We start from the raw sequence: 116755 nt of genomic DNA, 5'->3' as shown, positions 1-116755 counted from the left end.
CATACCTGCCCATAAACACACATATACACATACACTGCCTTTACACACGACAGCTTGTCTGTTGGATTTAACCACATGGGCCACGTGCATCAATGAGCCTAGGCTGCCCATAACCTTGTCGCCGGTTCACCACTTTTCATTCCTTCGACCATGTTTGATAGGTACTGACCACTGCAGACTGGGAACACCCCATAAGAGCTGCAGTTTTGGAGATGCTCTGAACCAGTCTTTTAGCCATCACAATTTGACCCCTGTCAAAGTCGCTTAGTTCCGTACGCTTGCCCATTTTTCCTGCTTCTAACACATCAACTTTGAGGATGAGATGTTCACTTGCTACCTAATATATCCCACCCACTGACAGGCGCCATGATAACAACACTATCAGTATTATTCACTTCCCCTGATAGTGGTCATAATGTTATGGTGGTAAATGTGCAGGGTCACGTAACATTGCTAAAAAAAACCCTTTAGCAGATCTGTCATGTTATTCTTTCCTCTGAAGGTTAAATCACAAAATACTTTAAAGCTGCCTTTTTAGTTTCTATGGCAACAATCTTTTTTGTGTCATATGACAATTAATCATTATTCTTGGGGAAAATAATGAATAAGGCAAACATTTACTTGATAAAATAATTGTTTCCGAGAAAGATTTGGGTATTTGGCAGTACTAGGAACAATGTTTTTAATGCTGCATTCAATGGCCCAAAATGAGGGGAGAGTGATGTATGTATAAAGACCACTGCTTTACTGCTCCCTTAGACTATGATGTCATATTCTGGTGCTCAGCACTGTAGTGCCCCAACACCATGAGGGAGCACTGAAACCGAGGTCTGTTAGAATAGACCTGGTGCTCCTACCACGTGACCGCTATGTTAAGAAGAAAGAAAAGGATACGGAGAAAGGGGAGATAATGAGAAAGGAGGGGAGAGATAATAAGAAAGGGGAGATATGGGACAAAATAACAAGAAAGGGGAGAAATAAGAGAGATAGGGAGAGATAAAGAAGAGGAGAGATAAGGAGAAAGAAGAGGAATAAGGGGAGAAATAACAAGAAAGGGAAGAGAGTGTGTTTTGAAATTGTATGTTAGGTGCATGCAAGTGTGTCTAAGGGCAAGCACGTTTGTGGCTGCAAGGGCAAGTGTAAGCCATGATGTTTGTGCGTATATAGGGGTATATATGTTTGTATGTATGTGAGCATGAATATCTATGTATAAGTGCATGTGGGCATGAGTGTCTATGTATAAGTGTGTGTGGGCATTGATGCCTTATGTATATGTGTATTTGATTATGGCTGTCTATGTATAAGTGTATGTGAGCATGAATGTCTGTGAAAGCATTTGCTTGTACGAGCATGAATGTGTAAGTGTTTGACTGTTAGCATAGATGTGTGTGAGAGCATGTATGTATAAGTGGTGTGAGATAAAGTGTGTTAGCATGCAGGTGTGTGTGTTAACGTGGATGTGCATGTATTGCGTTTGTGTATGAGCATGAATTTGTATATATATAACTGGTGTGTGTACATGTGTATTAGTGAGTATGTGTATTATGTGTTCAAGAGGCAAAGAAGGCACAGAGAAGCTGTTTGGGGCAATAATGGCACATACAAGCTGTTTTGGGGTAATGGTGGCACAGAGAAGCTGTTTCAGGGCAATGATGGCACATGCAGAGTGTTTGGAGTGTTAGGATGACACTGATAAGCTACTTGGGGGCAAAAGTATCAGATGTTGCTTGGTGGGGTTGATGGACCCCGGGGTAATTTTCACACAGGGGACCTGTGATTTCTACTTACAGCCCTGGTTAGTCTATGGTGTTAGAGTGAGTATGTGGGGTATCAGTATACAGTGTTTGAGTGTGTGTTAGTATACAGTTTGGTGTGCCAGTGTACAGTGTTAGAGTAGCGGTGCTGTCAGCATACACTGTTAGAATGTGAGGAGTCTCCATATACAGTGTGAGAGTGTGTGTTAGTGTAACTTATTTGAGAGTCAGTGTAAAAATGAAGCAGCCACTGATGTTGGAGATGAATGGAATTTACGTCACTCCAACAGAATAAAGCAGAGGTGAGTTGACCCATCATCCAATATCAAACTGAAACTGACAACACCCCAAGACAAGCAGACTATGGAAAAAAATCAAAGCAGAATAAAGGACAGAGAAAACATCTGCACACAACTTACCTCATGAGGGGTTAAAAATACAGCTCTTGCAAATAAACCTGTTCTTTACTTCTGTTCCCCTTTCTCAGCTTCCCTTCCCCCACTGATCCTGTCTCTTTCCACAATTCCTACTTCCCAGCATGTTCCATCTTATTCTCTCTTCCTCTTTGTGTCTACTTATCATCTGCAGAGCTTTTTATTGTCTCGCTTTTAACACTCTGTTAAAAACTATAGATATACGTATGTGAGTGTATGCATCTACTGTACAACCATCTCAGTATAGAATGCGATATCGGGGACATTCTATGTATCTGTATACACCGTACAAGGAATGACACTGGCTGAAACTGAGTGACCAGTTTATTTGCATTTACTAGATGTCCTTGCAGTGTCCTACATTTATAAAGTCATCACAAGTTTCCCAGGAGCAATTCAGTTGCTACATATTGGATGCCACTTAATTCTTTATGTTTCATATGAAGATGCCAAAATTAGTGTTTCTATAGACATCATAACTTGATCTCTTGTTTTTACCAATACAGGAGTGGAAGGAGATACTCCAGAACCACATGTATGACAAGGTACTGCAACCCGTGGGTTCTCAAATGTGGTTTCCCTTAATTTGTTGTATTTAGTCATTCTGTTCCCAGTTGTGACCCATATGCTACAGTAAGTATTTTGCTCAGCATTGTGGGCAACCTCAAGAGCATCTTGCCGACTACATGCCATGTCTTCATATACTCAGCATAATACTGGTGTCTAGGTCAGCAAACAGGAATACCACCAAGGATGCTCTTCTTGAACATTCTCATATTAACTTGTACATAAAAATATCCCTTGGGATATTATCTGCTATCATAATAAAGTCACCTGACAACGCATACAAAAAATGGTTAATTTCATAAAAAGGGAAGTGTTCTTCATTAAGTGATCACTATGAAAATTGATAGTTGTGTGCTTTGTTCAGCAATTATGACAGTACTAGCTTTGCATAGATTCTTTTAATGGGCATGTAACTTTGTAGACACAAACTCTGTGTATAAAGAACACATACGTTTTAATCTAAAATCAAGATGCTGAACCAAGATGACATATACCATATATATGGCATGATCAGTCCTGTGTCATGCTGGCTAAATATATATTTTTTTTTAATTTAATGCAGCAGGAATTATTGTGTTTCATTATTTTTGAAATAGGTTCCTTTTCCTGCCCACTTTACTTACTCCTCACATATCCAAAAAGTAGACAGAGGGTAGAACAGAATACCTCCAGTTTGTATGACAGAACACCAGTCACTGTGTATTTCTTTCACAGAAGCTATTATACTGGCTTTGATAGCATCAAAAGGGCATCAGTTCCCAAAACAAAAGATAGTCCCAAATATTAAGTAAGCACACTCAGTACTGAAAACTGTAAGGGCAAAAACATTAATTTCTGCCTCCTTGTAGTGAACAATTACACCAGATTCAGTTGTTCATCTGGTTCTGTTTTGAGTAGTTAAAGGGCTATAGCGTACCATGGTTGTCAAGATTTTAAATGGCCAAAAAGGGGATACTTTTCTATTCCTGGGTATGGCTTTTCAAATACTTTTTACATGACTTTGTGACATATTGATAATTATCTAACTGCATACATTTTGTTTAACATTACATATAACATTTGTAATCAGATTTTCTGATGCTTATATACTTATTACTGTGAATGTTAGAGCTGTAAAGCCCAAGAGGTATGGAGCACCGTCCAGAATGCTAAAAGCTAATTATATTCAACAGATATGACAAAGTAGGGCCGGACTGGAGATGACAGGATGGCCCTGGCACTTTAATGATCCTGGTGATGTAAATGCGGCCAACTGTAGGATATGGCAGTTTGGGTGGGTGTGGGGCGTTGTCAGCCAATGGCCCACTGGGAATTTGCCCGGTGTGCACATGGCCAGTGGCATGTAGATATTTCATATTTATGTCGTAAGATGTGATATGGCACCTGCTCTTAATTTGTTCTCTTTTGTTATGTTTTGAGTCACACTGGGGGAAAGGCTCTAAATAAAAACTAGGTGTTATGTTAGGTAATTAAAGTAATTAAAGTTCTAGACCCGAAAATGATGCTTCTGGAGAATATATGTTTAGGAGTAGTATTTTGCCCATGAAACACCATGCCATAAATCATCTCCTGTTACTTAAAATAGTATCCCTATGGGAAAAGTGCAAAAAAAAGCCCACATTTTCTTGCCTGTATTGGTCTGAACATTTCTTCCAATATTAAATGTCACAATTCTCTGAGTTCACAGTATTGTTCCATACACTTCCCGTTGGTTGCTCTTTTCCTGTGCTGAAATGTTCTTCTTTCTGGCCAACTCTATTCTCTGGGAAGCTGTCCAAAGAGGGTGGATTCTAAATAACCCTCCTTGTACCCACTAAAGTCTCCTTACATCAAAACTTATTTCATGCAAGCATTCTGCAAAGTCTGATATCACATCTGCAATCAGCAAGACTGCACATGTCAATAATTACAGTGTGGTAGCTGGCTGCTGCTCCTGCTGTGGTTTTATTACCAGGAAATGGACACTTTTATGCGGTGTTTGTTTTCATTACTTGATTTACTTTGCATTAGTTTAAACTTTTCAGGAACTGTTCTTCTGGGGACTCTTCAAAACCCAGTGACCCTTTTGCTGGTTAGTTTGTGCATTGACCCATTTTGCATGAACGTGTACTGTATAAATGTGAAGACCATAAACTACCAAACTAATGTATTATTTTTGGTTCTAAATCTATCATAGGTATACTAGTCTAGAGAAACCACAACTATGTATATTTCTGTGAGTCATATATTTGTCAGTGGCTATAGGTCACCATAGCACAATCCCCGGGTCAGGATCTTAGTAGGGTGACATGCTTTTTGTCACACAGAACCTCATACTTTCTCAAGTAGCCTACCCAACAATAATTAATAATTCTGATTTCAATATGTAATATCAGACTCTAGAGAAGCAGGGCATGAATCACTTACATCTCAGTGAATCCTTGGACGGTGCTTAGTGCCTTGATATAACAACCCAGCTTACACTCCATGTCATGTATTATCTCTGAAAAAGTATAAATTGCTTACTTCTCTTTGAATATTTGCTTATTGCCTTGATATGACATCATACATTTATAGTTACTGGCATCCCATGCATACAAGTATGAAAGAGTAATGAGAGGTCTGTGTAGGTAGTAGCACAAGCATCATCATTTTTTCTCCATTAGACAACCAGGCACAAGAGTGCCTCAGGATATAAAGGTAGGAATCTAATTTTACCAAACTTATATGTATATAAAATATTCAATGCTCATCATCATGTCGACCTAAAATATTGGTGTCTAACAATTATTCATTCATAAATCCATAGTTCAGACCAGAGCCGGCCTTAAGTGTTCTGGCGCCCTGTGCGGACTACTCCTCTGGTGCCTCCCCTTCTCACTGCCTTTCACCCCTGCCCCTTCTCACTGCCTTCCACCCCTGCCCCTTCTCACTGCCTCCCCCCTGCCTGCCCCTTCTCACTGCCTCCCCCCGCCCCTTCTCACTGCCTCCCCCCACCCCTTCTCACTGCCTCCCCCCCACCCCTTCTCACTGCCTCCCCCCCACCCCTTCTCACTGCCTCCCCCCAACCCCTTCTCACTGCCTCCCCCCCTGCCCCTTCTCACTGCTCCCCTGCCCCTTCTCACTGCCCCCCCTGCCCCTTCTCACTGCCCCCCCTGCCCCTTCTCGCCGCCTCTCCCCCCTGCCCCTTCTCACTGCCTCCCCCCTCTCCCTATCCTTACTTACCTTGCTGCCGGAGTCCTGCGGTGGGAGAGGGAGGCTATGCTGGCACCGCGACGGAGTCACGGAGAGTGAGGGGCACCGAGCGGTCGCTGAAAACTTCACGAGCGACCACTTGGCGCCCCTGCCCGGGACTTAAATAAAAAAATCAGGGTTTTTTTGTTTGTTTTAACTTTATTTAACATCCTCCATGTTAAATAAAGGAAAAAAAAACTTTATTTAACATGTAGGATGTTAAATAAAGTAAAAAAAAAACAAAACAAAAAAACGATGTTTTAATTTAAGTCCCGGGCAGGTGCCCCTGTTGCCTTGGCGCCCTGTGCGGCCGCACAGGTCGCACACCCCTAAGGCCGGCCCTGGTTCAGACCAGTAATGCTACATATATATATAGAGCAGAATTCAATAAAACTGTGTGGACTGAAACATCGATCTGCATATAAATAAATTGTGAATTGTTTTACTTTTACCTGAGAGTGGCCCACTTACCAGGAAAGGTTCAAGAATCTTAACATGTATAGCTTGGAAGAAAAAGGAGACATGATAGAAACATTTAAATAAATAAAGGGAATCCACACAATAAAGCAGAAGAGTTTAGTTAAAATAGGAAAAACTACCGCAACAAGAGGTCTCAACAGTCTTAAATTAGAGGGACAAAGGTTTAAAGGTATTATCAGGAAATATTACTTCACGGAGCTGGATAGTCTGACCGACTACCTCCGCTGACTTGTGCTCCCTTAGCCTGGGACTCACACTCTTTCCCCGGTTTCCCAGTCACTAGCCGAGACTCAGTGTAGGGTATGACCAAAATGAAGACTGGTTTATTTTTCTCACACATGGCCAGCAAAGTACACATAAACATAACTCAAGATATTGGGATACAATAGGTATACAACCGCCCCCTTAATCTGCCTTCCAGAGACAACAGGGTCAGCAAAGTGATTAACAATACAATGGGGTCCCAACCTCCACTATATATTACTGCCGAAATCAGTTCCAGGGATGGCTTCGCCACATACATATTTGCAAACATTGTCTTTGCCATCTGACACCCTGCCTGTAGTTCTCTGTAAAAGGGATTGGCTGAAGCTGGTCAGGGAGCCAGCAACAGCCATTCCTCTGGCACTTGGTGAACACTGACAGAGGCTATTAAGCCATTTTTAAGGTTATGGCCTTACATACCAAATATGAAAAAATTCAGCTAGCAAAATTCACAAGGTACCTTCTAAGGAAAACAGGGAAAACTCAAGACTTGTTTTGAGTTGAAAAGAAAGTCAGTTTGGAACAAAATATGTAATTAGCTGTGAGGAGCAAGCTATTCAAACAAGTTTTGCGACTTCTAATGCATAGCGCCACCTGGTGGAGCAATAATAATATGCAGAACAAACGGAATCTGTTTTGGAATAGCATAAAATATCAATGTGGGTGCTGTTTAGAAGTGCCTATTTATGGTCACTAGTTATTTGTTTTAACAAACTATCATTTTAATACTGTAAGATTATAGGTCTAAGCATATTATATTTTACAGCAATCTTTAATTGTTTAATAACAGATGATGACCTCCTGCCTATTTAAAACTTATCTACAGTAGTTTTTAAAAAAAAATAAAAATCAGTGCTAATATTTTTCTTTAGAGTTAATCGACTTCCTAATTCCTAATCTATTTTTAAGGTATGCACTTATTTAGTAATATGACCTATGAATGATATTTACATATTCTCCTATAATGCAGCCTTTTATGTGAAAAAATAGAATAGTTGCTTTAATAGCTTCTGCCAGACAATGTGCTAAGTATGTATTCCACAAAAAACAAGTCACCAAGAACTATGTTTCCTATAGTCCACATAAAGAACAATGCTTCTGATCCTATTTGAAACGGTCACATCCAAATTAAACTATAATTTTCCTTGGCCTGTTGTGATTTTCACATCCCCCCGGTGCGGCGCCACACAATGGTAGGTTACAAGGGAGATTATTATTATTATTTAATAAGCGACAGGACATAACATGTAGTATATAACATTTTGACTTACAGTAACAACATGTGAGACAAGCCCTGCTTAAATGAGCTTTTTGAAGGAGTTAGGGTGTGTTACACAATAGGAAATCTTTGATCTCCCCAACCAGCCTATTTACCATGGATGCTATGACATCATATGCCAGCACTCTTTTTCTTAAAGACGAGCATCGCCTTTTATTGTATCGGAGATGCTGACCGTAGAGGTGGTAGAGGTGTCCCCAAAGGTAAATACAGCACTGGATGAAGGTGAGAAAATGCCTGATCCTTTCATTGATCTGGAAAAATATCACTAGGTGTCACTATAAACTAAATAATTAAACTCACATATTCATTAGCACATGACCACTTCTGAAGTGTAGATTTAGCAAAGGAAAAAATAGGTAGGTACATATTATGCAATATACACTAACCCATCAACGATAAAATTATCATAAAAAATTGTTTACAAATCAAAATTTCTTATGCCATATTAAGAGGAAGATCCACTCCCTCTGCACGTACAGTAAGACATGATTTTGCAACAGGTTATGCAGCTATCAAAATGTCCCTGGAAAAATACTGTATTACATGATCATTTATCATCATTCCTATTTCACCTTTTTTGAAGTACCTTATTGATCTCCTGCAAAACTAACCTCATACTCTCTGGTCTGCACTCGTTGTTAGACCTGAATTTACTGATCTGTTTTAATAAGGGTATTTCATTCAACCTTGTACAATAAGGGCTTGGGCCTTCGGTTATGACCATACCTGGGAGCTCCCTGGGTTTTGCCTGGAGACTCCGGGTGAAGCACCCCTTCTCCTGCCCTCAGGGTCGTTCATTTGATCCGATTCTTTTTAGTGATCCGGATGAACCGGTTCAGTAGACTGAACGATTCATTTGTAGCAGTGCCAGTTCAGTCTGTGAATCATGCAGCTGTAACCTCATCCTAGAGTGAGTCATCTGCAGAGCACTCAGACACAGACTCTGGGGTCAGGTTACAGCTCATTAATTCACAGAGGAACGATGACTCATAGAGTCAGAGAGTCGTTCAAAGATTCGAATGATCCAAAGATTCGAATGATTCAAAGATTCAAATGATTCAATGATTCAAATGATTCAAATGATTCGAATCTTACAGGGATCCGTATGTTACAGGGATCCGAATCTTACAGAGATTCGAATCATTCAGAGAATATTACTGATACCATACTTTTATAAATAAATTCATTAATAATGTTCACTGCCCCCAGGATTTAGATTCCCCTGAGTTTGCCCCCCTTTACCTATAACTGCACCTTCAGTTAACTTTATTAAATTAACCCTCAGTCATCAGCATAAAATTAACCCTTATACCCCATCAACCATAACTGCCCCTAAATTAACCCTAAAGCCCCTATCAACCATAACTGCCCAAAAATTAACCCTAAACACCCCTTAAACCATAACTGCCCCTGAAATTAACCGTAAAGACCCCATCAACCATAACGGCCCCTGAAATTAACCCTAAAGACCCCATTAACCATAACGGCCCCTGAAATTAACCCTAAATACTCCATTAACCATAACTGCCCCTAAATTAATTGCATGTACTCCAGATAAATTACCTATTAAATTGGTATGGTTGATGGGGTCTTTAGTGTTAATTTAGGGGCAGTTATGGTTAATGGGGTGTTTAGGGTTAATTTAGGGGCAGTTGTGGTTAATGGGGTGTTTAGGGTTAATTTAGAGGCAGTTATGGTTGATGGGGTGTTTAGGGTTAATTTTAGGGGCAGTTATACTTAATGGGGTGTTAAGGGTTAATTTTAGGGGCAGCCATGGTTGATGGGGTGTGAAGGGTTAATTTTAGGGGCAGTCATGGTTGATGGGGTGTTAAGGGTTAATTTTAGGGGCAGTCATGGTTGATGGGGTGTTAAGGGTTAATTTAATGGTGAGGGTTAATTTAATTAATTTAATAAAGTTAGCTTAAGGTGCAGTTGCAGGTAAAGGGGAATGTAAATCCTGGGGGCAGTGATTATTAATGTATTTATTTATAAAAGTATGGTGATATTATCTGAATGATTCGAATCCCAATGAAGGCAGAGAGTCGTTCAAAGATCCGGATCACTGTAAGATTTGGATCCCCGTAAGATCCGAATCTTTGAACGACTCTCTGCCTTCATTGACATCACTCGAGTAGGCAGGCAGGAGGGTTCATTGACTAATGAAAGGGGCGGGGCCAATCGTTAGTGTGCCTGCACGGAGTTACTGGAAAACAGTAACTCCTGTGAGTCACACTGAGTGATCTGAAGATTCGGATCATGAATCGGATCATTTCAGTGAACGAGTCGAAATGATCCGATTCACTTTAATGATCCGAACTTCCCATCACTAGTCACAGCCTGAAATCTCTGCCTTTTAGACACACCGCACTCCCCGCCCATGAGCATTCCTCCCTCCCATCTCCATACAAATATAAAGCGGTTAAACCCTGCCCACAATATCACCAGCCCCGCCCAGTGATGATGTTGTTCCCGCCTACCAACATCATTTGGCTACTCGAAGAGGTAGGTTTCACAAGACATTAACTGCAGGTATGTCAATCAAATAAACCATTGCAGATATTTCATTCTATTCTTCCCTTTGAAGGTTTAATCACATAAATATAACGTCACAACAGTTTTGTTTTCCTTTGATCGCCAGGTCACTTTCCTCTTTGTCTGAGCCCACTTCCCTTCCTGCTCGCCGCCTAGCCCTGCTCCTATGTATGCCTAGCCTACCCTGGGAAGTCCACAAGTACTTGTAAATGGATTTTGGCTATTCACATTTTTTGGGCATTTGGCATATCCTACTCTTGGTCACTACAATAAGGGAACATTACAGATAATGTCCATTTTAGTTCAAAGAAGTGTTAATTTGTTTGAATAAAACAGGTTCTCTTGTCAGTATTATGTCAAAAGCTATAACGGTTACCAGAATTCTCCTGTTTCATTAACCACAGAGCAAAATGACTAATATAAGCAAGTCATTTCCTCATTTCAAAATAGAACAAAACCTTTGCAGCGTTTTTCACATCATATTGTGTAAAGCACTACAAATTACTACAGTCAAATTTGTGCGATTGGTGGTGGTAGATTTGTTGAGTTTAGTCATAATGGCGCATCCATTTATTGTTGCACAGATGCTAAAATTGAAAAAAAGCCACAATGAATCCAAATATGAGGTTGCTGGAAGGCGACAGGACACTTTAAAGGCTCTGACAAAGCATTAATTGCTCTCTCCCTATTATGCAGAGCAAATAAACATTAACAGATTCATCATTTTATTGTTTCATTTAAAGGGTTGATCACAGAAACAGTAAATTCTCTCTGGGAAGGGTTTGAGCATTATTGGTTAAAAAGTAATGCATCCAATGTAGTAGCAATGGTACGTTTAAATTCATTAAGATTTATACTATTACGCAGGACACTTGTTGGTTACACCAGAATAGGTACTGTTGAGGTTAAGAGGTGACGTGAGAATCATGAGACAGAAATGCAATCTGTGGTGGTTTTTTGCAAGCTAGAACGTTCTCCTTTTTAATAAACAGAACTTGTTGGAATGGTTTAAATACAATCCTGCACCCCTCACCTCCAATTCATATAAAGCCGTGGTCCTTATTATTTCACATAAGAATTAGTTTCACGGATAAGAGCACAAGACAATGACACCAGGCCTGACCCAAGGTAGCTCGCCTAGTACCTACATTCACCATCGTCTCTATGAAGCATCAGGATATGCACGGCACCAGGTACAACAAGCCATGGAGGCCATTCTGACTAGCCCCAGTTAGTGGAAATGGGCTGGTTCTGTACCTAGCTCATTGAGCAGTGGTGCACTGGCAAGCTTATTTTGTGGCAAAGGGGCACTCCGCCCTTAACACGCTGGCCTAGGCAGGGCTGTATTAATGGCAGAGCACGTGGAGCTCCAGCGTTCTTAGGGACCCTGCACCAATTGCTCTATGGCAAAAGGTGGGAAAACCTCCACATACGAGAAGAAAATACTCCTGATGAAGCCTCACACGGCGAAACGCGTAGAGTGACTATTTGGACTTTTTTAGCTACTTTTATCTGTACTAGTTCTTTTTATTTGTTTTAATGCTTTTATAGCTGTATCTGGGATTTACCCAGCTCATTGTTATTTTTGGAATAAATATCCTTTTCAATAAACCCTTCATGTGGATAGTGGATGTTTGAAACACCACACACCCACGAGCATTCCTCCAGTGGATTGCCAAGTCTGAGGAATATACGGACGTGACCAGACCGGCACCAGGAATTACGGGCATTTTTTACACTTCTTTGGTGTAAGTATATCTCCATTTGTTGCGTCTTTAGCGCATATACAATAACACACTATTGGAGTTTTTTCTGGTTTTCCCCTCGGTATACATCTTTTACATGGACCTAGAGGCCACCTCTGTGATGCATTGACTCAAAAAGAAACACTGTGAGTGCGCAATTTACGACACGCAGGGCAAATTACACTTGTTGTGTACACCTACACTATATTATCTTCTTTTCTGTTTTGATTGCATTACTATCTACACTGAATGGAATACATGAGCGCCCCCTAGTGGACTTTTGGCCAATTGCTCTATGGCCCCGGCATTTTGATAGGTCCATACCTCTCACCTGTCCCACGAAGCAGCGATCCTAGCGGGCAGACCAGCAGCACCAAAAAGCCCCCACAAGCCCTTTGATCAAAATATGCAGCTGTTTTCTATAAATTAGCTCTGTCTTTAGTGTATACATTAGCGAGTAGAGGAATGAAGGGGAGCACTCTGTCAGATGTACCTGGAGGTGCAATCATGGAATATGTTACATTACTCAAGAGTTCTTTCTCAATTGATGGATCCGTGTATGCAAAAGGATAGATCTATTACAACAAGAATTGAACAAAGAATTCCAGTCAACTCTGAAAACTGACAGTAAGTAGCACTTGTGGGAAATGACAACTACGTCACAAAGTATACATAGTGAAAAAGCTCATGGCGGTTTTTTCATTCATCAATGATTCCATAGGCGTTATCACAGGGCAGACACAATCCTATCTCTAACTACAACTTTCTATAACTGTTTCACCAAATACTTCTGGTACTTATTTTTTCGGACCCGCTGTCATAAAGAGAGATTTGTGTGCATTGCAGCTGATATGCACTTGTTGAAAATAGACAAGGACAGCCAGACAGCTACAGCTCATACACTAGCAAGTATCAGAAGGGTTTTTTTATGATATAACCAGCATTGACTTATCAATTTTAGTTATTGACTTGAACACTAGACACGTGTGTCTTCCAACAAGCTATGTAGCAAATGTGTGCATTTCACCTGATATAGTTTCACTGCTATGTGTCACTAAGTTCCATGTGATATGGATGTTGTTTTGGATTCAACTTAGATTCAACTTAGGTTGAAAACTTTAAAGTCATCCTCATCCCTATAAGAACCAATATAATATTTCCGATTTTAATACAGGTAATTGTAATTTTTGCAAAATAGGCAACCCACAGAAGTTCCATGAATAAATGACAGACACCATAACAAGCAGGTTCTCTTAAAACATCTACTGTATCTGTCACATATAAGTCATTTTGTACAAGCACTACAATGGTATGCACACAAACAAAGACTCACTCTGGGGACTCAGTTATAGCTTTTTGTTAATAGCATGGCCTTAAATAACCACTAGCTGAGTCAAAGCTAATTAAGCCCTTATACCCTGCACTGATCAAGAACGAACAACACCCCAAAACACATTCTGTGCTGGAAAACTGCACTTTCCACTGGAACTGGGGTGACCACATTGTGTAAATGTGATTTAGGGATAGGGAAGTGGCTTTGGTGGGGATTTTATCAGTGCAAAATAAACCCTGCATTAAATGCCAGTCTCTGCTAGAGGGAACAGTGACACCTATCATATCACAGTGCAGGCTACCTGGAGCTCTCCCTCTTCTGGGCGCAGGGCTAGCTGTGTGTGGGGGAGTTTAGCCATGCAACATATGGGCGTGGCCAAATACCTCTTCTCTGCCCAGGGAAATGGGAATCTAACCCTGAGACCCAGGATAGTAGTGATGTATCCAGTGACTCCTGGTCTAACCCTGAAAGTTCTCAAGTAAGTTGCTAATACAATGCCTTTCAGACAAAAAAAAAAACAAAACAAGAAAGGTGATACACTGATCCCATCATGTTTTTTTAAGAATGTCACTCTAGCGCTTCTTAATAAACAATTCAGTAAAGGTCTGCTTAATACTTTCACAGTGCCCACTAATACATCTCTGGATATAGTCCACATAAAGTTTAAATGGCTATTCATGTTTCTAAATGTATTTGCCTTAGAAAATGCATGCAGTTTTCCCCCCAAAAAACTAGGAACCCACCATGTTTTCATATTCTTAAGTTATTGCCCCATGGTTGCAAAGAGTATACTATATACAAACTCTTCTTAACTTTCTGAGGAGAGAGGTTGGTAAAACTGGCAGATATAAAAATGGAGATAGCTGCAAAAACAGATAGTGTAAACTTTGGCCAGGGAAGGTGGGAGACATTCAGAGAGCACGAGAAACAGTGAATGTGTTATTGGACAACAAATTACATTCCCAAATTTTAAATCACCCCTGATTTTTGTCTGAAGCAAACGGGCAGGAAATGGAATTCTTTTTAGCCCATTTGAGGATAACTCTCCTCATGATTCTCTTTAGAATTTATGTTAATAAGGTCATTTACCTGTCTCTCTGGTAAGAAGGGGCACATGGATATTTTCTTAAATGTTAATATGTTAAGATACAAATGTCACCTGTAACAAGCTATAAAAACATCAAGTGATTTATAATATATATAATTTTCATTGGCAGAACATTCTTGAAATGCCAGCATACTCTTCCTAGCTTGCATCTGGGTCTCAAATAGGGCCTATTCCTAACAAAAACATTGCTAAAGCTATAACTTTACTGAAGACTATTGCTTTTTCTACCTATACACTGTCCTCATCAAGGAGCATCAAAACGGATTGTAATGGCACCAAACTGGATTGTAATGGCAGCTACATTAGAATAAGTTTTCGCTAGTTTAGTCGGATAACGTCCACGTTTTCATTGATTCGTACAGACACACAAAATAGGCAATTTCCGTTAAAAATAAAGTTTGTACGAAAACAAATAAACAAGTCTACCCTACATTGCTTAGCTATCCACTATGTCAAAGTACCCCAATCTTTGCAAGTAAGAATGTATCTGTTTGTCTTAGTCTGTCAATTCTAGTCTTGTCATACCCCTTGAATATATGTGTTGTAAGAAGCGCTTAAATAAAAAACAAAAATAATAATAATAGTAAAGATGAAAGGAAATGACTCCATGCTCAATAGTTCTGTTGACTTTTGGAATAGAAACTCGGTATTCTTTATGTTTTGAGCTTCTGTTTTTGGTTTGTTTTTTGTATTCTGCCATTTTGTTATGAGTAACCTTGACCATTGCCTTATTTATGACCTCATATTTGACCTTCTGTACATCTACCTTCAGATACTGGGATTTATCTGTCCTGTGAACCGCCAGCATAGAGGGCCCACATCTCCACCAAATTAGTGAATCACTGTTTCCTTTTTTCCCTTTTTTGAGCATTTAATTGTCTCTGAATTGACTCAGTGTCAATAGATTATCTAAACAACTTTAAAGCCCACTTGACAAACAAGATTGATTGTGAGCTGTTGTCTGATTTCTTGAAGTGTAAAAAAGGTTTCCTTGTGGCTTTGTGAAACTAATTGTATGGCTGCATTTAGATAGATAATTAAGAACAACTTCGGCATGGAAGTAAAGGTAAAACTATACTTTATACAGGAACAAAACCACTTTAATTACTTTACACACTTTATGGACCCTATGAAGGAAGAAACATAATATAGTTTATTTGATGGGGAAACCCTTTGTTACTTTCTATGAGCAACAACATATCTGGCCTAAGCTGACTAGTAACTAGAAACCGCAGGGCCCTTGTGTAAAAATAAATTGCCCAGGGGCTCCAACTTTGCAAAGCAACATGTCTCACAGTGCCACCTTTGCCCTAAGCAGCTTGTGAGAGCCACCTTTGCCCCAGGCAGCTTATCAGTCCCCCCAAACAGCCTGCCGGTGCCATCTATGCTCAAGCTTGTCAGTGGCCCCAAACAGCCTGCCTGTGCCACCTTTGCCACCAGTTTGTCTGTACCATCATCGCCCCTTTCCTCCCTCCAACATATACTATGGCACACATATGTAAACACACAAATGTACACATGCTAACACACTCATACTCACTAACACACACCTACACACCCATTGTAATACACATACTCCCTCCCACACCACTCATGCTAACACACACTCCATCTAACACCACTTACACATACATGCTCACACACACATCTATGCTCATACACACTTACACATACATACTCAGACACACTTATACATTCAACACCATGGTCACATACACTTATACATAGATATGCATGATCACATACAATTATACATAAACTACCATATTCACATACACTTATACATAGGCATGCATGAATATGCACACATATACATACACATTCATGATTGTATACATTTATACATACATATTCATGATCACTGTGACAGAATGACCTATCATACAGGGCCCCAAGGTACTCCAACCTGGCTGCCAAACAAAGATAGCACAGGTAGGAACTAATCCAATCAATAGGATTGCTGCCAGGGAAATTAAAGGTTGGGTTGTATACATCTATCTGTTTATCTATGTTAATGCGATTTTGTGGATATATGAGGCTATGTTTTACAATAATAAAATGTTCATTCTTGCTGTACTCAATTCAAGGTAGGTGTGTCTACTTATTGGGTACACATAGCAGGGTTCCAATGTGTGCATGCTGACTGGTGCTGGAAGTGATTTTGGGGACAACAGGAGGATACATCTGGGTGATCTCTGGGAGTTAATTCAGCTCTCTTGGTGAACCCGTTACGATCATCATACACTTATACATTTTCATACCCACATACACTTATACATAGATATCCATGCTCACATATCTTTATATATATAGACATCCTTGCCCACATACAAAATCTCACAAAAGAGCTCTGGGGTTGCACAATTGAACACATTCCATTTATTTAAGGTGTTAAAGGTTCTTTAAGGAATGCAGATAAATATTTAAATTCCAAATAGGTAACTACATGCCATTTGGCTTTCACTTCTAGGAATTCTATCTTCATCTGGTGGAATTTGACAACATTATCTGGCCAACGGTTGAATTCCCAACCAGCGGCTGAATTATACCAGCGGCTGACACCATTCAGCCCAGGGGTCAAGGCAGCCAAAAGCCCTAATGATATGTCAGCTAAAAACATATTTCCACAATAAAATCAAATGACTGTACAGATAAAATACAAAATGTGTTTCTCATCTGCTCTTGACATCATTTTCTGTACCTGACACCAGTTGGTGTTAGGCTGTAGACACAAGGGCATGATGTCACCAGGAGTCTCAGCTGTGACTAGATTTCAAAGTGATACTTTCTCATTGCTCCTGCACAGAAACCTGGTTCTTAACTGTCTAGTTAGTATCTCCTCTTTCGATCCTGGTAAAAAATTGAGTTACCAGCTGCGGCAGCAGTGTGTGACTGTCAGCAACTAGATCATTGTCTGTTAGTAAACAGTGTTGGCTACTCTGAACAAACAGCTTATTACTCCTAAAGTACAAGATTTTGCTGGCATTGGAAACATTTTTTTTTTAATATAAAAGGTACTCTAGCTTTGTGAGTATCACTCAGCATTATTTCTCTGCTTTTTACCAAATTATTGCTCCATTTTTTTGGCCATTATATAGGATGGGGGTGAAACAAGGGAGTTTTAGAAAGCGTGATTATAACTGAAAAAGTAAATGTATCCTTATTATCCACTAGTCCAAACTAATAAAGCAATCAGAAGTACAGACAATTGCTGTCCAACCAGTCCTACCAGGTCTTTGGCTATGGACCCCTTTGGGATTGTGACCAATTAAGGATTAGTGGTTTAAACATTAATTGATTCTAGACTGACATGCATTGTATGACTGGTTAGACAACCTGTTAGTAAATTCTATTCCAATAATATACAGATGAATATGTATATACAGTATATATATATATATATATATATATATATATATATTGTATATTGGCACCCCATTCCCTCAAGATTGTAAGCTTGCGAGCAGGGCTCTCTCCACCTAATGTATCGGTTTGTCTTAGTCTGTCAATTCTCATCTTGTCATGCCCCTTGAATATATGTATTCTATTAAGCGCTGCGCAAATTGTTGGCACTAAATAAATAAAAGATAATAATAATAATATATATCTATCTATATATATTTATATATATATATATATACATACAGTATCTCACAAAACTGAGTACACCCCTCACATTTTGGTAAATATTTTATTATATCTTTTCATGTGACAACACTGAAGAAATTACAATCTGCTACAATGTAGTGGAGACAAAATGGCACAACAATCAAGTGGAGACAATATGGCATAACAGAGACATTACCAAGAACTGGACGTCCCTCCAAAATTGATGAAAAGACGAGAAGAAAACTGGTCAGGGAGGCTTACAAGAGGCCTACAAGAGGCTGTGTGCTACATGTGACAACAATCTCCCGTATTCTTCATATGAATGGGCTATGGGGTAGGGTGGCAAGACAGAAGCCTTTTCTTACAAAGAAAAACATCCAAGCCTGGCTGAAGTTTGCAAAAACAAACATCAAGTCATCCAAAAGCACATGGGAAAATGTGTTATGGTCTGATGAAACCAAGGTTGAACTTTTTGGCCATAATTCCAAAAGGTATGTTTGGCACACAAAATAAAACAGCCAGAGCCCAGACCTGAATCCAATTGAACATCTGTGGGGTGATCTGAAGAGGGCTGTGCACAGGAGATGTCCTCGCAATCTGACAGATTTGGAGCGCTTTTGCAAAGAAGAGTGGACAAATATTGCCACGTCAAGATGTGCCATGCTAATAGACTCCTACCCAAACTGATTGCTGTAATAAAATCAAAAGGTCCTTCAACAAAGTATAAGTTTAAGGGTGTGCACACTTATGCAACCCGGTTATTGAGTTTATACAAGATTTCAGCTTGTTTTGCAATTGAATTGTTCACGTTATAGGTCACATTAATGGTGGAAAAAGTTCTGACCTGATTTATCTTTGTCTCATTCTTTCACATCACAAGAACCTGACATTTTAACAGGGGTGTATAGATATATCCACTTTTTATATCCACTGTAAGTAGCTTTTTTGTTTTTTTTATCAAGAATGCATATTACTCCTAAAGTGCTTTAAACTCATTCTTTCTTGGTGATGCTGTCAATCATTATATTGCGTATTAGCACTTTTTCTAGGCATATACAATAAACATATTATATACTATATTCAAGCTCCAATGTTCTATTGTATCTTAATGGGATACCCCAGCCATCATATGCATTTAAACCTTACGTGACCCCTTTTTGTGTTGTGTTGGTGCTCCCAGTTTTCCTAGCATCCTTTTCGTAAATACAACGCATTTGTCTTTTCCCTGGCCCCCAGCTATTTTGCCTGCAGATGTGTTTGGCCCAGAAATGTTAGACCACAGAGAAGGAGGGCAGCTGCATCAAATGAGCTGCAGCTTCTAGACCAGGTAGGTCTTTTAGTTATTTATTTTCATTTTGAAGAATGCATATTAAAGTACTATGTGAGTACTCCATTCTTCTTTAATCGGGGTGTCAGGGACATTAAACTGTGCCTTTTAAAAGGATTTAAAATATACGCACCCAGTTGACTCAATATAGTAAAACTATTTTGTGTCTACACTACCACCAACATCCCCAGATGCATCAGTTGGTGCTCAGGGGATTAAAGTTGGTTCTAAAGATTGTGATGCAGATTCTCAAGCTCTACTCTAGGTTAACCATCTGCAAAATAATACACATTACTGCAACGGTGTTTAGGAAGGTGTCCTGTATCTGTTGTCCTCACTTTCCTTCTTGTTCTGCATGGAATACATGTGGGTCAGGGGTAATGGAGCAACTATTTGGAATGAAACAAGGTCTTAAATTTCAGAAAAATATTTCAAATGTCAAGGGGCAGCAAGGAGGTTAAGTGACTTAAGCTCTTTATCTCAAAGGGGGTAGAAAGAAATGAATGTGTTCTTCAGGCTGTTGCTAAATATAAAAATATGTGGATATCAATTCGCTAAATGGAAATAACACCTGTGTGTGAATAATGTGCCTCAAAACCTTAAATCTAGATTATTCCATTTTCCACAGTATTGGCCCATGCACCACCACTACAGCAAAATGGGTAGATTTAGGTCTTTAATGGTCCTAAGCACTAATGCAATGGAATTATTTAAACACAACTAAAAATGTCACTGCACATGTTTACATATTCCTTATTGGTAATATAATTTTGTAACATTAGGATATACCTGTCTCACAGATACATATGTATTTCCTACATCTTCTGTTAGGATACCAGACCTACCTCTTGAGGAGGGACAGTCACTCTTTCTGACCCAAATTCCTGTGTCCCCTTTTCCTCCCTTGGTGCCCCTCTTTTCTTTGCTGGGTATCACAAGATTGTACAGTCTAAAAATCAGGATAATCTATACAGAAACTGTAAAGCATTCTAAATTGCATAAATAAAATATATTCTTCTAAATGACTTACATGAATAGGTCAACAGGTCACATAAAACATCTTGGTAAAGCCCCATGCCCTAGCTACACCATTATCCATACCCCTTAAAACAAACGTGTCTCTCTGGAGTGTTAGGCAATATGCAAAAAAACAATAAGGGTCCTATAATACTGTGAAACATAAAGCTACAAAGTGTGTAATGTCTGTGGCTGTTGAAAATAGCTGCAGTTCATAGGATTATAATACAAATGGATGATCTAGTAATTGAACTTGAATAACATGATATAACTTTATAATGGTGGTTTGTCTTACTTAGGGCAATGTGACTTTTTTATATGGTATATATAATGTATAGTTCACATATAACAGATCAGCCAATTTTGGGCCTTCACTGAATACTTAGGTTCCCTGCAGTGACAAGTTGGCCCAGGGGAGCTATTACTCGATCGCAGTGGGGGGAACAGTTGGGTCACATAATGTGGTGCTATATAACCCCATTGTATGTCAATATACGATATAAAGAAAAGCTCCCGTCAAGGTAGGGCTGTGATGAGTTAGAGAGAGTGAGTGTTCTAGGGTGTATGTTGGGCCAGAAGGTGCCAGTCCTCCCTCTGGGTCCCTGCTTCATGGGTGAAGTAACTTGGCTCTTAAGGTGCGCTACATGCGGTGAAGCATAGACAATTCTCTAAATTGCATTACAAAAACTCACCTTCCATCTCTTCCAGGTTGTGATTTGAAAGATAGCAGTGCCTTCCTGCTAAAATTCTGAAAGTAGAGCATTTGCATATTTTTGTAGAGCTTACATTTGTCTTTGCTACTTAACTAAAAGCAACTGGTGTTTATTTTAGGATATTTGCTTTTGAATCAGGGCTAGCATGAGTATGGGAAGTTGCATAGTATACTGACAGACAAGGTCAGCTGGGAAGTTTTACAGATGCTGACATGTAAGGAGCAGCTGTGAAATTGTTAAATGTGTCTGGCAACACAGACGTGCTGGATTAGGACCACAGAAGCATCTAAAAAACCTCCAGGTTCTCTTCTTTCTACAGCACAAACCTCCAAATTCTCCCAGACAGCTCAATAAAGATATGACATCATCATAAAACATTCCTGAGACTTCCTGGTGTTCCTAGGATTATGAGGAGTCCAGAAGAACACATTATTTGCACTCATATTCCACCTTCTCAATGGACTGCCAGGTATAAGAGTACACCTGGGCCCCTTGAGACATGAGGTATTTGCATCTCTTCTCACCCATATTGTTATTCCACCGATGGTTAGTTATGGTGGTGGCCTGTTTTGCTCTATATAATGACTTCCACTGGTTCCTCCTATCATACTATGAGTCTGAACCAATAACTGGATTTTGATCCTGTCCATTGTCAATCAAACTAGTAGTATTCTAAATTACTGGAAAACCAAAGCTGGACTTACTCATGAAACAAGTATGGCGGCCAAGTCAACTATCCCTAATTGGGCACAAGTCTCCACATCCAGTTGGACAAGCACAACAACTTGTTTGGATTGGACAGATATACCTATCATATTTCCTCCTTGATGTTATGTAACAGTTTGTCTATGATCTCTCTAGTGTCATATGCATGCTGAGGTCAAGCTTGCTGTTCTTGAAAAGACAATAATGTCCTTCAGCTGTTACCAGGGACCAGGGCGAACTTTTGCAGTTCCCTGGTCTGGCATTTGCATTATTATAAGGTGACTAGAATGACAGTTGTCATTTTTTAGGGGACTAAAATCCTAACAAATGCATCACTATCACAGCGGAAACGCACTGAAAGCTTACGTTAGTGTTGGTGTGGGTTATAATCATGTAGTGGTTGTGTAAGTAGATGGGCACATGCGAGGACCTTCTTGAGTGCACAGCCTGGTGCAATTGACCCTGGTTCTCAATATAAAGGGCCATCCCTTTGACTACCACCTAAAAGTATCTGGAACGTCAGCCAAGTTCGGCCACACTTCAAATAACACCAAATAGCCTGGGTTTTTAGCAGAACACTGCCTGCAAACAATGCATTCCATAGCATGCCTAGGCATTCCATACATTCCCCAAGTTACCCAGGCACAAGCCTAATGCCACCCAGACAAAGCATAAAAATGTGTAATAAGATTATTATTTTTGAATGCTGAAATGAAACCAACCCTCATTTTGCATGTGCCTTTAGGTATGAAATAGTATTTAAATTTGTAAACACGGCAAAGACTTTGTACAGAATGTCTGATTTTTACACCAAATAGCTTGTGTATAAAATGCGAAAAATATTGACCAATTCTACTATTGATTTATTACCAATCGATACAGAAACAGCTGACCGATGTAGATTGGTTTTAACCTAAAAGGCAAATTACATGATCTAGGACAAAGCAGTGACCTTTGCACGCTTTGCAAAAACGGCCCGTAATGAAATATATAAAGAACTAAACTAGACTTCCAACATTCCCTGTGCAGTAGAAACAATCACACTGCCGCCTCCAACGAGCCGCCCGCATGGACTAAGCGGATCTCCCCTCATTATTCAATAGCAAGCATATGTGTAGGCGGGGCATCAGGGCAGGCACACTCCGGCGATAGGCGGGGCATTAGGGCAGGCAAACTCCGGCGATAGGCGGGGCATCAGGACGGGCATTCTCCGGAGGTAGGCGGGGCCGTGTGAAATGGTAATGGTCAGGATTAAGTAAGCAGTACGCAATCTACCGGCAGACCGGCTTCTATTCTATTATACGTAAGGCACATTCTGCGAGCGCTATATTAGCCATAGACACCGCACTCATGTACCAGGATCTGGGCGCTTACAGGCATTAAGCAGGAAGGTCTGCACACGGGATTGCCGGCGGGGTAACTAAGGTAAGCGACTCTGTATCAAAACACTGGGAGGGGGAGCATGGGTTTGCCTGTGTGCGGCTCTTGCTCTTCCTGTATGTTTAATGGCGCTAATGGTCTTGGTGCACCGGTAGTCCACTGATTTAAAGTTAAATATGGACCCTGTATGTGCTTTCCTATTGTTACTCTAAAAGCGGGAATGCACACTGGTTTGGGCTGTTTGTGATCACAGTTGTTGTATTTGTAACGTCTTTGTTAAAGTCAAATGTTTGGAGCCCACCAGAAAGCCGCAAGCTCCCCCTGGTCCAATATCTTGTGATCGGCTCTATATGGGGGGGGGGGGGGGTTCAGAGAAAAATGCGATGGATGTAGGGAGTCCAAAACTTTACTTCGTGCCAGTATACCCTCCCCAGCCTTAGAACCTTAAGGAAAAAAAAAATCTCCCTATATAAATCAGGGTGAGTCTGATGATGCAATTGGCTGCACTTGTGGCATTGCCGGCCGCCAGCCTTAAAGTGTCAGAGCCGCCTTATCGTCCCCAGTCTGGCACTGGGTGTCATTCGCCAAAATCTGCAACCCACTAATTACTCAAAAGTCCATACTTTCAGAGCGTATAATGGAATTTGCCTCATTGTTTGTTTATCATCAAAGCCGTAGACCCCTAGCAAACGGTTCCCCTTCGCCTGTCAATCAGAAAATGCTGGATATTTCTGCTATTGCCAAGTTGAGCACTTGTGGGATTTCAGGAAAACAGGCAGATCACGTGTGCCGCTGGAAACACATGCTGCCTTCCTACCGGCGGTTTGTATTCATTGAAAGCCTTGCCTTCCTGGAATGGAGCCATTGTCTCGGATAAGCCCCTCTGGGTGTATGGAGGGCCAGAATGTGTGAGGGTGGGGGATTTAGATCGTGGAATGCAAAATTCTGTGCTGTTTGGGTTATTTACAAATGCTAATTTATAGCTTGTTGCCAAAGTAACATAGGATGTCATACTTTTATCCAAGAGAGCAAAAGGCTTTGTAAACCTCACTAAAATTAATTAAAATCTTGAAATTAAATATTAATAAAAAAAATAAAAAATAAAAAGACGTTTAATCCGGTTGGAGTTGAGGAAGTGATCATTGTAATGGAAATGCAATAATTCTCTTCCCTTAAAAAATGAAATGGAAGCTTCGCTTCCTGCTGTTATTGATTTTGTGCTGTAGAAGTGGCCCATTGATTAAAGCTTCAGTTAACTCATAAAGGAGCATTCATCATTGGGGTCCTCCCGAAAGAGCGCTGTGTTTGCGGACCCCCCCAGTCACAAGGCTTCACAGCTCAACATAATGAAATTAGCACTCGCAATTGGAAGTAACAAAGTAATGAATTCCTTTTTTTTGGTTCCTTGAAAATATTTGTGGATTTTTGTCCATCAACACTGTGAACACTGTGGATGTTGTGTATAAAGGTGTCTCAGACACGTGGTGATTTTTTTTTTTTTTTTTTTTTTTTTTACATACAAAGCATGTAGGTTTTGCTTAAATAATAAATTGTGTACCTAATTAATAAATCGAGAAAAGTGGTATGTTGCCTCAAACTGTTTCAGCATTACTGGTGTTTTCTTACAGTGCATCCTGGCAAGCAACCTTGACCATGGTGTAAAAAAAAATAAAAGAAAAAAGTTAAAGGGCCGAATTAAATTTTATTTTTGAAAGAATATGGAATATGCTTGGGTTTGGCGAAAAATATATTAGCTCCCCTTTTTGACTGTCTGGAATAACTTCTGTATTTTCATAAACGGATAGCACATTTAGACCAGCAATAAGCTACCTCCCTTTTTATGCATAGCTTCCTAATCTAAAAATACTAGCCATTGTAAAGCACTTTCATGATGTTCTATCGCTGGTATGTGCAGAAAATCCTGTTCCACCTCGAAAAGAATTATATAAATAGGTGGGGGTGCCACATTGTATATAAAATGTATGATAGTAATATTTGTTATGGTATATACATTGTATTCCCAGTCTGTTTGTAACGTTATTACGTCTTACTGTTGCTTGGCTCATATCTTCCGGTATGAGTGCAGAGGTTGGGACACTTGTTACAGAACTCGCCACCAGAGGTTAACTCATGCCTTGTAGACGTGCTCAGGATTACTGATTGCTTTAGACAGCTGAGGATATGACGTGTGTGCTTTCTAGTGCAACATCTGTACGTCATTATAGATGTGACTTGTGCCATTATTGGATAGTACAACTAGTGTTGCTCCGTAGGGGATCTTTGAACACCCAGTGCTGATTCCTTTTACAATGTGGTTTTGAACAGCATCAGACTTCTAATCAACCCGGTGGAATGGTGGAACCAATTAGATGGCCCATGTATACAATTGCCATTTGGGGTTGTTGGATTCGACAAAGTTTATCAACTGAGATAGCACAAGAATCTGTTACATAGTCTGGTATAATAGAGGAGCAAAGCATTAAGACCCTGTCCAGTTCTGTGGCCAGGTTTTAAACAAAGTTATGGCACTCATACAGTAATTGGGAGTGCTTAGGTCCCAAAAATGCCTATATCAGAAAGCAGTTTTGGCCAGTTAGTGCTTGGGGTCATCTTGCATCTACTTGGGCTACTTGGTACATCCTTTGATCATGGCTTCTGGCTAACCCAACGCCTGAGCCACTTGATGGTGTTTTTTTTTAATTTGTTCCAGGATCTTGAAAATGGCCAAATATTTTCTTTGATATATAAATTCAATAAGCTGGTCATCGGTCTGTTAATGTTCTTGTAGTCCCTCTTTGTTAATGCAAATTTAGACAGTTATTGTTGAGATATTATTGTTTCTCTCGGGTACTCATCGTGAAGCTACACAGGGAATCACAGCCTGGTGTATTCTGTGGTTGCGCGAAATTGCTTGTTATATACCGGTATTCTTTGTGTAAGGTTCATAAAAGTGTTTTATTGCACTTGCTTGCATAATAATCAAATAAACTTTAGCCCATATGATGTTTTATATTCCTTTCTCTGAAGGTTAAAAGGCATATCTTTAGTGGGCGGCTCGCGCCCCTAAGCAGTGGGTCCACATCGAGGAATCCTCCTTCGGGGTGGATATTTCGGCTGTGCCCTGGCTGGCGGACATCCATCGCCGCCCTGTGATTCCTGGTCATCCGACTCTACTTCCCACGTTGCGGGTACTTCGCACACACCTCGCGCGGCTGGGTTGGCTGGGATCCCCCAGTCACTTGTACCCGATATCCTCCAACCCGGCTTTCCCCCCTGGTTTGGGTGCTGGTGTCATTCGTCACTTGCTACCTGATGGTGTGCGGGTTCTTCGGCTTCACCATCTTTTCTTAGATGGTACGCTCCGACCGCTATCCTCCCTGTCCCAGGCTACTCCGTTGCCTTTTAGCTTAATTTTTTTCTATCATCAACTAAAACATTTTCTGTCGGCGCTTTCCCCTGTCTACGATTCGGCGCGTCAACATACCCCTTTTGAAATTATTTGTTCGGACAGGGACCGTCATGCCCACCTTTTATCCACCATGTATAGTTTATATGTTTCGCACCGGTCTCAGGCTAAGCCATATTTCCTCGGACTGTGGGAGAGGGACCTAGGTCTCTCTCTAGCTGATGAGGATTGGTCCAAAGTAATTCTTCTCACCCATAAGGGGGCGACCTCTTCCAAATTGCAGGAAACGTCCTATAAGCTACTTACTAGGTGGTACAAGGTCCCGGCAGAGCTTCACCACTTTCTTCCTCAGGTTTCCCCGCAATGTTGGAGGTGCGACGCGGGCGTTGGCTCCTATCTCCACATCTGGTGGGCTTGCCCTCTGATACGGCCTTTCTGGGATGTTGTAGAAGCGGTACTCAGGGAGGTTGCAGACCCCGCTTTCTGTCTTACTGCTGGGGGGGCCCTCCTCAACGTCACGCGGTCGAGCCTGGGATCTTATAAACGCTCCCTGGTCATTCAGCTACTTAATGCCGCCAGAGCCACTGTCCCTAGGTTCTGGAAACAATCCCTCACTCCTCCGATCTCTTCTTGGCTGTCCTACGTTAACTTCCTCTGTCAAATGGAGGATCTGGTGATGTCCTCTAGGGGCTTTGGCTGTGCCAATCATTTGAAGTGGTTGCCCTGGCAGGCCTTCCTCGGATCCCCTGCCTTTCAGAGGATTTTTCCGGGCCTTCCCGGGGCTCCTCAGGCTTCGGCTCCTGTATAGCTAGTTCTTATGGAACTCTGCTGTGGTTACATAGACTTGTTTTTTCGCAGTGCATATGTTCGCTCTCCAGCTCTACTTACATTTGGCGTGTTTCCTCGTCATGTTCACGTCACGTCCATTTCTTTGTTACCTTGTTCTGTGTTCCTTTGCCTGTCTCGGTTTAGTCCGAGTTGCTGGGTCATCAGCTCTCCTGATTATGCTTTCCTCTGTCACACCAGCCGACTGTCATTTGAGAGGTTTTTTACTTGTATGGGTTTTTGCTATGTGTCTGTCTCGCCCTCTCATCGCGGCGTTCCTACAACTGTGCCTGATGATTGTGTGATTACTTGTCACATGGCTCTCACCACTGTATGGTCTATTGTGCTTTACATATTTTTATGGCTGGTGTATGTACTGTACTGTTTTTTTTTATTATCTTTTTCAATAAACTGAGACTTGCAAAAAAAAAAAAAAAGGCATATCTTTGTGTGTCATGTTAAATACAGTGGAGTACTTGGCAATCACTGTTATATAGGTTTTCTCTGGATGATTTAACCTTAGTAAATCTTTTGGTTGCCACAGCTGTGTGTAGCCTTTACTAGCCTTTTATTTTTTTGTTCTAATGGTAGCTTGCATAAGGATATGTGGCTACCAGGTCGTGAGAAGTAGCTTCTCAAATAGAATAGGTAGTTGGGTAAAACGTATTAAATAAATACATTCTAAAATAGCTGTTTATGAGACTTTTTGCGACACATTCCTTACATAGAATAACAAAATGATACAAAAGTAGGGCGGGAGTCCTCTTCTAATCAGGCACATTTTAGGACTTTTCTTTCCAGTTTCTATGGCAATAACCAATCAATATGAGCTATTGTGTCACATGACAAGTGAGAAAATATCAATGAGATCAGATTTAATTTGATTCAATGTTTATTTTGAGGAAGGCCTTGGCCATTCAACAACACTAGAAATGATGTTTCTAATGCTGCATCTTAAAGGGACTCTCCAGCCACCATGAACACTTCAATGCATATGATAGCTCAGTGGTCCTTTTAAAATTTACATGTTTTTCCCTTTTTGCAGAATCCCCACATGCTTTTAATACTGAACAGTTAACAACACCACATTCTGCCTTTATTGCCATATTCCAGGAAAGTTATCTTCATCTAGTGGAATGTTATGGTCTTATCTGACCAACCATGGAGTTCACTCAGATAATGCAGGGGGGCGTCATTAATCTGTGACTTAGTTATACCAGGGGATGGCTGGCAACATTCACCCCAGGGGGCGAAGTCCAACCAAAAGGTCTAGTGATAAGACTATCAAAAATTACATTTGCCACACAGACCTTTTGGAAAACCAGATTGGTCTATCCTACGCAATAAATAGCTCTGTTGATGGAGTTCAGAGCTCATCCTATCAGGATGTAACCATGAACAAGTCCATTTTACAATGACCACAATGCATTTTACTGAACTTCCTTAACCTCTCTCCAGCTGCCTTTACTGAAAGAATTAGTATAATCAGTAGCGCTTGTTTTGGTATTACTGATAACAATAAGCTAGCAAACCTCAGTGTTCAGATAGCGTACCTGCGTTTGGTGGATGTCGGTGAAAAGGTTTAGAGAGTATGAGCACATGTGCGTGTAGATGGCAGCAACGATGGCAGATAAAAGCCAGTCAACCTATCTAGTCTTCCCATTTTTTCCAGACTTAACGATTCAAACCTTAATTAGCCCTTAGTCTTGTATTAGATTCAGGAGACCCAATGCCTATCCATTGCGTGTTTAAATACCCTCACTGTATTATCTACCACTTCTGTTCCACTTATCTACCTACCCCTCCATAAAGTAAAACGCCCTTACATAACAGCTTTATCCTCTTACCTTGTGGTTTTAGATCATGACATTTTCTAACACTTCTCATCCTATAAAAAAACTTCCCTCCTCTACTTTAAGTCTCTTTTACGTAGCTATTCATATTGTGTATGTGTATTACTGCCTAAAGTGAAATAAAACTTGTCAGTTGCTTTCCATTAATGGTCACATTCCCTGGAAGAGTACAAGGAAGCGCTTTCCAGGAATCCCACACACTTTTTTTATTTTTTTAATTTTAAGTGGATTAAAATTTTTCTCTGGTTTAACTGGAACTTTTTAATTAATAAACCAGCAGAGAAGAGGCAATGACTTTTGTATACTAGCCATTGGGCAGTAGAGGAGAGGACAGAAGTGATGGCCAATGGACCATGAGCTGTGACCGCGGAAGGAGAAAGAAGTTAAACCACAATGCATTATATTGGAATCGGAATCCCTGCGTCTGCTTGTGATTGTTTCAGACAAGAAGACTGTAACTAGTTATAATACCATTGCTAATGCAATCAAAACCACACAAGTGTCTGCGCACCCAAATAATAAGTGAGTAAATTATATGTGCAACACAAAAATAACATGTACAAAGATACCCTTCCAGCGAGAGTTCTCACACACAGTATCCAAAAGGTTCATATAAAAAAGGAAGAGAAAAGAAAAAAAATTATGGTGTAGTATATCAAAGTACGTTTTTAAAAAAACGCTATTAAGCAGATCGGACCCTTACAATTTAAAGGGCATAAATATGCCCATACATAGAGTGTGATGATCTCCTTAGGAGCTTCTTTATCCCACACTGGTACTTGTAGATAAAGAAGGTAGGCAGCGGAGGGGAGTAGGTAAAAACGATAATTTTAATGTATAAAAGAAAGGCAAACTTGTTGTCCTCCGTTTCGGATGTCACAGAGTCCAGGCTTCAAACTTCGTAGCAGCGCTACCACAAAGAAACGCCGTCTTAGTCCTCTGATCCACTTCCGTAATGCTACTCCTCCTCCCGATGTCGTCAACACGCACTACGCGTTTCGCTTATCGCTTCATCTGGTGCATGCATTTATATTTAATTAGAATATTGCGCTTCACTTTTTTGTATTTTGAGTACCATTGCTAATGCATTATATGGAGTAAGAAAATAATGAACTCCTAATTTAAATTGTGTAACAAATTCACGGTTGGGTTGCCAAGCGAGGAGACTAACCCAATAGGTTTATTCAAATCTGTCGCTTCCTCTTTTTTTTTTTTTTTTTTTCTCTCGGGGGGCTAGTTTTACTGAACATGGCTTCATGTAAATTCCCCAATTATATTCTGGTCACGGACTTCCCTTTTTATAGAACACTTTGCATCTGTGTGTTCTTTTTTTATGCTTCGGTTACCAGTTCTCTTTCTTTGACACATTGGGTGGTTCTGTTTTATATACTTTGTAGAGTGCTGCTATATAAAACAATAAATAATACCCAAAAGCACAAACATTTCAGTGGCGTATAACATCTTGTCGGCAGAGGGGTCTGAAGAGGATAGAAAATGTTTTTAGTAACGCATACAAATTACAATTTCAACTACCTTCTGTCTAGCACACTGTGTTCTGTGCTATTTGGACACATACCTGTAGTCATGTGATTTCTTTTCCTGTATACTAGGGATAAATATTTTGTTACTGAGGCCTGTAATCTAGTATTTATGTCTCTTCCAGCTTTGGTATTTATCGTTGTGTTACTTGATAGACTATTAAATGTCTGCTGAAGCTCCAGATGGGTGGCAGCCACATGGTCAACAAGCTGCTATCCTAAGTGAGATGAGGCTTGGGTGTCAGATAGACAAGTACGATGAGACAAGCGCAGCACCGCCCTGTTAATAGCAGAAGTTACCCCAACCATAGGTTTTATGTGGCTTTAATAGTTACAGGTACTAAATGTTTTCAGAAATTCTTTTAAAAAGCTCTTTACAATTTTTTAAGACTTGGGTAGCCAAAGTTGTCACGGGAAAGATATTGTGCTTTTATTATTAATAATCATTTTATTATTATTCCTTTTTTTTATATAATAACAAAGATATTGGGAATGCCCTGCTTTAAAGTACTTTACGTAGGAGCACCTCTTGTTTACTCTCTCCGTAGGCACTTGTCCTGGCACAGACATGATGTGTTCACGTGTGCCCAGTACATTCACCCCTGGAGGCAATGTTCAGGACTGGAGCATGCCTTGTGCTGTCTATATGCTAAACTGCTAAATGGTCTTGTGTGGCAGATCATGTTTGGGTGTGTGACGAAGCGCCACTTCCCCGAGGCTCACTTGCTTAGTTTTGTACAGAAAAGTAGCAGCTATAACTAACTATATTTATTGCAGTCCCTTATACACCACTAGAAAATTCTGATTACAATAAGGGGGACATTGAAATGAACAGTAATATTGACAATATACATCTTGGCAGTAAGGTTAACACACATAAAGACGCGCTAGAACAAAAGAGGGTTTGCTCCTGCAAGCTTAAAGTCTATTAGATGTCAACAACATTCGACGTGGCGTTTTCTTTAACGCTAGATACATAATCCCGGTCAAATCTATTTTAAAGCTACAGTTTGTATTTGACTGGCTGTAAATGTTATAGACTTGTTATGGTACAGACCTTTTAACATAAACCCATAACCACACACCCAATCACTGTATGATGCACCATTTATTGTGTTTGCTAATATATCATTTCTTTATAATATATGCAGTTTTAGCTCCTGCTTATGCCATTCAATTTGAAAATATTCAGCAGAATGCTTTCAGGATCAATGTGTGTAATAAACATATATATGCATCTAAATATAGAAACACTGTGCCTAAAATAGCTTTTTTATAACACTTTTTTTGGCGCCATATAAATTAAACATAACTGGTATCATTAATGGTCATGAACTTACTTTGGCTCTGTCACGTGAGGTCATTGAGTTCTGTGCCTGTGGGATAACAAAGAAGAACTTATCAGTCGCTGACAACAGCTACTGTTTTTTGTTTAGCAGAACTATAAAAAAAAAAAAAAAAAAAAAGCCGAGAGAACTGACCTTTAAACACTTCTTTTATTCTACTTCTACCCACCACAAAGCATGCATAACTACTTTTAATGTAATTTATTTATTTATTTTTTTCATCTATAGTCTTCTTCCACTATCCAGTTTAGGCGATTTTTATTTGTTTTCATTTTTTTTTTTTTTTTTTTTTTTTGTTTCCAGAAAAAACGTTGTAAAGATTACCAGTCATGTCTTTACATGCCATATCTCCGACAACTTTTAATAGTGAGAAAACTCAAAGCTTTCTAAAACTGTAAAGGTAATGGGTGTACCAGATGTAATTTACAGTATTTATACTGTCTTCTTGCACACCTTATTTAGTTTTGAATGCTCACTTGCCTCTTTTTTTTTCTTTCTAAATACATTTTTGATATAATTTTGTTTATGCTGGCTTGCTAAATATTTTCTAAAACATTTATTGATGAATAGAATAGGCACTTTTAAGTGTAATATGAAAAAATATGCATTCATAATATAAAAGCCTTGTTTCTAACAGATGCATAACTGTTGTTGAGGGGGTTCAGCAGGCGAGGGTGATGGTTGGGAGGTATGCATCCAGGATATATCTGGGAAAGTTATATTTTTTTTGTCTTCTTTGGCTGCGGTTTCATGCAATTTGTGTGATATGAATTCCAGATCTATACAATGTTCAATGCGTGTTACAAATTATGGCCGCGGCGCAAACACGCGTTTTACGGTTTGTAATCTGTAGACTACTCGCAGAAAGGCAAAAAATATCATCAGTGGCTTCTGCTTTTTCTTTAGAGGCCAAACCCTTTCTTCGCTCCTTTTGTCTGAATGTTTCTCACTATACGTAACTGAAGATGGGAAATGCATACGCTAGTTACTACACTTGTAACTCCCTGTACAGCTCAACAAATCTTTGTAATGATTAATAGGGCAAGGTTAATGTATTTAGATGAGTCAGTCCCTTAAGCCCTTTTTTTGTGTAGAGGGATGTCATTTTGCTTGTTTTGAAGATTACCTTTTGTGTGTTCATTATCACTAAATGACTTAACATGACAAAATAAAAGCCTACTTATCAGAAAGGTGTCGTTTTGTGTAAACATTTTGTGCCGTGGGAACACCTGTAAGGTGTACCGAACTAGTGATTTTTTTTCTGTTTCAATGTGTTATTTCCCTAACACTGACAATAAAGATACACACTCCCCAAGTTGTATTGAATAGCAGACTCTCCTGATGGCAGTAATATCATACTCTCCACCTGATGTATAGAGAAGTATTTTAATGGAGGCATCCTTAATGACAAAGCCTGTACATGTAGGGTTAATATCTTTTAAATACAGCTTTAACTGGTTTTTGATGGTTCTTCTAAAAACAGTTTAACCCGAGGAGCTGGAGCTTAGACCGCGTCACAACTGACTGAAGCCTTTTCTTGTCAATGAAATATAAATGCTAAAAAAAATGAAGTGGGAGTATTTCCAGTTGGGTGACAGTTTCTGTCTTCTAATGCTCCCTTTTTTTTTTTTTTTTTAACCATGAACATTCTCGAGCACCTTGTTGTGCTGACATACATGGTCTAGTTGCGTAAATCGAAATCGAAGTGCTTGGACTCACGGCATGCAATGTCTTCTCACTCGTATTGTAATAAATATTTACTTTTCATCTGATACTTTATTTTGTCATCTTAATATATAATCAATCTCTATACTGCTTAATGACTACCAGTGGTTGGTTTGTTTAGTCTTGGTTTTTGTGATATAGCATGGTAAAATTAAGGTGTTTCTATGTGGGTTGTTTTAATGCATTCAAATATTCTTTTTGAGAACAAACTCACTTGGGACAAAAGAGAGTATTTGCATTTGAGGAATGGGAGTTTATTTCGTGTTCATCTTTTTTTCAGATGACAAGTAGTTATATACCAGTAAAGACCATGGCTGTCTCAAATCCTATAAGCATGCTGCCGAGAATGCCAACCATTCTGTTTCCTGCAGGTAAGCGCCTCTTCCTGAATCCACGTAACCACTCTGTAGGTGCATGTAATGGCCATGCAAACATAACATGTATGACTCGGCCAAAGTCCTTTTTAATAAATGTTGGTGCATCTTCCAAATCATGCCATATTTTATCAATTACATCTTTCTTCGATCTGTCTTTGGCCATAATAAAAAATAACTTTTTTTCTTCTTCTTCCTTGCACGCAGATGAACTACCTAGACCAGCTGTGATTGGTTTAGCTGGCAGCCGCGGGTCATACACTGACAGTACTACGGCTATCAAAGAAATTCTTGCTTCCGTATTAAACATACCAAGCAGTTTTAAATCCAAATTATCCACAAGTATGGATCTAGAGGACAGTGACCCCGAGTACTGGGAGAGTAGCAATAATGGTGACTCTGACACAGACAGTGACTCGTATTGTGTCCCTTTGATCTCCTGTGCCCAGAATGATGTTCGGTTTAATAGGCACGCTGCATGTTGGGATAACTCACAGACAGACTCTCCTGGTTCTTCCACCTCGGATCCACCTAGTCTTTCACCTAAAATCCCCATCGTAAATCCATCAAGCGATGTGGCGGAATTTGAGCTTTCGCCATTTGCGAAACATGGGCAGTGCGCAAGCATCGACTTCAGTTTGTCTGATTTCCCACAGAAATTGAATTTGCCTATTCAGAAGGACGCAAGGAGATTTTCTTCACCTAATCTTGAAAGCCACCATCTAAACTTTGGTCAACATTTATCTAATCTTGGTTCAGATGTCCTTCCTTTGACTTGTGTTACTAATGCAGCGGGCCCTGAGCATTGCTGTGTGGAAGATGACAAATCCTTCCATCGGTCACAGTCATATTCCAGTATCCAAAAAGGTAATATTAAAGCTTCAAAGCCATTCTCTCTATCCTTATTTTATTGTTAACCCACAAGTAATAGACAGTATAAAATCAGAGGTTATTATTAATCTATAAATGTTTGGTAGTATTACACTTAATACCCAGCAACTGAAATGATTCAGATAATACTTTGAGTAATGACCACATGGAATCTCACTGTACTTATTCATGTATTAAAAATCTGATCTGGTTCTGTATAGCACGATTGCTTTGACATGAAGTATCACACCCCAGCCACACCTGTGCTGATATCTGGCAGCATTGTTTTCTTTCTGTTCATGCTTTAAATGATTGCGTTGTTTGTATAACGTGGCCTTTTAAGACTCTGATACCCACAATATTATTTTTGCATATCCACAATGTATTACATTTATGTAGTGGCGTATTTACCTTGAGTGCTGTGCCAGGCTTGACGCAGGGCAGTGTCCCTATCCATCATCCCCGCAGAGAACGGGCCTCGATCAACCGAGTGCGCTGGGTGTTTTTGTGCGATTATTTACAGTTTTAATCCATGCACGTACCAGGTCTTTAAAGTTAGGAGCTGTCTAATGCCACTTGCAACCCCACCAATAAAGATCATACTAAAGTACTTTTTAGTTCACCTCCCTGCACTGTGAGCATTTAGAGCCGGTTGTGGCTGTAAATAGAGAAGATGAGGCCCCTTAAATTGACCTTTTTTATTATTTGCATGCATGAGATTCCCCACTATGTTTAAAGTTTAAATGCATATGGCTGGAGGGTTTTTAATTTTATATATATATATATATATATTTTTTTTTTTTCCCCCCCCACTGTGTGATATAACAAATGTATCTTTTATGCAGCTTCAGATAAGGTGTTGGATTCAAGTACAGATCCTTTGCCTCACTCAACAGAAAAACTCTTTGAACCTGCTGTGAATTTGGAGAATGTAAGAACGGCTTTGTGTAATACTTGTGTAATACTGTTATTTGACACCAAAATGGAAAATCTTCAGGGAAGCCTTCTCGAGTTTTAATGTGTTTTTTTTTTTTTTTTTTTTAGTAAGTGTAAAAAATATATTGGTTTGACAGACTAGATATTGCTTTTATAAGCTGGCTATGAATGATCAATTTTGTTGCAAATTTTTGTTGACTGTTCGCTTTATTATTTCTCAAGGAAAATGAGCACTTCTTGGTAGCGGACATGTTTATATCTGTATTTGAAAAAATGAAAAGCAATCTGCAAGGTTTACAGTATGAGAACTGGAAATCGAGAAGAGGTCTGTATCGGCTTCCAAGAGATTTACGAGAGGATTGCTTCTTTAGAAAAAAATACAATTCTGAGTCTGCAGCCTCAGTCGACAGTGGCTATGATGGTAAGTATTTGTTTTCTGTGTAGCTACTGCATTACTTATGAAATAAAGTACTAAAACAAGTGACATAAATAGTGATTGATTGATTTGTCTCTTTTTATCTGTTTTATTATTAAGGTTTTGCTGCAACGCAACAGAATTCTCCATCAGATCCCATCTTAGAAGAAGTTGACACCAAACTTTCCTCAAAGTGTGACGCGTGTGAAGATGAAGACGGTGGCTATTATAACGATGAATTTGTCATTATAGGTAATATTATAGGTAGCCTTTTTTTCTATTGGTTAGTTTTATGCAGTGGCGTCTCCAGCTTTCATATTTAGGGGGGGCACATGGGGGGCCAGGGAACAAAATAGGGGGGCCAATTATAAAGCGGTACATATAATATATATATATATATGCGTTAGACGTGCATTTTTAACTACATCATATGTACTTATCTCTTTGAAGTGATTAAAATATGATTTTAAAATAACAGCTGAACTGGCAGTTATTTTTCATTCTTTAATATTAGCCCCTGCTGCCAATATATATATATATATATATATATATATATATATATATATATATATATATATATATATATATATATATATATATTAGACCCTGCTGCCGATATATAGAAATATTACACCCTGCTTCCGATATATATTAATATTAGCCCCTGCTGCGGATATATATTATTATTAACCCCTGCGGCGGATATATACTTATATTATACCCTGCTGCCGATATATATTAATATTAGACCCTGCTGCCAATATATATATAAATATTAAACCATGCTGCCTATATATATAAATATTAAACCCTGCTGCCAAAACATATATACATATTTGCCCCTGCTGCCAATAAAAATATAAATATTTGCCCGTGCTGCCAATATATATATATATATATATATATATATAAATATTAGACCCTGTTGCCAATATATTTTATAGTGAAAAAATTGGACCCTACCCAAGCATTTCCTTGGGCCCCGCTCAATGCTCCCTTGCATGCAATCACTCCCTCCGCTACCACACCAAAAAAATATATGTGCCACACTGACTGCAGATCAGGGGAAGACAGTGAGAGTCAGTCCTTCTGACTGCACCATGACATTGAGAGGTCCTCTCCCCTGTAATCATCCCTTTGTCCCCTCATTCACTAAACCATACCGCTCTTTTACTTACACCCTGTAGTTCAGGTATAGATCAAATGAACAACACAACAGAATAAGAAATACAAACCCTGTATTTGCAGGTATACATAAATAATGTATGGAAGCATAGCATTGCAGATATGGATCTACAGAATAACACAAAAACCCAGCTTTGCAGGTAAAGATCAATTGGAATTCACATAAAAACACGGCATTGAAGGTATATTTAAAACCCCCTAAATTACAGGGGTAGATCACAGGTTGCACACCCCAAAGCCAGCCCTGGCGTCCACACTGCCCACATAGAACCTGGCCAGCACCCAGATTACACACATAAGATTTGCAATCTGTGTCCCCAAATAGCCCAGCACAAGTCAACTTTGTCCCCAAACAGTCCAGCCAGTGCCATCTTTGTCCCATATACACCCTGCCTGTGCCATCTTGGTCCCCAAGGCTCAAACCTCCTGCTAGTGCCATCTTTGCCCTTCCACAATTATACATCTATGATACACAAACACTTTTACAGTCACTCACTGTAACGGGTTCACCAAGAGAGCTGTAGTAACTCCCAGAGATCACCCACATGTATCCTCCTGTTGTCCCCAGAATCACTTCCAGCAGCAGTCAGCATGCGTACCTTGGAACCCTGCTATGTGTACCCAATAAGTAGACACAACTACCTTGAACTGAGTACAGCAGGAATGAACAGTTTATTGTAGTAAAACATAGACTCATATAGCCACAGAACTTCATTAACATAAATTAACAGAATCATGTATTCAACCCAACCTTTAATCCCCGATCAGCAATCCTATTGATGGGATTAATTAAACAATGGAGTTCCTGCCTGTTTGGCAGCCAGGCTGGAGCCATCTCTGACTACCTTGGGGCCTTGTATGACAGCTCATTCTGTCACATATCTCCCCTTTTAAAAAGAAGACTGAACTGGGGCCAGACCCCAATCGGGTCTGCATCCAGTTCAGTCGGACAGCACAGCTCCGTCGCTCCTAGAGTTGTGGATGCAGGGGGCTGGCAAAGGGCACCTGTCCCACTAACCAGTCCTGGGGTACACTTAGAGACTGGGGAGTTCGGGTCCCAGACGAGGACAACAGTCCCACTCGCCAGGGCAGGGAGACAGGGTCCATAATCTGCGGGTAGCAGGCTTGCTTTCAGTCCTCTCCAGGGGCCCCAATGATGGACAGTTCCGTCACACACTCCATCACATATCTCCTTTTTCTGGGGGAGACTGACGTCTGATAAGACCCCACACGACTTGACTCCAAAGTCAGTCTGTATATCCGGACCACCACTGCCAGCCACAAATTGGTACTCCCCAAAACAATTTAACAAAGGACCAGTACTCACCAAGCCGCACTCTGCTTCTCCCAAATAGTGTACCTGCCGCTGGGGAGAAGGGCCAAATGTGCCTTCTCCCTGGAGTCCTCTCAGCCGCTGGGGAGAAAACAGAGCGGCTGGGGTCCCTTCCATATGGGGTTCTGGGCTGACTGCTCGGCACCTCTGGGGACTGCAGGTGGCGACCGTAGTCCAATCCACCTGCATGGTACAAATGTTTGTATGATCCTCGGTGAGCGGAGGAAAGCCACATGCATCCCCTCCTGTATACTCCATCTGCTGAGGAGAGATGTCGATCTGCCTCTCTCCCATTGCCAACACTTCTGCTGGGGCTACAGGAGCCATAGAAATCGCTGCCTCTGGGCAACATAGTGGGGGTAAAGCCAATGGAACTGGGGTCACAGAGGGGAGCGGGCAGAGGCCAGCGGCACTCTGCCCCGAGGGCAGCTCTTCAGCTGCATTTGTAAAATCCAGTGGCACCACCAACTCTGTGGCTGCCTGACCGGACCCTCCTTGGTTACTGCGGTCAGGCTTGGGAACAAGTGGAAGGGGTGGGCAGAGGCCAGCAGCGCTCTGCCTCGAAGCCAGCAGTTCAGCTGGGGGATCTGGCTGGGACATGCAGGGGGGGTCTTGGTCAGTTTCTGGGCCATATTGCAGGGAATAGGGCAAAGTGTCTGGGGTGAGGGAAGGGAGTGGGCAGAGGCCAGTTACGCTCTGCTCGGATGTTTGTGCTTCTGGTGGGGGCACAATACTCACAGGATCCACTGGGGCACACTGCTGAGCACGGTCAAAGAGTTCTCGGTAGGCCTGCTCCAGGAACCATTCTTGGTAAACCAAATAATCGAAATCAGCCCACAAGTCGGGCAGGTAACAGGGCACATCTGTGAGAATCCCTTCCCTGAACTCCCGGATCTCCTCGCACCGATATTTCGATGGGCTCCCAAATTCTCTGTCCTCTTGTAGGCTTTCCATTATCAATCCCGGGCCGCCAAAGTCATCGCCCTCTGGCATGTAGTCATCCTTCAGCTCTGGACACCACTGCACGGCCTGCCAATACAGGGCCCGGTATCCACAATCCACAGTCATTTCAAGTGGAAGCAACTTCTCCAACTCAGCCACCAAATTCTCTTGAGGCTGCTCTCCCAGGTACTGCATTCGCCAGTCTAGTTGTAGCACGTACCATTCCTTGGAGGATGGGAGGACTATTCCTCGGACACCCTGGTCCACTCTGAGAGCCTCCATCCAGGCATTTATGTAACTTGCGACTCTGCTGTGCACCAACACGTCCTGTAGTGCTGGAACCATCTTTGGCTTGCTGCTGGTACTCCGCTGGGACGTTTGCAAGGAGGATCCCGCCGCTGCCACCAATGTAACGGGTTCACCAAGAGAGCTGTAGTAACTCCCAGAGATCACCCACATGTATCCTCCTGTTGTCCCCAGAATCACTTCCAGCAGCAGTCAGCATGCGTACCTTGGAACCCTGCTATGTGTACCCAATAAGTAGACACAACTACCTTGAACTGAGTACAGCAGGAATGAACAGTTTATTGTAGTAAAACATAGACTCATATAGCCACAGAACTTCATTAACATAAATTAACAGAATCATGTATTCAACCCAACCTTTAATCCCCGATCAGCAATCCTATTGATGGGATTAATTAAACAATGGAGTTCCTGCCTGTTTGGCAGCCAGGCTGGAGCCATCTCTGACTACCTTGGGGCCTTGTATGACAGCTCATTCTGTCACACTCACTAATTCACACTTTAATTCAGATAACTCATCCACACATTAACTCATGCACTCCCTCATTCACTCAATGCATCCACACATTAACTCATGCTCTCCCTCATTCAGACAATTCATCCACACATTAACTCATGCTCTCCCTCATTCACTCAATGCATCCACACATTAACTCATGCTCTCCCTCATTCACTCAATGCATCCACACATTAACTCATGCTCTCCCTCATTCACTCAATGCATCCACACATTAACTCATGCTCTCCCTCATTCAGACAATTCATCCACACATTAACTCATGCTCTCTCTCATTCACTCAATGCATCCACACATTAATGCACACTCTTTACTTATATCTACCCCCTCCCTCATCACTTTTTAACTCCCTCCCTCATCACTTTTTAACCCCCTCCCTCATTCATCACTTTTTAACCCCCTCCCTCATTCATCGCTTTTTAACCCCCTCCCTCATTCATCACTTTTTAACCCCCTCCGTCATTCATCACTTTTTAACCCCCTCCGTCATTCATCACTTTTTAACTCCCTCCCTCATCACTTTCTAACCCCCCTCTCTCACCTTGAAGTCCAGCGACGGGAGCACGATACTGCTGTCTTCCTGCACCGCTCGCTGGTGCCCGCTGCTTCACTGCTGAGCGCCGTAATATGACGTCATATTTCGGCGCCCACCAGTGAAGCAGCGGACACCAGCGAGCGGCTTTAAAGCGCTGTCTTCTTTTTTTTGATGCGGGGGAGAACGAGGGGCGCCGAGTGGTTGCTAGGCGCCCCTCTCTCTCCTCCGCATCAGTGTTTAAAAGCCGCTCGCTGGTGCCGGCATTTCATGCAGAGCGCCGCAATATGCCGGCATATTGCGGCGCTCTGCATGAAATGCCGGCACCGGGATGGGAGTAGAGGGCTCGTGGAGGAGAATGAGGGGCGCCGAGCAGTTGCTAGGCGCCCCTCTCTCTCCTCCGCATTAAAAAAAAAAAATGCCGGTGAGCGGCATTTAAAAGCCGCCCACCGGCGCCCCCCTAGAGATGGCGCCCATGGCACGTGCCATGGCTGCCATACCCTATATACGCCTCTGCGCGCGGCCGTTTAATGTACTGCCTCCGCGAAAAAAAAAAAAAAGATGGCGTTTCAATTGGGGGGGCACACTGGGGGGCACAGCATGCTGTAGGGGGGGCCATGGCCCCCTCTGGCCCCCCCCTGCCGACGCCACTGGTTTTATGGAATATGAGGTATTACATCTCTTGGTTATAATGCAAGATGATTGCTGTAGAGAGATGCACCATTGATTAATTGAATAGGAAAGCTGAAATAAAATATTCCACTAAAACGTAGCATAAAGCCCCTTTTGACTGTACTTTTCTGTCTCTTCTTCATTTCCTTGCAGAACTAGAAGACTATGAGAAATTGTGTGCACCTGCATCTAAACAAAGTGAAACGACACCAGAGTGGTAACACCGGAATTCTCTATAGACTTTTAATAAGATGACAGCTTGAGTTATACAAGTCGTCAACTCTAAATTATCCATCTTCCTTTTAAGGCCCAGTCCTGCGCCAGGCTCAAACTCGGCTGAAGAAACCGCAAAGAAGCTGTACAGGGCTTTCAGACAGCAATGGCTGCAGATTAGTGGGGAATGCCAAGAAACTGGCTCCGCGGACCATTGTGCAGACAGGGTACGTTTTACCAGACAAAGCTGCAGGAGGGCATGGTCATCAAAGTGGAAAGTGGGGATGCCGACAACGTATTTTATAGGCCGTGGCACCTTCAGCACGACACTTCTGTAAAAGATTAAAGCATTAAGTTTACAAGCAAACATGTTTTCTTCCAGTAAAGAGAATGCCTCTCCGGATCATGGTCTGGGCAACAGTTTCTCTAATAGTCTTGTATGATAACCTGTGGTGTTTTGTCTTAAACTATCTATCTATGATTAGCTTAGTTTGTCCTGAAAAATAAAATAAGCTTAATTATGGAGAGTGTACAATGTTTAATAAGCTTGTCCTCCAAAAAACTTTAACTAAACTACAGAAATTGGCTTGCCCCCCGCCCCCCCCCCCCCACTGAGAAATGTGTCCAAACCCCAGTGCTCGTTTTTTTTTTTCCTTTTCTTTGTTCACATGATGGTTACCATGTTCCGAGTTTGCGTCTTAAGGATATGAGCGTGACAGATTTAATTATAACCTGTAACAGGGTAATAATTTCCTTTTTAAAAATAACTACAACTTATATTCTGGTGTTTTTGTCTTTTTCTGTAGCTGATGAGTGCACATGCCATTCCAGAAGAGTTCGAGTCAAGTTTAAATTTGGAGGAGGAGATAAAAAAGTTCAGATTGAGAGAAGCAAAAGAGTGGAGCTCTCCTCGTTTCCAGATCATAACCAATATTCACCCGTACGTCAAGTAAGTGTTTGCGCTCTCCTGTGCCCTGTTGCCTGGTTTAATGCTTAAATAATACTTTTGTTTCTTCATTTATGCTGATTTTGTACATAAAAAGCATGCTATGCAGTTAAACATATAGCACACTTTTTAAGGTGAATTTTACAATATTAAGCAAGTTTCAGAAAACAAATTCACTTTCTTGTCTTTGCTAGAACTCGCATAAACCCTAAACCAATGCTAAGCAAGCAGCTGATTAAACAGAATTGTACTTTGTCCTTACAAACAGGCACCATCTGTTTTAAACTAATTGTGGAAGTGATTAGTCACTAGAAAAAACACTGATAATGAAAGGGGATATAGTCTTTCTGCAAAGTGCATGAACCTGGTGATCTTGTGACGTGTCCAAGGTCAGTCAGAGCCGGCTGTAAGTCAAGTAGTTTTGCCAGTATCAAAGTTTTTCTTTTTTTTTTCTTTTTTTTTTTTTGTCCTTTTTTCCAGTATTTCTAGGTTTGTTGAGAAAAGGATTCCATTGCAAAAGAAACAAACAAAAAAAAACTGTAAAGATTTCTGACAAATACTCAGTATAGTCACAGATTGGCAATCTATGGTATCGCTTATGACATGATCATGTTTGTATTGTATATTCAAAATATGCTTGAAGTGAATCCAGGGCACATTTTTTGCAATTTGTGTTGCACAAGTCATGCAAGGAAATTTACTATATCAAGATGTTAAACCCTTATGAGTGAGCATAAATGAAATTCCATTCATTCATCAATCGGCTTTTTCTCCCCCAATGATCTTCCTTTTTAAAATGGTTCTGGGACCGATTTTAGTGCCCGGGTTGGCTGGCTAGTCTCATAATCGGCAGTCACCACAGAGAATGCCCCCGGTGTGTAGATGTCTGTCTGTAACCTGACAGAAGCCTCCGCAATGCGTGGTGGAAGATCTACAATAGCGTTCTACATGTTAAAAAATGTGGCATGCGCCGGTGTGGGGCTTCCTGCTTGGGGCACTATTTTGTTGAGAACGGGCCTAACCTTGGGCACAAATAGATACAACGTTCCTCCTAAATATCAGAAAAACCTGTTACGTTCAGCTACATGCTATCTAGCTTGGGAAGCTCATCATCAGGGAACTCCCTGGAGCTGCAACTTCTTCCTAGATGTATCTGAACGCTGTAAATCTACTTTAACATCCAGGTTACTGTGTTTACCTCTACTGCTAGGGAGGAAAGATTTATTGGTTCACTGGGGCAACCAGGAAACGGGAAATGTATATATGATATTTAAATTAAAAATGCATTTGGTATTTTGCAGGAGGGATGTTGTCGTAGCGTCACAGAATTATTTGTGTGTTGGCTGTGGCACTAAAGTGGAGCCAAGTAAGTAAAAATAAATACAATTTTCTGATCGTTGTTTGCTATATTGACGAGACCATCTTTAAAACGTTGAACTTTTTCTAAATAACCCCAATAAGTCCATAGAAACATCTAGGCCTGATGTTGAAACTCAGACATTTAGTCTTTATGTCCTTCCTATCTATTCTTGTTTTCAGGATACACCAGTAGACTGCGGTACTGTGAATACCTGGGAAAGTATTTTTGTGATTGCTGTCACAGCTACGCGGAGAGTCCTATTCCCGCCAGGATTCTTTCAAAGTGGAACTTTAGTAAATACTACGTCAGCAATTTCTCCAAAAATCTCCTCGATGGTATATGGGAGAGCCATAAATTCAATATTCAGTGTGAAAACCCAGCCTTGTACATGAAAGTGAGAGACCTCAACCGAGTCAAGGTAAGAGATATTTTGACGCTAGCAAAAAAAAAAAAGATTCTGCCATACTATCCTTTACAATGAATCCGGCTAGGGAGGAATGCTTATTTGTAGTGTCGCTGTATTGTAATTTCTGATTATTTTTTTTATTTATTAACAACTCAAAAATCATTTTTTATGTGTAAACTAATGTTTTTAAGGAATCTTTAGACTTCCGTGAGCACGTATTGAATTGTTCCATTAAGTGATTAACTGTTCCTCTCCTCAACTACTGGTTCCATTCATAGTAACATATTTTTATTTTATTTTCAGGAATTACAACAACAGCTTATTCATTTAAAGAGATTGCTGACTACATGTAGATTAGCAGACAGGTAATTTGCCATTTAAAATGTCATATGAAATGCAGGCTTTGTTTGAGTTCTGCTTGTGTGTTTTTATCACTCATTTTTGGTTTTCTTAAACCTTAATCTCCCTTCTCTCCAACCCAGCGTTTTAAAGGCCTTTGAGGACGTGCCCTCCTACCTGACAGAGGAGCTGCATGTCTTTACATTAAATGATCTATTAAAGGTGAAGCAGCGGACGCTGGTAACTTCCCTGCGCGAACTACTCCACACTGGTACAGCTCATGTGGAGAACTGTGAGGTATGGGATGTCTATGGCCTGTTGGTTTCTTTTCACTTGCATTGCACATATAATGTTCTAGCTTGCATTTGCTTAATATTTGAATTCCATTTCTCTTTCAGTTGTGTCAAGCCAAAGGTTTTATTTGTGAATTCTGTCAGGCCAAAGATGTTCTCTTTGCCTTCCAGACCGAGACGTGTGCAAGATGTGAAGGTATGTCGCCATCTATTGATGTGGATTTGGGTTTCCCAATAGTTAGACATACATTTTCCATATGTAGTATTTTAATTAAGGAAAATTGCTGTCAAACCATGTGTGCATTTAATGGCAGAAGCTAACTCCTATCATCCGTTTATAAAGTATGCAGGTTTGTGTGACTGAAGACCCTGGCACCAGTAGCTTGTTTTACTTTTGTGAGAACCCAATCAATTATAGGTTAAACAGCCATTTAATGTGTGTTATGGGGTGCACATTTTGAGCATGTTGCCAGTCATACCCACAACTGCATTTCTGATACAGCTTTAATGATTCATTCCCTTAAAACCTCCTCCGTTTTTATATATATTTTTTCCACCCATACTGTACGTTCAATAAAAGGCCAAGAAAATCATTAGTAGGCATTATATGGCTGTCCTGGTTGGACTTGGTGCTGGTTCCTAAAAACAAATCTGGAATAGTGGAGGGTGGACTGAAACGACTCTTGTTATTCACACTAAACATTAAATAATTACAGTATTTAACACTGGTGCTTTGCATTCCATAATAGGGAAGTCTACCTTTAGTTATAAGTTATTAAGAGTTACCCTAAATACACATCTGCAAAAGGAGCTTATTATGGTGTTTCCAGGATTTTCATTATTCACATTCTATAAAGTTACTCCCCCTTTGACGACAGGTCCTGGCAACCTTTAGAAGTGTGGGGAGAGAGGATTTAAGAGGATAGCTGTTTCACTGTCATAAATGTCAAATTATGCACTTATCTCCTTCTCTGATGTCCTTTTGTAAACTAAAAACTCATTGGCAAGAAGCACAAGCTGTAGGTGGTTTTAATAAATTAGCTATGCTGAAAGTTGGGACAAATCCCCTAAAAGACAACAGTGGACAATATCTTTGTTAAAGGGAGCGTGGTAATGTCTTAAAATTACAGAGGGTAGCCATTTTTTAATTAGAGATGTGTTTGGTTACATGCTCTAATGCTGCGTATGTTTTGGTACATATACAGTAGCTGTGGCTGTTGAATCAATGTCAAAACGCAGTAGGAGGAAAATTGAGGTTTTTATTTTCTTCAAGCAATTCATTGGAAAATGTATTTTTATATATCTTGTCTGGTTACCCCATGTAATATAAGAAAACACAGGGCATTAGATATACTCTTTGTATATACTCTTGTGTAATCCATTTTTACCTATGTTTTATTGTGATTTTTGACAACATTGTTTCCTTATTGACCTAGGTTGCAAAGCATGCTTCCACAAGAAATGTTTCAAAAACAACGATTGTCCAAAATGTCGCAGGATACAAGCCCGAGAAGCTTGCAAAAGGAGTACATCGCCCATTCTACAGGACGCTGAATCGGACTTTATACCAGTGCAATAATGTGTCAAGATTTTATACCTGAATCTTTTACATTTTTAAAATTGCCAAACTTTTTATTTAAAAAAAAATGTAGGGCATTTAATGGTGAAAAGTGTATCCCTGAATGAATGTACTTCGTAAAATGTTTATAAGCTGCTTTTATCAGGTAACGGGATCCAACTGAAAAGATACGTTTTTAGCGTTTTAAGGTTATTAATTTGTTTGCTTATGCCCTTCGGTGCCGAAACCGGCAACAAACTGCGTGGTCAATCCGCTAGGTCTACACAGAGGTGGCACATATTGTCAGATAAATGTTTAATTTATTTTTTTTAAGAAAACATTTTGCTTTTTAATGTATTTTGTAAATACTTTGTCTACTGACAAGATATTTGAAGGTATATGAATGAAGATATTTGCCAAAATAAGCATTGCACAAAGAAATGGTTTGAGCTCTAAGTGTATCCGAGTCTTGAGTCACTGGGGTTTAATCACTAATGGGGGGGGGGGTTAATAGGAGAGTTGTGATTTCAAGTTTCACTTCAGCATGAATTATGAATGGCCTACGCTGGAAAGTTTCTCCAGCTAGAAGGGCTGAGCTGGCCTGCCCTTTATGATGTATAGTTCAATGGGTGAGGGGACGTTGAAGAAATCTCAATAATTTAGGTATGCTAAGGTACCAGCAAGGCTATTCCTGCAGCAGAGGCTTATTGGAGATGGATCTTCATAATGTAACATGAAGTCCAAGAGTTGAAAACACAACTCTCTTTATCGTGAACCTGGGAAGAGGGGGTTCAGTTTTGTTTTAGGTTCCAACAGCACTGAGAACTGTGTGGTGTGATTTGTCTAGCCATATTCCTAGAGAATTGACCAGCATTTATTGAATGAAGTGAAAGCTTGATCTTTTGAATACAATTGTATTTCTTTAGTCAATTTCATTATTAAAAAAAAACAAAACAAAAAAACAACAACCGGATATTGTGTTTTTTATTGCATAAGAATAAAAATGTATACAGATAATCTAGATAAAAAAAATGGGATCTTGTATTAAATATCAGGAATTTCCATGACAGACTTTACAAAATAGTTTTGTGAATGAACCCCAAAGCTATCAGTTTGTAGGTGTGATGAAACGGTTTAGCTCACAGACAACCGGCACCTTGTGTAGCATCCCATTGTGCAAGCATTTTTATTCATTATACGCACATGCACAAGTAATAACTGAAAATGTCTGTAATTGGACAACATATCTGCCACAGACGACTTTATAACAAACATGACTAAATGAAATTTCTTGTAAAGGTTTCAGTGATCTCTTCTGTGATTTGTTAATAAGGTACTTTTTATTTATTGTTTATTATGATGACCATGATCCACAAAATGACATGTCGCACATTCGCCAATGAGCAACCGGCAGCCTTTTACATGAACAGCGAAATAGTTGGATTACACACTGACATTAACATCTGAAACCATCACAGTCAGTAAGCTAGTAGTCATGTAACAACTTTGAAATAAACAACATAAACTGTGCAATCATGGAAAAGAAAAGAACCCACACTGTGTCACATATTTACTGCAAATCAAGGTCACAGAAGCTGATGTGTTTTTTAATATCTCACACTCTTAACTCCTTCTGCTCAGCAATGGCATTAAGAAACATCTAAATTGTATTGTTCTTCTACCGTTGTGGTAAAAATAAGACAGTAATAAGTGGTATATAACAACCTTCAGATTTATATAGGAAATGAGCATTAATATTTTGAAAAGTGAAAGTTAATAATTATGAATAATATCAGAAATTGCTAAAGTATGATCTGCTCAGTTTTCAACTTCATTACCCTTTCTCCTATTTTATTTTGGGGAATTTTTTTGCATCCCTGGATGGTCTTTTTTAGTCATATGGAGGTACATTGTATACATTATAGTATAAAATGTGTATATTTTGAATAAGCATCACAATGATAATTATTTTCCAAAGTTTTACTTTGGTGTGATGGAGCTGAATTTTATTGTTTAACTGGTTTCAGTAAGTTTTAATGGATCAGTTAACGTCTTCTGGTGAATCACAAGTTTACATTCGGATTTCAAATCTGTTGTTAGCTAGCGCCCTCTTGTGTCTCTTTCTGCGCCTGTTTTTTGAGCACAGTGCTTACTACTTTTCAAATTTTCTGTGTGGGTTGTTACAAAAAAAATAAACATTTAATCCATTCACCGCCAGGGTTTTTTGCTACCGCAAATACTAAGGCGTTTTTTGACATATGTTGGTTCAACCATTATTCCTCTTTTTTATATTTTTTTTTCTCAAGGAGAGATAGTGCCTTCTTTTGATACCTGTTGTTTGTGTAAGTCAAATTGTTATATACTACTTGTTATAGCCTGTCTACCCATTGTACAGCGCTACGGAATTTGTCATGGTGCTGTATAATTAAGCAATGAGAGTCTTCAGGTCTAATCATTCACCAGGTAATTTAAAAAACAAAGGGTCATTTATAGATGGCTCCTCTACTGGTCTGGACAGTTATCATATGAGGTTAGATGTCAGGAACTGACATCAGAATGGCTGGCCCTAGGGTTTCTGGTGCCCTAGTCAAACTGTTTCTAGTATACATTACTGAGTGTACCTGCTTGCCAGCATAGGAGAGAACCTTCTACTAACCTGGTACCCCAGGCAGCCGCTTAGATATTAGGAGCTGAATCCTGACTGTTGGGATTATGCTGTAGTTACAACAGAATAATGCAGCAATAAATACCTTCCTCTCCATTCTTCTATATAATTCATGCACAGCATTTTTTTGAATTACCGAAGACAATCTTTATTATGGTATTTGTTAAAGCATTAACACAAGATACAAAGATCAACTTTCATACAAATGCTGAGCAACAGAATCTGTCTGGCTCATGAAGTTTTCATAACAGGATGGTGAGCAGGAGTGAAACATGAAAGGAAGCTTGCGGATCCCGAAGATCTTCTCACAGGGTCGGATAAATCGTAGACCTTGACCATACAGCGGTCCTCTGCAGCAGTCACAGTCTTTAAAACTTAAAGGAAATAAGCAGTCTAATTACTGACCCCAGTGAGCTTCTCCCGCGGGAAGGGATGAGTTAGCCCTTCGCAATACATAGATACCAGGGAGATGAAAAGTTCAACTTTCCTGCAAACTCCAATTTAGTGAATACACTAAATCCACTCAAATGCATTTGCCCCTTTCCTCACCCCCAGCCAAATGCCCTAAAGGAGATGCATTAGACCAAATGTATCGCCCTGCGTATGATGTACTCGCCTCCAGTCAGCTCCAGTGTTGGTTCTGCTGATCTCTGCATGCAGGGGTCTAAACATGCATGTGTAAAGCCCCATTGATTTCAATGGGGTAACATTCTGTGTCAGGTAAGTGTTTTATTTTCGTCTTGGAAAAATGCATATTAAAGTACTTATAACATGCTTTAATATGCATTCTATAGTATGACTGGTCTTTTGACTCTAGATCTAAAAAAAAAAAACATTTGTAAAGAGTGCTATTTAAAGTACTTACTTCTGTAATGTGTATTTGACTTCCTCTGGAATAGCAGTGAAATATTTCTCCATATTATTTTTTGCAAATGAGAGGGCTGCTAAATCCGCTAGCCGCTGTGGCTTAATATGAGTGTTTTCTCTCCAGAAGAGAGGGTGCATAGCGTTATTCCCAACACGCAGGTTTTTCAGATGCAGCTTTAGTGCTCCACGGGGCAAAGCTGGCAGCATGTTGCCTTCTACATTCAGAAACTCCAACACCCTAGAAAGGTAACGCATGAACTCAAACACAACAAAATGTTATATTCAATTGGTAATTAAAGGGACAATATCATGGAAAAATATTTTCTTTGCAGGTGATATACTATGTAGCAAAGAGTAAGATAAGGCAGCATCAAAGGAAACATTATTTGGTATTAAAGGTGCACCCCACCTCCAACATTATTTTGTTAGTGGCGTTCTTCTGCTACAGGTATAATATGGTATGATTCTTGCAGGATGCACAACCCCATTTACATGCAGTACAATTATTATTATTTCTTGCTTTATATAGCGCCATCAAATTCCGTAGTGCTGTACAATGGGTAGACAGGACATAACAAGTAGCATGTAACATAACAAATTGACTAACAGAGACAGCAGGTGAGGATCTGCACTTTCCAACATGCATCCAAAATAAAAATTACACTATTGGGACTAGAACGTTCCCTTGACTGCTACATTAAACTGAGTGGCAGCAATGCAAGTAATTGTAGCCATCCTTAATAAACAAAGATAAACAAATTACCATTGATCAAACCTGAATCTAACCCATTGGACAATTAACATCCCAGGTTACTGGTGCATGAGTAAAGGGAGCCTGACTGACAATGCTGTGCTGTATTTTGTTCTCCCACTTCTTGTAAACTATCTTTATTAGAACTTTTAAAGTAAAACTGTATTTACTTTATTTAAACATGCATAGGATTGGCATAAAGCCATCCCGAATCTAAGACAAGACCAGATTGGTTCTTATTTGGCGAGTGACTGCTTTTTAACACATTTCATTACCTGAGGTTACAAATATCATTTGGAATTGAGGAAATGCTATTATAAGAAATATCCAACTTCTGAAGATATGGCAGAACAAATAGCCTAAAGAAAAAAAATAGTGTTACATTAAAAACCAAAAACGATAAGAATGATGCATATTATAACACCCATTCTTTCATTAATCACTGAACTTAATTAGGTTACTATGAATGTAACTACAGAGTCATGCATTTGCATGTTAAATGTATTAACTTTACCAATTATTACAGGATATTTAAACCTGCTACAAATCAATGCCACCCAGGTACAATAAAAACACAAAACATACCATTTCACTGTAAAATATACAATCAAAATTGGTAAGACTGAATTGGCTTAAATTGCATGCATTCATGCATGATTTCTTGGATCTTTTCTTCAGGCATATTATACAACTTAAAAAAGGAATTACTCTTATATTTATAGTTATATGCAGACATCTGTCATTCCAGTCTAGTTACACAAGTTTACAAGATGCTGATATAATAATATTGCATGTTTTCTCATTTTTGTTCAGCTACATTTTACAAAAAAATACCCCCTGCCATCAGACATTGAAATAAGGACTACGTGGAGACACTGCAGCACTAGGTGGTAATAATTACCCGGCAGGGAGCGAAGAAAGCAAACAGAATGACATGACACAGGTCCTAAGATTCTTTAGGTTGTGAATGCCAAATGGGATCTCCTTTATAGGGTTGTTTCTCAGTTTGAGCACTTCCAAATTTTCGAGATTGTAAACCTATAAATGCAGATTAGTAATAAATCATAACAAATTGTGAGAACCTGCATATCTAGCAAGACATATTTAAATGCTATGCTATATTTTTGAAAATGTCAGGCTATAGCTTGAATTTGGACATTTGGATTAGGTAGCACAATTGATATCATGTAACAGTATCAGATTTATATGAAATATGCTCAGTAGAAAAAGGAAATCACAAAAACAAAACCCCTCTTTAAGTGACTTTTTAGTATTTCCTTACACCGATCGCTGTCCTTCGTGATGAGTTCTCATAGCATCGGATAAAAAATATTTTCTTATCAAATTGCAAGGTGCCTGTGCATCTTTAACTACTCATTGAGCACATGGCCCCACAAATTTGTATTTATTGTTGTAAATCATCATAAACCCTTGTATGTGTTCACAGTGCTCAGATGTACTTCAGGGAGTGTGTGATATTTTACCATAATTGCTCACTTATAAAATGACCCTGATCACAAGGCGACCCCCCCAAAAAATTTGAATATTAAGTTAGGAAAAAAGAAAAAGCCTGAATATCAGACTACCCTTTAGAACAACGTTTTACTAGTAAATAGTAATTCACATTATCAGAACTATTTTTTCTTATTTAATAAAAAATATGATTGAGAAAAATGCATTTCTTGTTTCTTGGCATTTTATTTGCCAACCTGCCCCTCAGTTATGCACATTTACCCCCAGGCTTGCCACTCTGCCTCCCAGATATGCCTTATATCCCCCTATATGCCACCCTGCCCCCCAAGATATGCCTTATACCCCCTATATGCCCCTCTGCCCCCACTCTGCAGGAGGACATCTGTGATATGTGCATTGACAATGTCTGCTGCTGCCCGGGCACTTCTACCAGGGCTTCTATGATGGAGCGCTGGAAGGTCATGTCAAACCGGCACGCCGTCATAGAAGCCCCGGCGAAAGCAGCCCCTGAGGTTGTCTGCGGGCATCGCACAGACATCAACTGGCTGCAAGAGAGGAGGATCCGTGTCTCCTGCAGCGCTGCGGGGGATCTGGATCTTAGTCTTATAGTCAGACCTCTATTGGAGGTCGGATTATAAAACGATCTCGAATATGAGACAAGGGGTATTTTTCAGAGCATTTGCTGAAAAAAACTTGTCTTATATTCAAGCAAATACGATAATTCCTCTGCAATAAGGCAGCACCCAGCGACAAGAATTCCCTTGATTTCAAAAAGTAACTCCACTAGAGAGTTGCAAGGTGAGACACAGAAGAAAACTGGTGGGTTTAGCTCTCGAACAACATAGAAAACATCCACTTTTCCTATAAAGTAATGAAAACATTATTTTTCTATATGTAAAATGTTGTGCCTTTTGGGTTATTCACAGAGATGTCAGGTGCTGATGAGTTATGGTGACATTTCCTTGACTGAACCGTGCATTATATCGGGACAACCTTGGCACATTCTCTGTGGTTGCCAGACTGCTCCTGCATAACACACAGTTATGCATTATGCAAAGCCGACCTTGCCCTTATAGCAGGAGAAACTTGCCGAGTTTGTCCTTTTATAATGCTTAGTAAAGCCAACAAACAGCAATGAGAACTTTCAAAACAAAGTCGGATGCCTTTCTAATGAATATAAGCATTTATAGTTAGAGCATTTTAACCTTAGAACAGGTAATGTTGATCCTGGTTAAAATGTGGCTTCCACTGAATTTGAGAAGGATTTTTTTTAACTCTTAGGTTAAAATTGTCAAGGGAGGTCTTATAATTTTCTGCTGGGTCATCAAACATGTGTAACTGCGAGGGATGAACTTGATGTATTCAATTATTTTTTTCCCCCCAAACTGCTTAACTATGCAACAAATAAAATGTTTCACCCTGTGTTATTTACCGACGTGAAAACACAAGCTGGATACTGACCTCTGTTGGAAAGTATTGGAGTTCATTGAAAGATAAATTCAGGTAAATTAAAGTGGTGTACACAGGAGTTAGGTCTGGAACTTTGGATATAAAGAAGGCCTAAAATCAAACAAATGCAATTCATTAGACCAGGTAGAAGAATGGAAAACTGATGTACGGAATCGATACATTTGGCAATGGCTTAGAATTGTGAGAGGTCAATAATGGTGGGTTTCCTGCAGTATGAATAAAGGTTGCTTTTAATTTGCAAAACAAGGGTTATTACATAGAATATAAAGAAGATTCAGCTTTAAAAAAAGAGTATATATTATTTGTTACCTTAAGGCTCAAAGAGCTTCCTCCATGTACCAGGCACTCCAGTAAGGCAAGGTCACAATAAGTCACAAGCACATCATCCTCCTGATCTGAATGTATATTTTGCGTATCTTCCATATATTGAGATTTTAGCATTTCTTGCAATGCTTCTTGGTTTCCTACAAAAGTCGTGTTGGACACAAATCACTAAGCTGTGCAACCACACTAATAGCTTACGATATAATGAAAGAATATATATTTCTGTACGTTATGTAGCTTGGAATAGCCACTTAAATCGGTAGTATAAAATTTTAAAAATGAGTACTGCAACATAGAATAACTTTTTATTGGATTAACATACCATTTTAAGGACAAGCTTTCGAGAGTGTCTCACTTAGATGTTTTGTAATCAGTATTGCTTTTGACTTGATAAAGGGAGGTTCATACTCTCGAAAGCTTGTCCTTAAAATGAATTAGCTGTAAAAAGGAACACAACAGCAAACAAAAATGAAATTAAATAATCTGGTGAATGTGCAAACAGATTGAATACATGAGACTCAAATCATAGAAAACACGACGAGGATGGGATTCGAACCCACGCGTGCAGAGCACAATGGATTAGCAGTCCATCGCCTTAACCACTCGGCCACCTCGTCTTTCGATGAAAGTGTTGGTAGATAAATGGAACAGACTCCCATAAGAAGTGGTAGAAGATAACAACAGTATGCAAATTTAACCGTGCACGGGATAGTCATAAAGCTACCCTGAATCTAAAAGGAGACCAAGGACTGATTACTGTCAGAGTCTGTACATCAGGAAAAATGGGCGGAATCGTTCTTATCCAGGGTGAAATGTTTCTATGTTTGTTTTTCAGATGAAACCAATTTGCTTTGATTTCAATGCAATATTCAGGTGAAAGTTTAGTAATATGGGTCATATTGATACCACAGACCAATGAACTCTGCTGTTCATTTATCGTGTAAGTACAATGTGTTGTGGTTTTTTACATACCAGTGCACTCCATGTGTTTTATTCTTCCTTTTCTAAACATTTCTTGAAGCTGTTCTGTTAAAATAGAAATAATCACACTATATACATGTTTTCCTAAATGAATGTTTCTATCAAGGAAACAAAGGCAGAACCTTAAGCTGAAATTAATGATTACATAATAATCAATAATATTGTAAAGGGTGTAATATACAATAAAATGAATAATCCTTCAAAAACATATGCGTTTGCCACTACCCAGCAATGCATTCCAGTTTTACGCAGATGGTGCCAATATAATTGTATACATGATGATGTATCACTGCTCTCTTTGGAGCATCCTGACACTGTGCACAACTATATAGTCTTTTGCCATCAAGAACATACATATGCCTCTTTACTGCTTATTCCCCATTTCAATAAATCTTCCTATATGATACACATGAAATACTCTTTTTAAATGTAAACGGTACATAATCCTTACCAAGAAGCAGTTGTTGCTGTGGTATTCTCTTTGGCTTCATAGGTATGTTATTAGGCGATAACACTACTTTGTGAAGCTTGGTTTGTTTCCCATTCTGCAGGTTAGAAATAAATAATTCTATGTTACTGTAGTGCTGATGAGAGATAGTTGGCTTGCTTAATGTCTCTGACATCATTTTATGTTGACAGGATCTTGCTATAAGGTCATTTAGAGTAAATTTGGGTGGTGGCGGCTGGAAGCGCAAGTCTTCATTCACAGGGTTATCATTAATAGCTGGCAAAAAATTGACTGGAGGCCTCCAGTGTTGTGTCCTAGAAGGAAAGTGTGCAGAGCCACTATTCTTGGTCTCCTCATTTTGTGCCTGGTCACGGCAGATGAGTTCTTTATTGAGTCTGCTCTGTAGAAGTCCTCCTTTCCCTTGCAAAGGCAGGTGGGCACCGTTTATTTCACCATTATCTGGTATCGGGGACGGCTGACCAAGAATCCAATCTGCCACTTTAAAAACAAACATTTGTAAATAAACAATCTAAATGTTTTCCACATAATACCATATGCAAATATGCTGCTGGGAATGGGGGGTCCAAAATAAAACGGCTAACACCAGGGCAAACAAAAAAAGAAATGGGATTAAATGGTGGAAAGGGAAGACAGGCAGGGGTAAGATGAAAAATGAGGACGGTTCAGAGAAGAGTTTGGTCAGGGAAAATGTCAAGAAAGGAAGATAAGATAAAGTGTTATTTGGGATACTGTGCAATATAGTTTGTTAGGAAAGGTATTTTAACTATTAACTTTTTTTACTGGAATTTATGCATCCAAGCGCGTATAAACTGAATTCATCCATTATTAAATACATTCTAGCCTAGTAAGCTAGTAGCCAAGGCGTCAATTACTGCCCCTTGTCCGAATTACACTGTTTGAATGACTTTTGCATAATTTATGGAGGTATCACTTCCAGGTTTATTGTCTTGTATGGTCCCTAATCTCTACATAAATCTCTACATAAATCTCGAAAAATCCTTCACACATGGATCTGTTTAGTCTGTGCCATCTGATAATGTTCTGATAACATTCTTAGCTGTGGATCAGTTTTAACCACATACTGGTTGGTAGAAAATAACTTAAACAGATTACATTTTAGGTACCTCCCTATTTTTTAAAAACTGAATTTGTTGATAAATGTCTTAATCAAGCCCAGGTAGATAGAATCTGAAAAGGTGTATCTGAAATCCCTTACCATAGAAAGTTCAACTGGAAATACATACCTCAGATCATCTGCAATCATGCAGTACAATAATAACAACAATAATAATAGTAATAACAAAAATAAACCTGGCACTTACAACCTAGATTATCCAGGTATCCCTGTTTAAGTAAAGTCCAGGTAATTTTCAATGCCATTTTGGTACTGAAGATATCAAAGCTAACAAAGTGAACAGATGCTGCAGCAACTCTAATAGACAAAACTGAGGAGCATTGAGTGTAGGTGCGTTAGCATACCTAGCCATGAAAATGTCTCTGTTTTTTTCTTTATCTTCTTTTGCACTAAAATCTATTAGTGGATACTGGAAATGAGACTGTTGACTACGTTGGACTATTATATTTATTATAAGGAGTGTCAATACATTTCTATCTAATCCTGCATCTCACCACCACTGCAATATCTGGGGTGTATCGAGGACTCAGCTAGGCCAGTGATCTTCAAATGTTCTTTCCAGTCCTCAGAGCAATAATATCACATGCACCCTTGTTTATGTGCTTACATTGGTCAGGTGGCAAATGTTGATCCATAGGAAACCCCACCAGGTTGTCCAAAAAGGTAATGGCACCTGAAACATCTTTTGGCAGATAGCACGCTCAATGCTTACTGCTCAATACTATCCCTTATCCTTTTATCCTAACCATTTTTTTATACGTAGGGCTTTTAAAAATTTGCATATATACTGGCTTCTGTATCAAATATCCAGGCAGCTATACTGGAAAAGAAAAGCATCGGTGCATCCCATTTAGTCATCTTTTCAGAATATTATAGTTACCTTAACTATCTACTAATTGAAAAGTAATAATAAAATATATAATTGGGTGCTTACCTTTCCGGTTGCTAGTTTTTGGCCTCTGTACATCAAGTGCAGGCAGAACTTTTGGGGGAAGTGGTTTACGCAAGAGTTTTGGTGGATCCGGGGGACTCTTCAGAGATATAAATGGAGCCTCCATTTCTAGCGGACACAAAAATGTTAAAGTATATAATAAAGTAACAAATGTATAACTTTTGTGATTTCCTAACCAACCCAATAAGTCTACCGAACCATAAGCCTATTAGCATTGCACACGGCCCACATTATGCGGTACACACACGCAAGTCTTAGTAATCTCTATCTGAACACTCATACACAAATATGTTGGTGGATCTCTCAATTTGAATGCATATGGGGTGTATTTACCAAACACTTTAAAGAACTAGAATAGGGTTATAGTAAATTATTAATCTGATGTGTTGTTTTATTTTATACTGTCTCCTTTAGCTCATTTCTGATTTACAGTTTACCAAATTCCCTATTGACAGATCTCAAGGTTGCCACAGACTCGGACCACAATAAAAGTTCTCTAGTAAAATCATCGGTCCAGGTGGATTAACACAATTTACCAAATCCTTCATTAATCCATGAAAAAACCTTAAAACCTGCAAGGTGTTTTAAGGGGTTAAACTGCATATGTGATAGTAAAAGCATGTATCGCCTCAGGCATTAACACAAATAACATGTATGTTCGACTGACAGGCTATGATCTCTTATTATCACCAGAGCGTGGACAGCTAGGATATCTAAAGAATATATTACAAAAGAGGGAAAAAGGTGATATAAAGTCACACAACAGCATCAGAAAACAAACAGTCTTCAAATAATAGTATATATTATACATATATGAATCATATGGGGAAAATGGTGAAGTGCTCTATAAATTGCTAGAGCTACATAAATAAAAGACAATAATATTAATAATGATAACAATAATAAAAATACATCTAAATACCCAGAGGTAATTCATTATCTACTATGTGGGTTGCAACTTTATTAGTGGTTTTAATATATTTAATAACCTGCGCTAAAATAAAATATTACCTAAAAGTATATTAATGTGCAAAATGTATTATTATTATTTGTTTTAATTATTAATATAGTGCAACACTTATATAAAGTTTTGGTTGTTCCTATTTAGCAATAGAACACATATTACCCTTTCTTACTATTTATATAAATACATTATGTAAGTAATCCGTTTAAATTAAGACCGTATTTACTAAAGAAGTCCTATTTATGTTGGTGGTCTTAAGTCAGTTAACCCCTTCAGTGCCATTGAGCAATGTAATAGATTCCAAAATGACCAGACTGATGCATGACGCAAACTCTAATACGGAAAGTACAGACAAGAGTGTGATATATACCGACGCGCTATCCTGACACAAAGCGGAGGTTCTGTCATGAGAATACAAAATCCCACCCGTCCCTCGTTCTCGGTCCCCTGTCTCTTGGACCCACACTGCACCTGTAGCGGCCTTGGCTCCGTCCCCCGGCCGCAGACACGGAGACTCCATAGCAACGGGACGCGGAGCACGGCGGCTTGTCCAGGGCAAAGTAGCACTGCGCATGTGCAGTGCATTCAGGCAGCTTGAGGAGAGCCTGTGAGAGACGTGTGGAGGGCACTTTTTGGCGGTTTAAAAAACACAAAAATATGAATAAAATGAAGGATTCGGTTTGGGTTTATGCGTTATTATAAAATACTGACAGTTGCCAATGAGCTTTTGAACTTTTATTTCAAAGTGTTGAAAATGTTTAAAGCATATTACCGTATTACCATTACTCCACACATAATGGATTACCGGTACACTTTAAGGACGATTTAGGCTACTGTATAGGGCGTTTGGAAAAGCGGTGTCGTCACCAAGGGCCACAGCAGGCCCTATAGGGACACGTATGCGTGTTGCATGAGGATACTAACGATATAACTTGTTCCCCTAATGAGGGAACTTCCGCAAAGTGACTCGTGGGTGTCTCTGTGCATAGCCCCCAAGTGCTGGTGACTGTGGGAAGTGTAAACCACGCGTGACAAATATCTCGGGGTATTTTGGTGAAACCGACAGGTTGTAAGAGTCACAGACACTGGGGTTGATTCCTTCATGTTCTACAGTTAGAGCTTAGTGATGCCCTGTTAATCTCTACAGCATTGTGGTATATAGTTATTAATAATAATAATAATATATTTTGAGTTTTACACTTTAAAAGCTTTTGTTTAACCAAATAACTTGTATTGATGGTGTTTTGTTCTTTTGGAGTGAGTTCTGTGGTTTTCACCTATTGGCTTCCACAAAATAACGTTTTCTAATTGATTTTTTTAGGATAAAAGTGCTATATTGCCTTTAATGTGAGCTGTTTCATGTGACAAGCTTAATAATTAAATCTAATGCAAGAGCGCCTAACATATTTAATTTCGGTGCAAGTTCTCGTGCTGAAATTCAGCAGGTATTTGCAACAATTAAATTGTACACTAAAAAAACATGCAGAGAAAGTTAGGATATATGGTCCTCAATTTTATAGAGTCCATAAGAAATAAATATTTCTCCTTCAATAAAACTCCAAATATATGTATATACAAATACCAAATGACATGTAACTTTCTATGACAAAACATTGTTTTTACTGAAATAGATATATTTATCTCTGTATATGCATTCTCTAAAGTTTATGATGGCAAATAAACGTATGTTTGTATAATAGACTTGTCTTACTTTAGTATGTTGTAAGATGCAGGTAAAAATGTAACATTCTTTTATGCTTATCATTACAGAGGCAAACATCATGGGTGCCTTGTGTCATATGTGAAAACATATTCCCCAATGGTATAGTGAAGAAGACAATCTGTGAATGTGGCAAACACTTCATAGACGGTAATTTGATGTCATGCTCCAGTGTTTGGTAGCCAGCTTGATGGGTCAGTGGGGGAAGAGACTATGAGCACCTTCCTTTTTCATACCACCTAAATGTCTACGATTTTGCAGGACAGTCTGGATTTTCAGGCGCTGTCCCGCGTAGCCGCACAAATGTCCCACTTTTGTGGGAATCATGGACCGGTTGGAGGGATCCTCTTATCTCCTATGGCCAACCGTGGGAGCTGTAAAGCCAATGGAGGGCCGTGGTGTTGCCCATAATCTGATATATCCAAAGTTGAATCCCGCTGTTCTAGGGTTTAGTAACATCATAAAATAAGTTATTTTGTTTGAATAAATCCATCAAGTTCAACCTCACTGCTAATCCAGGCATAAACTCCATATTTTCAGAAAGGAGCAAATTCTCAATGATTTAAAGGAATCAGTTTAATTTGACAGCACAAAATCTGTGGGAAGTGAATTCCATATGCTTATTGTTCTTCCTGTGAATAACGCTTTGATGCTCTAGGTAGAAATTCATTTTTTTTTGTCCAAATCTGAATGGATGACCTCTTGTTCTTTGTGCACGCAGGTAGTAGTTTTCTCTCTAAGAATATTTTGGTGTAAACAAATGAAACTTTTCTAGCCCTTCTTCTTATATCAGGTATAACATTCCCTAAGCTCTATAATGTCCCTTTTAAGAACAGGTACCCAGACCTACAGTACTACAGTGACAAAGTTATATTTTTCTCACATGAGTGGATCCCTCTTTATATGTTCAATAGTATCTTGCTGGCCCTTGCAGTAACTGCCTGACATTGAACACTGATAAATGTATTGACTACAGTTTATCCCCTAAGTCCTTCTCATTTAATGATTTCCCAAACACAACCCCATTTAAGGTATAGTTTGAACATTAATTTATTTTCCCCAAGTGCACAACTTTACATTTCTTATTATATCTCAATTACCAATTGGCTGCCCATTTCTCCAATCTGACCAAATCAGGGAAAGGAAGTAATCTAGTTAAGACTGTGTTTCCTTACTCTTTGGCAAAACCTCTGTTCTTCTTCATACAAGTGACAATTGCTATATTCTTATAGTATTGCTGTTGTAGGAGCATTATAGAATTTGTTTTATGTAATCTTCAACATTACGTAGAGAAATAACTAAATATTTAAAGAAATGCATTGCAGCAAAGAGTCTGTCCAAAGGAAACATCATTTCTATTGTGTTTGAATGTCTAAACCTATACGGAAATAATACTTTTATCACGAAAAATTGCTGCACGCATGTGACACGAAAGCAGACACTGATAGATCGTTGCCACAGAAACTTAAAAAGTTTCTTAACATTTATATTTTGTTTTAATGTCATTAAACCTTCAGAGGAAAGGATAAAATAACAGATCTGCTTTGGTTTATTTGCTCAACAAGCCAGAGAATGCAAATGGACACCTTTGACGAGTAGATTTGCTAAAGGTGATAGATTTATCGGCTCGATAAATTATTGCTTTTATGTTCTCTTAGGTCTTCTCTTCAAGCATGTTTTATTACGACTACTGCAATGGCCAACAATAGCGTTTGTTCATTTTTTTTAAGACCTAGACTGGTTGCAAAAGAGCTGTGCAGAGAAGCTGTGGAGGAAGTGGTAACTGTGTTAACATCTCTTTGACTAATCAGGTGGCGTTGGAAATAGGGGAAGGTTTAAAACACCATAGACACCAACACAAATTTCCATATAAAGACATCTTTTTTCAGATCACATCACATTTGTCACTCAAGTAACTTCCTTCTTGATACCACAAGCTTGACAAGTTTTCTGATCGCACAGGCGTGCTTTCAAGACAACCTATTGTTTGCTGCCTCGTACAGCCTACAAGTAATACAAGGTAAGGAGACGGAGCAATGGTAACTTTTGTCCAATAAATAATATATGATGGTGGTAGGCTCTTAAACCCATGAAAAGGATAAATGTGTTATCTTACTGATGTTTAGATTGGCATTTTGTGACTCAACAGAGCAGGAAGCCATTGGGTTCTGCAGTTATGCAGGAAGCCTGTGGTAAGCCAGTGCCATGGCAGTGAGTGAGTAATAATCAGATGGCACTTAATAGGGTTTTTAAAAGTTTGTAATGTTCTTACAACTACACCCATTAACCATTGAAATGAAAGAATGCTTTCAAGATAACAAACACTGGGGCACTGAAGGGTTCTAGACAGCTCTCAGTCCATTGTGAAATATATTTGTAATTTCATTATCTTATACTTTTAAGTCAATGATGTGTTTATTTAAATCCATATATTCGTTTAACTACCACACATTCCCCTCTTGTTGTAGGTTTCTCTCTGTCCTCTCCCAGTTGTACAATGAGGTGTGATAGATTTGAGAGGCTTCCCTATTTTTAGAGAATAGTCTTAGTTACTATATTATTGAATAGAAGTATAAGATTTACTAATATCTGATAAGTTTAAAGCCTGAGTCAGCTCTTTCATGGCATTTTCAAGCTGCAGAACACTTTGCAATATATTACATTATGAAGGTGGTTAATAAGTGGGGCAGCTTCCCAGTGGTGGAGGCTAATGCAGTTAGGGAATTCATGTGGTATATACAAAGCTATTCTGAATCTAAGACAAGACCAAGGACTGATTAAGGTCTGATTCTTTACATCAGGAAAAATGAGTAGACTAGATGGGCCAAATGGATCTTATCTCCCATAAAATTCTATGTTTCTGTGTAAGACATACTGGAATAGATGCAGAAGAGGGCCCTGTTTGTGCACATTTACAGTCTTTTAGGAGGTTGAGGGATCATAACACAGAAGAGAATCACACTGCTTGTGAGATGATTTCATAGTAGCAAGGTTGATATGGAAAATGTAGCATTGACATCTTGAAGATGGAAGGAAGGATGGTTTCATCAGGATGCAAGTTGAGGGCATTCGGAGGGTAGGTTACATTCTTCTCTGAATAGTTTTTAGTTTTAGCAAGTAGAGTTTGTACTACACTGGTAAAATCCTAAGCGAGTGGGAAGAGTGATAACGGTGGAAGAGAGACGCAGTAACACAGTTACACAGGCTTGGTAAAACATAGAAAACATCTGCTTAGAGCCAAGTGTCCATGTAATAAACCTTTTTCCCCAGTGTTTTCTCTACATAGCTCCTATTATATAAATGTAATATCATCAGAAATTATTCATGGCTCTGTCACTCCATAAATGCTGTTAAATGGAATATGGTGTGTCTGTGTTCACTCTACTGATTGATAAGACAAAATTAAGGTGTGTCATAACTGGATGCATGTGCTCAAAGGTTAAGAACTTACAGAAGTTATCAGTGATTGGCATACCTGGGAACTTGTTGGCTCGGGCTACCCGGGGCCTTCCTTTGTGGGACACAGCCAGGACTGCCCACTGACATCAGTGGGTAGTCCTGCGGTTGTTGAGGGTGGTCCCGCTGGTGTCAGTGGGTGGTCCATCCCATGTTAGTGGGTGTTCCCGCTGCCACTGGGGAAACACCCCTATTCAAAGGGGAAATGAACAGAGAGTTGGTAGTGTCAAGACCATGCTCCGGTGACCTGGAGGATTCAAGTGTTTCAACCCGGAGACTTCCCAGGTATGGTAATTGGACACATAAATTATTATTAGTATTTTTTTCTATAAATTTGCATCTCTGAACTGCAGGGATTTTAATGAGTAGACATTTAAGTTATTTTCAGTGATTTCATTTTTTGCTGAATTTACCAGTATTACTTAACTATGCAGTTCTGCAAACAAAAATAGCCTTTTGCTAGGAGGACGTTGAAACCATCCATGTGGTAAAGGAAACAGGAAATGGTTAGCACTTTAACGGTTATTTTTTTTCTTCTGGTTTACGAGAGCCGCTGACTTTGGGTGCAATCCATTTTGATTAAAGAAAAATGCAACATATGTAATGGAGATGATTCACAGGTTTCTGCTGCAGAGTTTGAGAAGAAATTGCAGTAGCAGCACCAGCCATTTTGTGCTGTCACTATTCCTAATTTCATATACTGAAAAAGCACTAACATTATCTTTCATTAATGTGTGATGCTGCATGCTGGTTTAACCTGTTCGTGGCTGTATGGGAAAATAATTTGTTAAACTCCAAAAAGGTAGGTCTTTTTTAAAAAAAATGCATACTGTTTGAGGTTAATACCCCCCCAGTTTTGCGGCATAGGGACTGCCGCCCCCTTGGACTTGCCGCTCTGTGCTTAGTCGGCCTAGGACAGAATATGTCACTTGACGTACTGTACTCACTGCAACATTTACATGAGGAACCAATTATCACAAGGCCACATGCAGCTTTTGGTGTTTCTTCCCCTTGAATGCATACTTGTCATGATGGCTACATGGGAGAAATAGCAACATTGAGCTGGTGGGCTTTATCAGCGTGATAAGCCCAGTAATTAAGCAGCCAAAGACACATTTTGAAAACACATTAAAAGAAAGAAAATGTGTAAAAATACATAAAGGGAATAGAACGAGGGTTTTGTCAATGAGTAAGTTCTTCATATAGCACCCTGGTGGCTGTAAGTGGAATTGTAAGTAACAACAATGATTTGCTGCGGTCCAAAATATTAAAATGAGAGAAGCCCAAAAGGGATATTTTCACACCTGCTCCTGGATCGGCCTAGTGGAAGGAATCTGTAAAATTGCACTTTTACATCCTCTGCTAGCATGGCAGTGCCTAAGGGTACTGGGATTTAAGTTCATGTCTTATCATCCATTCCTTTGAGTAGTTGCAGTTTAGTGCCCCTGACACTTGTTATTCTCACATTGGTTAAATGTGTCACAAAATGGTCACCACTGGATGATGCTGTTGGACAGAGGTACAATTGTGTTGGAGTATCCTTTTTGGCATTTTCTTCGTGCTAAATTATCTAAAGAAAAGTTACAAATTAAAGTTGCCCCATCTTTTTTCAAACATGAAGCCACAACAGCTCCAATGGCACATTGATGATATTTCATATTGCCTAAAAACAATATTATCATTGATGACTTACTTGAAGGTCCACCAAACCTCACTACTAGTTGGTAGCTGTCATTTTGAAAGTATGACAAAGGGCATCTATGCCAGCCACCACATATACTGGGGGCTATAACTATAATTTGACCATGTTTAGAAATAGCAGACTGTTCCCACAGAATTTGGTACACAATACCTCCCAATAGTCCCAGTTTTTGTTGGACAGTCCCAATTTTTGGGCACTGTCCTGCTGTCCCGAGTATGCTTTGATCGTCACTGATTAAACTACGAAGCTATAATATTTATGCAGGTCTGATTTGCAGCACAGGCCTCTACTGGTTCTCCCATGGGGTCACCTTGCAATGCTCAGCTGAAGGTGTTTGCCAGGAGGCTCCTTGGGTAAGGTGGGTAGGTGTCAAGTTTCTAGGCCAGCTGCACTTCTTTCTGGGGCTAGCCCTGCCAATCCCTACCTCTTATTACACTCCCAACACAGGGATCACAATGTGATATGGGTGAAGTAAAATTTCTGCATGATTTCTGTCTGCTTTGGAGATAACATTTTTCAGGAAGCATAACCTAATGACATAGTTTAATCTAAATCTGATTTAATGTTATAATTAATAATAATCAACTCCTCCTCATCCAAGTAGTCCTCTCTTGCTGTCTCACTTCCCTCTTCAACACTCAAATAGATTGTAAGCTTACAAGAGGAGTTCCCTCTTCTCCTTTTGTACCAGTATGTGTTAAAATGTACAATGTCATTTTAAATTGCCATTTATTTTCACTGCCTTATATTGTAAGAAAATCTGCTGGTGATATAGAAATAAATGTAATGGAATAGTTGCAAACATGTACTTCATCCTGGGTGTCTCAGCCAATGTTGTGGCAGGCCAGCGTTATTGTTCATTGTATGTTTGATGCTATAGAAATAAACTATATAAAGGGATTTCCCAGGTGTCAGTGTAAAATTGAGATTTCTTGAATCTTAACAGCTTTATATGTCCTTTGATCTACCCTTTATGTTATGTATACATCAAAAATACTCTGTGTAATCAATTCTGTATAATCAATCATAATACTGTATGATAAAAAAACTAATAGTTTATTGTGTATAATGTTCAGTTGAGCTCTGAATAAGAGAAGAAGATGGCATCAAAAACACAGATTACAGATGAAGAGATGGAGGAGCTAAGAGAGGCTTTTAGCAAAATCGGTAAGTCCCTTGGCGTCTGCACCTTGTGCTGATGCATACGTTTGCCCTTTTAAGAGCTGATCAACAGGTTTAAAAAACAATGAATCCAAAATACAGTTGGTATACTGTAACAGACACTATGAAGTGTTTATGGTTCCTCTTTAGTATCAGACAATGATACATATCTCTCATGGAATTCTGATGAAGAGCTTTTCTCTTGAAAACATACATACATGATCACATACACTTATACCTAGACATCCATGCCCACATAGACATTCATGGTTACATCCATACATACAAACATACCCCCTCCCTCTTGCCCGCACCTCCTTACCTATCCTGCAGCTTTCGATCCACTTTCAGATGCGGTGAAGCCTCGGTTTCGCAGCGGGGTCACGTCACCCCGCTGCATGTCTGTCTCTTCCTCCGTGCTGGTTCATAATTGTTGAAAGGGCACAGAGAGACAGGAATGAGGAGATTGGAACAACTGGTAGAGAGGTGGGTCCCCATCGCAGTTGCAACCGCTGCAACCCCTGTAGTTATGCCACTGGCCGCATAATAGCCATTTGTACATGTTCTAACTCTGTTAATTCAGCTCAATGTACTAGACAAACACCCTGACTCCATATCATACTGTCTTGTGGTAAACAATACACTGGTTCATTGTTACCCAGGTGGACACTCTGACTAATGAAAGTTTATATAAGAAGGGACTTCATAAAATCACCATACTGAATAAACAGTTTTTTGTCAATCCTAACTACATTACTGTAAACCACTGTATTTTATATTTAAAAGTTAAAAAATATATTTTTTCCATGAGACTTTTAAATTGCCATTATAACAAGGAAGGCTTCCTTCAAAATTTGATTTCCATGCTACAAAAGGTAGACAAACACATATAAGATAAATAACTTGTAATAATCAGAGTTATTATAAATCTTCTGAACAGTGTTTGTAACACAGTTTGAATTTGTATGATCCCTAATAATATAATTTTAAAATGTATCAAAATAATAAATCTAAAGATATCTGAAAGTCCCCACAAATACATATTGTACATAAAGAATAATGTAATGTAATAACTGTGTAGTTTTTTTTTGTGGCAGAGATTATTAAATCCTTTCTCGCCTAGACTTAAATTAGTCAAATTTCCTTCCCAGAAGATTAAGGGCTAGGTCTTCCATTATTTACCACAATGTAGTAAGATTAGGACTTGTTCATTTTAAATATGAAAAATATAATATATATAAATCCATGAATAAATGTCAAAAACACATGACTATATTGTATGTATTTAAACATATATATATATATATGTCAGCCAATTAAAATATAATTTATAATATAATAATATAAAATTATATTGACAGAATACAACTTCCACATTGCTTACAATATTGTCAACTAATAAATATATATATATATTAATAACAAACTTTTTTACATTTAGATACTGATGCCAATGGATTTATAAGCCCTAATGAACTGAACGATTTATTCAAAGCTGCTAATTTGCCACTCCCTGGATATAAATTGCGAGAAATCATTAAAAACGTCATGGAATCCGGAGATCAAAACAGAGATGGACAGATTAGTTTTGATGAGTTTATCACAGTAAGTTAAAATTGTCCCATGGATTCCAGTGTTATAACTTTATAAGCAATAAGGTAACGGTGGCCAACCCTCACCCATATTAAAATATTTTACGATAAACCACTTGCCTTGCTTTTTTCTGTCTGTGATACAAATATCAGCTTAATTGATGTCAAAGATTTTATCAAATGTATCTGTCATTATACATGGGATGTTAAAGTCATGTCAACTGGATGGATATGGGATGCAAGGGCAGCCTGTAAGGATTGACTTTTGCTTTCTTTAACTATGAGGGAGCATCAAGACAAATTTGATGTCAATTTAAAGATAATTTTTTTTCTAGTACTAGTAGATGTTATCTGTGTTCCTGTCTTTTGATTCCTATACAGCATAGTTTCACAATGCCGCGAAGTGCTGAAATAATTGTTTGGATGTATGCCAGATCTGTTTCGGCACTTCTAAATGGCCCACTTGTGGCATTTAGTAAAGCTGACAGTAAAGCCAGAATAGCTACATCCTTATTAAATAATAGATACAAACTCTTCCCATAGGGCATTCTTGGCTGAGTAACATTTATTTAGCACATTTCAATCACTGACTTAAATTTGGCATTTACTGTACTTGTGGTTTGTCTTTTGATGTTCTTAGGTTATTCATGATCTTAAAAGCTCTGATGTTGCTAAAACATTTAGAAAAGCCATAAACAAGAAAGAAGGTCTTTGTGCAATTGGTGGAACGTCTGAACAGTCCAGTGCTGGCACCCAGCATTCATACTCAGGTAAGAACAATACTAACGACAGGGGAAGAATATTCTTTGTATCATCTGAAAAAACAAATCTTGTAGTGGCTTTTAGATTGAGCAAAAATACTTAATAATGGGCAAAAATAGCAACAGTGTCTGATACCTGATGCTACATGTACTATTTTAGTTAGAATAAGCAAAGCAATTTTTTTGTTATAAAACATAGTATTGTGTTTTTTTACGATTTAATAGAATATCATTATACTTGTAATGGAAATAAACACCCACCTTACAATGCAACTAGTGTTGCCTAGAAATAGTTATGAAGCTGATAAAGATTCATCAAATATTTCATATCTTTCCAGAGGAGGAAAAGTACGCATTTGTAAACTGGATCAACAAAGCACTGGAGAAAGACCCAGACTGCAAGCATGTCATACCCATGAACCCAGACACAGATGACTTGTTCAATGCAGTTGGTGATGGAATTGTTCTTTGGTAAATATACAGTTACATTCACTGTCAGTTTTAGTGAAATGTACAGTACACATCATTATTATCAACAGTATTTCCTGTGAGTCAGGGATTTGGCATTTAATCCAGGTGCAACTCCATGTGTTCAGTAGAGACTTAACACCAGCATGGGGTGGAAAAGCCGAACTCTAAGCAACTGAGCATTGAGTAAGCTTGCAGTGTGCTCCCTGCCAAGTTTAACTTGAGTTTCACCCACATTTCCCTTACTGGACTAGGTACTTGAAATTGGTTACCAAGTGAATAGATATCTTAAGGGGTCGTTATGTATACAATACTGATTTGCTCTCTAGAACATTGGCCAGGAGAATGCTAGCCTACATGTAAGTGGACAGAAAAGGTTTTGGGTAAAGAAAACATATTTGGAAGTATAGTGTAACCTATTTTAATAAACATTTCTGATTGCATTAATCGTATATGTTTTTAAGGAATCTTTTCTTTTAATCTTCAGCAAAATGATTAACCTGTCTGTGCCAGACACCATTGACGAAAGGGCTATCAACAAAAAGAAGCTAACTCCTTTCACCATCCAGGTAGATCATTTAGAAAGGGAGAAAGCTATATTAATATTAAAATTACAGTTGAAAATATATTTTGGTCACTTCTTTATAAAAGCTTTACTTTGAAGAATTCAGGGAGGAAGGTTCTTTCTTTTAACTAAAAGTTCCACAAAGATACCTGTGTATAATGTATTCATTTTTCAGTAGCTGGATACCTGGATCATCACCCTAACAAGGATTGTTGAAACAAGTTACTCTTATGGCTTAGAGACTTTACACACACTTTTTCTTTACAGATGGATGCTGTTTCAGGGTATCCATTGCTTGATTTAGCATTAAATGTATTCTGATGCCTAGATGTAAAGACTAAAGCAAGCCCAACGTGTCCAGCTCATTTCTGTTCCACAATAAAAAATTTAATTTTTTTCTAAAAAACATAATATTTTTTAGTTAAGCTAGCATTAAAAAAGTGTTTGATTACATCTATAGTTAAAGTACACTTTAATCATCCATAATTGCAATGTTTATAAAAGTAAAGCAAACATCAGAACCAGAAATTCCCTATATATTTTTCATTGATTTTGACGCATATTATATTATTTAAGAATATTTTTTGTTTCTCTTTGCATATACAGGAAAATCTGAATTTAGCACTTAATTCAGCTTCTGCCATTGGATGCCATGTGGTAAATATTGGTGCCGAGGATCTGAAGGAAGGAAAGCCTTACTTGGTTCTAGGACTCTTGTGGCAAGTTATTAAAATAGGACTGTTTGCAGACATAGAGCTCAGCCGTAATGAAGGTATGATACAATTAGCATTTCAGTAACAAAATGATTGGTTAATATTGTACATTTGACTGTATTACAGATTTGTTCTGTTGGAAGAAAAGAAGAAATAGATTATAAAAACAAAACCACGATCATAACTTTGTCTCTGTCTTTTGCACTTTCACACTTTTAGCAATATTTAGTGGATATAACTGAATTAATAAACAATGGCATTTCTGGTCCACCAGCTCTACAATTGCATTAAGTGCCATTATAGGAAAGACCAAAGTGAAATACAATATATGTAATAGATCACAGAACTGAAATCCATAATCCACCTTAGAAACATCATTTATTTTTGAAGCATTGATACTATGATCGCTGTTTCTGCACTGTATGTAGCTCTGATTGCACTTTTGAGAGAAGGAGAGAGTCTAGAAGATCTGATGAAACTATCCCCAGAAGAACTGCTACTGAGGTGGGCCAACTACCATCTGGAAAATGCTGGCTGCAACAAAATCAATAACTTCAGCTCAGACATAAAGGTTGGTGGAGAGATCAACAACTGAACATACTGACTATAGTGTCATATGTACAGTCCGCTAAACCATGCACATGGATTTATGGCTTCACAAAGAACCCCTGTGCCAAAGTTTAGCCTGTCTGCACTTGCACAGTAAAAGTAGCATCAGAGCATCCCTTCTGTTTTGTTTATGGAGCGCATATGATTACGGCTTCTCAGTGTAGAGGTCATAGTGCACATGTGGCTGAGATGGGCAAGTCTATGTGACATTTTGTGGACAGACTTTAGCACAATGTTTTGCAGTAGGACTAATTTTTTTTTTTAGTTCTGTTTGATTGTCTTTGTTTTTATTTTGGAAAAAGGGAGGCCAGTAATGAAAAGTAACAACCAACCATTGTAGAACCATGCTGATTGTGTTGCTGCAGAGGCAGTCTGAAGTTGCTACAACATTCCATTCAGCATTGTCATTTATTATTTGCTAAGTAGAATAAAAGATACTCATAAACATTTTTATTGATTTAGAAATACCTAGCTCAGCTAGATATTATAACCATAATGAGATTTATCATTAATCTGTTTTTTTTTAAATATAAAATAAATAATACACAAAGGAAATGAATGGTAAACAGGAAATTAAAAACACGAAATGTCACATCTACAATATTGAGGAAAAAACATAATAAGTACAATAATGAAATCTGAGTTGTAACATGACTTGATGCAAGTCTTCAGTTCAGTGCATTCTCACATATATGTCAGGTGTAGTTGTTTAATTAAATCTGGAGGTTTATGGCAGAGTTTGGGTTTTGGAAGTAGGACGCATGCATGATATGATTTTATTTGCTACCAAATATTTTCTTTGCTTACTAAGTCTTATATATTTTTATAAGTTCAATTGTATAAGACCCTGTACCTGAACAGCACTAGCCAATTACAGATACAGTATTGTTCAGTTCACAGTTGGATAAATTATAGACACATTGTTTTCTCTTATATTACAGGACTCCAAGGCTTACTATAACTTACTCAGTCAAATTGCTCCGAAGGGAGATGAAGAGGGCATTCCTGCTGTGGACATTGATATGACGGGACTTCGGGTAAGAGCACTTGTCCAGAATGTCAAGGCTGTACCACCCTAAATAAATTTAGTCTCATAAGCATTAGGTACTGGTGAGTTCCAGGGGCATCGTTAATTAACACTGTTTTACTCTCCACCTATACTTTCATATTGCGGTTGAAAATAGTGAACATGTTTCAATGAGAATATTTAACAATATCTATCATCCTTCCTATTTATCCACCTGAGAGTGAACCCCTGCACCCCTGATTTCTCAAAACAGATCCATTCTCCATATTTACCCAAAGTTTGGTAGGGTTATGCAAATGGACACACCACTCAACACTGCAGATAGACAAATCAGGGCAACTTTATTTTAGGGACTGGTCCCTAAAATAAGATATTGCTAGATGGCAAGGATTTACCAGCACCTTTTATACGACTGTCTGGCCTATTAATAGTAATTTTTGTAAGAAGATGAATAATGTATTGTATTTACACAGTTCCATTACTTTGAGTTGTAGTCCTACAGAACTCTTTCATAGTGTTATATACACCAACGTTCTGAGTTTCTGCATAAGAGTCACATCAGGGGAGGAAGGGGGTTGCAGAGGGGTTTAGAAGGACTACCCCCCTAAAACAGAAACACTTGGGATATATGACATTGCCTGACGTTTTGAGGAAGAACTTAAAAATAGAAATTGCAATAGTAATGTTAGTGATAACATTTTGTATAACCTTGCATTGCTATATTTGTTTTTATTGAACTTATGCTCTCTGATCCCAGGAAAAAGACGATCTGAAGAGAGCAGAGTGTATGTTGGTGCAGACGGACAGGCTGGGCTGCCGCCAGTTTGTCACAGCCACAGACGTTGTGCGTGGAAATCCAAAGCTTAACTTGGCTTTCATTGCCAACCTTTTCAACAAATATCCAGCTCTGCATAAACCAGAGAACCAAGATATCGACTGGAGCTCTATTGAAGGCAAATGGTTTATTTTTACTTTACAAGGAACAGAGTTACAAGTATTATATAATTTCATATATCAGTATGTGAAGAGAGATAGGGAGAGTTAAAGAGTGACAGAGAGAAGGAGAAAGAAGTAAGATAACAAAAAAAGGGAGAGATATAGAAAAAAGGTGGAGAGACAGTGCATGTTTTAAAAGTGTTTGTATGTTAGGGCAACTGTGTCTAAGGGCAAGTAAGCATGTGGCTGCAAGGGCAATTGTATGTCTGTAAGTATGCTTGTGGGTAAGGGCAAGCATGAATGTGCGTATGTATGTATGTATGTGTGGGCAGGCATGTAAGGGTATTGTATATCTGTGTACTTTAGAATTATTCACTCTTAACATGTTTACCCAGGGAGACTATTTAGTATTGTTTTTCACAGTACAGTAACTTATGAAAATATCCTCCATGAGCCATGTTCATGCCTATCCCTGGTTAAAATTAGTGTGTGTCAGTGTAGAGGATTAAAATAAGTGTGTGTGTCAGTATATAGGGTTAGAATAAGTGTTGGGGGTGACAGTGTAAGAGTTAAATTGTGTATGTGTCGGTGTGTGTGTGGTTGTGTGATGTTTATATGTGGGGGATGAGTGTCAGTGTACAATGTAAGAACAAATGTTAGTGTACAGAGCTACAATGAATGTATGTACCTAAGTGTATAGTATAGTATAGTATAGACTATGAAATGAATGTGTGGGGGGTTGTTGGTTATAATGTTAAGCTTTGTTTATATGATTTTTGTCAGTGTACAGTGTTAGACTGTGTTGGATGTTAGTGTATCGTGTTAGAGTGAGTGTGTAGGCTGTCAGTATACAGTGTTAGATTGGGTAAAGTGTATGGTGTATGGAACGTGTGTTAGTACATGGTGTTAGACTGAGCGTGTGTGTTTGCATATAGTGTTAGAGTGTGAGCCTGGAAGGTGGTGCGCAGAGTGAGATGCAGGGAGCAGACAGGGAGCACTTAGCTGTACAGAGTAAGGGGCAGAGCAATTATTTCATGTACCTGGCTCAGCTGTGCCTGCATAAGAATTGCCCCACATCATACTCTGTAAAGCTTCTTCACTGCTCGATCCTGCCAGGCTTTAAAATATTGCACTATGTGTAAAAGAATGGGGGGGGCAAGAGGATACGCTTGCCTGGAGTGCCGCCTGGTCTAGGACTGTCCCTGCTCTTCCTCTTCTGAAGAGGTAGTTGAACTATTTACAGGATTTCATTTCTGCAATGAAAGAGGCTTTCTTCTCTGCTTGAATAAATAATTGGTGATGTGTTTTTTTCTATTTTTTTTACCATACTGGTAAAAAAATATTTGCCAAAACAAATGTAGTTAAACATGTTAAATATGTTATTCTACTCTACATAAATAACAAGGCGCATATATGATTTCATGTTATTATAGTCTATGATTAAAACCCATAACAGAACGATTGGCAGCTAAGGGTGCAGCAGTGGTTAGTGGTCTAAAACACTGCCTGGGTGGGGTGCTTGGTCTGCACAGGCTTCCCTTGACCATTAGTTCTGCTATGTAGATAATGGAAGCTTTATCTCCAACTTTCTGTGTACATGTACAACTATATCTCTTCGATGCAGCGCAACAATGTGATGTCCCCAGTGGTTTTATGAACATTTGCAATTGTAAAAGTCCTGTTCTCCTACTTTATAATATAATATAATCATAATTTTCATATATGTAAGGCAAGGAAGCTATCACATTAAGTGTTATTTTGTTCTTTGCACAAAGATCGAGTGATAGGTAGCCAGACCGAACAGTCCTATAAACTGGTTTCTTTGTTCTAGGTGAAACAAGGGAGGAGAGGACATTTAGGAACTGGATTAATTCACTGGGTGTTAATCCACGTGTAAACCACTTGTATAGGTAAGTGTTTAATCACATTTGAGTCATCCTTTAACAAGACAAAAGAATAGTGGCAGTATCAGAGCAGGTATTGATGGGCAAAGAAATCCACAAACCTACTAGTCACGGGGGGATCTTTGTACAAATGCTTTATTTATTTATCTTTGTACAAATGCTTATTCTTAACCAACCGAAAGACTGTAAACACCAGCCATTTCTACTGAAAGCAACACTAAAAAATTTAATTACATTTATATTGACCTACAGATGGGCTGCACTTAAATTGAAATAGAATAATAATAAAAAAACACTAATAATTTAAGAAAGAGTTGTTTATGAAATGCGCATTGCAGCCAATTTATTATTTTTAATTGATCCCTCAGTTGCTTTAATATAATACCAGCATATCTGGGAAGTGTCCATATTTTGCCTGGAGTCTCCAAAAATCAGAACTGATTACAATATTATAATATATTTAACTTCTGGACTGAAGAGCATCAACTGGCCCTGCAACTCCCCATCTAACCCCCCTCCCCACCCCCCCTAGTCCTGCTCCATTCCCCCCCAGCAAATTTTACACACACCCCCCCAGCAAACTAAACACTGTTTAACCTTAATCTGCAAGATATATATATATATATATATATATATATATTTACTTTGCAAGAAATCAATCTCTAAGATCAAACACTGTACATATTGTAAAATATGTAGAATATCTGATATACACACAGATATAGTATGCATATTTATTTTAGAATTGTTTTTACATTTGTGATGTTCTACAGAGATCATGTTATCTTGTAGATAATAGACATGCAAACATGTCACTATAATAATAATAGAAGTGATACAAAATTGTTATACAATTTCTCTATTCATTTAATATTCATCGAATTGGCTTAATATAATTTATAATGTTGTTTCAGTGACCTGTCTGATGCACTTATCATATTCCAATTGTATGAAAAAATTAAAGTTCCAGTGGATTGGAGCAAAGTAAACAAGCCACCATATCCCAAACTGGGAGAAAAAATGAAAAAGGTACCACCTCATCTCTATACATTTCCAGATAAACAGTATCCACTATTGCATACCATTATTTTAATAACGCCCCTCTTCTGTCCACCAAATTACTCAATTAAGGTCCCAATGCTTACATTAAATGTCCTATTTGTTTGCCATTAGCAATTCTACCACTAGTAGTAGAAGACTGGCTCATTACTGGTTCTTAAGTGGTTAAAGTAGAAAAGAGACGTTAGCGATGTAGTTTCCCTCATGAAATGAGGTGGTCCTTTTAAGGGTAAACAGTAAGATGTAGAAACGTAAATCAAGATTTATGTCCCAGTTCTCCTTTCGTGAAAAGTTAAAGATCGTTTAAACTTAATAATTTTAGCTTTAGTGGTTTTTATTATTGCTGTGGGCATTTTTAGAAATCAGACTGTATATACTCTGAATCATCTTGTTTTCTATAGCTTTCCAATGCACACGCTTAGCCAGGGTAGTACACAATAAGCAAACTAAAGTTTTCTTAGATTGATGCTCCTCACAATAAGCACACTTATATTTGTCAGCTTGAAAATTGCAACTATGCTGTTGACCTGGGCAAGAACAAGGCCAAATTCTCCCTGGTTGGCATTGCCGGGCAAGATCTTCATGAAGGAAATCGGACACTGACATTGGCATTACTCTGGCAGCTGATGAGAAGGTACTGGACTGAAATGGGTTACTCTGGGATGCTGCTACAAAAGACTTCTAATTATGTATTTTTTGTATTATAAAACAAACAAAAAAAAACCCAGTTTTTATACCGAAATGTTGATATCTTAATTTAATCTTCAGAAACAGGAAAAAATTCTGAGGTTAAGTAAATTAGGATGGTAGAGGCTGGAAATAGCCAAGAACTTTATCAAAAGTTAAAAAGAGGGAAACGTTAAAAAAATGGAGAGGGAAAGGGGTGAGCTGGTCATATAAAACGTGTTTATGTGCATCTAAAAGACAGTTCTAAGCTTAATGAAATAGAAAACTGAAAGGAGAGGAAGAGGATGTGAATTATCGCAATTCAGGGTGGTATTCTGCTACGTGACCACATGTAAATTCCTCAATAGAAATATTACATATGGTGTATCTATTGGCAAACAAAAGCATGCTCACATAAAAAAAATTATCATTTTAGGGTATATGTACACCCATGGAATTTCGAGTTTTCTTTACATTAGGAAGTCACTTTTTCCATTATTTGTAAATATTTTAGGTTACTGGTATCTGACAGAGCTTCACCCAACTCCTTGTTCTAGGTAGCAAGCAGTGGTACAAACAGCAATCTCCTTGGGCATACCTCTGTGTCTGGGGCATCCACTAAATGCATCATATTAGATGTACTTCTGAGTCTTTATCTTCTAATGCTTGCATATGAGCCTGTGATGATGCGTATGTTTACACATGTTGACAGTGTGTCAATAGTATTACACGGGTGACTGAAAATATTTTTTTTGGCACACCTATCCAAAACTATAAAATATGCAGTTCAGTGTTTACCTATGCAGTGTCTTTTATTTGTTTACCTATGATCATGTATTTCCAATAGATTTCATATTCAAGTGATTTTTTCAAATACAAAACATTGTTAAATGTAGTTACATGAATTTGCATTCTGAGATTTCCGTTATAGTAGTTTTATTATTGTTAAAGGTACACACTGAATATCCTTGAGGGCATTGGTGGTGGGCAGAAGGTTAATGACGACACCATTGTGAACTGGGCAAACGAGACACTGAGAGAAGCCGGGAAGCAATCATCTATAAGTGGATTCAAGGTGAAAGTAACACAAATAAATTGTTTACATTTGATGTACAAATGCTACTCAGAGGAAGATTTCCCATACGGATAATACAAAAGGTAGACCAGATATGGGTGAATATTTGCTGCCCAACTAATTACACCTTAGTTTTTTGCCTGAGGTTTTTTGCCTTTTCCTGAGTCCTGCAGACACATTGAGCTCACGAAACACTAAATCATGCGTGCTGGTGAAAATCAAGAACTAGCCACTCAAACAACACCTACGGTTGATATCGTAGATTGGGAAAAATACAGTTCTCTATCATTTATGGGCATACCTTAGAACTTCATATGGTCCCCGGGTCATTTTCTTTTTTCTCCAGACAGAGGAGCGGCATATGGTCATGCCCACTCCAAGTTCCACCTGATCCTCACCACTTTCAATCCCACAAAAAGCACTCTAGGACATCATGCGTGATTAGTCCTCCCCCACATGAATCCACTCCACTCTGGGAAGTTCCCAGCAATGTTCCTATCACAGTTATTGAAAGTAATACCTTTTCCCCATATTTGTTTTTTTATATATTAAATTCAGTGAAGTTGATTATGTACCTCCTTCATAATTAAAAAATTGACACCCATAGATATACAACTACACTGTCCACTGTCTCAGCACTTTATTAGGTTAATACTTTTGTACTTTTTGCTTATATATCTCCTAATCTAAAATATTTTTCTTTGTTAAGGATGGGAAGATTAGCACAAGTATGCCAGTTTTGGACCTAATCGATGCAATTCAACCAGGCTCCATCAAATACGATCTCTTGAAAACAGAAGATCTAAATGATGAGGAGAAACTGAACAATGCTAAGTATGTATAACATCCATTAACTTTGAGCATCACAGATGAGAATATCACATAAAAATATTTATTAAGGCAAATAAGAAGTCTGAAAGGAGCTAGAAATAAGTAATAATGTGCCATGGAAGTCCTTTGGCACAAATAATAAGTATGATTGAATTGCTTATCTGATTAAATAGAACATGTTGGGGATTTAGCTTTTAAACTGAAGTCTGTAAAACTGGGAACTAGTTTTCTGCTTCTCAAATACTGTCCAAGGAAACATATTTATTACAAGTGCACTATTGTAAATATGTTATGACCAGCCCACAATATTAATATAAAGCGATACCCTATATTTTATCTCTGATCCTAAGTTCTTGTAGATTACAATAAAATTCAAAACAAGATATTATACCACAACAATAACTACTCAAAATATAATTACTGTGAAAGCAACTATTTAGATCTATGTGATCTGTGTGAAGTACAACATATAAAAATCTTCAAAACATTAACATTAACATCAGTTACTGGCTTATGGATTTAATATCCCATATTCATCCCACATTATATAAACAGCATGTTTCTTAAATTCATATAGTTTGTGTAACTACAACGATATCAACTCCAAATAACAGAACTCACTATATATAACAGAACAGTGGGTGCTGTGATTTAAATGAAATGTAAATCAAATATTAATTCACAGTAATCTGCATAGCAAATGGAAAACACAAATTACGCATATAATAGCTGCTGGCTACAACACTTATCTGAGAAAACCAATGTACATCAACAAATAGCAAAATTATTTTTCATAGGTAACCAAAATACATGTTAACTGTTTAAAATACCTTTTATACCATTTCTGGTGATAGTATGCAATATTTCCACCGCTGGCACCAAACCAGTTAACTTTTTCCAATACACTCAGAAACAACAAAACAATCTTATCTTGAAATTACAAAGTGACAAAAGGCAGAAAGCATTAATTAGCACAGAAACAAAAATTACTATATGTCACTGTACTAGTCTGTTGCAGTGTTACTATTAACAACAATTTTAAAAGAAACCAACAAGTACTCAAAGAATTACCTAATAAATTAATAAACCTTGGCATATTTAATAGATGTAAATAATGTCTAAACTCCAACAAGGGAATATACAACTACTGGATTATATCTTATGCATTATTGCCATATTTTGGGGGTACTAAACTGCAGTTTTCATAAGCCATTTTATACAATATATACAATAAAAGGTTATACTTTTATTCTAAATGTGGAAGAAGACAAAATGGATCTCTATTTAAGAACATTTTTCTTAAATAGATACTGTTATAATTGCGTAAAATATACGTAAGTGTAGCCTAATATTGTATGTAAGGCAGTGACAATGGTACACATGCTACACCAGGTACAATAAAATACGGTATATATAAAAAAATATCTAAGTATACTATACCATATTAGTCTAATTCAAAATTAATATAACAGTAGGAGCAAAGATTATAACTTGCCTTAAAAGATCATATCTATTTAAGTATCAATTAATTTCAGATATTTAGTGGATGTCAGTCTCTAAAATTAACATTCTACATTCCATGACCTTCGCTAAGATAAACAGTTTGTATTCATCAAATGACTCCTGACTGGGCCGTAACTTTAATTAGGACATACGCGATAAGAGATCTAGGTTCACCAAGAACTCCTTTGTTCTCGGTATAAGAAAATTATAACCCCTATTGGATTTTAGAGAAGACAAGATGTTTTGTTTTTGTGTGAAAAATAATATGCTTGAAAATATTTTCCAGCCTAATCTTTCTGACAATATACAATATACTATATTGCAGTGTTAGCACGTAAGGGGAATGGGACTGGAGTCGAGTCTGGTCAGAACAATTATCTATTAACTCGTTTGATCACTCGACTTCTTAGTGAATAGACTCTAGGGCCACAGTTAGATAAAAGCCCCAATAAACACCTGTCCACTAGCCATGCTCCTAATCACACACCCTGAAAATATGTGTTATTCTTTATCTAAATGTTGGAGGAACACAATAGAGTTATATAGCCCAACAGGAAAAACACTGTTACTGATAATAGCAAGCAAAAAAAAAAGATAAACTATCAGTTTCTTCTCCCAGTAATAAAACAGTCATAAATCCCTGAACACCATCTGTTACAAAATGCCTATGTGCGCTTATTTTTTATTTCCTCTGCTTCGATACAGATATGCCATCTCAATGGCAAGAAAAATTGGTGCGAGAGTCTACGCTCTCCCAGAAGATCTGGTGGAAGTGAAGCCAAAAATGGTTATGACTGTCTTTGCGTGTCTCATGGGAAGAGGATTAAAGGTTTAGAAGAATGTAGGGCCCTGCTCATTGCTGGCCCTGTAAATTTCTCTGGATAGGAATTGGTTTCCTTGTATACACCAAATGTAATATCATCAGGAAGATGAGGTTGCTTTTTTAAGACCCTGTAGCTTTTTAACACCTTAGGGTAGTGGTGAGACTTAATGATTCATTTACAGTTATGCAGACATTTTGATAATAGCTTTATAAAGAATAATATGCTAGATTTAAATATAAAAGCTAAATATATTTCTGAAAATGTACTGGTTCTCTCATAGGATGCAGTGCATTTCATACAAAAAAAGTACTCTTGTAGTTTAGCTCTAACTATCCCAACACACACAATAAATATGGAAGGATTCAACATGCAATCTGTCTTGCATTATAAGCCCATCAATTCATAGCTTTTTCACTGTTTGGAGAGACGTTTTTCAAATGCTTCTCCAAAATATCAGCAGGATTTAATGATAATAACAGGCTTTTTAAAATTGTATTTCAGCCTCTTTGAATCATTTCCATTAAAATGTATTACTTTTACCCTGGAATATATTGTCATTTGTCATTTGAGTGTTGTATAGCAGTGTGGGAATACTTTACATCTTTAAGGGGTCAGTGTCCAATTGGTGTCTGTAATGACAGATAATTACCGTATTTGCTCGATTATAAGACGAGGTTCAAATAGAGGTCTGATTACAAGACTAAGATCCAGACCCCCCACAGCGCTGCAGGGGACCCAGATTCTCCTCCCTGGCAGCCTCTGCTGCTGCCAGCACTTCTTCTGGAGCTTTCTATGACGGAGCACCGGCATCACATGACCTTCCGGTGCTCCACCATAGAAGCCCCAGCGGAAGCGCCGGCAGCAGCGGCGATTGTCTGTACGCATCCCGCAGCCAGTGAATGTTTGAGTGATGCGCACAGACAACCTCTGCTGCTGCCGGGACTTCCGTCGCGGCTTCTATGGTGGAGCACTGGAAGATCATGTGAAGGCCATAGAAGCCCCGGCTTAAGTACTTGCCACCAGCAGCGGAGGTCTACATCGCACAGACTGGGCTGCCCCACTAGACACCATGGAGTCTAAAGCACAGGTCATAAGTAAAGGGATGTAATGGTAAGTCGGGGGGGCATGGGGGCAGGGTTTAATGGTCTTCTGGCAGAGTGGCATTTAGGGGGTTAAAAGGCATATCAGGGAGGCAGAGTGGCATATAGGGTTATGACTGGATTAGGCAGAGTTCTCACATATATATATCTCCCTACAAACTTATAATTTAAAGGTAAATATCAGACTTTTGCCAGCAAATGATGTTTTCTAACATTTCTGCATATATTACAAAAATCCCATATTGGACCAATACATTAAAAGTACAGTAGCATCACATATACCCCCCTTTATAATATTTTACAATATGAAAAGATTTCCCTGTGAAAAGTTAAAGATATAGTGCCCCAAATATCAGCCCAGTAGTTAGCAACTGACATTCTTCAACATTCTACAAATGGTTAAAATAAAATCCTGCATTGGACCAATACAGTTACACACTACACATAGCCCCCCCCTATAATATCTCACAATATGGTGTGTTTTTTTACCGTGGAGTTTTAAAGATATAGCGCCCCAAATATTAGCCCAGTAGTTAGCAACTGACATTTTTCAACATTCTGCATGGGGTTAAACAAAATTCCCCCGTTGGACAAATATATTTCTACCTTTAATTTGTTTAATATAATTATATAATTTTGTAGGGAGATATGTAAATGTGTGAGAACGCTGCCTAATCCAGTCATAACTGTATCATTACATCTTTATTATCACGTTTGCAGTTCTTATACAACTAATGCTAATCTGAAACAAAAAGCGTCTGATGGCTTGACCACTCATATGAAACTGTATGATAGCCTGACTTTAGTGCCCTGTTAGGGCAGGGCTCGACAAATCCCAGGCGCCAGGTCTCCATGGCGACAGAGAATTTCGTCCTGGCGCCTAGGTGTTTGTCAGCCTCCTACATCCACAAAAAATTGTGGGCAGACCAGCACAGCCACTCCGAGCCCGCCCCCGAGCCTGTGATCACTCCCACGGAGTGATCCTGTAGGCTGAAAACGCAGTTGCAGGAAAACCAGCAATCGTGTTTTCAGCTGCCACAGGCAGCTTCATGGAAGGGGGTTGTGTGTTAATTGGGTCCCCACACAAGTGTGGGGACCTGACCCAACATCCCCCAGCTGCCTGATCGCTCCATGAGAGCGACAGTGCAGCGTTAACCCCTTCAATGCCGCATTTTAGGGGTTAATTCCCGTTTTGTACGGGGCTCTGCTGCTGGTGGTCTACCTGGAAGCCCAGGCAGACCAGCAACAGCAAAAACGAGCCCCCACAAGCCCTTTGATGACTTCTGTAGGCATGGAAGCCTACTGCAGTCATCAGATACTCCCCCTGCAATGGCTGGTCTATAGCCCAGAGGCAGCTTCAGGGGAGAGGGTTCTTCGGTCTCCACATGAGTGTGGAGACCAGCTCCAACTCTCCCCTGCTGCCCGATCGCTCCATGAGAGCGACAGTGCAGCGTTAACCCCTTCAATGCCACAATTGTGTATGACACATTCGTGGCATTGCAGGGGTTAACATTTGTCCCCACAAGCTTGTGGGGACTAAATATCAGTCAATGCTGTGCTCCAATGGAACATCAGCATTGAAAGAGTTAAAAAAAAACAGCACTGACCTGAAAGTCCAGGGTGCTTCCAGGTCAAACGCTGTGAGTTTAGTAAGTGGGCTGATGATGATCAGATCACTCCTGACCAACTGTTAGTTTAAAAAAAATCCTGGCTCCTAACTTTTTTAGCTGGCGCCTAGATTCACAACAAATTTGTCAAGCCCTTTGTTTGGGTAAGATCATTAGGGCTGCAACTTAATGCTTTCATACAATAAAATGACATATTATTATTATTTCACCACGATAGTCACCCGAAGTCTGCAGAGTGTCCTGATCCAATCTCATCCAATTAATATAGGTTCCCCCCCATTAGCCATTCACACCTGAGATTTTCCGCTGCCTGCCATTATCTGACAGCGTCAGCGAGCCTCGCAGGCATGCGGACCGGAGTTCCAAGTAACGGAGACATAAACGCAGTTCAAAGGCGGCGGTTTGACATGATGTCATCAATCCAAGATGGGCCGATATATGGTTTTTAGAGCTCAGTATGGAGAAGAGTTTCGGGATTGTTTTGTTTGCGCCACAGGCTACAGTTTGACGCATCCCTGCCTGACGCTCGTTTGACGCTCGAGTGTTACCACGGAGACAGCATTGTGCTAGCCTAGTGTAAGGAAGCCTCTGCGGCCATTTTTTGAAAAGGGCAATAGTTAATTACCGCAACCAGCAGTCTTATGTGGAAATGCAATAGCTTTTTTAGATATATAATTCAGATTGTATATTATATTATTATTATTAATGTATTATTAGTATTAATGTATTATTTGATTCATTATTAGAATTATTATTATTGTTGTTGATAGAATCCCATTACTCTGGCTTTTCTAGAATAGCCCCTCTTTAGACAATAGGAGCAGCCATCATTGCTTCCTGTTCTCGGAATCTTCATGATTATTCCTCCCCAATATATTATCCTCGCCTGTCATCACCATTCTGATTGCTGTATCCAGGGATTAGTAATAATAAAGGAAAGAGTCTATTTTAATTTGCATTCAAACAGTGAATGCATTTATTGAATTTATGCCAATCACAGCGAGGCAGCCATTTAAACTTCAAATGTGGGGCCTTTCTCCTTTTCGCTCTTTGCCAGAAGCTTCTTCAAGACAAATCCGAGGAAGATGAAGAGAGCAACGTGCAGGGCTAGCATGCCTCCGGCGACCAAAGGAACCACGACGTGCGTCTGGACGATGTTGTCTTTATTCTCGTGTCTTCCAGACGCCAGCAGCCAGAAAATCAAAAATATAATCCTCATGTTGAACACTTTTTCTCCACTAGGAGGCAGTCCTGTCGCTGTTCAGGCAAATCTTATTATCAGGAAAATAATAATTTGATTTCTGATAATAATAATAATAATTTGATAATGCGATTTCCACAAATCAGTCACTTGTGTCTCTTCGCTGACCAGAGGTTAGTCTGTGCAGAGAGCTGCCTTCCTAACATTCTATGATATCACTCCTCTTATGAGGTCGGCGTTGTCACATTACACATTTATAATTTTAAACCACACTTTGTTTTAATTCTAGTTTTGACATTATGTTTTCAGGCAGCTGCATATTAGTCGTGTGTACGAGTTCTCACTCTGTTATCTTCAGCCCAGGGACGGACTGAGACCATTCAGGGCCCTGGGCAAGAAAAAGCCATGGGCCCCCTGTAGTGATGCACCTCTCACAATGTTTTCTTACCTATCCTGTGCCTGCCTCCTCTCCTCTATTCCCTCTTTCTGCACCTTTTCTTCTTAAGTCTTGCCTTTTTTTCTCCTTAGGGAACAAGCGGCCTTTGAATATTAATTTAAGGAAAAAAGAAAAAAGCCTCAATATAAGACTACACTACAGGATAAAAAGTAGGGCTGCAACTAACGATTATTTTAATAATCGATTAATCGGCCGATTATTTTTTCGATTAATCGATTAATCGGATAAAAAAAACAATATGCAAATTTTTCGTTTATTTAAAAGAATTTTGCATTGTGCCCCCACCCCTTTGCACTGTGCCCCCACCCTCACTCTGCCCTGCATCCCCACCCCCACTCTGCCCTGCACCCAGTCTCACAGCCTGCCCTGCATCCCCACTCTGCCCTGCACCCAGTCTCACACCCTGCCCTGCACCCAGTCTCACACCCTGCCCTGCCCTGCACCCAGTCTCACAGCCTGCCCTGCACCCAGTCTCACAGCCTGCCCTGCACCCAGTCTCACAGCCTGCCCTGCATCCCCACTCTGCCCTGCACCCAGTCTCACACCCTGCCCTGCACCCAGTCTCACACCCTGCCCTGCCCTGCACCCAGTCTCACAGCCTGCCCTGCACCCAGTCTCACAGCCTGCCCTGCACCCAGTCTCACAGCCTGCCCTGCATCCCCACTCTGCCCTGCACCCAGTCTCACACCCTGCCCTGCACCCAGTCTCACACCCTGCCCTGCCCTGCACCCAGTCTCACAGCCTGCCCTGCACCCAGTCTCACAGCCTGCCCTGCACCCAGTCTCACAGCCTGCCCTGCACCCAGTCTCACAGCCTGCCCTGCATCCCCACTCTGCTCTGCACCCAGTCTCACACCCTGCCCTGCCCCCCCACCCCCACTCTACTCTGCACCCAGTCTCACACCCTGCCCTGCATCCCAACCCCCACTCTGCTCTGCACCCAGTCTGCCACCCTGCCCTCCCACCCCCACTCTGACCTGCATCCAGTCTCCTGGCCCCACTCTGCCCTGCACTCACATCCTGCCCTGCATCCCCTGCCCCCCCACCCCCTGTGCCGCGGACCCCCCACTGTGCAGCGCACCCCCCCCCCCACTGTGCAGCGCACCCCCCCCCCACTGTGCAGCGCACCCCCCCACTCACTGTGCAGCGCACCCCCCCACTCACTCTGCCGCGCACCCACACACACACTCTGCCGCGCGCACACACGCACACACGCACACACGCACACACGCACACACACACACGCACACACACACACACACACTCTGCCGCGCACCCAGTCTCGCACATAAACATTCGCACAGACAATAGACAAAGAGTACTTACCTCCGCTACGAACTTGTTCCACTTCCAACTACTTCCAAGTAGACGCGCGTCACATCCGTCGTCACGTAGCTTGAAGAAGGCGGAGACTGCAGAGCGTGGAGCAGAAGCGGGGAACGCTGGCGGAGGTAAGTAAAAGGAGCCTAGCAACAACGAATTGATCACTCGATTAATCGATAACGGAAATCGTTATCGATGATTTCCGTTATCGATTATTATCGATTTTATCGATTCGTTGTTTCAGCTCTAATAAAAAGTTTTTCTAGTAAATATTAATTCACATGTAAACAATTTTTTTCATATTTAATAAAAACTGACTGAAAAAATGCATTTTCTGATTTTTTTCTTTTATTTGCCACTCTGCCCCAGTTACACACATCTGCCCCCAGATATGCCATATATGCCACTCTTGCCCCAGATATGCCTTTTAACCCTCTAGATATGCCTTTTAACCCTCTATATGCCACTCTACCTCCATGACATTTCCCCGTTAAATGGATACTGAAGCCCATTTCGCGTGGACTCCAGTGCATTTTGCTACAGTTTGGGGAAGACCCTTTTCTTTCCCGGCATTAGCACCTCACCGCACAAAGCAAGCTCCATACAGACATGATTGGATGAGTTTGGGGTGGAAGAACTTGGCCGGCTGCACAGAGCCCTGACCTCAACCCCTTTGGGAATAATTTATCTTGATAAATAATTTTATATAAAAGATTACTATCTTGTGTTTGAGATATGTGCAGTGTAACTATATTGGTCCAGTGGGGGAATTTCTTTAATCTCATGTAGAATGTTGAAAAATGTCAGTTGCTAACTACGGGGCTGATATTTGGAGCACTATATCTTTAAATTCCCACAGGAAAACACACCATATTGTAAGATATTATAGCGGGTGTGTGTGTGAGATATGTGCAGTGTAACTGTATTGGTCCAATGGGGGAATTTTTTTTAACCCTATGTACAATGTTGAAAATGGCAGTTGTTAGCTACAGGGCTGATATTTGGGGCGCTATATCTTTAAATTTCCATGTTAAAAAACTCCATATTGTAAGATATTATGGAGGGGGTGGTATGTGAGATTTGTGAAGTGTAACTGTATTGGTCCAATGGGGGAATTATTTTTAATCCCATGTAGAATGTTGAAAAATGCCAGTTGCAAACTACTGTGCTGATATTTGAAGCACTATATCTTGAAATCTCCACAGTAAAATCCCATCATATTATAAGATATTATAGAGGGGATGTAAGGTATGTGCAGTGTAACTATATTACATTACATATATTTATAAAGCGCCGGCAGATTCTGCAGCGCTGAACAGTCAGTAGAACATCTTAGAATCACACACAATAAACTGGTACAAGGGAAAAAAGGGCCCTGCATTTGCGATCAAATCAGTGGTTGAGGGGGAAGTGAGACAATAGGAGAGGACTGCTTGGATGAGGATGAGTTGATCTGGTGCCGACGATATGTTGAAGTTGCTGATTATTCAGATGGCTTGGTTATGATGATGGTTGAAAGTACTGGGAAGGAATGCTGTACGCGTACCAGAAGAGGTGGGTTTTCAGAGAGGTTTTGAAAGTTGCATATGAGGCAGAAAGTCTGACAGAACGGGGAAGGGAATTCCACAGGATGGGTGCGGCACGGGTGAAATCCTGAATACGGGAGTGGGAAGAGGTAACAACAATAGAAGATAGCTACAGGTCATAAGAGTAGCGAAGAGGGCAGGTAGGGGTGTATTTGGATAGGATAGAGATATAAGGGGTGCAGAGTTGTTGAGGGCGCTATGGGTCAGGGGCATAAGTTTAAATTTGATTCTCAAGGGTATGGGGAGCCAATTAAGTGATTGGTAGAGCGGAGCAGCAGATAAGGAACAGAGGCAGAGAAAAATTAATCTAGCTGTAGTGTTTATATAATATGCAGACTGCTTAGACAGTATAGATTTTCTATATTGTCATTCAATTTGAGTCCCTAAGATTCCTCAAGATCTAAGCAAATGGATGAGAAGTGAAATAAGTGGACCTGTAACTAGGTTAGCATAGTCAAACAGGAAATCAATTTTATTGCCTTTGCATAACACAGCAAACAAACTAGTGTGTTTAACAGTAATTACAGCCCATATGGTATGTAGCTGATCAACTCATGCACAGTCTTAGTGTATACCTCTTCACATTCTTGTCGACTAGATAATGTGAACACTTTATACAAGAAAGCCAGATCTCTGCAAACAAGCGCATAAGAACTTTGGTAAGAAAATGACAAACTCTTGCCACTTTGTTGCTGCTAAATTTAATGATATTCTGTCTGCCCATCACATCACCTCACGCCTATCATCTTGCCTCCCACTACATCAGCTCTCTCATTAAATCCCTCTCATTGAATCCTCCTTCTCTCTTTACACACCACCACCATCTGGCTCACCATATCCTACCAATTGGAAAGAAATGGTGGTAGCTTCCAGCTAAACTAGTTTCCAGTTTTCCAGCTAAACTAATATTTGCAAACAGAGACATCTGAATATGTGAATTCATCACTGGGAGTAAAATCAGTAAAGACCAAGGTGGCTTTAAATCATATGAAAATTTTCATCTGAAGTGTTATCAAATGCCTCTGCACATCCCAGTAACAAAGCCCAGCTTGTTTCTTTACAACATTGAACCATACATTGACAAGTTAAACTTGCTAAAAATCCCTCTTCTAGAACCCAATCAGTTTTCATTTTTAGTATTATCTCTTGAACTTAAAATATTCATGTAATGTCTAGTTCTTAGAAATGACATCTTAAAAATGTAACCTTGTAATATTATCTGATCTCAACCGTTGTATGTTTTATGTACAAAAAAAAGCTCAGTGCTGCAGTGTAATTATTTGTCCCGTATATTTATATTTGTGGAAAAAAAATGACAAATGGTGGTAATATTGTAAACTCTTTTGAATATATTAAAGTCTCCTTCTAGGTACACAAGACACTGGATTACAACCTCTATGGAATCTCCCACTTCAGACTCACCATTTTGGAATAGTTCCAGTTTGACTTTGCTTGCTCTATCACCCAATGTTCACTGCTCAAAGCTGACTGAAGATTTTGACTTTGTTTTTGTACTTGTACCCACAATCTATGTCATCATTTTTGTTATTGGGACTATTGGAAACTCAATAATAATAGTAGGATTAACATGCTGTGTTCAAAAAAAGACAGTGGCCAATATTTACATTGTAAATCTAGCAATTGCAGACCTGTCTTTTGTGGCCACTTTGCCACTTTGGGCTGTAAATATGTTGGAAAAATACAAGTGGATCTTTGGGGCTTTCATGTGTAAATTGTGTGCCGTTATCATGTCGTTAAATATGTATGCCAGCATTTTTCTTCTGACTTGCCTTAGCATAGATCGTTACTTTGGCATTGTTCATCCAATGAAATCTCTTAATCAAAGGACTCGAACCAAAGCAAAAATAGCAACAGCTATTGTATGGTGCATGGCTGGTGCTGTAAGCTTGCCTACCATGTATTTCCGTCAGACTTATTACTCAAACACACACCAGCACACAGTCTGTTCCATGAAGTACCCAAAGAACAGTATTTTTTGGATGACTTTTGTGGAGCTGACAAAAACTATTGTAGGTTTTGTAATACCTTTTATTTTCCAAGGAATATGTTATGGGTTAATATATAAAAACATTTTAACTTCACCGAAAAAAAAATTGAGGAAGCAAAAGAGTGATAAGGTCTTAAAAATAGTGGTGACGATGGCATGTGCTTTCATAATATGTTGGCTGCCATTTCAGACTGCAAATTTCTTGAAGGTTTTAGCGAAGCTGAAAATTATCACATCATGCAAAATCATTAGGCTTATTCATGCTACAATACCAATCACTGTCTGCATTGCATTTTCCAACAGTTGTGTAAATCCCATTCTATACTATTTTGCCAGCAAAAGGTTCCGGAATCAACTGACAAAATCTTTAAGAAGATCACTGTATAGGAGCTATGAGAATGCAACTCAGAGACAGAAATCAGGGAGGATGGAAACACATGGAAGTGTTTATTTTATGGATGAACTTATGAAAAAATAAAACCTATAGTAAAAACTTATAGTAACTGTTTCCATTAACTTAGAATCGACATTATTTTATTCCTAAATTAAACTCAGAATGTCTGGGCTGGCTATAAGGCATCCAGGGCAAATGCCCCATGGTGAGCTGGGATGGTTGCTTTTTGAGTTATGCATAGCATGTAACCACTTAATCCATGGGCCATGTTCATTCATATGCAACCAGGACTATCTACGTGTGGAAGATATGATTGGCATATGTATTATTTTAGCACCAAATATTCTTGAGGGATATGACTTCATTTTTCAGCTCTCAAACGTAACCAGCATGTGAGGGCTATGATGGAGTGAGAGAGATGGTGAATGAGAGAGAGCAGAAGAGCAGGCAACTTCCTGAGCAAACAAAAGCAGAGGTACAACAATGTAGCTTAGGATAATAGGGTTAAGGGACATTGGTTAGAGGACTATGGGAGGTCCTGTATAAATAGGTCCCTCCATTTTGTGACTGTCACTTTTAATGAGTTTTTCTTACCACAGTGGCGGGGCTGGTCAGTTTAAGGTGGGGGTGAAATAATGGTTAGTTAATAGGAAATAGTGTGTTTCTGGTTTGGTTGGTGTTAGTGGTTTCAAGCTGGTCGGTGGCTTTGGTGTTGGAGTTAATGGTCGTGTTATATGTATGGGAAGGGGGTGTCATTGTCAGGGGGATGATTGGAAAACAATGAGGAATGTATGCTCTGTATTACTTGTAGTGTTAATTCTGACAATGACTTTATTGTGTTATTAATTGATTGTGTTTGTTTCCCATACATATTAAAATCTGTGGCCACATCTTTATCCAAAATAGTTTGCTTCTGTGTGTTATTTGGTGGGTTAAGGCAGGGCTCGACAAATCCCAGGTGCCAGGTCGCCATGACGACTGAGAATTTTGTCCTGGCACCTAGGTGTTTGTCGGCCTGTCAAACAAAGTTCGCACCGTGGTGCAACAACGAACGCTCATACACTGATATATCGGTGGCCGAAACGTATCAGCCGAAAACAGTATTTCCGGCAAAATGACGAAATAAAAAAAAAACGGCCGAAAATAATCCTCGCAGGGGCCGGACTGCTTAACTGTGTGTTGCTCTTACTGTGTGGGCTGCGTCTCTTGTACTGGTCACAGGAAGCAGGAAACCAGAGGAGTCACGTGAATTCATCTCACGCCACATGACTGCTCCGTTCCTCCTCCCAGTGGGCGGGACAAGAGAAGTTGGTGCAGAGAGAGAAGCAGCAGGGCCCCTACGGAATTCTGCGAGTGAGAGATCTGCACTGCAGGTAAGGGGGTGAAGGAGGGTGTATGAATGAGTATATGAATGAGTGTGTGTGCGTGATAGCATGGTTGTGTAAGTGGGGGGAGGAGCATGGCACAGGGGGGCTCTAAGTGATGTGCAGCATCAATACACAAGGGGGGCAGCAAGCCAGGTTTCAGCATGTACTGGTTGCCTGGGCATGATGGGAGTGTGATTGCTGTTAGGAACCTGGGTATGTCTGGGCAGGACTGTGATTGCTGTTATTTATATATATATATATATATATATATATATATTGATTTTTTTGTAGAGTATTGGTGTGTTACTTACTTTTATTAAAAGTGAAGTTATTTTTTTTATTTTATTTTTTTTAAAGGGGAGGGTCATTTTCGGTTTCGGCCAGGACAAAGTGCGGGTGCAGGGCAAAGTGCTGGGGCAAAGTGTGCGTGTAGGGCAAAAAAAATCCTGGCTCCTAACTTTTTTAGCTGGCTCTTAGATTCAAAACAAATTTGTCAAGCCCTGGATTAAGGTATTGGATATCCTGGGCCCACAAAATCGATGATTCCTCATTCAAGAAGTATGTATGTATGGGTGTGTGTATCTATATCTTACTGTGTGAGTACTGTAAATTAGTTTGTGTTTTAGTCTGTAAGTGTCAGTGTTAGGGTGTGTGTTAGTATGTGTGCAATTATGTTTGTTAGTGTGTTAGTGTGTGTGTGCAGTACCCACCTAAAGCAAAAACACACATAAAACAAGGTTAAGTATCAAGGTTATCACAAGGGCATAACACTATATTTCCTCTAGGGGCAATGGTTCAGAATTCACTAATTTAGAAATCATTGAAACTTTATATGCTGACCTATCAGCAGCCACAGTAAAGTTAAAAAAAACCAAGTAATAATAAGAAAACAAGCTTAAAATAATAAATGATGGTTTCCCCTGCAGGGGATTGCCTCACACCTGAAGAAGTCCTTGGGAACTGCTATTTATGCTCCCCCCACGTCCAAAGTCTCGCGCAGACACGCGATCGAGCAAAACTGAATGGATGCCTCACGTTCTGAAGGAATGAGATGCTCCATACATGTACAGTCATTTAAAAAAGTACACCCTGTTTGAATTTTATGGTTTTACATATGAGGACATAATAACAATCATCTGTTCCTTAGCAGGTCTAAAATTGAGATAAATACAAAACCAGATGAACAGCAACACGTGACACAGTAGCATACCTAGCGGGGGCGGGGCGGTCCGCACCAGGTGCCGCTCATCAGGAGGGTGCCAACTTGCCGGCACCCGGCACCCCTCCAGAGACGGACAGTAATGTCCGCCGCTGGAGGAGCAGGCTCGCAAGGGAGCGGTATCTGAGGTTTTTAACAGACCCCTGGCTCCCTTGAGTGATTTTAAGCCGGTTCAAGGATCTCCCTTGAACCCGGCTTAAAATCACTCAAGGTAGCCGGAGGTCTGTTAAAGACCTCCGATACCGCTCCCTTGCGATCCGTGCGGCAACAGCTGCTGTGCGCCGGGTTTGTTGTCAGATCCCGGTGCACAACACTGAAGCCGCGACCACCGCTGTCTTTGCCCTCTGAACCGGAAGAAGACAGAAGAACTGAAGAAGAGGAGCGAAGAGGAGGAAAAGGAGCTGTAAGGAGAAAAGAGGAAAGGTAGGAAAGCATGAGAGTGACAGTGACAGTGACAGTGAGAGTGGATTAGTGTATGTGTGGATTGGTATATGTGTGGATTAGTATATGTGTGGATTAGTATATGTGTGGATTGGTATATGTGTGGATTGGTATATGTGTGGATTGGTATGTGTGTGGATTGGTATGTGTGTGGATTGGTATGTGTGTGGATTGGTATGTGTGTGGATTGGTGTGTGTGTGTATTGGTGTGTGTGTGGATTGGTGTATGTGTGGATTGGTGTATATGTGTGGATTGGTGTATGTGTGGATTGGTATATGTGTGGATTGGTATATGTGTGGATTGGTAAGTGTGTGAGAGTGATGGGTGTTATGCTGTACCATTTCCAGTGTATTTTTCCATTATATAATTATGCTCTAAAGTACATCATAACTCCCATCACTCTATACTGTTCCATACAGTGGCAGAGCTGGGAGACAGAGGCCTTGCACCCCCACTGCAGGACTCCTGAAAGGTAAGTGAACTTCAAAGAGGGAGAGGGTAGATAGTTAGGAGGGGGTAGATAGGGAGAAGGGAGTGAGACGGGGGATAGGGGGTAGATAAGGAGAAGGGAGTGAGAAGGGGTAAATAGGGCAATCATACTTCTATCATGCCAAGTCTGCGAGTACATCTTGGAATCTGGGTATGCCTAGGCATGATAGGAATGTGATTGGTGTTAACAATCATATATATATATATATATATATATATATATTGTTATTTAATTGTTTTGTCCTATTTTGGTGTGTTACTTACTTTAAATAAAAGTGTTACGCCAAATAAAATCACACCATACCTTGGTGGCATCAGTAACTACATACAGTACCTGGCCATTTTATTTAATGGTTGGAACATATGGAACACACAATGGTTATAGGAAATGGAAATAAATGGTGGATAGAATATTTGCCTGCATTTGGTGACGTAGTGTTGCCAGTTGGAATAATATGGATGGTGTTGGTTCCCTTCATCCTCTCTGATTCTTCCACCCATGACTCTAGTAAGTTACAGGACAAAGATCAATTGTCTTGCAAATATTTGTTTAAGATGGCCTTTGTGATTTTTTTTTCTGTCTCGTTTCAGAGAAGTGACTCTATTACATGTGTGTTACTAGATGAGCATAATTCTGGAACAAAAAAAATGGTGTATTTATTTTTCCTATCCTTGATATTTATAGATGTGTAGTAGATGGGGCAAATGTTAGCAATTTTAAATGCTTCTCTATAGCTATATAGATATATTTGAATATGCCTAGGCATTATATATCAGGGCTTTCTTCTATGTGTTTGTACTTCAATTTTGTATTTCACAGCCAGGTTACAAATGCTGTGGTCCCCACGTGGTCCCTATTAAGGGTTAATAAGTGTGTAGGGGTTCAGAGAATACCCCTTTCTGTCTCATTAGAGATTTTTACATTTAGCTCAAAGCAGCAAGGTGAATTGTTGTCAGGAACTGGGTCAATACAGACGACTGTAAAGACCCAGAGCACCCAAAGATGGAGTTCAGGAGGTATTGCGCAGTAGTGGAGTTGGACAGGGCCTGGTGAGGGCGACTGCACTCTCCCAGGTGGGCATCTAGGGTTGAGCAGCCACATACCAGCACCCTGACATAGCAGCTGATGATGTCCAGAACTAGGCGGAACTAAACTTGGCTGGATGTGGAAATCCGAACTAAACGAACCGACAAAACGAACAGAACTTAGAGATATCCTGCAGGCACCCTGGAGCAGGCATGAAACGTAGCACTGGAATAATGTGCAGGATGCTGCAGGCAGGGAGTATGGAAGCTAAGCAGAGGATCAACAGACACATAGCGAGCAAGGACAGAGCAAGGAGCAGGGGACCAAGCAAGAAACATAACCAGACACGACACGATGATATGATCCAGGGCACAACAAAGGACGGGGAACAAGGCAAGGAACATAGGGGAAGGAGTGAGGAGCCGGAATCCTCGGACACTTCTCCTTTAATCAAGGATAGGACATCTTAACTGGGACATGGGGAGAGGAGAGAGGAACCAGAATCCTCAGATGATTCAGGGAAGGAGGGCAAAGGTACATAAGAGACAGACAAACATGAATACAGGAACTAGCCTAGGACTATGAGATAACATATGGCCATAGTATGCTTAGCCCACCACTACGCCAAAGTACTCCAATGATGGTGGGTCCTAACGCTAAGCCCTGCATACGAAAGTACTGATAAACCAAACATTGAATCCAAACACAGAACCGAGAAGGACATACCTTTATACTGCAGACTGAGACAAACAGAACAAACGAGTGGAACACACCTTATAAAGGAAACAGGAGCTGAAGCAAAGAGCAGAACTAGAATCCAGGAATCAGTGGAACAGAACATACGGAAATCCAGGAATGGATCACAGCAAAACATGGGAACTGAGGCAAGGCAGGGAAAAACAGATATGCAGCTCCGCAGCCTGGATGGACCCTGACAATTGTTCAGTGTAGCACTCGCCTAAGAGGTTTGCCGTGACGTGGCAGGCTTTTTACATTTACCATTTGCCAATCACTGCATACAAACATTATTATTAATATTATTTTATAGCCATTGTGGGCTTTATCTATCTTTATCTATCTATCTATCTATCTATCTATCTATCTATCTATCTATCTATCTATCTATAACTCTCAAAATAAAAGATTGTTTTATTTTGTATTTAGAATGACAATGTCTAGTGCTATGCCCTTTCTGAAAGTAATTATCCCAAATGTATAATTGTTTTTTAAATTCAAGTGATTCCCTATGACCAAACCAGGTGGTAGGAGGCATATAAACATTGGATTGCCAGTACTGATTTGTTATTGTAAGCACTTAGGTCTGTACAAATTAACGTTTAACCATAGTGCAAACACTCCCACAATTGTCAGTGTTGGTGACCGATTGTGAATCCTTGGACATTTGCTTTCCAAACATCTAAGTTTCACAGACCTGGTTCGAAATGTTCTATTTATTAATACTAGCACTGGCTATATTTATTGAGAACAATGAGGGGAAGCCTGTTATCAGGTGAGATTGATTTTAATACATTTCACGTTTTTACTCCATAACTAAATTGAATATATTATTTTACCTGGTGTATTTAGGGTAATTTTTTTTAGCCCTGCTAACACCTTGGTTAGCGTTCTGTCGGCGTTTAATAAAACTTGACATCTGCATTTTAATGGCAAACAAGTGCTTTTGGATGAAAACCAAATTGTTAATATCAACGTTCATCAGAAAGTTTAAAATAACCAAGTCCAAGGATGGCAGATTTATGTTCATATACTTCTGAAGATATTGAAGGCTAATGTATTATGGTGGGTTTGGTATGCATTGAAATATATGTTTATTGAACATCTGTTCTTTTAGGTACACTATTGTATATACCAACATTCATGTCATTCTAGTGCATACCTCCCAAGTACCTCTGTTTAGGTGGAACAGTCCTTATTTGTGACCCAACTCTATTCCTCACTAGAGTTCACAATGTTTTACAGGTCTAAAAGTCACATTGATGTGCATAGAAACAGTAGGAAATGTGTTCATAAATTCAGTTGTTTCAAAATATCCATTCTTCTCTATCTAGATATTTTACTTTTTTGCATTAAATGTTGTCAATATAAAAAGTCACCCATTATATAATAAAAATGTCCCTCTCTGGTGGTGAAATGTTTGGAGGCACGCTAGTGTTTTCTTTTAAATTTATTTACTTTAGATGACATTGTAAAAATAACCTTTTTGCTTTGAAGTGCTTGATCACAAAAATACCAACTGACATCACAGTGAAAGGCACATTTAGTATCAGGCCATTTTTTATCCATTTTACTCTCGGGGTTAAACAAATAGTTGAAAACTTTACCCTTTTCTAGTTTTCTTTCCCTTATACATACAGGAAAATAAGTATGTAACGAAAAAATAAACATGTATGTCCCTCTGTCTGCAGATCAAATGTTTGTGCCTGGTCCCTCAACCAATTTTCTAGTAGTTCCATACGACCATGTAATTTTGCGATTTATTATACCGGTAATTAAATCCTTCCCATTAACCTTGTTTGTTACTAGTTTGCTGGTTGATTGGGTTAACTGGGTTGCTTAGTATAGACAGACACCCTCTGATTACTAAGATATACCCCTGGCCCAGCTTTGGGAAGTAAAGAATCATAAAAGCTTTAGTTCGACTGAAACTGGCATTTCAGAAATTGCCTTCCCAGATGGTATTTTAAGGAAAGCTGAACATTTGTCCAGTATATGATATTTCTGAGTAATAATAGTTCTGGTGTATACATTTTTTTAGAAAAGGCTACAAGATTTATTTAACAATATTTAACTACAACTGCTATTTTAATTCATTCATTTTTGCCTTATACAAATGCCATTAATTTATTTATTTTTCACTATACCTGTTTTTAGGAGTGACCAGGTGTTATATGTTCGTCCACGGACTGATCCCCAGGTTGACATTTTAAAGAATATAACTTCCATGTCAGAGGTACTAATATTTCAGTTTTGACCCTATCAGTTTTCGATATGCCCCATCCTGCATGTGGGGGGACAGGCATCTGTAGTAAATGTCCATCAAGAATGTAAACCAGCTTTCCTTTGCATATTGTGATACATCATGCACCAAATCAATACTTTAAATAGTAGGTTTGAGGATGCAGTTGAGATAACTGCATTCTAACAAGTGTGGTGGTAAATGAGGGGTAAATCACACCCACAACTTCTACTTATCAGTAAATTGTGAAGGGGAATCAATGATTATAATTTGAATTAATACACAACCTATTTTAATACTAATTTAGTAATAACCCTATCTGACATTGATGCCACCAGTGTAAACTCTATTTTCACTATTCTGAAATCATTTAAAACACTTTGATTGTCTACTAAAAATATGATATTATTCTAGGTTGTCTTGTGGAAGCCTGATGCCCCTGAGTATATAGAGAAAAACAAAGAAGTTCATTTCTATGTAAATGCTTCTGCTGTGGATGAGGTGAAAGACCAGCTGAACATATCTTTGATCTCTTACACGTAAGTAATGCCTGTAGATTGTATACTTACTCTCCCCATCCTTAACCATTTGCATTTCTTTATCCTGGTTTTATATTTCTGCATTTTTCTTCTACTTAGTGTCCTGGTTGAAAATGCTCAAAGTCTTATTGAACAGCAGACATTCAACGAGTCTGTTGGCAAACGCAGTGACAGCTCGTATTATGAACAGTACCACAACCTTGATGAGGTATGAACTTTGTGAAAATCCTCTTTTCATAACATTTTAATATGGGTGAGATTTTATTGTTCACTGTTTATGGGTTTGCGCTAAATTTTTTATTGTAACACATGATAGGTCATCCTGCTCAGTTTGTGACCTGTGGAACAAGGCCAAGAGTGAGAATATTTGCTAGTTATAGTTGTTATCATTAGTAAGTAACAAAAACTACAGAATCTCACCACAGTATCCATTACCAATTTGTATATGTGATAATAATAATAATAATAATAATAAAAACTCCCTGTGTAGTCGGTCAGATGCAATTTGTGGAAATATTTTCTTCTGATCTCTGTTTTCATTTTTGTTAAATGGACAGATTAGAGGGATGTGATACTAGGTTGGCCCTGCGTAAGTGATATGCGCACTGCTAAATAGGCAAGATGAAATGTTCATCTCACCTTAACTGGCCGGAAAATCACTATTGAGTCAATAAATTACACTGTGTAAATAGCAAAAGTCTACAGGAAGGTGCAGGGCCAGACTGGGGATGAAAAGCAGCCCTGGAAACATTTGAAGTCACACTATTTGCCATCCAAATAAATATAAACCACTCGTTTTTATCACATTATTTGTATTACAAACCCAGAAACCAAAAATGTTAAAAGGCCCAAATTAGTTACAGAGATTATAGACATAATGGAATCAAAACATTTGCTGCTGCAAAAGCTTTTAGATGAAAAAGTTCTAGTTCTGCCAGCGCGTATGTAAAAGGTTCTCCCTTAAGGGGGAAGGACAGGGAATTGTCCCCTGTAGAGCAGAATGAAATCATGCCTTACAATTAAATTGGGTTTCACAGACTCTGAAAATCCTAACCACCATCTAAGTTTCTGTGACTATACCTTTGTGATATCATGTGCATATTGAAATAGAGTAAATAACACAATACCTTTACTTTTCCTCTCACTGTTTTCTGGGCCTAGAAAGTTTTGTCCTCTGAAGCGACTACAAATTCAGGAGGGTGTTTTATCTCTGAATAAGTAAAAATACATAGTTCATTTTATTCTTACAGAAAGTTAAGTGCCAGGAAATAGATGACCAAACAAACACCAGGACAGGCTGTGCCACACGTACACCCACTCACACACCAAGACAGTCTCTGCCACACCGACACCCAAACACACACATCAGGACAGGCTCTGCAAAGAAGTACGGGCAAATATTGCCACGTCAAGATGTGCCATGCTAATAGACTCCTACCCAAAAAGACTGATTGCTGTAATAAAATCAAAAGGTGCTACAACAAAGTATTAGTTTAAGGGTGTGCACACTTATGCAACACTTATGTGAGTTTTTTTAATTTATCCCCCCCCCCTCAAAGATTTCAGTTTGTTTTGCAATTGAATTGTTCACTTTTTAGGCCACATTAAAGGTCAATAAAGTTCTGAAAAGATTTATCTTTGTCTCATTCTTTAAAATCACAAGAACCTGGTAATTTAACAGGGGTGTGTAGACTTTTTATATCCACTGTATGTTTGAATTGCTAATGTATTCATGTCATATAATCAGATACTAAATTTCAGTAAGCCCACCATATACACCAAACTGTTTGGTACATTATATTTTTTCAAAAGGAAAGAAAAAATGAAGGAAAAATTATGCTTACAGCAAGGAAGGAACAAATAATAAATGTGTTCTTTTTCCTGGTAGATATACTTCTGGATGGAAGAAATGACAAACAAACATTCGGACATGTTGCAAAAAATTAACATTGGCTATTCATTTGAAAACCGCCCTCTTCACGTGCTGAAGGTATTGACACATTTATTACACATCTGAAAATAAAACACACTTTTTTTTTTCAATTTATTGACGCAGATGTAAGATAAGGCTAAAATCCCTAAGACAACATGTAGCATTTTGAATGAGGCGGGTTGGAATGACACTCTAGCCATTCACATTCATAATCATACCTGGTAACTTTCTGGGTTTGATCTGCAGTCTTTAGGTGAAGCCTTGCTTTTCAGGTCACTTGGTCAGTTTCCTCACCCCTATGTGTGGCTATCCCCCACACTTTCACAAAGCCACCCCCTAGAAATGAGAGAGCTCTGGTTAGTGTCAGGTGTGGGGGGGTGCAGAGCGTGGCGCAGGCACCACTACACAAAGTCCAGAAACGCAGTACAAAAAGGGGGCAAATCCACGGTCCTGGGACCGTGCGGCCACAAGGCGACGGACCCCGCAGTGAGGTAGGTGGTCCCCGCCGGGTCTGACAGTTAGCCTACCCTGGGAAGTTTCCAGGTATGATCATACTAACAAACACAAGAGTTAAAGCATATTTCTATGGGAGCCAGGTAGGTTTTTAAGGCAACGTGAAAGTCAATGAGAAGCAAAGGCTAGGGAAGGTGGCGTTAGTCCTACTCATGCTGTCTTGTTTCTTAAAGCCATGCTTTACTGCAATAATTCTTTTGCATATTCATTTTAATGCATATAAAAGTGTTATCGTACAGTGATACAGCTCATTTTGTTTTAGTTATTCTGGTAGCACATTCACTAGTACTCCTAATTCATGTGTTTCCTTATATCAGACTTATTTATAAAACAAACAACAAAGTAAAAGTATACTAGGGCTGCAACTAACAATTACTTTAATAAGCGATTAGTTGGCCGATTATTTTTTCCATTAATCGGATAAAAAAATGCAAATTTTTCTTTTATTTAAAATAATGTAATGAACAAACTGGATGTTAAAAAAAAAAAAAAAAAACAGAATAAAAAACTTAAAATGTACACTTTCATCTCTTTATCACAATGGCATTTCTCTATTCACCTTCTTATTTTACTGCCATAATAATAAAAGCTACAAGAACCCACACACAGTGTTTCTCAAACTAGGTTCTAATACTTAAAGTTATTAGCAAATATTAATTTATATGTTAACTATTTTTTCATATTTAATAAAAACTATGAGAAAAAAGCTTCTTGTTTATATTTCCCTTTATTTGCCAAACTGCCACCCAGTTATGCACATCTGACCCCCAGCTTGCCTTATACCTCCTATATGCCAGAGATTCCACTGTGCCCCCTGATATGCCACTGTGCCCCCTGATATACCTCATACCACCAATATGCCTTATATGCCAGTGATATGCAACTGAGCCCCCTGATATGCCTTATACCCCCAGATATGTCTTATGCCCCCCTGATATGCCTAATATCAATATGCCTTATATCCCTATATCCCACTCTGCCCCTCAGATGTGCCTTATACCTTCCAATATGCCACTTGCCCCCCATTTATGCCTTATACCTCCCTATATGCCACTGTGCACCCTGATATGCCACTCCGCCCCCCACAAATGCCCTACACCACCCTGAAATTCATTATACTCCCTGATTCACCACTCTGCCTCCCCCAGATATGCCACTCTGAAATTCATTATACCCCCATACACCACTCTAACGCCCCCAGATATGGAACTCTGCCTCCCTGAAATTCTTTACACCCCCATACAACACTCTGCCACCCTGAAATTCATTACACCACCATACACCACTCCCCCCACTATAACTCCCCCATAAACCACTCTGCCTCCTCCCTCCTCCCATACACCACTCTGCCTCCTCCCCCCTCTCATACACCACTCTGCCTCCCTGAAATTCATTACACCCCCATACACCACTATAACTCCCTCATAAACCACTCTGCCTCACCCCCCATGCACCACTCTTCCCCCAAACACCACTCTGCCTCTCTCCACGACTCCCTGCTGTCTTGTGGGGGGTGAACCTCCGTTGCTGGCTGGCACTTTCACTGGAGCTTCATGGAAGCCCCAGCGGAAGTGAAGGGGAGTAGCAGAGGTTGTTTGTGAGCATCGCGCAGACACCCACCAGCTGACAGAGAGTATGATCCTCTGCAGGAGACCTGGATTCTCCCTTCTGTCAGCCGGTGGGGGTCTGCACGATGCGCACAGACAGCCTCCGTTACTCCCCTTCACTTCTGCTGGGGCTTCTACGATGGACCTACGATGAAAGTCATGTGATCCTGGCGCTGCATCATAGAAGCCCCAGCGGAAGTAGAGGGGAGAGGCGCACAGACACCCACCGGCTGACAGAGAGGGGAATTCAGGTCCCCAGCGCTGCGGGGGATCTGGATTCTAGTGTTATAATCCAATCTCTGTTTGAGGTCAGATTATAGAAGGCGAGGAGTTTTTCAGAGAATTTGCTCTGAAGAAAACATCTTTTTATAATCAATAAAAATCGATTCGACTAATTGATAATGAAAATCGTTGACAACGATGTTCATTATCAATTATTATCGACTTTATCGATTAAAGTATACCTACACAGAAAGATCATTAAACAGCAAATTAAAACTAAAATTAAGCCACTAGGTGGTGTTCTTCATTCACCTGAGCACCAACGTGCTGCGACATCTTTCATCTTATGCACCTAAACCGGCAAAGTGATTCATTTCCTAATTGAATAGGAAAAATACCGTATTTATCGGCGTATAACACGCACTTTTTTAACTAAAATTTGAAGCTGAAATCCTACCTGCGTGTTATACGCCGATAAATCCTAGAGCCAGTGGCGGAACTACCGGGGTCGCAACTGCGACCGGGCCCTAGAGTTCTGCCAGTCAGGGGGGTCCAAGGGGTGCCGAGCGGTTGCTGAAGACGACCGCTCGGCAACTCTCGGGCCCCCCTGACTGACAGAAATCCAGGACTCCTCTGCTGGTGGCCGTGGCCGTGGCCGCCGCCGCCTGCCTGCCTCAGCGCCGCCTGCCTCAGCGCCGCCTGCCTCAGCGCCTCAACTCCTGTGTCGGAAGCGTGAGGCGTTTGTCTCGGGTGCCGGCGCTTCACGCTGGGCGCCGGCATATGACGTCAGACGCCGGCGCTCAGCAGTGAAGCGCCGGCACCCGAGACAAACGCCTCACGCTTCCAACACAGGAGTTGAAGGTAAGTGACCGGGGGGGGTGACCGGGGGGGGTGGGGTTAGGGAGAGAGAGGGGAGATCCTGAGAAGGGGGGTTAGGGAGAGAGAGGGGAGATCCTGAGAAGGGGGGTTAGGGAGGGAGAGGGGAGATCCTGAGAAGGGGGATTAGGGAGGGAGAGGGGAGATCCTGAGAAGGGGGGTTAGGGAATGAGAGGAGATCCTGAGAAGGGAGGTTAGGGAGGGAGAGATCCTGAGAAGGGAGGTTAGGGAGGGAGAGATCCTGAGAAGGGGGGTTAGGGAGTATGTGTCTGAGTGTGTTTGTGTGTGTCTCTGAGTCTGTTTGTGTCTGTGTCTAAGTGTGTGTCTTAGTGTGTGTGTATGTCTTAGTGTGTGTGTCTTAGTGTGTGTGTCTTACTGTGTATGTCTTACTGTGTGTGTCTGAGTGAGTGTGTCTTACTGTGTGTGTGTCTGAGTTTGTGTGTGTCTTACTGTGTGTGTCTTAGCGTGTGTGTCTGAGTGTGAGTGTGTGTGTGTCTGAGTGTGTGTCTTACTGTGTGTGTCTGAGTGTGTGTCTTACTGTGTGTGTGTCTGAGTGTGTGTGTGTCTTACTGTGTGTGTGTGTGTGTGTGTGTGTGTGTGTGTGTGTGTGTGTGTGTGTGTGTGTGTGTGTGTGTGTGTGTGTGTGGTTTCCCAGATAGCAGTGATTCTGATGAAGTTTTTTTTGTTCAGTTTCTTTGTTCAAAGAGGTGCTTTTTCTTTCATATTTGCCTTATAAGTGGTATAAATGTTATAATAAATGTTATAATGTAATAAATATTATTCCAACATTAAGTTCATAGCTTCCAAGTTAAAATTATTTTTTCTTACTCAAATTTCCTTGTTAAAATGGGGGTGCGTGTTATACGCCAGTGCGTGTTATACGCCGATAAATACGGTACTTTTAATAGAGGAGGGCACGTAATCATCGAAATCTGGAGGGCAGAGAGTTTAGGTGGTTGCTGTATGAAAGAGTTGAGGTGGTTGTGAAACATGTTTCTTATACATATATATCTGTAAACACCATTGCACCATGTTATTTCTTCTACTGAATAACAAAGCATGGTATATTTGGGGAAAGAAGGGAAGCTGCTTTAAGGTTCATATTACTTATTTTTCACCGTGTTGGGTCAAAATCAAGAGTCACCTTTTACGAGAATTAAACAGCATGTTGTTTTTTTGTCCATTCCCCACTGTGTTCCCACATTGAAAGGACATAATCCTTTTAGAAAAGGGATAAGGTGGCAGCAACAGTAAACATTGTACCTAGTATACCTAAGATTGATGTATAGACTAACTGTTATTTAATAATATCTCTCTGGTGTTCTACTTTTAGCTGTCTGGCAAAGAGAAAGGAACAAAAATTGCAATCTGGATTGATTGTGGAATACATGCAAGAGAATGGATTTCCCCAGCTTTCTGCATGTGGTTTGTTGGTCATGTGAGTACCAGGAGACCGATGACAATTAATTTCAGTTAATTAACGGATAAAAACCCAATCTAAAGAGACATGATCTGTGCCAAAAATGTACAGATTTAAGTTATTCTGAACCATTATACGGACTAACTAAATACCTTCGGAATTGGTCTGGCCTTAAGACAAGTACGTAGACAAAACTAAAAGAAAAGAAAAACATCTTAACAATGCCTGCTGAACAGCTCTTTATAATAAGGCACATAAAACCCAAATGTATATCTCCATGCTCTCTCCTGATTTATCCAGTAGATGTAAAATAAACATGAACAAAACATATTTGAGGTAGTTACAAAGAAGTCAGGTGTATGCTGGGAACTTTCGTATTCCAAAACAAAAGACAGGTAATGTCAGAGCAAATTTTTTAGAAGCTAACAGAACACAGCTTCCAAGATTATTAAATTCCATTATTAATGTTAACTACTAAACATGCACCGAAATGAAAATTTCAGGATTCACTTGGCCGAAACTGAAAATGACGCCAACCTTTAAAAAAATAAAATAGCCACACTTTTATTAAAAGTAAGTAACACACCAAAATTAGACAAAAAAAAAATCAACAACATTAATATATATATGATTACCACCAATCACACTCCTATCATGCCAAGGCATACCCAGATTCCAGCATGTACTGGTTGACTTGGCATGATAGGAGTGTGATTGCTGTTCATCATATATATATTAGTAGTGTTATTGTTTTTTCTGTTCAATTTTGGTGTATTACTTACTTTTATTAAAAGTGTGGTCAAATTCATATATATAGACTTCCGCAGGGTCCCGGCTGTACGAGCAACTTCTCTAGCCCCGCCCACAGGTGAAGAAGGAAGGGGGCAGAGTCATGTGATGTGCATTCACATGACTCCGGTGAGTTCCTGCTTTTCGTGGGCAGTACAAGAGACGCTGCTCGCCTGCAGACGATTATTTCCGGCCGTTTTTTTTTTTTTGTTTCGGCATTTTGCTGATAATGCCTTTTCGGACCATATATTTCGGCCACCGATATATCGGTGTATCCCTAGTAACTACTGCTTTCCTATTTGCTTTTTTTCAATCAGTAAAAGTAAATTATAACTGGGTATACCAGGTTGGACCCAGAGTCTCCGGGTGAAGCCCAGTTTCTACTTTCTCCGTACAGGCGAGTAGCATTTGGTCATGCCCGCCCTTAGCCTACATCTTTCCCACTTCCCTCATGCTCCTCGCCCACTAAAGGCTGCCTGGGGATAGACCTGTCCTTATGTATGGTTAGCATAACATTCACACTGAACTAAGTCAGAATGTAAAGTCCAAGGAGCTTGGTTCAGAAATAGATACAAATGTATTGTCTCAAAGGATGCAGCAACAAGGCAGCCACTATGAATAATCCACAATTACAAAGGAAACACTTGGTTCATACCAATAGAAGGCACACAATTACTTTAATTATATTTTTAAAACTGTTGACATAGTAATTATATTCTAATATATTATTAGATTTTATTTGGGATCTATTTGCAAAGGTAAACATTGTTTTGGGATGGCAGACAAGTTGAGTTGCTTACCAACTCAACTGAGTTGGCAAAAGATGGAGCAAGTCATTTATTTACTAAAGTCTGTTCAAATAACTTGACTGACAAGCTTGAGCAACTTGCTACTAAAATTATAGGAACTTTTTTAAAAGAGCTCCAACTTAACAAAGTCAACTTAAACAAGTGAAGGCAAGTTAATGACGTTCAATAGGACTCATAGATGTGAAAATGACATCGACCATCGGATCGAATGACAAACTCAACTGCTCACAGACACAAGAAAAATGAATTACAGACGTGACATGCAATTTGACAGCAAACTCTCAAATGTTAATTTGAGAGTACTTGACTTTCATGAATAGATAAGCTGCTATTTGACTTGGTTAAGTGAAGTGCTACTGAATGGCTGTCACTCGAATTACCACTGAAAAAATATCTGGATCACAGCTTATTCTTTTATATTTTATATTATTATGAAGTTATTTATACCAATATATCCCATTTTGTGTTTTTTAGGCAGTAGGGTTCTATGGTAATGACAAAACCATGACAAAGTTACTGAAATATATTGATTTCTACATCTTGCCAGTGATGAATGTGGATGGCTATGATTACACATGGACTACTGTAAGTATATCCAAAATAAGGAAACGCACAAGGCATGTGAGCAGTCTTAGTTTATTGAGTTTATTCACAGAAGGCAGAGTTATCAGGAATATTTACTAAAGAGTTGTGGTTTCAATTCCCTCAAGTTATAATCTAATACAAAGGGCCAACACCTACAGGCTTCTTTTGCAAGAAGGGCTAAACTGGTACAAATGGTTTGGACAATAGAATTTCTAAGGGGGGGGGCATTTGGAGCTTTTTATTGATTTAGCAAAATTAATGAGTCCAGTGAAAGTCACAAAGTCAAGGAGAATAATTTTGATATAGTGTCTGAAATGATGGACATTGCAGACATTAAGACTTTAGAAACTCTGGGTTACCCAACATCCATGTAGAGCCCTGCGTGGGACTGCTTTTTTAATCCCGCTTCCGCTGATTTGTTTTCCAATCCCGCCCGCTCCCGCCACATATGTGGTCAATCACCCCCACCTCCTTACCTGAACTGCAGATTTCCCGCGCAGTCCCGCAAGGCCGTCTTTGTGTTGCTCCCTCACAATGTCTCTTCTCTTGTTCCGCCCAGGAACACAGCGCAGTTAAGGGAAGTGACATAAAATCATGTGACTCTGCTATGTTCCTGGGGGGAGCAAGAGAAGAGACGCTGTGAGGGAGCAGCGCAAAGGCAGCCTTGCGGGACTGCGCGGGATTACCGCGCCCGGAATTTTTTTGGCGGGACCCGCATCCCAATGCAGTCCTTTACATCCATGCATATACCATACATGTCTTCTAAAAATAAAATTAAACCAATTTTATACATATTTTTATATATATATATATATATATATATATATATATATATACGCAATTTACTCCTTACAGAATCGAATGTGGAGAAAGAACCGCTCAAAATATGGTAACAGCAATTGCTTCGGGACTGACTTGAACAGGAATTTTAATGCTGGGTGGTGTGGTATGTATTGCTATTTTTTTTTTTTTGAATAATGTTAATGTCTTTCATTTTTACCATACCCTACCATGGTCTTTAATTTCATTTTAGGCCACAATTATTAAATTGGGACTTTACACTCATAATAGAGGCAGTTATTACAATCCATCAAAATAAATACATATTTATACACTTATGTCATGATTTCTGAAACAAATTGTAATATGTCCTGTGAATCTCACATACTTAGTTTAATATGTTGATATTTTCCAGGTCCTGGTGCCTCTAGTGAGCCTTGCCGAGAAATATACTGTGGACCTTATCCTGAATCTGAGCCTGAAGTGAAAGCAGTTGCTAACTTTCTCCGAGAGAATAAAGATGTGGTTAAGGGATATATAACTATCCATTCTTATTCCCAGATGGTGCTCTTTCCATATTCATACACAAGGGATAAAGTCAAAGACCATGATGAGCTGGTAAGAATTATCTCATGTGGTCTAATAGCAGTTTGCAGATGAAGCAAGAGTTCCCTGGTATGGCATGTTTTGTTTAACCATTTAATGACCAATGTTTTTTTTTTGTAACCGAAAAATATGAAGATTTGTTTTCCATGTTTAACACATATATTTGTTCAACCATGACTTGTGTGTTTACTGTGACCCACACAATTTGTTTCCAAGACGGGTACGTCCTTTATTTGAAGCAATATTCATACATATAACACATGGTCTTCACTACACTGACATTACCTTCCCGTTGTGATACGGCTCGCACTGAAGGAGGGAATGCCTTCCAACGCTATCTCTATAAAGATAGAGAAAAAGAAGAAGGCCCTCCATTTGCAAACATGCAGTCTATTAAAAAGTTTAAGAAGCAGAATGTAATAAACTGCTTGGGCAAGGGTGATTTGATCATGGTGAAAGTCAAGTGAAGTCAGTGGCATGGAGATCCCATACAGAAGGTTTTTCTTCCATAATGCAGCTTGTGGACTATTAAGAGGATATATTGCATCTCTGAACAGGTTAGTTTTTCGTGAGCATTTAATGCTAGGATAAGTAGAGGAGCAGGAGAGGAACTCCAGAGAAGAAGTGGCAGAACTTGGAGACATGAAAGGAAAGAACTGACAATGGTGGAAGAGACATTTACGAGTGGGATAAGCAGAGGTAGGTTAGGAGAGTATTAATAGATAAGAGATTACATATAGGGCGATTAGTTTTGTTAAGAGCTCTTTAAATAGTAGAGATGCACGTTATAGTCCGAGCTAAGAGGTGGTTAGGAGATCAGTGATCTGTAATCTAAACCTAAAAGGTTAACTAGGAGTAAATGTTATTATTTAACATTACTGGACATTTGCTTTTCAAATAGTTCCTTTCTTTTGTTTTCAGCTCCTGTTGGCAAACAAGGTAACTGATGGAATGAGGCAAACATATAAAAACAGATATGTATATGGCCCAGGAGCAGACACCATATGTAAGTAATGTGAGCAGGAACTACAGACATGATGTTGTGATCTAAAGAATTGTGTTATTTATAAAATAAACAACTAAAGTCTATTATTTCATCTTAAAATGTAGTGCATTGTTCTGAAGAGCACTGTGGGAGTTGCATGAATATAGCTTATGGTTAGCATAATAAAAGTGTATCCTGCACCTTTATGGAAAATAATTGAATTAAAAACTACAGTAAAATATGCAACTATTTTTTTTTTCTTTCTCATTTCAACAGATCTGGCACCGGGAGGCAGCGATGACTGGGCGTATGATATAGGAATCAAGTATTCTTTTACTTTTGAACTCCGTGATAAAGGAACCTATGGGTTTCTACTTCCAGTGAACCTAATAAAACCAACATGCAGTGAAGCTTTAACAGGAATCAAAATCATAGCGGCTCATATACTTAAAAACATTTAAGTGTGTGCTGCTGCATAACAATCCATTTTGCTACACACCAGAATAAACTGTTACTGTTTTGTGGGTCATTACAGAAAATATATGCCAATAAATATATATAATCCATATACAGATTAAGTTTCCTACATGATTTCAAAAAGTATAGAATCTTATTCATGAATTTTGAAATGACTGAATGTGTTCTATTGTACAATGACAGTAACAAAGTTCTGCCATCACAGATGTTAAATTATTAAACAAAGTTACAGGCTAACGTAGTTTTTATGAACTACAAAACACAGATAAATGTGTTAAAGGGACACTTTAAAATTGTGTGTTGTCCCCTATGCAAGGTACAGCTATATCATATGGAACCCTTGGCAAGAGTTCTCCTTGGCACCCATTTAAAAAATAGTTATTGCAAAAAAATGTAGTGTTGTGTGTGCCTCTCGCTACACCAGCTGTACCATCCCTCTAGTTGTCTCAACCACAAATATAGACAAATAAATTAAATCAATGTAGGATAGTGCGCTTCTTACACCAAGTGTTAAAAATAAAAAATGGCACCTTTCAAAATGTAGAACTCCATATGAATGTATCTATAAAATACAGAAAGGGGAAAAAAACACAATATAGTGTAATATAGTTAACAAAAATAATATTTCAATTAAATGTGGGCAGTGGCAACTCGCTCTTTGTTGAGCAGTCCACTGCTCATATGTTTTGTGTGTAAATGAGACCCTGGGGTAGCGATATTCTTCTCTGCCTGGATCTAGTTCCTTCAAGTAGATATGTGTTCAATGGAGGCAGAGAAGGGTTAATAAAATAATAAATATTTGTTTAAAATATATAAAAATATTTTTTCCTTCAATATGAGAGTGCTTTCATAAAGCTGCAGACTTGTACAATATATATAAAAATAAATAAAATTAAACAATCAAATAGAGAGTCTCTCAAGGTCCACTTTGCTCCTCCTTATACAGCGAGTTTCATCCTCCAACTGGCCTTTTTCAAGTATCACTTCTCACTGAGGCATTATGGGCGTTTATACTCTGTGGTAAAGTGTATGGGAGCGTGGTTGATGGTATATATATCTCACCTGGTTACCTCAGCCAGGCATGGTAGCGCTCTCAGGTGAGGCTTCCTAAGCTCGTTACTGGGGAGGAAGCCTTAAAAGAGAGGGCTGTTAAGTTTGCAGGTGAAGGGAGAAACTGAATGAAGGAGCAGCTACAGCCAGCGCTGCAGCTCTCCAGGTATGAAGCTTTACCCCATACAAAACTGGTTACTTTGCTTTGCGTCAGACCTTAGGCTGCTAGAGAGGTATCCTGCTGTTTAGTTAGAGCCGGACAGGCTTATAGTTTGTTTTGTTTACAAGGTGCTCTGTGACTACAACATCTAAATAAACGCGCTTTTACGTTGGAAACCTGTGTGAAACTGTCATTGCCGCCCCATGCGTGAGCTGTCCCCTACAATTGGTGGAGAATGCGGGCACAGTGGTGCTAGGAGCAACGGCATGACAAAACACTGCATCTGAATTTTGTGGACATTTAAAGGGCCGGAAGCATATGTCCTGAGTGAAGGCTGCAGCACTGTAAGGCCCATCCGGCACAATGGAGGAAGTGATAAAGCAGCTGATACAGGCTAACCTGAGACATGAGCAGGCCTTGGAACAGCAACGGAAGTTTCATGCAGAGGCTTTTCACGCCCAGCAACATGCGCAACAGCAGACTATGGCCCAACAACAGGAAACGAATCGCCTGTTAATGGAGCAGATTGCTGCGCTCAGAGAGACTGTTGTGGCTCAGTCCCAACAAGTGGAGGCAAGCCCCCTTGAGACTGTTAACGTGAGGAGGGCCGTTCAGCGGGGCTTACAAAAAATGACACCCGACGACGACGTTGAGGCATACCTCACCGTATTTGAGAGAGTGGCGGAGAGAGAGAGACTGCCAGTTGCAGAGTGGGCAGAAGTGATTGCACCCTTCCTGACTGGTGAACCGCAAAAGGCCTACTATGATCTCGGGGAGCAGGATGTCCGGGACTTTACAAAACTAAAAATGGAGATCCTTGCTCGCCTGGGTGTTACGCCCGCTGTTCGGGCCAAGAGAGTCCACTGTTGGAAATACACCATGGACAAGCCTGCCAGGTCCCAGATGTATGATCTGATTCATCTTGTACGCAAGTGGCTGGAACCAGAATCCACTACACCAGCCCAGATTGTGGAAAAGGTGGTAGTGGACCACTACCTCCGCGCCCTCCCGGCGGAGCTACAACGGTGGGTTGGGCATGGAGACCCCAGAACTGCTGAGCAGCTTGTCAACATGGTGGAAAGGTTCATAGCAACCGAGGACTTCCTCCGTGAGGTCCCTGCGGCACCAACACCTTCCAAGACTGTCAGACCCGCGACATCTTTGGGTAAGAGAGTTCCAGCTGGAGGTGTATGGAAAAATGTGAGAGAGAGCAGGGCTCTAGAGTTTGGGCAAGGGCAAAAGACTGATCCTGAACCCCTGGGACCCCACAATCCTAGAAAGGGCTCCCTACTAAGGAGGCCAGGGACCCCCCAGTGCTGGAGGTGCCATGAGTGGGGACACATAGCCGCCTATTGCCCTCTTAACTCAGAGCCCATGGTGTGTGACGCTAGTCGGCGTCAGTCCCTGTTTGCAGAACCTGTTTGTGCAGCCATTCCAGAATCAGAGACTGAGCCGCATTTTTGTATGGTGAAGATAGGTGACTGCTCCGTGAAGGCACTTTTGGACTCGGGTAGCCTGGTGACTTTGGTTCGGGCTGGCCTTGTGACTATGGACTACGTGCCGAACAAGCACATAAGAGTGCTATGCATCCACGGGGATATTGTAGCTTACCCTGTGGCCCCCATTAAGTTGGTGACCCCATCTGGAACTGTGACCTACGAAGTCGGAGTTGTAAAAAGACTTATGCATGCGGTTATTTTAGGCCGCGATTTCCCCTTGTTCTGGGAGTTGTGGAGAAGGGGGAACGTTTCTGCAGCTGGGGAACAAACTCCGGCAGAGTCTGTAACCCTCCCTGTAAATAATGGGTCAGGTGAGACGGCCATTGGGAACAATGATACCAGTAAGGGGCATGATGAAAAGGATCTAGGCCCACCTGAAATGTATAGTGAAGATTCTTTCCCCTTGCAGGTGTTAGCTGGGGAGGAAGAAGAAGAAACTTCCCTACCCGGCCAACAGGTCTTAGATTTAGAAATGTCTCGGGGTAACTTCGGGACCGAGCAAGTGAGAGACCCCACTCTGGGAACTGCACGGGCAAATGTCACGGTAGTAAATGGGGTACCACAGGAACCCGAAGCTGACCAGAAATTTCCGCATTTTGCCATGAATGGGGATCTAGTGTACCGGGTCACCAAAGTTAACAGGGAAATTGTGGAACAGCTTCTGGTGCCAAAACCATACCGACACCTGGTGCTGGACATAGCCCATAACCATGTGTTTGGGGGGCACTTGGGGACTAATAAAACACAAGAGAGGGTCCTCCAAAGGTTTTATTGGCCTGGGGTATATGAAGAAGTAAAAAGGTATTGTGAGTCATGCCCCACATGCCAGAAGAGTGCCCCAACACCACACTTCCGTAGCCCCTTGGTGCCACTTCCCATCATTGAAGTACCATTTGAGAGAGTTGCCATGGATTTGGTAGGGCCCATTGTCAAATCTGCTAGGGGACACCAATACATTTTGGTTGTCTTGGATTATGCTACCCGGTACCCAGAGGCGGTACCCTTAAGAAACATGGCCTCCAAAAATATTGCTAGGGAGTTGTTTTACATGTTCTCTCGCACGGGGATCCCTAAAGAAATTCTTACTGACCAGGGTACGCCCTTTATGTCACGGGTCATGAAAGACCTGTGTAAGTTGTTTAAAATCACTCACCTCCGTACCTCAGTGTACCACCCTCAAACAGACGGGTTAGTGGAGAGGTTTAACAAAACCCTAAAGCATATGCTAAAAAAGGTGGTAGAAAGGGATGGTCGGGATTGGGACTGTCTATTACCCTACCTCATGTTCTCTATCCGGGAGGTGCCCCAAGCGTCTACAGGGTTTTCCCCCTTTGAGTTAGTGTATGGCCGACATCCACGGGGTTTGTTAGATATTGCCAAAGAAACTTGGGAGACCGAGGCCACCCCATATAAGAGTGTTATTGAACATGTGGCTCAGATGCAGGAGCGAATAGCGACGGTGATGCCTATAGTTAAAACGCATCTGCAAAGAGCGCAGGAGGCCCAGAGCAGAATTTATAACAGATCTGCCAGGTTGAGGGCCTTTAATCCTGGGGACAGGGTCCTGGTTTTAGTGCCCACCGTTGAAAGTAAGTTTTTAGCCAAGTGGCAGGGTCCCTATGAGGTTGTAGAGAAGATGAGTGAGGTGAACTACAAGGTCCATCAACCGGGCAGGAGAAAACCCTTCCAGGTTTACCACGTAAACCTGATCAAGCCGTGGAAAGAGCGGGAGTCTTTGGGGGCGACCCAGGCAGGGGTCAAAGAAGTGGGGCAACCAGTTCCCCCAGTAACCATAGGAGAGGCACTGTCAGTGCCCCAGAAGCAGGAGGTGAGGGAAAACAGACGAAAGTTTTCGGACCTACCTGGCCGTACCCACCTCATAAAACACCATATTAAAACTGAGCCTCACAGTAAAGTGAACCTGAAGCCATACAGGATACCAGAAGCCTGTAGAGAGGCGGTATCCACGGAGGTCAGGCGCATGCTTGAATTAGGTGTTATTGAGGAATCTACTAGTGAGTGGTCAAGCCCCATAGTGCTAATCCCAAAGCCCAACGGGACGTGGAGGTTCTGTAATGACTTCAGGAGATTAAATGAGGTCTCAAAGTTTGATGCGTACCCCATGCCCCGAGTGGATGAACTGGTTGAGAGGCTTGGGAAGGCAAGGTACATTACAACACTTGACCTTACAAAGGGCTATTGGCAGATACCGTTAACTGAGGAGGCTAAAGAGAAGACTGCCTTTTCCACTCCAGAGGGCCTGTTCCAGTATGTTGTGATGCCATTTGGGTTACATGGGGCCCCTGCTACCTTTCAGAGGCTGATGGATCTGATTTTGAGACCACATCGTGATTATGCCGCTGCTTACCTGGACGATGTGGTAATTTTTTCGTCTGACTGGAAAAGTCACCTCGGTAAGGTACAGGGCGTGTTAGACTCCATTAGTGATGCAGGCCTAACCATAAACCCTGAAAAATGTGCAGTGGGTCTGGAGGAAGCAAGATACCTGGGTTATATCATTGGTAGGGGGCTGGTTAAACCCCAGATCAATAAGATTGAGGCGATACAGAACTGGCCTAGGCCAGTAACAAAGAAACAAGTGAGGGCTTTCCTTGGCATAACCGGGTACTACCGTCGGTTCGTGCCCAATTTTGCCTCCATGGCCACACCATTGACAGACTTAACAAAGGGTGGTAAGTCAGTGATGGTAAA

At 39.9% G+C, this 116755-nt stretch overlaps 5 protein-coding genes and 1 non-coding gene across 6 annotated transcripts; 4 read left to right on the top strand and 2 right to left on the bottom strand.

Annotated features, from left to right (window-relative positions):
* Positions 1-23309: 23309 nt before the first annotated feature.
* RUBCNL (rubicon like autophagy enhancer) lies at positions 23310-47947 on the top strand. The gene is made up of 15 exons (XM_053455530.1): positions 23310-23508; positions 34437-34527; positions 34738-35397; positions 36246-36331; positions 36559-36757; positions 36872-37003; positions 42392-42455; positions 42546-42678; positions 43258-43400; positions 44699-44763; positions 44937-45175; positions 45467-45528; positions 45646-45799; positions 45901-45991; positions 47232-47947. Exons 2-15 carry the CDS (start codon positions 34437-34439, stop codon positions 47372-47374), a joined length of 2262 nt encoding a protein of 753 aa, XP_053311505.1. The 5' UTR covers positions 23310-23508; the 3' UTR covers positions 47375-47947.
* Positions 47948-50147: 2200 nt separating this feature from the next.
* Positions 50148-59924, bottom strand: LRRC63 (leucine rich repeat containing 63). The gene is made up of 10 exons (XM_053456028.1): positions 59831-59924; positions 58423-58548; positions 56336-56830; positions 55876-55929; positions 54889-55043; positions 54571-54669; positions 52538-52674; positions 51912-51995; positions 50884-51123; positions 50148-50392 (listed from the first exon to the last, which is right to left on the bottom strand). Exons 1-10 carry the CDS (start codon positions 59922-59924, stop codon positions 50209-50211), a joined length of 1668 nt encoding a protein of 555 aa, XP_053312003.1. The 3' UTR covers positions 50148-50208.
* TRNAS-GCU (transfer RNA serine (anticodon GCU)) lies at positions 55439-55520 on the bottom strand. Its single transcript has one exon. It is a non-coding gene; the product is annotated as a tRNA-Ser (tRNA).
* A 3075-nt stretch (positions 59925-62999) lies between the features above and the next one.
* Positions 63000-82523, top strand: LCP1 (lymphocyte cytosolic protein 1). Its single transcript, XM_053455529.1, has 16 exons — positions 63000-63144; positions 67359-67449; positions 68885-69048; positions 69676-69805; positions 70135-70267; positions 70752-70833; positions 71436-71601; positions 71971-72113; positions 73093-73188; positions 73936-74131; positions 75946-76024; positions 76933-77047; positions 77578-77711; positions 78695-78818; positions 79528-79652; positions 81858-82523. The coding sequence occupies exons 2-16, from the start codon at positions 67383-67385 to the stop codon at positions 81985-81987; spliced, it is 1884 nt and encodes a 627-aa protein (XP_053311504.1). The 5' UTR covers positions 63000-63144; positions 67359-67382; the 3' UTR covers positions 81988-82523.
* An 8130-nt stretch (positions 82524-90653) lies between these two features.
* LOC128475178 (type-1 angiotensin II receptor-like) lies at positions 90654-91781 on the top strand. The gene has a single exon (XM_053457652.1). It carries the CDS (start codon positions 90668-90670, stop codon positions 91754-91756), a length of 1089 nt encoding a protein of 362 aa, XP_053313627.1. The 5' UTR covers positions 90654-90667; the 3' UTR covers positions 91757-91781.
* Positions 91782-97578: 5797 nt separating this feature from the next.
* Positions 97579-111435, top strand: CPB2 (carboxypeptidase B2). The gene is made up of 11 exons (XM_053455527.1): positions 97579-97726; positions 99109-99187; positions 99608-99732; positions 99832-99940; positions 101621-101722; positions 106217-106321; positions 108376-108486; positions 109342-109432; positions 109682-109884; positions 110794-110878; positions 111134-111435. Exons 1-11 carry the CDS (start codon positions 97659-97661, stop codon positions 111316-111318), a joined length of 1263 nt encoding a protein of 420 aa, XP_053311502.1. The 5' UTR covers positions 97579-97658; the 3' UTR covers positions 111319-111435.
* Positions 111436-116755: the final 5320 nt, after the last annotated feature.

Source organism: Spea bombifrons, chromosome 2 (assembly GCF_027358695.1).
Source record: "Spea bombifrons isolate aSpeBom1 chromosome 2, aSpeBom1.2.pri, whole genome shotgun sequence".
Classification (NCBI taxonomy): Eukaryota; Metazoa; Chordata; class Amphibia; order Anura; family Pelobatidae; genus Spea; species Spea bombifrons.
The sequence above is the reverse complement of the archived record's forward strand: the minus strand, read 5'-3'. Positions and strand labels throughout refer to the sequence as shown.

Coding starts and splice junctions, on each gene's coding strand:
- RUBCNL (XM_053455530.1), top strand. CDS start 34,437: ATGACAAGTAGTTATATACCAGTAAAGACCATGGCTGTCTCAAATCCT. Junction 45,176..45,466: donor GAGACCTCAACCGAGTCAAG/GTAAGAGATATT, acceptor TTTTATTTTCAG/GAATTACAACAACAGCTTAT. Junction 45,992..47,231: donor GACGTGTGCAAGATGTGAAG/GTATGTCGCCAT, acceptor TTATTGACCTAG/GTTGCAAAGCATGCTTCCAC.
- LRRC63 (XM_053456028.1), bottom strand. CDS start 59,924: ATGGAGTCTCCGTGTCTGCGGCCGGGGGACGGAGCCAAGGCCGCTACA. Junction 58,549..59,830: donor GGACCGAGAACGAGGGACGG/GTGGGATTTTGT, acceptor TGTGTCCGCTAG/AAATGGAGGCTCCATTTATA. Junction 56,831..58,422: donor AAAAACTAGCAACCGGAAAG/GTAAGCACCCAA, acceptor TTGTTTTTAAAG/TGGCAGATTGGATTCTTGGT.
- LCP1 (XM_053455529.1), top strand. CDS start 67,383: ATGGCATCAAAAACACAGATTACAGATGAAGAGATGGAGGAGCTAAGA. Junction 77,048..77,577: donor TGGGAGAAAAAATGAAAAAG/GTACCACCTCAT, acceptor TATATTTGTCAG/CTTGAAAATTGCAACTATGC. Junction 77,712..78,694: donor CTCTGGCAGCTGATGAGAAG/GTACTGGACTGA, acceptor TTATTGTTAAAG/GTACACACTGAATATCCTTG.
- LOC128475178 (XM_053457652.1), top strand. CDS start 90,668: ATGGAATCTCCCACTTCAGACTCACCATTTTGGAATAGTTCCAGTTTG.
- CPB2 (XM_053455527.1), top strand. CDS start 97,659: ATGTTCTATTTATTAATACTAGCACTGGCTATATTTATTGAGAACAAT. Junction 99,733..99,831: donor ATATCTTTGATCTCTTACAC/GTAAGTAATGCC, acceptor TCTTCTACTTAG/TGTCCTGGTTGAAAATGCTC. Junction 99,941..101,620: donor AGTACCACAACCTTGATGAG/GTATGAACTTTG, acceptor TTTTCCTGGTAG/ATATACTTCTGGATGGAAGA.